The sequence below is a fragment of the Anabrus simplex genome, chromosome 10 (assembly GCF_040414725.1).
Source record: "Anabrus simplex isolate iqAnaSimp1 chromosome 10, ASM4041472v1, whole genome shotgun sequence".
In the NCBI taxonomy this organism is placed as follows: Eukaryota; Metazoa; Arthropoda; class Insecta; order Orthoptera; family Tettigoniidae; genus Anabrus; species Anabrus simplex.
In genome coordinates this window covers 51552196-51696374 of record NC_090274.1, presented here as the reverse complement: position 1 = coordinate 51696374, position 144179 = coordinate 51552196, and the positions used below count along the sequence as shown (strand labels likewise).

Here is a 144179-nt window from a genome sequence, read left to right as displayed (position 1 = left end):
AGCTGAACATGTGAAAAGGATAAGTACCTAGTGAAGTTGTCAGGAGAAAGGAACGGCAAATGGTGCTTAATTCATTTTCATATTTGAAAACAAAGCATCCAGGACGAAGTGTAAACTGGGTAGTAGATAAAGCCGCAAAGTTTTTAGGAATTTCGAAGACTTCCGTCTTCAAAATAAGGAAGGAAGCCAGCGAAGGGTACTCCAGAGTCCCAGCAAGAAGCGGGAAAGGAAACAGTTAATTCGCAGTAATTCCAGACTCATTAAATACCATGATTTTGTCAGAAGTGGAATACGGCGCACTGTTCATGAATTCTATTTTAGAGATGAACCGCCAACTCTGAACACAATCCTCACTTCCGAAAAACAGCAACTCCGAACTACCTGATTTTAAGAAATCATACGAATAGGTCATTCAGCATTCCGTATTTTATGTTGCGGAAGAATATTTAAGTTATCGTATTTTGTGATAAACATGAAGCCCTTGCATCTGTTGTCACTTACGAATAAATTTATCTGAAATGAGCTGAAGGATACATCACCGAGACAGAGATATCTCGCCGTCAGCTTCCTGTGTTGTAACCACACAGTATTTGCGTTAATAATGAAATGTTTCTGGGGGCTAATAGACTCAGCACTGCGCTTCCTTAAAGCAACAACGATCATGAAACTTTCTCAGATATAAGAAACAAGACAATCATTTCGGTTTCTGGATATGCATATTATTATCATTATTATTATTATTATTATTATTATTAGTATTATTATTATTATTATTATTTAGTTCGCATCCCTGCATGTTCAAACTCTTCCTCTATTTCGAATGATACAGTCAGTGGGCTATTATCCTTAGAAACGTTATGGCAAAACGAAATTTCATTAATGACTGGAGATAATCTGGCATTTATATTATTATTAGTCTTGCAACAGCTGTACCAAGCGTTGTATAATTTTATGTCATGACTGTATTTCGCAAGCAGTGTCCGAGCCGCGCTGAGTGAGCGAGTATGGCAACAGTGGAAGGCAGCAGGCCCATAAGGCCTGTAGTCTTTTCTTAACTCTGGATGCTCTATAGTTCCAGAGTCGCCGCTAGACTTCGTGTTAGCCCTCCATTGTTTAACAACATAGACGTATAAGGAAACTGTGAAGCAAAAAGGTAAGTTAGTGTGTTTTTATGTGAGATAAGCCTTAAAATTAATTATAAGAGGCGTTGATTTGTGTATTCAGCTTGGGGTGAGTATATGGTTTATATTTAAACGTAACATTAAGAAAATAGAAGCCTCCGTGACTCGGTGGCAGCGCGCCGGCCTCTCACCGCTGGGTTTCGTGGTTCAAATCTCGGTCACTCCATGTGAGATTTGTGCTGGACAAATCGGAGGCAGGACAGGTTATTCTCCAGGTACTCCGGTTTTCCCTGTCATCTTTCATTCCAGCAACACTCTCCAATATCATTTAATTTCATCTGTCAGCCATTAATCATTGCCCCAAGAAGTGCGACAGGCTTCAGCAGCCGACACAGTTCCCATCCTCGCCGCTAGATGAGGCCTTATTCGTTCCATTCCTGACCCGATCAAATGACTAAACAAGCTGAGGATTTACATTAAGAAAATGTTTTGTGCACATTGATAAATATGCAAGAGCCGAGAGAGTTTTTTTGTAAATATTATATTCACAGGATGTTTAATGCGCGTGATAAATAATGGTTTATTGCTGTGTACTATTCTGCCAAAGTAAACTTCAGAAAGGTAGTGGCATTTCTTTCCACGAGCAAATGTAGAACTACGAGAAAAAGGGGTCAAAATGTTATCGTGTCGGGGTGACGAGAAGAATAGCATGTGGCAACCTTCCTCGAAGTCTGTAGTATGTAGTAAACATTTTGAAAGCACATGCTTTAGCATTTCTACTAAAACTAGCCGCAGTCAATGCCAACACTTTCTTCAGGGTATCCATCATATTTGCATGGCAAGACTAGGCTATGTACTACTACTAAAATGTTCTCATTCCTCACCTGAAGGCGGAGACGGGCCCCTTAGACGGTGACGCCGTCTCTCAGGCCGGGAGATTTGTCACGTTGAAGGAGATGCTCGGAGAAGGTGAGGGGGTTAGTGGCCGTGGCCTATACTAGGAATTGTTCCGGCATTCGCCTTAGTGCAGGAGAATGGAAAACCACGGAAAACCATTCTCAGGGCAGTCGACAGTGGGGACCAGCCGTGAGGTCCAGCCCTGTCCCGTCTTCCGAATACAGAGGTGAAGAAGCAACGGTAGAGCCGTGGCCACCCCTCCTCTGCTCGGTTGGCCGGTCGGAGTGCAGAACTGTGGGACCACGGGCCAGCCGTGGCCCCTTGCGGACCGAGACCCACTCTGCATTCATCGACGTACGCTATGTGAATACTGCAGTGTTTTAAAATATACTATGTAGTATTTTCATTTTTATTAGGACGTGAACTTTCCGGTTGCAATCATACTACCTCATCTTGAATTACTGGGTGGTAGCCTACATTTATTTTTCTTCATTAAACGTCATAGAAATATCACTTTCCTACTCAAAACGCAATGTTTTATGTTTGTAATGTGCATTTATCTGCAAGTTATTTTCGTAATGCCAATTGGAATCGTGCTGAGGAATGGAGGGAAAACCTGACATCCAGCGGCGCTATTTGAACTGCTACTACTCTGTCAATTTAGTACTTCAAGAAACCGTGCATGCAGAGAACTTTACTTATCTCGTAGGTAACGATAACATCTAGGGACGTTCTGATATACCGTACTAAAATATAGATATTTCCTTCGATATAGACATGCCGATATTATCCTACTATCAAAACAAAATATCGATATATCTCGATATCAATTTTTTTTTTTCATAATACAAGGATTTGAAATTATATTGAAGTTCTATAAAACTGGGACCACGACAGTTCCAAGAGAAACAAGATAATTAAAGGAATCAAAATATTTTGTGTAAAATGGTATCAGCAGTAAAGTACAAAAAATCAAAATCTAATTCAACCATGAATTCTAACACTTTAAGTGTCTGAGTTAATGTTATTCACCAGAAGAAAAAAGACCAATGATATCTTTATTCCCAGAATGCAATGATAAAGCCATAAATACTTGCACGGTAGATTCTGCATCATATTCTTAACTATTTTCGGCCATTCCTACTAATTTACGAGGTTTATACGGACTTCATCAAGCATTACTGACACTATTTTTTCACTCTCTTTCACAGGTGTACTTAGTTCTTGCAAAATGCTAATTATTCAGGGTCTATGCCTTGACTGCTGGCGCCTATTGACATAAGTATATCTTGTGGCTGAGAGTCAATGAAAATTTGCGTTTCGGGAGTATAACCCTAGCACCGTGCAGGCTGGTGCTCATCTGAAATTAGCAGCCATTGATGGGTATATTCCATCGATAATTAAACCGTGAATTCCAGTAGCAAGATAAACTCAACCAACCAGTCGCGTGCACAGGCAGAATACCAATATTGATAAATATGCATTGAGGTCTGATGATATCGTTGTTGGTATTGGACTCTTAGGTTATCATTAACGATATATCGATATCGTTTGAATATACCGATATATTATGTGCTATAAATATCGATCATCGATAATAAGTTTTCAATATATCGCAATATCAATATATCCGTATTTAAAATTTTTTTTGCCAACCCTAAAGCAGAGAGCCATGGCAGAGCTGTGGCCACTCCTCTGCTCGGTCGGTCGGTCGGTCGGTCGGAGTGCAGAGCTGTCGGACCAGGGACCAGCCATAGTATAACCCTAGCAGCCGTGCAGGCTAGTGGTCATCTGAAATTAGCAGCCGTTGATGGATAATTAAACCGCGAATTCCAGTAGCAAGATAAACTCAATCAACCAGTCGCGTGCACAGGCAGAATAAACCAATATTGATATATATGCATTGAGGTCTGGTGATGATATTGTAGTTACTCTTGTACTCTTGAGTTACGATATATCGATATCGCTTGAATATACCGATATATTATGTGCAATAAATATCGATTATCGAAAATAAGTTTTCAATATATCGAAATATCGGTATTTTTTAAAAAACTGCCATCCCTAGTTACGATATATCGATATCGCTTGAATATACCAATATATTATGTGCAATAAATATCGATTATCGAAAATAAGTTTTCAATATATCGAAATATCGGAATTTTTTTAAAAACTGCCATCCCTAGTTACGATATATCGATATCGCTTGAATATACCAATATATTATGTGCAATAAATATCGATTATCGAAAATAAGTTTTCAGTATATCGAAATATCGGAAATATTTTAAAAACTGCCATCCCTACTCACGGATTAACAAACGAAGCGGTGTGGACTGGACGGCTGTACAGTGTGGCCATGTCCAACCCAGCCGCCATGTTTTAGCCAACTACTCAAACAGCTGATATAGATATAGATGCTTGATGATGATGCTTGGTGTTTAAAGGGGCCTAACATCGAAAGTCATCGGCCCTAGATATAGATGAAGGAGAATGACATTATTACTGTTTCAATAAGGAATAGACTACTGGCACTTCAATGATTTAAGATGGTCTTTACTTGCTTATGCTAAATGTATATAGGCCTCTCGGTATTCCTTATATTTAGAGACTGACTTCCGGTACCTGACGTTAAGACCAGTAACGGCGATTCGGAATAAAAAGTTGCGGGGGTGGGCAAAAAATATACAGACAACAAATAGTACCCGAGTTTGTGGGATATAACGGACGGAGGGGAGGGGAACATACATCAAAAGCGAAAAGAAGAAAAAAACCGCTCCAAAGTGGTAAGTTTTTTATGCTTTCTGAGCGAATTTCCACACACAGGTAAAGGTTGACAGTTCACCAGCGTATATATATATATATATAAAGTGCGGAAATAATAGTTTCCTTGATATTTTGATTCAGTACCATACAATAAAACTTTCACCAAAGGAACAATGGGCAATGAACTCTTGCATACGATTTACATTTTGTTTGAACATTAGGACACACGTTTCCCATTTTTATGAGAAACTATCCTGGTTGAAAATCGATCAACTAAGAAATTTACATACTGCAACACTAATTTTTCGACTTCTGAACGAATCTACACCTGAATACCTATTCTCACATTTTAACTTCCTCTCATCTATCCATGAACATAATACTAGATCGACTTCTACCCTTATGATACCGGTTAATCATTCAATTGTATACAGCCACTCTTTCCTCTTTTCTAGGGCAAGGCTATGGAACACACTCCCTGTCAGTATACCGGTACGTAATAGCACTTCAATAGTCTCATTTAACCGCTACCTCGTAATCTGCAGGCCTTCGGGCTTGGTAGGCCAAGGCCCTTCAAGGGCTGTAGTGTCATGGGGTTTGGTTTGGTTTGTGATGCTGATAGGCACATAACAAATATCATTGCAAGATGGCCTGGATCAACTCATGACAGCAGAAGCAGAAGCAGTAGTGATGGCGATAAATAAAGAGGGACGACCAGCGAACATCATGCTAGGAAACCATCGACTAGAAAGTGTGGAAAGTTTTACATACCTCGGCAGTGTAATATCTCGAGATACACTAGCCACAAAGGAGGTGGCAAATAGAGTGCAGAAGAACTCTCACTTTTACCAGCAAGTACGAACACTCCTCTGTGATCCCAGAGTACCAACAAAGTCAAAGCTGGTGACGTTCAATCAGTACTTCATACCAATCTTAGCCTATGGTATTGAAACCTGCACCCTCACTAAGAAAAACTCATCAAGGTTGCAGGCATCTGAGATGAAGTTCCTTAGGTCCACAATTCAAAAAACCAAACTGGACAAATTGAGGAATGATGTGGTTAGGAAGGAAGCTGGGATTGTCACAGCATTGTTAGATCGGATCAGCATGTCCAAACTGAGGTGGTTTTGGGCATGTAATGAGGATGGAGCCAACAAGGACAGTATATATTAACTTGGAGAGATATGTGGCACGGAAACGGATGGTGGGAAGACCAAGAACCCACTGGATGGACATCGTAAAGATGGACATTGCAGATCGGGGAAAGACACAGGAGGACATCATTAACAACAGAACGTATCTCAATGAAACAGAATGGAAGAGGCTCGCCAACAGTACCCGGGAAACTGGAACTGTAAAATGACGATGATGACTCCGAGAGAGAAATACTGCTGAGAGGTGGTATAACTTTTCTTATCGTCAACAAAGAAATGTAGTAGAAAGGGTGTTGGTATTTCGAAGAGACGATTTCCTTGTCTCCAGTTCTTAGAGGGAGGTCAGTTTACTGCCTGCCGGGGCAAAATAAAGGGAGTGGGGTGTAAAGTTGCCATGGAAACGAGGGTGTGGTGACTGCAGTTGACATGGAGATTAATCTTCTGGCCAGCTCGTCTTGCTTGGAGTTGCCAAACCTCTCACCTCTTATCGCAAGCAGTTCAGTGTGAGTGGCGTCTGTTTCTGTTTTGTGGCCGTTAGTAAGTATTTAACTGGTCCAGCCCCACGGTGTAAGGGGCAATGTGTCTGTCTGTCAAGCGGCGGTCCCGGGTTCGATTCCCAGCGGGGTCAGGTTTTTTTAAATTGTAATGATTAATATCCCTGGCCTGGGGACTGGGCGTTTGTGACGTCCTTAATCTTTCTTTCCTCACCCACAGCATTCCACACTACCGCCATTCCAATTACATGCACGTTCATAAAAAATGGTACCAGTAAGGGCGAAAGATCCACATGGGTTGACGCCCCGAACAAATAGCATTTAAGAAGATATAAAGGTATTTCACTGTGTTTTAAATACTAATTACGTACAATCATTGTATTACAATATAAATTTTGAGTACGATTAAGAACACCATCAGTGGATTAGGCCTACTGGGGATACCATTATTTACTGTAAAAAAAATGTGCCAAGTATGCTACTGCTGGATGGTGTGGAAAAGGGTACACATGGTTTATGTCCCCCATCCTCCCCACACACCCTTTTCCCCTGAACTCATTTTTAAAAAATTGTTTTACATCTTATATTTATGCCAATAAGGTGTACAGAGACAAGGTATAGGACAAATGGCAGGTTGAAGGATTTGTCAGTCTATAGGTACCACGCCTGTTAAAGAATAATAAGGTTATTGATTTTACATCCTAAAGCACTTTCAAATACCACCTGACAGAGCCAGGATCAAACTTGCTCATTTGGGATAATTTTTTTTTGCAAGTTGCTTTACGTCGCACCAACACAGATAAGTCTTATGGCGGTGATGGGACAGGAAAAGGGCTCGGGATGGGAAGGAAGTAGCCGTGGCCTTAATTAGGGTACAGCCCCAGCATTTGCCTGGTGTGAAAATGGGAAACCACGGAAAACCATCTTCAGGGCTGTCGACAGCGTGGCTCGAACCTGCTATCTCCCAAATAACTGGATAGTGGCCACACTTAAGCAACTGCAGCTATCAAGCTCGGTAATAATTTGGGATCAGAAGGCCAGCGCTCTACTTTCTGAGCTTATCAGCCCGGTCCCTGTTAAGGAAAACGGAAAGTGAGACCAAGTCAGTCAGTCTGGCCAGGTAGTCTACAAGAGATCACAGCGGTCCAAATGAATGAGGGAACAAGTGAGCTGGAAGTGAGGGGTAAGAGAATGGAATGCTGGAATGTGGCAACATCATGAAATGGCATGTGCAATGCTCGTGCCCTAGCTGTCAGAATAGATCTTTAGTTCTTAGAGGTATAGGCAACTGTGGGTGATAACTCCGCCTCTAGGAAATGCCCTAGTGCCAGTCTCAGGCCCAGATAAAGGAGGAGAGATCCCTAAAAAGTAGTATGTTTTAACAGACTGATTTTCTGTCATAAGTGCATCCAGTAGCGTAGTCGGGATCGGCCGATGCGGGAGCAGGGGGTGTGTCATAGTACAAAATGATGATGGAACATAATGAAGGTGCTTGTGTGTGTGTGCTGCGCACATGCGTTTTTTGTCATTATATCAATCAATCAATCAATCAATCAATCAATCAATCAATCAATCAATCAATCAATCAATCAATCAATCAATCAATCAATCAATCAATCAATCAATCAATCAATCAATCAATCAATCAATCAATCAATCAATCAATCAATCAATCACTACTGATCTGCATTTAGGGCAGTCGCCCAGGTGGCAGATTCCCTACCTGTTATTTTCCTAGCCTTTTCTTCAATGATTGCAAAGAAATTGGAAAATTACTGAACATTTCCCTTGGTAAGTTATTCCAATCCCTAACTCACCGTCCTATAAACGAATATTTGCCCCAATCTGTCATCTTGAATTCCAACTTTATCTTCATATTGTGATCTTTCCTGCTTTTAAAGACACCACTCAAGCTTATTCGTCTACTGATGTCCTCCCATGTAATCTCTCCACTGACAGCTCAGAACATACCACTTAATCGAGCAGCTCGTCTTCTTTCTCCCAAATCTTTCTAGCCCAAACTTATCAACATTTTCGTGACACTACTCTTTTGTCGCAAATCACCCGGAACAAATCGAGCTGCTTTTCTTTGGATTTTTTTCCAGTTCTTGAATCAAGTAATCCTGGTGAGGGTCCCATACACTGGAACCATACTCTAGTTGGGGTCTTACCAGAGACTTATATGCCCTCTCCTTTACATCCTTACTACAACCCCTAAATACCCTCATAACCATGTGCAGAGATCTGTACCCTTTATTAACAATCATATTTATGTGAGTACCCCATTGAAGGTCTTTTCTTATATTGACATCTAGGTACTTACAATGATTCCCAAAAGGAACTTTCTCCCCATCAATGCAGTAATTAAAACTGAGAGGACTTTTCCTATTTGTGAAAGTCACAACCTGACTTTTAACCCCATTTATCTTCACACCATAGCCCACCGTCCATCTCACAACACTATCGAGGTCACCCTGCAGGACACAGGACACTGACAAGTAAATTATGTTCATATTCAGATTTCAGTACACTACAAAATTTTTACATTAGAATACAGAATAAGAACAATATGATCAAGAACAAAAGTTTTACAGCATATGGTAGCCTATGTTCAGTTTATGATCTAAAATCCAACTTTCAAAGCTTCTTAGAAAATAGATTCAACAGATCCATTGGTTCAAAAATTGTTACTGAAAATTTGTCAGTTTGTATATATATATATATATATATTGTTGTTCTTGTTGTAAAATTTCCATGGGAGGGTTCAAACCCCTCCCCTCTCCACCCCCCACCCCCCCTTGGCTATGCCCCTGAGTGCATCATTTATTGTCAAGTTATTGGCTTTGTAACCTTTATCTGTCTTGCGCTTATCTGCTTTAAAATTAACTTTACGAAGGGAGAGTAGATCTTTTGAGACTCTCGTTAGTCGGGCTTGCAAAAACTTGCTGGTTTTTCTATAATGAGTGTTTACATATAGCATTTAAGTTAAGTAGCCTGGGATGCATCCTTACCTCAATATCCAGACACATGTCCTGCACAGTGCAGGACCACCAACTCACCCTTCCTTACAACAAACACAGTGATAACGCAGGTTATTGCATAGCTAAGATTCATAAACAGTTTTAATCACTGTGATCTTACATGCTACAGTAACACAAGACTGATTTATGTCTGCCACATTGACCTTAAATTTGCATTATATGACAATGCTTCTGATGTTCACACTGATCCTAGCATATGCTCCAACTCAAGACACCCCTCACACACAAGACTGATGTATAGTGAACCCTCCAAGACTGAGGCAACAACAGTCTTGAGACACATTTGCCCCCACACAGGGATACTGGCTATGGTTGTCTGCAAGGCAATAGGAATTCTTTCCTCACAGTGATAATACACTGACTGACAGTGACAATGCAACACCAAGGATGAGTGGTTCGAAAGGGATGAAAGTTGGGGAAAAAACAGAGACGGCACGGACGAATAATTGATGTTTGTTTCAAATCGATATGCAGGTTACACAATGCGCACGGCATCGACTCAGTAGGATGTAGGACCACCGCGAGCCGCGATGCACCCAGAAACACGTCGAGGTACAGAGTCAATAATTGTGCGGATGGTGTCCTGAGGGATGGTTCTCCATTCTCTGTCAACCATTTGCCTCAGTTGGTCGTCCGTACGAGGCTGGGGCAGAGTTTGTAAACGGCGTCCAATGAGATCCCACACGTGTTCGATTGGTGAGAGATCCGGAGAGTACGCTGGCCACGGAAGCATCTGTACACCTCGTAGAGCCTGTTGGGAGATGCGAGCAGTGTGTGGGCGGGCATTATCCTGCTGAAACAGAGCATTGGGCAGCCCCTGAATGTACGGGAGTGCCACCGGCCGCAGCACATGCTGCACGTAGCGGTGGGCATTTAACGTGCCTTGAATACGCACTAGAGGTGACGTGGAATCATACGCAATAGCGCCCCAAACCATGATGCCGCGTTGTCTAGCGGTAGGGCGCTCCACAGTTACTGCCTCATTTGACCTTTCTCCACGCCGACGCCACACTCGTCTGCGGTGACTATCACTGACAGAACAGAAGCGTGACTCATCGGAGAACACGACGTTCCGCCATTCCCTCATCCAAGTCGCTCTAGCCCGGCACCATGCCAGGCGTGCACGTCTATGCTGTGGAGTCAATGGTAGTCTTCTGAGCGGACGCCGGGACTGCAGGCCTCCTTCAACCAATCGACGGGAAATTGTTCTGGTCGATATTGGAACAGCCAGGGTGTCTTGCACATGCTGAAGAATGGCGGTTGACGTGGCGTGCGGGGCTGCCACCGCTTGGCGGCGGATGCGCCGATCCTCGCGTGCTGACGTCACTCGGGCTGCGCCTGGACCCCTCGCACGTGCCACATGTCCCTGCGCCAACCATCTTCGCCACAGGCGCTGCACCATGGACACATCCCTATGGGTATCGGCTGCGATTTGACGAAGCGACCAACCTGCCCTTCTCAGCCCGATCACCATACCCCTCGTAAAGTCGTCTCTCTGCTGGAAATGCCTCCGTTGACGGCGGCCTGGAATTCTTAGCTATACACGTGTCCTGTGGCACACGACAACACGTTCTACAATGACTGTCGGCTGAGAAATCACGGTACGAAATGGGCCATTCGCCAACGCCGTGTCCCATTTATCGTTCGCTACGTGCGCAGCACAGCGGCGCATTTCACATCATGAGCATACCTCAGTGACGTCAGTCTACCCTGCAATTGGCATAAAGTTCTGACCACTCCTTCTTGGTGTTGCATTTGCTCTGTCAGTCAGTGTATTATTGGTTTTTATGTCCTGCCAGGTATTTTTTTGTTTTTGGAAATGCCTATCAATATTAAGGGCTTTCATCAGCTTCGAGCTTGAGTTCAACACCACTTATCAGCTAAGCTCGTGAGCTGGTCACATAACGAAAGCACATCAACAAGCAAGGTTACGTACAACACACTCTGCTCTGTAATACTGGAGAGTGTTTTGTTACAAGCCTCCTAGTTTATGTACAGAGATTAAATTATATTTCTTTTTACTGGGAAGATTAGGGCAGCAATCAACTCATTTTATCTAGTATAAAATAACAAATGTAAGAGGTCATCACTGAAGTTAGGATATGGGAATAGCTCCTCATTAAGAATTATGAAGCACAATAATTGGTAAAATATTTGTTGTAAAAGCATACTCCAAGCACTCGCCTTTAATCAATCAATCGATCAATCAATCAATCAATCAATCAATCAATCAATCAATCAATCAATCAATCAATCAATCAATCAATCAATCAAGGAGTTCTCTCATTCCCACTTACGAGTGGGGTGGGCAGCCACAGCTGTTTAATAGCTCTTAGGCTGAGTGAAATGAGTTTAATGTTGAGTGACTGGTTTGATTGATTGATGTATGAGTAAGAGAGGAGTGGTGTTGGCGCAGGGGTAACTGAAACCACCCAAGTCGGACCCCAGAGCGTGGCGGCATCACACCTGCCGATATACACCCCCGCTATCCCCCATTTTTTGAGCAAAAATAGTTACACAGAAGTACAGGAAGTTTCAAGCAATACAAGACAGGATTATATTCGTGATGTGAGTAGTCCTGTTAGCTTGAGAACGTGTAACACTTTAAGCATTGAATAATCACTAGAAGTACAAACACACCCACACGAACTGGTGGGTAAGTAACGAAAATGTTCTCGTGCCAAGTCCTTGGGCACTGTGTTAACGCAACAGAAGCACACTGGTTTTCAAAATAAAGAATACAATGTCCTTGACTACGGTTTATAAGTAGTGAAGGGTATAAAATAATAATAATAAGAGGAATAAAAGAAGAAAAACAGTAAGAAGAGCAGTGAACACACGAATAAAACGACTGACAATAAAGTGGGTATTCACAGGAGAGTAATAATAATAATGGCAATAAAGATCAAAATAATAATTATAAGAATAACAATAATAAGAAAATTTGAGGGATAATAATAATAATAATAATAAGAAGAATAATAATAATGTTTAACATTCAACAGGAAGGGACTCATGGAAAAACTTGAAATCCGGGAAAGAAAGATAATGAGGAAGGTACCGGGGCCATTCAAGGAAGGTGACAGTTATAAAAGACAGCCAAACCAAGAGCTCTACAAGTACTGTGAACGAATAACAAATGTAGGAAGGAAGAGACGCCTAGCATTCTATGGGCACGTCTACAGGATGCATCCTACCAGGTTTACCAACCGGATTCTCAGCTACTGGCAAAACAGGAAGACCAAGTCACCATGGTTGATCGAAGTGGATAAAGATCTACAGGATCTGGGAATAACAGAAAGAATTTTAAAGGATCGGACAGCACTCAGGAAGATGCTAAGCATAAGAAGTTCCAGGACAGACTACCAACAAAGAAGACTGGCACCTTCTGGACAAAGCAAAGGAAAGAGCAACACAGCCTGGGGATGCGCAATTACTGGGCAATCATCAAAGTCCATTCCAAAATGCAATAGTTGAATGTCGTGGTCCTTAGCTGGCCTATATGAAAGAAGAAAAAGAATAATAAAAATAAATTATAAAATAATAATTTTAAAAATAATAATTACAATAATAAGAAAATTTGAGGGATAACATGACAATAATATTAGTAATAATAATAATAATATTAATAATAACAATAATATGAAGAAGAAAAAAGGCCTGGTGACTGAACAGAAAATGTCTCAGTGCGATAAAAAATGAGTTACCAGTAATGGACAAAATGACGGTGGATGACGCAATGGAGATTGATAGGTGGAATGAAGAATGAGTAAGGAAAATGATGTGGTGTATGGCTTTTAGTGCCGGGAGTGTGAGGAATATGAAATAGCTGGCACGCTGGTGCCTTAGAATCTCAGTTGACAGCTGGAAGCAGTGCACCACTGCAGCCAAGAACATTGTAAGCATTAATTGAATGAAAATTGACACAGAAGGAGGTGGGAGCAGTGGTGACAGAAGGGGTAGCTACGTAAAGGGAAGGGGAAAGATGTGGTAGGTTCCAAGAATGCGATTGTTATTTAAAATGTTAGTAGCGAGAGGGGAGAGGGCAGAAGCTTCTAGGACAGAGGAATTATGGGTTGTTTGACCAGTTTTCAGGTATTTCAAACAGAGATTGTGAAGGTGTGTTAAAATACTAGGAAAAGAATAGAGAGGAAGGAAATTGGCTAATGGAGTATCGAGTGGGAGGTGGTAGGCAATACGTAGACCATGTCTGTCCAGTTTACGTATTTGCATGTAGGCCTTCAGTTGGCTGTCAGCTGGGAGCCAGGTCAATGAACCGTAGGTGACAATCGGGCGGATGAAGGATTTGTAAATTTGGAGGACATGGGGAGGTGTGAAAACCCACGTACGACCAGTTAGGATACATAGGGCGTGGAAGCGCTGGAGGGAACATTTATAGACGTGAGTGATATGGTGATTCAATTTAAGATTACTTTTGATTCCAATACCGAGGTAGGTTAGTAAGTTAGTCTGTGTGAGTACCACCACCACCACCACCTATTGTACATAGATAGGTGGACACGGTTCCGGTGTTTACAAATACAGGATATTTTACGGAAGACGATTAGTTGGGTTTTGAAGGTGTGAGCGGCGATATGCCAGGAACTGAACCATGTTACAAGAATAGAAAGGTAATTCTGTAAATGTTTTTTTAATGTTTTAGTAGTTGGAGTGAGGGCCAGGATAGCGAGATCATCGGTATATTGGTAAACACGGAGGGGAGGATCAGGGTGAGGAACGTCATGGGTGTATAAGATGTAAAGGACAGAGGAAAGTGACGATCCTTGGGTTACTCCCGCGGTTAAACGAAAGGGATAATTCGCCTTTATTTTTCTGTTTTACATCATTAACTTAATATAGGCAATTATTTAAAAGTATAGTATCAGATTATTATTAACACTATCATTATTGTCGTCGATAAAATAGACCTACAACATTAACGATGATGAAATGAATAATCAATCAATCAATCAATAATTCCAAGCAGTGCCAAAAATAGTTTTTAGATGGCGTTAGTGCATCTATGGAGTCCAAAGTGTGTCTAGGGAGTCAAGTCACGAATGCTTCTTATGGAGCCGCCTTTGTGGGTCTTCAAGCGAACGTAACCAAAGGCAAGTGTATTCGAATTTAGAGAATTTTGGTGCCCGTACATTGAAACAAAAATAAAATACCAACTATTTTTCATAAAGAATTTAATTGGGCATCTAGTGTTCATGTATATATAACACTTAAATGATATGAATACATTCACAGCTATTTGAATAAGTAATTAACAGAGCCTGAAATTCTTTATTTATTTATTTATTTTTTTTTTTTTTTGAGAAGAAAATCAATGGAGAAGCTCATGTCCTACTCTTTTACTTCCTTACAACTTGGTCTTACTGTGTTTCTTATTAATATTATCTGTCAAATACGTAGTCTTATTGACAGAAACATAGAAATTTGTACAGTACCTGTGTCATATTATGATTACGGTACCGGTACATGAAATACTGAATGTGAAGTATTGTACTTAAAGTACTAAAAGACAGTTGTAATAAATTACTTTCAGCGTTTTCTTTATTAAGAAAGTAATTACCAATACTGCATTTCTAACCGGTTACCTCAGTATGTAAACAAACACTGAATGCCTCTTGAGTTGAGCGCATCAAATTATGTCTGGTAGGCCTACCGGTAACCGTTGTTATCCATTCATGTGGTATTTCTTTGGGGTCTAAAGCAAAAATACTCTGCACATATGCAACAAGAGTGATGTTCTTAGCTACTCTTAACTAGTTTATTGATAACCCATGCAGCTATATAGTACAAAGTGGTGGTGGTGGTAATTATTGTTTTAAGAAGAAGTATAACTGGGCAACCATCATCTATTAACACTAATCAGAAGAAAACAAATGGAAGGGGTCCAACATTTTGAAAAATGAAGGTATCGGCCAAAGAAGGATGAAGGCCACAATGTGCGTGGAAATGAAAAACTTCCTAGGCCTTGGATGCGCTAATGCCGTTGCGGTCGGAAAAGAACAAGTGTTGACCAGAGGAGGTCGGATAGGCTAGAATAGGTCAGAGTCTGACACAAGTAAATGAAAGCAATGTAAGGACCTCAGATAAGGGCCTAGTAGTCACAACCCAAATTGATTTCCCCCTGTGGGTGAGGGGCAATAGAATAACACACACGGTGTCACCTGCCTGTCATAAGAGGCACTGAAAGGGACATCAGGAGCTCCTACGAGGGAGCGTGGGTTTGCAACCACGGGGCTCTTAGCTGAGTCCTAACATTCATGCATATAATAATAATAATAATAATAATAATAATAATATTAATAATAATAATAATAATAATGGTGGTTAAGAAAATTAAAGCCATTGGTAGACACGATTCCACAAGAAATAGAAATTCAGTCACTATTAAGTTGAGTTAACCTAGGTTAGGATATTTTAGGGATTTCATTAGGATATTAAGGTAGGCTACGGAACGTTAAATTACAGTAGTTGGTTAGTGCGAGTGAAGCGAGTGTTGTGATCTTTAAGTATTTGTCCAGCCATATAATAGAGAGCATTTAAGATGAATGAAATATAGCTGTAAATAATAACTACAGTACTGTATAAGACTGCTATTAATAATTGTTGTAGTATTGTTGGCAAGCTGGACAATAATTGTTGGTTTGAAGTGATAGGTCTATTTTTTGTTGTGATCGTAATTGGTAAATGAACAAGTACAAGCATTTCAAATATCTGTGAAACCTTTCTACATTGCATTTAGGGTTAGAAAGATACTGTCTGTAGTTTACATGAAAAGGAATGGAGTGAAATGGCGTATGGCTTTTAGTGCCGGGAATGTCCGAGGACAATTTCGACTAACCAGGTGCAGGTCTTTTGATATGACACCCGTAGGCGACCTGCGCGTCGTGATGAGAATGAAATGATGATGAACACGACATATACACCCAGCCCCTGTGCCAGCAAAATTAACCAATTAGGTTAACATTCCTGACCTTACCGAACCCGGGACCCCTGTGACCAAAGGCCAGCACGCTAACCATTTAGCCATGGAGCTGGACACATGAAAAGGGAATTTTCATAAACATCAATACTACTATTGCACATTTCCTGTTACTTTTCTTGCTTGTTTTGAAAGACAATTCTCTTTCTTTGGGAGGTTCCCTATTATATGTCAAAGACTTGGGTGGATTAGGGATGTTGAAAATTGTTGGGATGGAATTCCACTTGGGTAGTTTCCATCCATCTGCCCTCTTTAGTTCAAATTGCGATTCTTCAAAATGATGCTAGAAGAAAATACATAATAAAACCTACAAATATAAAACATCGTTCATATAAAACTATTATTATTCAGGAATAATACAAATGTATAACTACACTAACCGCCCACAAGATGGAATTATCTGTAGATTGCCATATGTCATGCCTGCAGTTTTTTACCCATTGAGATCTCCCTTGCTTATCTCATGGGAAGCGAAACACTCTAATTCCGTCAGTTGTCTTATTTTGACAATTTGGTGTGGCACAGTATCCCATTTTCCTTCAAAATACAAGTAATAACTCACATCATTACATCGGGCACGCCCACATAACAACGATATTTAAGACCCAATATGTGGAGGGAGAGCGACTGCTATTCCTGAAGTGACGCACTATTTTATACTCGGCCGGGTGACTACTCGTCTCGATCTTATCACCTCGCCGAGCCCAAGAAAGCAAAATTGGCTGGCACCACGAAGGAGGTCGGCCTTCCCATAATGCTCCTTACCTGCGTCGCTCGTTCTGTCCCTCTTGAGCTGACATACGACACCATCACCACCGCCCTCAGTCGATCTGGAGTCTCTTCTGCTCTTCGGCTTCTCAACAGCTCCAACTACCAACCGTCCGCCGATGTCCTGCTTTACTGCCGCACATCTTCTGATGTCTCTACCCTTCTGCAACATGGCGCCCGTATCGCTGATTTCGACTACTACGTAGAACCCACTTCGGAGAGTCTTCGTGCACAGTTTCTGGATGGCGAATCACCTTTGCCTATCACCACCGCTCGCCACACCGTGACTCCACCACTTCCCTAACCTTCATCCCTGCCAATCGTGTCCTGCACACCTACTATTACTACTACTACTACTCTTATCCCTGCTATCACTACTTTCGCCCATACCTCCTCCCCGTCCCTAGTTACGACGACTATGTCTCATCCCTCCTCTCTCTTGACATCATCTCTTCCTTTCCCTCCCTCCACTCACCTTACCAACCCTTTGAATACTGCACTTCCACCATCCACCGAGGGACGTACATCTCCAGCTCCGGTTGAGAACTTGGACACACCACCATCTAACAGCACTTCTACTTACAGCTGCGTAGTCTGTGGTGTGGACCCCAGCATAACACCAGCTACCATCATCCAGGACCTCCGCCGGACAGGGATTCCGTGCAACGTATCTTTCGGATATTCAACGAGGATGGTCCAACTTTTCTAATACGGCTTCATCTCCCTACGCTGGAAGACACAGAACACCTCATTGCCAACGGCATCAACCTCCATGGCCGACACCATAATCGAACCTGCCCGCGCACCTCCTCGCTCTTCTCCTCATCCCCCACCACATCGTAGTCGTCCCCGGCCTGCTACAACTGCCTCCCCACCTCGTTTTTCATTTTCCCCCTACCCACCCCCACCTATCCCTAGTTTCTTCACACCCACACCGTCCTTTGACATCCTTCACCTCATCCTTACCTCCCTGATTCACTTCTCCTCCTTTTACCATACCATAGCCCTTCACCTCTTTCCCTCTGACTTAGACTAAAACCATTACGCTTATTGTCATTGCTGTTTGTAGTTATGTCTTGTTATTCTTAATAAAGCATTCCATATTAATTTGCCCACAGGTCGCATTCCCCACCCCACTTCAACTTATTTCAACACAGCTTCACCCCTCTCCTTCCTTGAAAGCTTCTCCTCATCCCCGTCACCTCTCCTGGCTAGAGAGAGGGCGTAACCCTGTAGGTGGCCCGCCCCACCCCTTCAGGGTGGGGAATGAAAACTTTTCGCACGCACACCAATATGGCCGCCACCGCAAAGGATTCTGGTAGCGTGACCAAACCTCCCTAGACCGACATTGTGGAGTCGAGAGCAAAGAGGATAGAATAGAGATGTAACTCGATGATAAATTTCGGTACCAAGTCACCAGACGCTAGTAGTTTCAGTCCCCGATCAGAGATAGCGCCACAATGAGCATTTTGTGCAATACCTTACTGCTATTATCAACAGATAGGGCAGGGAGGCAGGCCTAAGATTCACCGCCACCTAGCACCATGTATGACGTCACGCAAAGCCGAACATAGCCGACTCCGCTCCGCACTTACTGCAGCACCCGACAGGGGCCAGCGGCTACGCGCGCCCTGGGACTCGCATTAATATAATAATTTAAGACAAATCTGAAATATACGGTACACTTTCACTGTAGTACGCATGATGACATGTAGTCATTAGTAGTCATTATTAAAGAAACTTGAAGTATACTTTAAAATCCAAAGTTTTTTTTCTTTTCAGAAATATGCAAAGTACACAATAAATTTGTTATTAAATATAACTTTGTCAGAAACATAATGCTGAACTTCAGTGGGACAAGAATATATGATAAAATAATTTTATTCAGAACTGTTCTGTTAGTTTTGTGCCTTCAGTCAGAATCCTTGGAAAACTCTCTGTAAATAAAGAATAGTTATTCACTGTTTCAAAAAGAATATGTTCATGGCAGCAAACGATACGTTTAAAATTCAGTGTAACTTTATTATTGATGTAAAACGAAGATTCGTTTAGATAGCAGTTCTCAATGGCTCCATGGCTAAATGGTTAGCGTGCTGGCCTTTGTTCACAGGGGTCCCGGGTTCGATTCCCGGCAGGGTCGGGAATTTTAACCTAAATATTTCGCTGGCACGGGGGCTGGGTGTATGTGTCGTCTTCATCATAATTTCATCCTCGTCATGACGCCCAGGTCGCCTACGGGTGTCAAATCAAAAGACCTGCATCCGGCGAGCCGAACTTGTCCCTGTCGGAAGCATCTCGAGGACAAATGAACTACCTCGTTCATGTGAACGACTTCGTTCTTCTGAACGAAATGCCGCGAGAACACAAATGAACTACCTCGTTCATTTGAACGAAACATAAGCACGCACGCAAATGGCCAATGGCGTGCTTAGTTAATGATCACAAGACAGCACATTTCTCAACTGGTGATGGAACAGGAAGAAGAGTTATAAAAAAAATTAGAAAGTTTATCTGTCTCTCGTAGATGCCTTTTCTCCACCTAGGGAGGCTGACGGCTCCGCTGGACACTGGGCAGATGTTTTCTGCTCGTGCTAGGCACTCCACAAGACGATGAAGCACGAAGTTCATAGAATGTCGTACTAGCCGCCTAGCTTTGTAACTAAGCGCATGTTGGTTCGAGTCCGATCCTATGTAAGATACTGCAAGTCTAGTAAGATAAGTCTAGAGTCAAATGCCACCTCATCTAGAAAACGAACAAAAATAAACTTCAAAGTGATGGGTGAGCAAAAGCTCTTTCGACCGTGCAAGGATCAACTGCACTCCTCCGTTCCAAAGAATCAAACCAATGGCCTCCCAGGGCCATGGTGCGTTCGCGACAAAAGATCATAATATAACACTAACTTAAAGGCATAAATGAACGGAGGGAAATTTAGGATGCAATATTTTTCCGGCAAAATGACAATAAAAGAAAAGTTTAAAAACCTATTTATTATTCCTTGATAAAATCACGAATAATTGAACTTAACCCTGGATAATTATACTATAATGAAAATAAAATATACAATACCCGATGGACTAAATACAAATTTGGAGATGTCACTCCTTTCATTAGGAAAATATAATAATTCATGTTTGTTAATATTTATCGATTAAATGTCGAAGTTGTTTGTTCCATTCCCTTTTTGACATGACAATAAGTGTTACATTAAATAATCGGTACAAAATCCTTTTCAAGAACAGAAATATCCTTGTAAATGCGATGGTTCTTACTACAAGCCTTCTTCACTATTAGAAGAAACAATTATCTATGCGAAAAATTGGAGACAACTTGGAGTGGTCGCCTAACTAATTAATTATACTACTAAATAAATAAACAAAATAAGCGAACACTAGTGGATAAAATCATAATCATCAAAATAAGATTTGACTGATGTTGGGTCCAGAAATCGAACCCACATCACAATGACTCCGATGACAAATAACGAGACAGAACCCGTTTGGAATCCAAACAAACAGGACGTTTTATAGTGTTCGTCCTCCCAGCTCTTTAACGGATGAAAAGGACAATTATCATCTTAGAGCAATTTTTTTCCCGTGGATAAAGGCAGTAAATAGCTTCTGCTCTCTCAAACAGCTGGTTCATACTCCCCTTAAAACCGCCAAGCTTAACAACGTAGGAGGTGGGGTGGGGTCAAGACTGTATGGTTTTTTTGTATGCTCGAAGGGTTTGCCATTCAATTCAATGAATACGGAGACGTACGCAAGTACCATCTGTTGTAAAACTTACGTACTAGCTCGCGTGCGGTACGGAAACTACCTCTGCACACGTCGCTAGGGCTGTTGCCAAGAGAGCTCATAATAAACTACCTCGTTCGTTTGAACGACGTGCCACGAGAGCTGTTTCCATGAAGACAGCACAAATCAACTACCTCGTTCATTTGAACGACAAAATAAGCTCGCACAAAAATGGCCAATGGCGTGCCATGTTAATGATCACGTGACAGCACATTTCTTATCTGCTCATGAACTACCTCTTTCATTTCAACGACTCAAGGCGATGAACGGTATCGAATGAACTAGTTCAAGCAAATGAACTGACTGGACCCATCCCTACCTCAAACCTTTTCGTTTTAATTAACGTATAAGTTCCTTTCGATGGAACTTCCAAAAATTAGAAAGTTGGGGTCTCGCGTTAAGCGGACGCCCAACGCATAACTACCACAAAAATTAACGTAACGTTAAGAACGTCAATATTTATGCCAGAGCATTTACAATAATATTCAGAGTGCTAACAGCGGGATAGCAAATGAATAGAGAATACTTCTTCAACTTATCCTTATGCTTCCTTCATTATATAGCAAAATATTTTTTTCACCATTATATATAGCCAGTTTACTCCATGAACATCACATAATATCCCAGAATTCCATAATTGTGTGCAGACGCCACCGGCACCAACGCTAGAAATCAGGCCATTGTCCCTTACCAAATGCCGTGTATTTGCCCTTACTCACGGATTAACAAACGAAGCGGTGTGGACTGGACGGCTGTACAGTGTGGCCATATCCAGTCCAGCCGCCATGTTTAAGCCAAGTACTCAAACAGCTGATATAGATATAGATGCTTGGTGTTTAAAGGAGCCTAATATCGAAGGTCATCGGCCCTAGATATAGATGAAGGAGAATGACATTAATACTGTTTCAATACGGAATACACTACCGGTACTTCAAAGTTTTAAGATGGTCTTTACTTGCTTATGCTAAATGTATATAGGTCTCTCAGTATTCGTAATATTTAGAGACTGACTTCCGGTACCTGACGTTAAGACCAGTAGCGGCGATTGGGAATAAAAGTTGCGGGGGTGGGCAAAAAATATACAGACAACAAATAGCACCCGAGTTTGTGGGATATAACGGTCGGAGGGGAGGGGATCATACATCAAAAGCAAAAGAAAAAAAAAATGCTCCAAAGTGGTAAGTTTTTTATGCTTTCTCAGCGAATTTCCACACAGAAGTAAAGGTGGACAGTTGGCAGTTCACCAACGTATATATATATTTTAAAAAATTAAAAAAATAAAAAGTGCGGAAATAATAGCTTCCTTGAGATTTTGATTCAGTACCATACAATAAAACTTTCACGAAAGGAACAATGAGCAATGAACTCTTGCATACGATTTACATTTTCTTTGAACATTAGGACACACATTTCCCCTTTTTATGAGAAGCTATCCTGGTTGAAAATCGATCAACTAAGAAATTTACCTAATGTGACACTAATTTTTGACTTCTGAACGACTCTACACCTCAATACCTATTCTCACAATTTAACTTCCTCTCATCTATCCATGGACATAATACTAGATCGACTTCTACCCTTATGATACCGGTTAATCATTCAACTGTATACAGCCACTCTTTCCTCTTGTCTAGGGCAAGGCTATGGAACACACTCCCTGTCAGTATAGCAGAACGTAATAGCACTTCAATAGTCTCATTTAACCGCTACCTCGTAATCTGCAGGCCTTCGGGCTTGGTAGGCCAAGGCCCTTCAAGGGCTGTAGTGTCATGGGGTTTGGTTTGGTTTGTAATGCTGATATGCACATAACAAATATCGTTGCAAGATGGTCTGGATCAACTCATGACAGCAGAATTTTCCGGAATTCTGTAATTCATAATGAATTAGAACAAGGCAGATATGATGGTCACCTGATTGGAGATAGTGTATATGCTTGTAAGAAATATCTTTTAACCCCTGTACTCTGGTTTTCCTTGACACTGAGAAGGCAAATGACAACATTGCAACAGAGAAGATATGGGAATGCCTGAGCAAAAGGAATGTGCCAGAGGGACTGGTGAGGAAAGTTCGTATGTTGTATGAGAACTGTACAACTTTGTGCGATTGGGTGATGATCATTCATCCTGATTCAAGACTTTAAGTGGAGTCCAGCAAGGCAGTTATTGTTTATCACCATCATGGATGACATAATGAAGAACATCAAGAAAACCTCTGGTGAACTAAATGCAATGGCCTTTGCTGATGATGTTATGATCTGTGGAGAAACTGAGGAACAAGTACAGTTGGGACTCAATGAATGGGAGATTAATTTCCAGGAGTTCAATCTCAAAATAAGCAAACTCAAAGCAGTAGTGATGGCGATAAATAAAGAGGGACGACCAGCAAACATCATGCTAGGAAACCATCCACTAGAAAGTGTGGAAAGTTTTACATACCTCGGCAGTGTAATATCTTGAGATACACTAGCCACAAAGGAGGTGGCAAATAGAGTGCAGAAGAACTCTCACTTTTACCAGCAAGTACGAACACTCCTCTGTGATCCCAGAGTACCAACAAAGTCAAAGCTGGTGACGTTCAATCAGTACTTCATACGAATCTCAACCTATGTATTGAAACCTGCACCCTCACTAAGAAAAACTCATCAAGGTTGCAGGCATCTGAGATGAAGTTCCTTAGGTCCACAATTCAAAAAACCAAACTGGACAAATTGAGGAATGATGTGGTTAGGAAGGAAGCTGGGATTGTTACAGCATTGTTAGATCGGATCAGCATGTCCAAACTGAGTTGGTTTTGGGCATGTAATGAGGATGGAGCCAACAAGGACAGTATATATTAACTTGGAGAGATATGTGGCACGGAAACGGATGGTGGGAAGACCAAGAACCCACTGGATGGACATCGTAAAGATGGACATTGCAGATCGGGGAAAGACGCAGGAGGACATCATTAACAACAGAACGTATCTCAATGAGACAGAATGGAAGAGGCTCGCCAACATTACCCAGGAAACTGGAACTGTAAAATGATGATGATGACTCCGTCGAGAAATGCTGCTGAGAGGTGGTATAACTTTTCTTATCGTCAACAAAGAAATGTAGTAGAAAGGGTGTTGGTATCTGGAAGAGACGATTTCCTTGTCTCCAGTTCTTAGAGGGAGGTCAGTTTACTGCCTGCCGGGGCAGAATAATCGGAGTGGGGTGTAAAGTTGCCATGGAAACGAGGGTGTGGTGACTGCAGTTGACATGGAGATTAATCTTCTGGCCAGCTCGTCTTGCTTGGAGTTGCCAAACCTCTCACCTCTTATCGCAAGCAGTTCAGTGTGAGTGGCGTCTGTTTCTGTTTTGTGGCCGTTAGTAAGTATTTAACTGGTCCAGCCCCACGGTGTAAGGGGCAATGTGTCCGTCTGTCAAGTGGCGGTCCCAGGTTCGATTCCCAGCTGGGTCAGGTTTTTTTAAATTGTAATGATTAATATCCCTGGCCTGGGGACTGGGCGTTTGTGACGTCCTTAATCTTTCTTTCCTCACCCACAGCATTCCACACTACCGCCATTCCAATTACATGCACGTTCATAAAAAATGGTACCAGTAAGGGCAGAAGATCCACATGGATTGACGCCCCGAACGAATAGCATTTAAGAAGAAATAAAGGTATTTAACTGTGTTTTAAATACTAATTACATACAATCATTGTATTTCAATACATGTTTCGAGTACGATTAAGAACACCATCAGTGGATTAGGCCTACTGGGGATACCATTATTTACTGTAAAAAAAATCTGTCGAGTATGCTACTGCTGGATGGTGTGGAAAAGGGTACACATGATTTATGTCCCCCATCCTCCCCACACACCCTTTTCCGAAGAACTCATTTTTTAAAAATTTGTTTTACATCTTTTATTTATGCCAATAAGGTGTACAGAGACAAAGTATAGGACAAATGGCAGGTTGAAGGATTTGTCAGTCTATAGGTACCGTGCCTGTTAAAGAATAATAAGGTTATTGATTTTACATCCTAAAGCACTTTCAAATACCACCTGACAGAGCCAGGATCAAACTTGCTCATTTGGGATAATTTTTTTTTGCAAGTTGCTTTACGTCGCACCAACACAGATAAGTCTTATAGCGGTGATGGGACAGGAAAGGGCTAGGAATGGGAAGGAAGCAGCCGTGGCCTTAATTAGGGTACAGTCCCAGCATTTGCCTGGTGTAAAAATGGGAAACCACGGAAAACCATCTTCAGGGCTGTCGACAGCGTGGCTCGAACCTGCTATCTCCCAAATAACTGGATAGTGGCCACACTTAAGCAACTTCAGCTATCAAGCTCGGTAATAATTTGGGATCAGAAGGCCAGCGCTCTACTTTCTGAGCTTATCAGCCCGGTCCCTGTTAAGGAAAACGGAAAGTGAGGCCAAGTCTGTCAGTCTGGCCAGGTAGTCTACAAGAGATCACAGCGGTCCAAATGAATGAGGGAACAAGTGAGCTGGAAGCGAGGGGTAAGAGAATGGAATGCTGGAATGTGGCAACATCATGAAATGGCATGTGCAATGCTCGTGCTCTAGCTGTCAAAATAGATCTTTAGTTCTTAGAGGTATAGGCAACTGTGGGTGATGACTCCGCCTCTAGGAAATGCCCTAGTGCATGTCTCAAGCCCAGATAAAGGAGGAGAGATCCCTAAAAAGTAGTATGTTTTAACAGACTGATTTTCTGTCATAAGTGCATCCTGTAGCGTAGACAGTATCGGCCGATGCGGGAGCAGGGGGTGTGTCATAGTACAAAATGATGATGGAACATAATGAAGGTGCATGTGTGTGTGCGCTGCGCACATGTGTGGTTTGTCATTATATCAATCAATCAATCAATCAATCAATCAATTGATCAATCAATCAATCAATCAATCAATCAATCAATCAATCACTACTGATCTGCATTTAGGGCAATCGCCCAGGTGGCAGATTCCCTACCTGTTATTTTCCTAGCCTTTTCTTCAATGATTGCAAAGAAATTGGAAAATTACTGAACATTTCCCTTGGTAAGTTATTCCAATCCCTAACTCACCGTCCTATAAACGAATATTTGCCCCAATCTGTCATCTTGAATTCCAACTTTATCTTCATATTGTGATCTTTCCTGCTTTTAAAGACACCACTCAAGCTTATTCGTCTACTGATGTCCTCCCATGTAATCTCTCCACTGACAGCTCAGAACATACCACTTAATCGAGCAGCTCGTCTTCTTTCTCCCAAATCTTTCTAGCCCAAACTTATCAACATTTTCGTGACACTACTCTTTTGTCGCAAATCACCCGGAACAAATCGAGCTGCTTTTCTTTGGATTTTTTTCCAGTTCTTGAATCAAGTAATCCTGGTGAGGGTCCCATACACTGGAACCATACTCTAGTTGGGGTCTTACCAGAGACTTATATGCCCTCTCATTTACATCCTTACTACAACCCCTAAATACCCTCATAACCATGTGCAGAGATCTGTACCCTTTATTAACAATCATATTTATGTGAGTACCCCATTGAAGGTCTTTTCTTATATTGACATCTAGGTACTTACAATGATTCCCAAAAGGAACTTTCTCCCCATCAATGCAGTAATTAAAACTGAGAGGACTTTTCCTATTTGTGAAAGTCACAACCTGACTTTTAACCCCATTTATCTTCACACCATAGCCCACCGTCCATCTCACAACACTATCGAGGTCACCCTGCAGGACACAGGACACTGACAAGTAAATTATGTTCATATTCAGATTTCAGTACACTACAAAATTTTTACATTAGAATACAGAATAAGAACAATATGATCAAGAACAAAAGTTTTACAGCATATGGTAGCCTATGTTCAGTTTATGATCTAAAATCCAACTTTCAAAGCTTCTTAGAAAATAGATTCAACAGATCCATTGGTTCAAAAATTATGTTACTGAAAGTTTGTCAGTTTGTATATATATATATATATATATATTTGTTGTTGTAAAATTTCCATAGGAGGGTTCAAACCCCCCGTTGGCTATGCCCCTGAGTGCATCATTTATTGTCAAGTTATTGGTTTTGTAACCTTTATCTGTCTTGCGCTTATCTGCTTTAAAATTAACTTTACGAAGGGAGATTAGATCTCTTGAGACTCTCGTTAGTCGGGCTTGCAAAACCTTGCTGGTATTTCTATAATGAGAGTTTACATATAGCATTTTAGTTAAGTAGTCTGGGATAAATCCTTACCTCAATATCCAGGCACATCTCCTGCACAGTGCAGGACCACCAACTCACCCTTCCTTACAACAAACACAGTGATAACGCAGGTTATTGCATAGCTAAGATTCATAAACAGTTTTAATCACTGTGATCTTACATGCTACAGTAACACAAGACTAATTTATGTCTGCCACATCGACCTTAAATGTGCATTCCATGACATTGCTTCTGATGTTCACACTGATCCTAGCATATGCTCCAACTCAAGACACCTCTCACACACAAGACTGATGAATAATGAACCCTCGAAGACTGAGGCAACAACAGTCTTGAGACACGTTTGCCCCCACACAGGGATACTGGCTATGGTTGTCTGCAAGGCAATAGGAATTCTTTCCTCACAGTGATAATATTATTGGTTTTTATGTCCTGCTAGGTATTTTTTTGTTTTTGGAAATGCCCATCAATATTAAGGGCTTTCATCAGCTTCGAGCTTGAGTTCAACACCACTTATCAGGTAAGCTCGTGAGCTGGTCACATAATGAAAGCACATCAACAAGCAAGGTCACTTACAACACACTCTGCTCTGTAATACTGGAGAGTGTTTTGTTACAAGCCTCCTAGTTTATGTACAGAGATGAAATTGTATTTCTTTTTACTGGGAAGATTAGGGCAGCAATCAACTCATTTTATCTAGTATAAAATAACAAATGTAAGAGGTCATCACTGAAGTTAGGATATGGGAATAGCTCCTCATTAAAAATTATGAAGCACAATAATTGGTAAAATATTTGTTGTAAAAGCATACTCCAAGCACCCGCCTTTAATCACTCAATCAATCAATAAATCAAGGAGTTCTTTCATTCCCACTTACGAGTGAGGTGGGCAGCCACAGCTATTTAATAGCTCTTAGGCTGAGTGAAATGAGTTTAATGTTGAGTGACTGGTTTGTTTGATTGATGTATGAGTAAGAGAGGAGTGGTGTTGGCGCAGAGGTAAAAATAGTTACACAGAAGTACAGGAAGTTAGAAGCAATACAAGACATGATTATATTCGTGATGTGAGTAGTCCTGTTAGCTTGAGAAAGTGTAACACTTTGAGCATTGAATAATCACTAGAAGTACAAACACACCCACACGAACTGGTGGGTAAGTAACGAAGATGTTCTTGTGCCAAGTCCTTGGGCACTGTGTTAATGCAACAGAAGCACACTGGGTTTCAAAATAAAGAAAACAATGTCCTTAACTACGGTTTATAAGTAGTGAAGGGTATAAAATAAGAATAATAAGAATATTAAGAGGAATAAAAGAAGAAAAACGGTAAGAAGAGCAGTGATCACACGAATAAAATGACTGACAATAAAGTGGGTATTCACAGGAGAGTAATAATAATAATAATAATAATAATAATAATAATAATAATAATAATAATAATAATAATAATAATAAAATAATAATAATAACAATAATATGAATAAGAAAAAAGTCCTGGTGACTGAACAGAAAATGTCTCAGTGCGATGAAAAATGAGTTACCAGTAATGGACAAAATGACGGTGGATGACGCAATGGAGATTGATAGGTGGAATGAAGAATGAGTAAGGAAAATGATGTGGTGTATGGCTTTTAGTGCCGGGAGTGTGAGGAATATGAAATAGCTGGCACGCTGGTGCCTTAGAAACTCAGTTGACAGCTGGAAGCAGTGCACCACTGCAGCCAGGAACATTGTAAGCATTAATTGAATAAAAATTGACACAGAAGGAGGTGGGAGCAGTGGTGACAGAAGGGGTAGCTATGTAAAGGGAAGGGGAAAGAGGTGGTAGGTTCCAAGAATGCGATTGTTATTTAAAATGTTAGTTGTGAGAGGGGAGAGGGCAGGAGCTTCTAGGACAGAGGAATTATGGGTTGTTTGACCAGTTTTCAGGTATTTCAAACAGAGATTGTGAAGGTGTGTTAAAATACTAGGAAAAGAATAGAGAGGAAGGAAATTGGCTAATGGAGTATCGAGTGGGAGGTGGTAGGCAATACGTAGACCATGTCTGTCCAGTTTACGTATTTGCATGTAGGCCTTCAGTTGGCTGTCAGCTGGGAGTCAGGTCAATGAACCGTAGGTGACAATCGGGCGGATGAAGGATTTGTAAATTTGTAGGACATGGGGAAGTGTGAGAAGCCACGTACGACCAGTTAGGATACATAGGGTGTGGAAGCGGTGGAGGGAACATTTATGGACGTAAGTGATATGGTGATTCCATTTAAGATTATTTTGGATTCAAATGCCGAGGTAGGTTAGTAAGTTAGTCTGTGTGAGTATCACCACCACCACCTATTGTACATAGATAGGTGGACACGGTTCCAAGTGTTTACAAATACAGGATATTTTACGGAAGACGATTAGTTGGGTTTTGGATGGGTGAACGGCGATATGCCAGGAACTGAACCATGTTTCAAGAATGGAAAGGTAATTCTGTAAATGATTTTTTAATGTTTTAGTAGTTGGAGTGAGGGCCAGGATAGCGAGATTATCGGTATATTGGTAAACACGGAGGGGAGGATCAGGGTGAGGAACGTCATGGGTGTATAAGATGTAAAGGAGAGGGGAAAGTGGTAGGCCTACCGGTAACTGTTGTTATCCATTCATGTGGTATTTCTTTGGGTTCTAAGGCAAAAATACTCTGCACATATGCAACAAGAGTGATGTTCTTAGCTACTCTTAACTAGTTTATTGATAACCCATGCAGCTATATAAAGTAGTGATGGGCGATATTTCACGAACTGTGAGTTTTTCACTGATATCAAGAAATCATGAGTAACGACTGTTACTTTCTACGCTATCACTGTGATCAGTCGTGATTTCACTTCAAGTGATCATCGTGCACCCTCTTAACTCCATATACAGAACTAGAATGTTGCTACCCACTGCCGTCTCGATCATCTTATACTCCCTGCTCTATGCTACTAGTTTAACACAGGAAGGCGCGACTACCAATATTTCTCCAAGTCGCCGTAAGAGTGCAGCAGTAAACACACAATCTTCCCTGTCAGTGTGGCTGTAGTACTGTGTTACTGGTGCATGAATGTGTGTGAAAACCTGAGTTATTTCGTACAATGATTAAACGTGTCTGGTCACTTCCGTTCGTACAACAATACACAACACCAGAACAACAATAACTGTAAAATGTTACCAAACAATGGCAAATTTTACACATTGTAAAACCCACAGTAATTTATTGTACATAATGTAAATAAGCATATATTGTAAAAACTACAACAATTCATACATAATGTAAATAACCATATACTGTAAAAACTTCAATAATTCTTTATATATAATGTATCCAGAGCATGTAAATCATTGTAAATAGCCATATACTGTTAAAACTATAATAATCCTTGTACAAAAAATGTATTCAGAATGTAATCAGACCATGTAAGGCACAAGTTAGGAACACACATTGTAAATATCCTTATAACCCCCCCCCCAAAAAAAAAATATGGGGTTAAGGATATCCCTCAGAACACAAAACCATCCTGTAATTAGCATACAATCAGACAGGCAAGAAGAGGAAGACAAGAACAAGAACAACCACCAATGTAAAAACCAAAAGTAAAAATCAAATGTAAATATCCCAAATTGTAAAATATTGTAAAATACTGTATATACTGAAAGATCAATAAATACTTAGCCGAGAGGTCGAGACCCCCTCCCAACTCCTTCACCAAATACAAAGCTCCGTCCCTCTTTTCCAACTCCAGCAATCCCCCTTACCCGCCGAATCTCCTGGCCAGAGAGAAGGCGTTACCTTCTAGGTGGCCCGCCCCTTCCCTTCGGGAAGGGGAATGAAAACTTCCCCCTTGGTCCTTGGTCCGTTCGTACATGAGATACTTTGTAGCGATCTGTGAAATGAATTAATCATGTTATGCTTATAGATATTTCAAGAGTGTTCTAATGTGTAGGTACTTGTTTCTTTCCGTGCCGGGCTGAGTGGCTCAGACGGTTAAGGCGCTGGGCTTCTAACCCCAACTTGGCAGGTTCGATCCTGGCTCAGTCCGGTGGTATTTGAAGGTGCTCAAATACGACAGCCTCTTGTCGGTAGATTTACTGGCACGTAAGAGAACTCCTGCGGGACTAAATTCCGGCACCTCGGCGTCTCCGAAGACCGTAAAAGTAGTTAGTGGGACGTAAAGCAAATAACATTATTATTATTATTATTACTACTATTATTATTATTATTATTATTATTGTTGTTGTTGTTGTTGTTGTTGTTGTTGTTTCTTTCCGTTTATGTAACGTATATTTTTTGCAGAACTGAAACTTCAGATTCTTTCCCCGAAATATTCAACTGTTGAGTACCATTTTGGATTTTGCCAATCTTGGCAAGGAGGTTCGCGCCCGGAAAAGATACGACTCCATAAAATACCGTCCAGAAGGGAATTAAGAGAAAAGCGGCTGGCTTTATCTAGGCAAGGACCTAATAAAGGAAATAACGGGATATCCTCAGATTACTCTCGCATCCGTGCCTTTACACCTTATTTCAGAAAGTGATGGATCCTCCGCGGCTCAAACGGCAGCGTGCTGGCCTCTCACCGCTGGGTTCCGTGGTTCAAATCCCGGTCACTCCATGTGAGATTTGTGCTGGACAAAATGGAGGCGGGACATGTTTTTCTCCGGATACTCCGGTTTTCCCTGTCATATTTTATTCCAGCAACACTCTCGAATGTCATTTCATTCCATCTGTCATTCATTAATCACTGCCCTAGAGGATTGCGAAAGGCTTCGGCAGCCGGCACAATTCCTATCCTCGCCGCTAGCTGGGGGCTTCATTCATTCCATTCCTAACCCGGTCGAATAACTGGAAACAGGCTGCGGATTGTTTTTCAGTAGGTGATTAAAGCCGTGGAGGATAGTGGATTCCTTTTGATAAGAACTGTGGCGGACAATCACAAAACAAATGTCTTCATGTTTAGACATTTTTGACAACCTCAGATATCCAGACGATAATATTCCAATCAAACTAGAAACAGGAAACCAAATCCTAATTTGCGGGTACTTGGTTCGTGTTTGAGGAGAGGATGGAGTGTGACATTTGCGTCAGTAACATCTCACTGCCTAGCTACTACTGCTACTAAACGTTTTCATTCTTCCCCTGAAGGGGGAGGCGGGCCTCTTAGACGGTGACGCCGTCTCTCAGGCCGGGAGATTTGTTACAGTGAAGGAGATGTGCGGTGAAGGTGAGGGAGGGTTGGCGGCCGTGGCCTATACTACGAACTGTCCCGGCATTCGCCTTAGTGCAGGGGAATGGAAAACCATTCTCAGGACAGCCGACGGATGGGGCCAGCCGTGAGGTCCAGCCCTGTCCCGTCTCCCGAATGCAGAGGCGTACGGTAGAGCCGTGGCCACCTCTCCTCTGCTCGGTTGGCCGGTCAGAGGACAGAGCTGTTGGATCACGGACCAGCCGTGGCCACTTAAGGGACGAAACCCAAGGGCCAAAACCCACTCTGCGTCTACCGACCCGCCTAGAGCTTCGACACCACAAAATGGAACTGATTATGCAACAGAACAAAGGAGGAGTTCGATAACCAAAACTTTGTTTTGTTGCTCTGGTGAAATATGTGCAGGAGTTCGTTTAAGCTGCTGTGCCCTATTGTCGAAGTCCTTCAAACGTACGAGCATAATACGAGAACTTGCAAAGTCTTCCCTTTCAGAACGTGTTTTGTTACAGTGTGAGGTCAAAGAACATCAGCAAACTGTTAGTGATATTATCCTAACCAACTTCGTAAGACCTCTAATAACTGATATTTCGTTGGCAAGAACATAAAAAGTACGGTACCACTCAAAGACCTCGTCCAGGAAAATCTTTAAACTGTGCATGAAGAGGCTAACTGCGACTTCATACAGGTAATATTGCCGATATTTAATATTACTGATGTAATTTACGAGCTTCAGTAAACATGTGACCATACTGCATAGTGTTTTGTAGGCTGTCGCCATTAGAATAAGTTTGGAACTTTGTGCGTCTATGCCTGCCATCTAACGGAGAAATTTTGTCGCAGCCTAGTCGCAAAAAAACTTGCTTAGAGCAGGCAGTATAGGAGAATCGAGACGGCGGTGTTGCTACCTAAACCAAGACCATCTACAATAATATCTGTAGTTGGTCTTGCCTAAACTGTGACTGTGATCGATGTTGTGATCAGTCGTGATATCGGGACATGTGCTGCCGCAACGGTATCCATGCGAAGCGATGCGTTCAAGGAAGCAGCAAATACAGTAGAGACAATACACGACACTGAGCGAGATATTGAGGGACAGCTATTGGAGCTCACTCTAGCGGATAGACCTGAACGGTACTGATTCTGTCATAAGAGCACGTGCATTTTTGTGTGAAGTTTTTGGTGTTATTTATGCGTTTTCAGTGAGTTGACATAATTAAATAGTAGCGTGTGTCATTCCTTGATATCTCCTCTCAACATGAGGGGAAAGGTATGTTCTGTGTTTGGCTGCAGTAATTACGAAGTAGAGAAAAATGCGCGCTCGTTCTTCAGGTTCCCTCATGACAAGAACATGTAAGTAATATTGTGTTTGCATATATATTCTTCCAGTGACAGAGATTTTTATAGTACTTCATAATCTTCCGACCTGCTCGACCCATGTTTTAACGGGCTTAAAATATAATACGCATATTTTATTGTATAGTGCAGCAGTTAACCTTCAATACCGATGTGTTGTTGTAGGTGTGATCTGTGGGTTTTGAAATGTCACAGAAGCGATTTGGATAAAGTGTACAAGAAAGAAGGGACGTTACGCTTGTATAAGAATTAAAAGATCTGTTCAGATCATTTCCAGGCCAGCGACTTTAAAAATTCTCGACTATACAGCCAAGGGTATGTTACATTTTTACTCTAATTGTACGTAAATATTCCTCAAAGCATCACTATCGACAACATTTTCAAACTTTTCTTTCTTTTATCCCTCTTCTCAGATTGAAGCCGGGATTTTATAGATTTTCTTTCTGTTAGTAGGCTTCATGTTAAGAAGAAAATTGTCCAGCTATTAAATGTTAATTCATTGCATTATATGTGTAAGGAATGTGTCGATATTTTTATTGACAAATGTCTTAATGTGATGATACATTGTTTTTAAATGAGGAAAAAAGACAAATCCAACCGTAAGACTTCAGGCAGCTATGCTAAAGCTAAAAAAGTAATGCATAAATGAAAGATCAAGCCATTTCACAGCAGTCCATTTCACACCTTGTTTGTATGTCTAATTTCAGTCTTTGAATAATAACCTTTTCAATAATTCTTCATTAATTTATCCATAATTGCTTTAGCAACTTCGAAGTTAATATCTCAATACCACTGTCTTTCTAGACGTAATTTATTTATCCATTTCCGTATATACATTTCCATTGATATTTGAATTTAGCGCGGTTTGTTCAGGTCAAGTCACTAGGAGCGCCACCGTCGAATTGTCTCCCATTTTAGCAAGGCGAAATCCCTAAGTGTCGTGTATTGTCTCTACTGTATTTGGAAGCAGCATCGCCATGATTACCAACAGTATGGACATTTGTTGATTTAATTTTTTAAGGACGTCAAAATATCGTTCAGTATATAATGTATTTGTAGGAAGTGAGCACATTGCTCCCGAATATATTAACAACTGAAACACTTATAATCCTCGGCATCGCTTGCAATATCAGTTTCAGGAAATTGTCAGTTGACTCGCAGTGTGGTATTATTTTTAAGCGCGCGTTCAAAAAAATCGTGGTACACGGGACTCTCCTAGAATAGTAACAAATATGTATTTCTCCTGTATTTTGGAATGCCCGGGGGCATATTGTCACTGAAGCTGAGTATTAGGAGGCAAGTTGACTGAAATGGCGTTTTCTAGAAAAAGGAAGAACAGTGACCTGTAGCAGTCCTTTAAAGAAGTGGATGAAAATTTCACAATATGTAATATGAGCAAACAGAAATTGTCTTAAAAAAGAAGTACTTCAAATCTGAATAAACATTTAGAATGCAAGCACCTCTCACTTGCTTTGCCAGAAAGCAGTAGTCAACAATCGGCATGTATCTGATGATACAGACCTGGGATTTTAGACTCTAAAAAAATGTTTTAGGCACCTAAAATGGCTTTTTAAACAAGTAAATAGGTTTTTAAAAGAGAATATAGGCACTTCAAATATGCTTTAAAAATAGGCAGAAAATCGACTTTAAACAATAATCTTCTCCAAATTTTCCACAGTCAGGCTGCGTCTTTTGTCTGTTAAAACAATTTTTAAAGCAGAAAAAATGTGCTCTATACTCACAGATGTTGGAGGGGCATAGCAAAATTTACCTACATTTTTCAGTTCAATTTCACTAGGTAGGTCTACTTTTCCCCATCCATTACCTGATATATCCTTTCCTGCACTGAATTACCTAGATTTTTCTGCAATACACTAGCCCACCTGTCTTTTATTTTATCCCTTACTTTACCCCTAGTACTTCGTATAATATTCTCAGCTTCCTCAATTACAAAATATATCTGTTTGAGACTCTACTTTTTTTTTTCCTATTTTTGCAATGATTGACTGGAAGAAATGAAAAATTTGCCTGAATATATGCAATGTCTCTCTGAACACTGGAATAATCCTTTAGCAGATCTTTGCCCATACGACACACATGCAGAGTTTTCTGTTAAAGGCATATTGTCTATCACAGATGTTCCATATAATACAGGGCAGCTTCCATTGAGGACCCCCAACGGCTGATGATTGGCTGTGGTGGAAAAGAATAGAGTGGAATTTCTCTCAGAAGATGGCTATTCTTGATGGAAGCTTACAGAACACTCTCTTCGTTGTTGAAATCAGATTATTTACTGCAGGCAACTTGGCCCTAACTATTTCCGTGAGTCTGTGCAAGGCATGGGCCATGCAAGTAACATGGACATTAAAGAAGGGTAGAAAGTTTTAACGAGAGGTAGAGTAGCAGTCATGTAGGAAGCAGCGTTGGAGACAAGGAGAAGGTCTTTATAATCATCAACACTCCCAGGATACAACAACTGGAACCCCTTGTTGATGATGTACACAATGCTTTGCTCTATTTTCTGAAGCTGCTTAGAACAAAGGAGAGCAGTAAATGCCAATTGGGTTCCAGTTTTCCTACTATAAGATTAGCAATGTACCTGCCCACAGAGTTGCTGGTTTTGTCCACATACAACCCTATGTAAGGACTCCCAAATATCCTCTGTGACTGGCAAAATTACCTCCTATATCTAAGTAGTTTTTCTTTAATGTAGATGTTGAAAGTATGTGTTGTTGGTGTATTTCTGTAAACAAATCTCTGAAAACATGACTATGCACAGAATTCCAGGGGATATTTTCAGCAACTAGGGCTCTAAACATATGAGCATAGAAACTACTGTGGATTGTGGGAGGTATACTTTGTGTGAGCAGAGTCTGTCCAGTGTTACTTTTCATGGTTGATTTTGCTTTGTGACTAGCACTATCAGCATGCTCTTGTGAAATCTAAAACACAATAATGTGATGAAAATTAGACTAAGATAAGGAATAGCTAATGAATAAAATTTGTAATTTTGAATTATTTCATTTAAACCACTACTACTCTAAAGTTAATTAAGAACAAGAACACTCCAGGCCTCGAAAGGTCTTGGCTTTCATTTACAGCTGCTGCGCAGCTCTAGGCTTGCAGATATTAGATAGCCGTGTGGTCAGCACGTCACATCCCTCAAGTGTATTGCCGTGCCTCTTAGACCGCTCCTCATTGTAGCTTCCCAATTGCCCTCACGCAGCTGGGTCAACGCCTTTCAATACCATATATTTTTCTAAATTACGGTACTGTCGGTACTGGTATCTAAGGAAAGGTGCACTGGTATCATTAACCTTGGATTAGGTGGCTGGGAATAGTCATTCATCATTATATTTTTCACTTGTGCCAGATAAATGTGTAGAATTTCATTTCCTAGCACATACCAAATAATCGGTTACAGTATAAAACACGACTGTTACCAATGTTGATCCTATTTTTTCCTTGACATATTGGTTGAACTTCGGCATGTCTACAAAAAACGAATGTAAATAATAAAATGATTATGTTTGTACTAGTGATGTGCGCGAGTGATGCCTGGAATCGCGGTACTCGATTCTTTCGAGTCCAGGCTCGGACTCGCTTCGCTTGCGAAGGCTCGATGATAGCATGACGTCACACGTTCGCTCACTCGCCGGCTCGTAGATGGATGAAGCATGCGTACAAGCGGTCGCCGAGGGTTTATGGGATTGCGACGAATGAATGCGCAAAAGGAATAACCTAAATTTGATAATTACTTGAGAACGATAATAATGCCACTTAATACGCATAATAAGATATGAAAATATCCGTTTACGGCGTCTCGCACACACTTCACTAAATATGCCATCTATTCTAATATTGATAATATAGCTTATCTGGCCTTCATAGCCCAACTTGGCCGGTTCGATACTGGTTTATTCCGCTAGTATTTGAAGGTGCTCAAATACGTCAACCTAGTGTCGGTAGAATTATTGGGACGTAAAATATCTCATGGGGGACTAAATACGGTACCTCGGCATCCCCGAAAACCATACAAATGTACGTACTTGGACGTAAAAGTTATATTATTATTATTATTATTATTATTATTATTATTATTATTATTATTATTATTATTATTATTATTATTATTATTATTATTATTATTATTATTATTATTATTTCAAATGCCTGTCACGGTATGTATGTTGTAATTAGTGTATTTTAAACATGTGCTATTTGTATAGACGGTATTTCTGCACACATTGTATTGCTTCGCTACTGGTAAATTATATCTCATGTAGCCATTTTGCATATACACGGGCGTAGATGTGCTAATATGATCGGTAGTATGACAGATTTATTGTAACCATAGCCTATTGCTAACCGCGCCAAAGCCTACAATCGTCCGGGGGAACAGGTGAATTACAGCAGTTTATATGTACATCATACTTTCGGCAGATATAATGTCGGGTATTAAGATGAGGCGTCCAGAATGTGACGTACGTTCACGCAGCAAATCAGCGGACAGAACGTCATTCTGTTCTAGCTAAACAGCTGACAGTTTGTTAGTAAGTCACAACCTTTAGTGCCTATGATGATAATAATAATCATAACAATCGAATTATTGACGACCGATGACTGAACAACATCAATCATCAGCAGCAAACATATTGCACTCCACACCACAAAAATATTCTGTGGGTGACCCTGAATGCCGTGCACTCCAGTACAGTAGATTTTAGTTCTAAGGCATGTCCACAGATAGCGACACCAGTATGCTTGGACCAAGACCATCTACAATAATATCAGACCTTAATACAAAAACAACATGGCCGACGCATCGGTTCCATGTAAACACGCCTGTGATACATAAACATACCCTTTTGATTATCGTATTGAATTGCTGAGCTGTCAATAATAACGAACAGAAACTTTACCTTGGGTAATAGATCAACACTGTCTAGAAACAGCCTATGTTTAGATAAGCAATATGTGGATAATTCAAAATATACGGTACATATTTTCTATGAACTAGTATGGTAAAGGAAATAGGTAATATAGGATTGCATTCTAAAATAACAGTCCTGGGGGGAATATTTGATACGTTTCAATTCAGTCAATTAATAGCTCACCTATGATCTGAATTTAGGGCTGTCAACCAAGTGGCAGATTACGTATCTATTGTCTACTTAGTACTTAAGTGATTTCAAAGAAATTGGAAATCTATCGACTTGGTGTCGGAAGCAACCTTGGTAAATTATTCCAGACCGTAATTCTTCTTCCTATAAATCAATACTTGTTTTATAAACACATTTATTTGAATGACCTTTCTATTACCATATGTTTTAAGTAAACATTTTTTGAAACATAACCTTGTCGCGAATTTCAATTCTCTCATAACAATGATTCTGATAGGGCCTAACGATCCACCAAATTGCTACATCTGTTTCACTTCAGAGAATCTATAGGAGAATGAACTTGAAATTCTCTGGTAGCATATTTATTTTCGTTTAAAGCACTTTAACACCCACATCGTTGGCGACGTAAATACGTACTGTAAGGGACAGTATATCAATTGATACCTTGTCCTCTAATTTAACAAGGAGAATATAATCTTCATTCACAGATGAATAAATAGGTTTATCACTTTTTATAACCTCACTTTTAAAAATCCTCAAAAGGTATAGTAATTGAGAAATATACTAGGATTGGCACCAGCAGAGAATTTTGGCCTTATCCGGAAAAAGCAGCTCATCAAGTACACGGAACACATCCTCTCTATTGACAAATTTATCCTCGAATGTTTTAATGCACCGTAATAAATTACTCGTAGCCTAACTACGAAATCGTCACGATGCATTAAGTACACTTGATCTGAATGCGAGTGCATCTCCTGTAATATGAATTACATCCAGGCATACAATAGGATCGACTCGTCCTAATATATCAAAATAGTTTTAAAACCATATTTCAAAAAAACATGACTACACTAACGTTTTCTAATCAATCCAAACCAACAGAAAGAACTAAACAGATGCTTCGCACGTGCTTATGTTTACATTTGAACAAACCGATCGGGTCGCCATTTTAGCTAATATCGATAGCTGCATTAAGGTCTGATATATTGTAGTTGGTCTTGCTTGGACTCGAGTCTGAAGTCGAGTAATACCGATTCTAAGAGCACATTACTCGATTCTACTCGATTCCGTCGCTAGCCCATCACTAGTTTGTACGCCTAGAAGTAAATTGGCAACGACCGTGTCTGTAATGCAACCAAAATGTAGGCTGTTTATTAAATGCAAACCCTTAGGTGGCTGATTTTCTTATAAATGTTTACACAGAGATAGCCTAGTCACAATAACAAGGCATTCTCTTGATCACAAGCTACAAATAACAAGCACCAAGCAGCACGGACGATGCGGTGATTGTGATCACGTCACGACTAAAAATCACTGATATCAGAAAATCATGATATCAAATCACGCTGTGACTCACAAATCACGGTATCGCTCATCACTAGGCCTACTGTTAAGGAATCCTTATGTTTAAATTATCGTACAAGTTCCTTTCGATGGAACTTCCAAATATTAAACAGAATTAGTGGGGTCTCGCAATTAGCGGATTATTCTTTATTCAAATAGTTATTTCATTCCTGCCCGGTAAGGGGCAGGCGGGCCACCAGCTAAACATGTAGCTCTTTGGCCGGTGAGTGAGTACATAAAAGTAGAATTTTGAAACACATACATAGAAGTATGTCTCGTACAAAAACTGAAAACAAAACATAATCAAATACAGATTGAAGCAGAGAAAATGAAAAACATAAAAAAGTATATAACAAGGAAATATTATGTGATTTCTTCCATGTCAGTCTATTTTTCATTGATTTCGATTGGCACACAAACTATAAACGCACAACACATCGTACTGAGAGAGAAATGTCTTCAGTTCATCTTGACGTACGATACGAAAAACACTATGGTGGAAGCAGAAAGAAATGGACGTACACTAGTGGAACAATGAGGACGCGAAAAACACAGAATGATTGAAAATGAGCACGGATAGAGATGACACTGGTAGTGTCGTGAAGCACTCAGACACAGATATTGGAGGATTAGCGGATACCTTGCTTGCTTGAGAGTTTTCATTCCCCGCCCGAAGGACGGGGCGGGCCCCCTAGATCGTGTCGCGATCTCTCGGGCCAAGGGGAGCGACGATAACTGTGAGGAGCAAGGAATGAGTGAGATGGGAGGAGCGATGTGACAAATTTAAGGAGGTGGGCTACGGATATGCGAATTTTAGGGGATTTTCGCTAGGATTGAAATTTAGAGAAGATTGTGAGGATAGCATTGAAAGGTGAGGAGATGCAAGGACGTAGTGAGATTATGAAGGGAAGATATTAGGTACCGGATGAGATGGATTGGCGGAGGTGGGTAAGGAAAGAAGCTATATGGGTGAGGAGGTGGACTGACAGATTGACTAGGTGAGAAGTTGACTGCCTGGGGGCGGCGGGGAGAATTGTTGGTGGGTTGTCTGACAGGATTAGGGGGAGAGATGGACGGTTCTACTCGATGACGTTGGCCATATATGTAAGCTCCGTGGTCAATGAGGTGTTGAACATCTGTGGCGCTCGGGACATGGATACGTACCATGAATGTTGGCCCTGTTGCATTCTTGATGCGGAAGACTCGGCGGACTGGGATGTCTTTAGCTTGTAGTTGCTGAAATATGGTCCTTTCGGAGAGAGCCGGGTCCACTCCACGGATGACACAGCTGGACATTCTGTGAGAAGTTGTTGGTGGCTGCGAGGGCGATGATGTTGCGGAGGCTGCTGTTCTGGGTGAAGCTGGCGAAGGCGGTGCGTCGACTGTGGTATTCGTTGTTCCAGGAAATACATAGGGATGTGAAGGGAAGGGCGAAGTGAGGAGTGAAGAGGTCATTAGTGAAGGTGGGTGGCATGGGACAACTGTTGTAACAGCGATCTGGGAAGTACGGAGGGTAGATGTTGGAGTGGTCGAGGTGACAGTGGTGGTCGTGGTGGTGTAGGTGGTGGTAATGGGAGTGATGTAGAAATTTGACGAAGTCTGTAGTTGTGGTGGTTTCTGTGATGGCGTAGTTGTAGGCTCGGCTGTGGTATAGGCAGTTGGCTGGGCTGACGTAGTTGTTGCCGGAATTTCTTCTACTCGATGGAGCTTGCCTTGGATATAAACGCCATTATCAACAGCATTCCAGAAGTCAGCTGCAGGAGTATAGAGTAGCACATCAGTTGATGGTCCTGGGCCAGCGGAAGATCGTATGGCATGGTGGATGCCAATCGCACGGAGTTCTGCTTCAATTTCTTCTTCGGGGATAGCTGGATTGACATTCCTGGCGAGACAGATATACAGAGTAGGGCGACTTCCATCTTGGTGTCAGCCTGATATGCTTTTTTGGGTTCGGCGAGGCAGCAAAGTTAGAGTTGGTGAGCCACCAGGCCGAAGAAAAAGTAATTGGAGATGCGCAGAGAATAAGGCAGTCAAGTTTCGAGTTGCGCGAGAAGGTTCCCTCTGTTAGCGGATAGGCTAACTTCAATATTTATGCTATAGCATTTGCTATAATATTCAGAATGATAACAGCGGGATAGCAAATGGATAGAAAATACTTCTTCAACTTATCCTCATGCTTCCTTCTTTAAATAGAAAAATATTTTTTCCACCATTATATATAATCAATTTAGTCAATGAGTATCACATAGTATCGCAGATTTCTATAATGGAATACACATGCCACCGACACCAACGCTAGAAATCAGGCCATTGTCCCCTACTCAAGGATGAACAAACGAAGTGGTGAGGACAGGACGGCTACAGTGTGGCCATGTCCAGTCCAGCCGCCATGTTTTAGCCAAGTACTCCAACAGCTGATACAGATATAGATGAAGGAGAGTGACATTATTTTTGTTTCAATAAAGAATAGACTACTTCAATGTTTTAAGATGTTATTTACTAATAATAATGTTATTTGCTTTACGTCCCACTAACTACTTTTACGATTTTCGGAGAATGTTATTTACTTGCTTATACTGCGAGTATATAGGCCTCTCAGTATTTGTTATATTCAGAGTCTGACTACCTGACTTTAAGACCAGTAGCGGCGATTGGGAATAAAAAGCGCAAGGGCAAAAGAATATACAGACAACAAATAGTACTGGTATCCGGGTTTGTGGGATGGTGAGGACGGGGGGATCATATACCAAAACTGAGAGAGAGAGAAAAAAGGGGAGCTACAAAATGGTAAGTTTTTTAACGCTTTCTGAGTGAATTTCCACAGAGAGGTAAAGTTGATAGTTGGCAGTTTACCAATTTAAGTGTTTATTTTTTGTTGAGATTTTGATTCAATACTATACAATAAAACTTCCAGCAAAGAAACAATATTACAGATGTATGGCAGTTAACCTCCCTGCTGTCATTTCTTGATGGATACAGTACTTTTGCATCCATCTCTTGGGACAGGCCAGAGTAAAGTGTAGCCACGGCCGACTTGGTGTAGCTTCCACCGAAGTCCCAGTCAACATCCATGGCTGTGACAATATGGAAGTTGCTGGGGTATGGGTAGTGCTGAGTAATGACATTCGGAGCATGATTAGTGCATCTGAGTGTTATGAAATGTGCTGTTCATAGTGTCAGTCGTGCTGCAATAGTACTTTCTAACCCAGTGAGGAAAGCAATGGCAAACTACCTCACTCCTCATCTTGCCTAGTACGCCTCATTTTGGTGCTGCCATATTTTTGGGAGGTTTATTATAACCGCATAACCTTTGGTGGTGCTATTTGAGGATCCAACCAGCCTCTGGGCTGATGACCTGACAGACAGACAGACATGGCAGTTAAATAGTAGTACCTACGTAGTAAATAGAAGTATACAATTAAAAAAACATTTAGTGTTTGACTGCACACTAAGAATACTTGCTCTGGCGCTATACAAATCGGTTAGCCACGACAAACGACATTTTATGCCTATTTCCGCTAATAATTTCGTTAATAATTGAAGTAAATAAAGGAAAGAAACAGCTGATAAGAAAATAAGGGCTTGTAGAAATTGTTTTTTAATCTTTTTCTTCTTCTTCCACCGCTTTTCCAACATACACTGACTGACAGAGCAAATGCAACACCAAGAAGGAGTGGTCAGAACTTTATGCCAATTGCAGGGTAGACTGACGTCACTGAGGTATGCTCATGATGTGAAATGCGCCGCTGTGCTGCGCACGTAGCGAACGATAAATGGGACACGGCGTTGGCGAATGGCCCACTTCGTACCGTGATTTCTCAGCCGACAGTCATTGTAGAACGTGTTGTCGTGTGCCACAGGACACGTGTATAGCTAAGAATGCCAGGCCGCCGTCAACGGAGGCATTTCCAGCAGACAGACGACTTTACGAGGGGTATGGTGATCGGGCTGATAAGGGCAGGTTGGTCGCTTCGTCAAATCGCAGCCGATACCCATAGGGATATGTCCACGGTGCAGCGCCTGTGGCGAAGATGGTTGGCGCAGGGACATGTGGCACGTGCGAGGGGTCCAGGCGCAGCCCGAGTGACGTCAGCACGCGAGGATCGGCCCATCAGCCGCCAAGCGGTGGCAGCCCCGCACGCCACGTCAACCGCCATTCTTCAGCATGTGCAAGACACCCTGGCTGTTCCAATATCGACCAGAACAATTTCCCGTCGATTGGTTGAAGGAGGCCTGCACTCCCGGCGTCCGCTCAGAAGACTACCATTGACTCCACAGCATAGACGTGCACGCCTGGCATGGTGCCGGGCTAGAGCGACTTGGATGAGGGAATGGCGGAACGTCGTGTTCTCCGATGAGTCACGCTTCTGTTCTGTCAGTGATAGTCACCGCAGACGAGTGTGGCGTCGGCGTGGAGAAAGGTCAAATCCGGCAGTAACTGTGGAGCGCCCTACCGCTAGACAACGCGTCATCATGGTTTGGGGCGCTATTGCGTATGATTCCACGTCACCTCTAGTGCGTATTCAAGGCACGTTAAATGCCCACCGCTACGTGCAGCATGTGCTGCGGCTGGTGGCACTCCCGTACCTTCAGGGGCTGCCCAATGCGCTGTTTCAGCAGGATAATGCCCGCCCACACACTGCTCGCATCTCCCAACAGGCTCTACGAGGTGTACAGATGCTTCCGTGGCCAGCGTACTCTCCGGATCTCTCACCAATCGAACACATGTGGGATCTCATTGGACGCCGTTTGCAAACTCTGCCCCAGCCTCGTACGGACGACCAACTGTGGCAAATGGTTGACAGAGAATGGAGATCCATCCCTCAGGACACCATCCGCACTCTTATTGACTCTGTACCTCGACGTGTTTCTGCGTGCATCGCCGCTCGCGGTGACCCTACATCCTACTGAGTCGATGCCGTGCGCATTGTGTAACCTGCATATCGGTTTGAAATAAACATCAATTATTCGTCCGTGCCGTCTCTGTTTTTTCCCCAACTTTCATCCCTTTCGAACCACTCCTCCTTGGTGTTGCATTGTCACTGTCAGTCAGTGTATTTGGGGTCGCGGGTGCGAACAGTGTCGCACATGTGGATTTGGTCCAGTTTTACGACCGAATGCCCTTACTGTCGCCAACCCTAATTACTATTGCGTGTTTCAAAGGTGTTTGGTAGCGTAGTGTGTTGTCTGAATATGAGCAGGAAAGTGTTGGGACAAACACAAACCCCAGTCCCTGGGCCAGAAGAATTAATCAGACGCGATTAAAATCCCCGCTGCACCACCCGCAGGAAAAAAAAAAAAAAATTACAAGAAATGTTTAACGCCATTATCTGCCACTTCGAAAACATATCGGATAATTATAGGGAATCTTGTTCGTTGGTAATTTATAACCATTAGGCCTATGTACTCTTCCTTTACATCTACCCCTACCGGTAGATCTTCTCGATATTGTTACCTAACTCCAACTGAGAGGAAGTTGAAGTAATATGAGACAAAAGTGACAATAAAGGTTGGGAAACAAATATCGTACATATTATTCAGTATGAAACAAAGTCTGTTCATATTTACTTAACTCATATTTTCTGTCTAACCAAGACAAGGAATTTATCGATCAGCGATGCCTTTAGGGTAAAGATAGAATAGAAAATAAGATGCATCATATCATCACAGCTTGCAGCGTACGGATCAGAGGGGATGGTACGGATCCGACATAGTGAGCAAAGAGGATAGAATAGTAGATAGTGAATTTGTTACCTATCCTCTTTGTTACATGTTGGCCAGTAGAGCAGGGTCACTAGTGTGCCAGGCTGCCAGTGGTGGAACGAACGTGCTCTTTGGCTGGGACCGCTTCTATTAACGTGAAAATTTTTCCTGTCATACCAGGTAGACGATAGTATAATCGTATAGAGGAGTGCAAACTAAAAATAGTTTTGTAACAGGTACAGATTATCTGCACCTTATTATTTGCTAAGCGGTTACTTCTGGAATGTGTAAGATAAGCAGACGAATTGGTTTGAAAATACAATAGGAGTTACGAACTCCTTCAGTTCTGTATAGCTCAAAGTGTTTGTCATTTTAGAAACATGTTAGCCCATTTTTCTGAGAGAGAGAGAGAGAGAGAGAGAGAGAGAGAGAAAAGAATGAAAGGTTTCTGCTTTGAACTGGGCGTCATGGTATTAAATATTCGCTGAGAACAGCTTACCGGGCAACGGGGCACGTTAGTGCTGGGAAAGGAGCGGTAGGAGCGGAGCAGTTCGCGCATGAATCGGCATCTCCGATTACCTCCGTTGTCTCCGCTTCCTCCGCTAAAACCATTATGCAAGGAAAGGAGCTGTAGGAGCGGAGTAGTTTGTTTTAGTATGACCTATTTTAAGTAGAGTGTCAACGTGGTGGACCATCTCGGTTTGAAGCGATGCCAAAACGTTGTTAAGAATATGGGTTTATAGACATTCAAGTCGAAAAGGCAATGTGACAGTTGAATCATTTGACGATGGTGAGGGTAACTTTTTTTTTTAGAATGTGTTTCATTCCCCGCCCAAAGAGCGGGGCGGGCCCCTAGACAGTAACGCTGTCTCCCAGGCCAGAGATGTGATGAGAACTGTGAAGAGTGTTGACTCATGGAGATGGGAAGAACAATGTGCAGAATTTAGGGAGGAGGAATTACGATGTATCTCGGTTACGTAGATGGGAGCTGTGGGGGGGGGGGGGGGGTCGATAGGATTAGGGTTTAAATGAGTTTACCAGGGTGGTAGGGAGAGATGTAGTGATGTAGCAAGGGAGGTGGTGAGGTTTTACATTAGCATTTACATGCATGTTTGATTTACAGTCTTACGATTTAATGTACAATACAGTGATACAAGTATATACAACGGTTAAAATCTGGGGTACGTGTGAGGGCAAAAGTGGAGTGCCAGGACGTGAAATAGTGAGGAGAAATTCCAGAGTGAGATGAGTAGTAGACGTAAAGGGCCAGAGTTAGGCGGTGGGGTTGTATAAAAAAATGAGGCGGTGGACTGGGTGGTTGTGGAGGTGGAGCGAGCCGGGGACGACGTCGTGATGTGGTATGGCGGGTCATAGAAGGAATAGGAGAACAGGAGTGTTCCACGCGGTGGTAGCGGCCTTGAAGATATACTCTGTGATCGACGAGGTGTTGGACATCTTGGTAGGTTGGCAGATGGAGGCGTATGAGGAAGGTAGGCCGTCCGCTTTGCAGATCCGGAACGCTCGTTGTACGGGAATTTCTGTCTTCCAGAGGTCTTCGGTAATGTCTTCAGGTTGAGTGCTGGGGTCCATTCCGCATACAACACAGCTATGTATTGTATTGTTGTCAGGCAGTGTTGTGGACGATGGTGGTCTTCCTGGGTCAGTTGGGTTAGCAGTGGTAGTTTCCTCTCCAGGTGGCTGACGGAGTACTTGCTGTGGACTAAGTCGTTCAGAGGTGGGACGTATGGGGTGAGAGAACATCATAAGGGAGGTGGGATATGACGTGACTGTGGTGGTGCTAGGATCGGGATAGGAGATTTGTACAGCAGAGGAGATGGTGGTGGTGGGGGTAGTAGTGGTGATGGTGTATATAGTAGTAGTAGTAGTAGTAGTAGTAGTAGTAGTAGTAGTAATGGTAGTAGTCGTAGTCACTTGAGCGCTGGAAAGAGAGGGCGAAGTCTGTTGTTGCGGTGGTTCCCGCGGCGGCGCTGCTGGATGTAATGCTGGTGTGTTGTCTAGTAGCTGAGTCAGAATATTTTGGGGAGTAGGTTCGGCTCCATGGTGGCGGCGATGGATAAACACGCCATTGTCCACGATGAGATCATCTGCTTGAGGAATATATAGTAGTATGTCCGAGGACGGTTCGGTGCCGGCGAGTAGTCTGGAGGCACTATGGACGCCCAGGATGCTGAGTTCTCTTTCAATTTCATAATCTGTAATAGAAGGGTGAACATTACGGGCGATGCAGGTGAACATATTGGGAAAGCCGACTTCCTTCGTGGCGTCAGGCCGATATGCTGTTTTGAGGCCTGCGAGGTGTGAGTTTAAAGATGTGGCATCACCCGACCAGGCAAAAAAATGTGAGGCGTTGATTTGAGGGGAGACTTAAAGATTGATAGTTTGAGGGGTTGTGAGGGTAACTTGTTCCAATAAGAGCTAAAAGTTATTGACGACTGTTGACTTACGACGAGTGTTATAGTTGTAGGTTTGTGTTGGTCCATAGAAGTCCAATTTAAACATTGTTCATCAACCTTCAACTACAACTTCGTACTTTTCATCAAAGAGAACCACAACTTCACCATATGCCATTGACTTTCGACTTTTATCTCGTGTAAACAAATAATTACAGATCACTTGACCATCCTTCGACATTATTTTATTCAACATTATTTTTTGAATATATACGATTTTGATCGTCATTTTCGTCATTGTCTAATTGTAACCGCTGGTCGGTCAACATAATTTTATAGCAATCTTACCACTTATTTATAACAGACTGTTGCTTTGTTCATTTTAATTATAATAGTAGCCTTCTAATGTCAATATTGCAAATACTTTCACCAATTGTAAACTCCTCACTCATTGCAATATCTTTAAAACCAACATTGTACAAGTCTTTACCGTATGTTAATTTTAGTTCAAGTCTCTCCAAGGCTTAAAAAAAAGTTTTATTTTATTTATATGTAAATTAGGTGCCTGATTTTATTTCAAGGTTAAGGCAATGGCTGATGATGTCTATATACAAGGTGAAACATGTACATGTCAATGTAAATCAACAAAGACAAGACTTATTGTGTTGATTAGGTGGAAATTTAATAAATTAACTTATTGTTATATTCCAATCAGTACCGAATAAGCTGGAGTGGCTGCTTACCGGACTCTAACTGTTGATGTTTTAATTTATGGCTTGCAACAGAACTTTGCCTAGAAGAAAAATTAGGAAATAAACACTAGCAGCGTTGCGAGGAGGCCTGGAGCAAATGCATGTTTATAAGCCATAGTTCGGCAATACCTTGAGTTTAACATTTCAAAACTTACAACCCTAATCTTACTTTTACTTCTGTTGTGACATACTTACTTGAAATGCGTGACAATATTTGAGCAAGTATCCAAAAGCGTACAAAAAGGCAACGTGCTCTTTACCACATCACTTATGGTCAAATTAAATGTGTGCCCTACACAGGAAACATGGAGGATATTTAACTTTTGTACCACAGCTACCATATTTGCAGCGTTATCCGTAGTAATTGCTGGCACTTTACCAGACAGCTGCCAAGAATCGATGATGTCTGACAAGCGGCTAGCGATATGCTCCGCGGTATAACTTCCTTGCACAATTTCCGTTGCCAGACATGCGGACATCAGTGCATTTGACGCCTTTGATATAAAATGGGCATCCACAGTTATGTACGGGTCTTGTCTATTGGATGTCCAACAGTCAGTCGTTAAAGCGACGTGTTTTGCTGCTGCCAGGTCGATGTTCAGCATATTGTGTACTTCGTCAGGTATTTCGCCTAGAATTCCCAAGAAAAAATAAATATAACATAGGTATCGATCACAGAAATAGCTGGCATTTGATTGTAATACTGTACAATAAATGGTGCAATATGAGTTAATTTTCCACCTACCACAGACAGAATTCGGGGACATGGTAGTTCATACCTGAGATTTAAATAGTCAACAAACTTCCTGAAGCCTTCATCCTGGACATTGCCGAGCGGTTGCATATCTATAGAAACAAACATAGCCAAACTCCGATTCAAGCGCTTATGCTCCTAACTGCCTGGGGCATACGCCTCATTACTTTGCTCAGTTGTTGGTTCCAAACACTGCTTATGATTCCTTTAAATGATCAAATAAATTAGATGTGCTGCCTCCCATTAAAAACTATGAGGACATAATTTGCACTTGGCAGATTTCTTCTGATCGCCTTCTGAATCAAAAGAGTTCCAAATACTAATGGTTTCCGTGGCATTAGCTGAACAGTGAAGTTAACAGAGCCAGAAAGTTCACCCGTCACATGCAGCAACTGACAGGAAGGTGTGGTTTCTCTGAATGAGCAGAGCACGTTCTCTCCGTTTCCTCTGTCACCCTCCATATACCTCCGCAATTCTCCGCAGTAGTACCAGAGAATACCGGTGGAGCACTTCACTTGCTATAACCGATTCAATCACTCGGAGGACTGCCTCCTCTCCCAGCACTAGGGCACGTGTACTCGTGTACTTTTGCTGTTTAAACTTGGCAACGAAGTACACTGCCTGACAAAAAATTTTAAGCACCCAGAAGAAGTGGTTGAAAGTGAATGAAACTACATGTGTTGAAAGACCATGTGCCTTTATTGAACTGATCACAATATGGGATGAAAGAGACAAGGCCGTCGGCAGTTACAACTGGAATGTTGGTGCCAGGTCAGTAGGTTGTCCCCCCCCCCCCCCCCCCCCCCCCCTTCGTCCACAGTTGTTGCCGCTGTCCCTCCAGGTCTCTCAGGTTGGCACTGGGACGGAGACCCCTTCCAGTGTCATCCCACACGTGTTCACTGATGGAGAGGTCCGGGGATCTTGCATGCTACGGGAGGACCTCAACATGCTCTAGGCAGTCCATAGACACGTGGTGTGTAGATGTGCATTATCTTATTGGTATACTGTCTTGGGGTGTTGTGCCATAAGAGGTAGGATGTGCGGACGATCGCTGTGCCATCAAAGTCTGCCGAAGCACTATTAGCCCTCCATTAGTGATGTGAATTTTACTCTCAACTTTAGTGACTTTGGTTCAGTAGACCGGCCTTAAATAATTCCATACTTTTCATTATTTTTGAATATATTTTTAAAGGAAGGGTATAATACATAAGTATTTTATCATCTTAACCTTTATTTAAAATACACGTAAGTAGCCTAATCTATAAGCTATAATAAGGAGAAATTATAAGTGAGTTATGACAAGTGAAATTAGCAAAATATCCAATGATAAGCTCTGTTGAAAAGAAAACAAACAATCATGATTGAGATCTAAAGTTTGTAAATTTGCATCAGTACACAATTAACCTTGAAGACAGTCATGGCATACAACATTTGTGTGTTCAAGGCACAAATACTTATGACACTTCTTACAGAAGTAATTTGTCTTCCGGTTCTGCTTAGACGTGCAGAATTCCTTTGATGGTTCTAATGTAGGTTGGACATCTTCCTTGATGTTGTAAATTTCCTTTAGCCTCTCTCTGGTTATTCAAGGAATATTGGTAATACAAGCTTTTCGAACAGCATGGTTCTTCATTAGGCCAATAGCCAACCCAGTCAGGAATTTACGCCAGACAATTTTGTTGCATCATCGATGCTGTCATCGTCGTGCAGGTGAATGATGAGTAGAACATTTTTCCCCTCCACAGGAATAACATGCAATCCTTATGAAACACAAACATTGTTGATGGAATAGGCCTTGATTGCTGCTGTAGAAACTCAGGGGGAATCTGATGTTTGTTCTTCTGAATGGTGCCTAACAAAGTTTATTTTGACCATGGAGTATGTCACTAAGCTCAAAGTGAGTGAACCAATTATCTGTAGTGACATTTCTACCAGTATGAATATATTGGTTCACACAGCCTCTCAACAACTGCTAGGGGAGAGTTGCTGGTTTGGAAAGGACTGTCAGGCTGCTTGCCTACGCAAACTTCTAAATTTGATGTATAAATCATCTTGGCATCACAGAGAGCATATACTTTTAATATGCCGTACTTGTTCGGGTTAGATGATATAAATTGATTGAAACTACAGCGTCCACAAAATCCCAGCAACATTTCATCGACGGTCACGCATTGAGACATACTGCAATGGGCTTTGCAATTTACTATGAAGCTATCAAGCATATCTCAAATGGGAGCAAGTTCATCACTGAATCTTCTTTCCTGGCATGTATTTCTGTCATCAAATCTTAGGTGCTGTAAGAGAAATCTGAATCTCTGCAGTGACATGACTAGATGAAGTATTTCTGGTGAACTACCATCAGTAGCAAAGAAATCATCTGCATTCAGCTGATTAGATTTTTTCACACCGCTGAATATTAGCCTGCTAATGCATAGGTCACAAAAAGTTACATGAGTAAACGGGTTGGGTCTCGCAGACCCATCATGAAATTTTTATTTTATAGTATGCTAATATATTTTTATTTTCAGTATTCATTCTCTCCTATCCGATACATTATAAACATTGCTGTCACAAAACCATTGATGATTAATACTTATTTAACATTTTACAAAGCATTTCTATTACCACTGCATATTTGAACATAATATTTTATTTGCTCACAAAATTCAGAACTTATCAAGTCAAACTTTATGAAATCGTCATAACCTAATCTTCACTATCCAGAAAGTTCGCATTTTAGCTTTACATCCAATGCACACAAATACGGAGTGTGATATTTGGGCACCTTCCTTCCTTCCTTTTGTGATCTCCTCTTGTCTTATTCTTCGTGTGATCATTCTTTTATGATTTTTTTAATAATCATCTTCTCAACCCTTCAATTCAGAGGGACCTGGTTTTGATATTCAGTCATGCCGGGTATCTAAGTTTGTCTTAATACACACTTCTCACTTGTTCATTTACACCCAATACACCACACTACCAACCACTACTAAAGCATGCAATAATTGAATACGTTTCTCTACAGAGGTTTGATATCAGGAAGGGCATCCAGTTGTTAAACAGAACCAATAAAGCTCGTACAGTGCAAATCATGCCTGCAGCATCACCGGAGTGTTGGAAGAGTTAATGAAATGTATTTGGATAAAGATAATGTACAGTAGTTCTACATCTCAAAATGAATGGCTTCAAGTTTCCTCAAGCTCGTATAGTTTTGAGTTGCTGGGTTGTCATGTGGGTTGTGCATGTGCTGCACAGAGAGAAAGTGATGTCTAGGTCTTGACTTACTTGACTTATTTCCTGTTGCTCCTCCTGGAGCATGGGGTTTCTGTGAAACACTTCTATCTATTCCTATCATTGGCTAACCACTTCATTCCAAGTCTTTCCCACTGCTGGACATACCTTTTCGATTATCTTTCTCCAGGTCTTCTTTGGACATCTGCACTTTCTATCACCTTGGGGGTTTCAGTCCAGTGCTGTCTTTTCACTGGCTCCAGCGGGCTTCCTTAAAGTATGTCCTATATATGTATGTCTACATCTGTCTTTTTGGAACTCCTTCCTTTTTGTTTATGGATATCTTTATTCTTTGAAGAGCCAGAACTATTTCTCTTCTGGCTAGAGTTAATAGTTCTCAGTTTTACTTCCCCTTAAATCAATCAGCACCACTGGTAACATGGACTGAGATCATATTATACCAGTTTTCCCACTCATAGGACTTTATGTAACAGTTTCGGAGTGATGGGAGATACATGCATATATAAAGTTGTCCTACCTTTTGCATGGTAAATATGTGTGACATATATGAGTGGTAGTGGAGTGGCTCACACATATAACCATTATAAAACATAGGCAAGATCAATAGTACATGAGAGTTTGTGACAATTTAACATTAAGAATTTCATTCTTCAGGTTCCGTATTGAATCAATCTACTTGATAATATAAGATAGACTTAAAATAATGATGGCTTGGTTTATTATAACCAAAACAAATCATGGGCGGAATTACAATCTCAATTAACAAGGGATTCCATTCTATTGTTTCAAGGTTAATTCATTAAAAACATTGGCAGAGCAAATAACAATGCAGTCTAGGTGTTGACAACAATAGCATATTGACTAAACAGTCTCAAATGCATAGATGCAGCAATAAAAAGCAAATCATGATACTAAATGTGAAATTACAATTACTAAATTGCATCTGTAAGCTCATTTCTCTTTGCTTCTTAATTCAATTAAACTGAGGTTATGAAAATGAAACCTATAACCTGTTTTCCACTCAATGACCTTGTCAGGGATGGGATGAATGAAGCCCCCAACTTGCGGCTAGGATATGAATTGTGCTGGCTGCTGAGGCCTGTTGCACTCCTCTGGGGCAATGATTAATGACTGACAGATGAAATGAAAATATAGTGGAGGGTGTTGCTTGAATGAAAGATGACAGGGAAAACCAGAGTACCCGGAGAAAAACCTGTCCCGCCTCTACTTTGTCCAGCACAAATCTCACATGGAGTGACCGGGATTTGAACCATTGTATCCAGCGGTGAGAGCCCGGCGCGCTGCCACATGAGCCACGGAGGCTCTAAACTGAGGTTACATTGCGACAGTTTAAAAACATGTTTGTTTACATAGGCCAAAATAGTTCATTATGTTTGGTAAGATTATCTGTTCAGGTTATTTCAATATACAGTGTTGCACATAAGTCTGGTTGTATTAACCTATCATAATTCTCCTTCCAGGATATTAAAATCAAGATGATATATGTTGTACACAAAAACTAAATACATTCAAATTCATTAAAACATGAAAGAGATTTCAACCATAATAACACATCACCATAGTTACGGGCCAACAACGTAGCAGCTAAATAAGAACATCTGGTTCCGTGACTGAAAAATATTTACGTAAAGAAATCTCACACTCAATCAAAAATGATGGAGAAAGGTGCTCTAACATCATATTATACTGAAAGAAAATACAAAACCATGCCTGCAGAATATAATAAAATGAAATTTTGGCTTGAAGAGATCATTCTCCTAGAATAAGACAGTAACAGCCCACTTTTGTCAAATAATGTTACCAATAGCCACATCCTCATTTGAGATGATCTAGGTACACCGGCACTCCTCTGGAATATCCTGAAAATGACTACTGTACCACACAGCGAACAAACAAGTAAGTACATATTGTACTTCACAAGATCTACTGGTTCTCAAACATAACAGCAGTGGGTAGTGTGGAATACAACCTACAATACAAAGTATTTGGAATCTATCCTTGACAAAACATTAGTAAAATATCTCACAGATCCCTATTCTACCTCATATGTTTAAGATTCAGTCTTATATTCCTCTGTGTCTATTCATATTTATTGGTACTCAAATACGATGGCCCTGTATCAATACATGTGCACGAAGACTCTCAGTATTCATAATATGTTCTCATAATTATATAGTTTTATATGTTTCTTATCATCATGCATTTCTTTAAATCACATCACAATAATCTTTATAACTTGCTATTATCACAAAGACATACATCTCTCAGTGTGTCAGTTTCGATTTGAGTAACATATAACATTCCACCTATAAGTAAATATCATATTCCGATGATGCTATGTACCCTGAGGTTGCTTTTACAGTGATCCCTTAACTTCTTTGCATTATTCCATTTACATATCATCTAAGATGATATAATTGATTCATATGGATAGGAAATAATACTCCAATTGTTAGGTCCTTGACTGAAATACTTTAGCTATCATCCCAAAGTGGATAACTCTTTAAAGACGTGGTTTCCCAGATCAAAATCTAACTGGTTTTTTATATGGATGATTTACTCTCCTCTTAATAGATTAATATCATAATTCATTATCTAGAGGATCCTAGCATCTCCTTCACATTCCTAAATTTCATTATATTCTGCATGGAAAAAGAAAATCAAAATATGTCAAGCACTACACTCTACATCCTGAAAGAGAAAATTAACTACATATAGAAAGACTTATCACATTGCTGTTCAGCTCCCTCAATCTGGTGATGGGCTGCCTTCCCTCATCTCTGTGTCCTTCTCCTGTGGATATTTCAGCATCGAACACATCTTGATGACAGTATTCTCATTCATTTTACACTCGTTTCCTCCTCCATGGCATTGAAAATGAAGAACACATGTTAAAAACATACTTCTTAATGTTAGAACATTTCACGAGTAACAATTTGTTCATCTACAATACTCCCCAAATAAAGCCAAATGTAATGCAAATCACTAACACCGATATAACTTTCCACTTTCCAACTACACTCTGTTATACTATACAGGCACTTGGAATCTTATGAGATTTGAAATTTCCTGTTCCCATTTAGATGGAGAACTATGTATTCATTAACAATTATCCAATTTATTCCTGCAACTGTATGAGTTTTCACTTGATGTTGCCAGTAGCTGTTCCTAAATACAAATGATGCTGTAGCTCGTTGATGCTGTGTAAATCTAGCATTCGCCATGTTGATATCCTCCTGGGTCATCTTAATTTAAATCCTCCATTGATGAAATACTTTAAGCCATACTTCTCTTGCTGTATCTGCCTTTGACATCTTCCTATTCTTCTTAAACTTGATTCAGTCATCCTATTCACCTTTTTTAATAATTCAAATGTTGATTTATGATACAGTATTTATCTTTTATTTCCCAACATCCAAAAACTTTTTAATACATAATGTTTTCATGTAAAGAGATGCCATTTTGAGTAGGTTGTGATATCACAGACTATACTGGTAGTATTCCGTACTTCTTGCTATTTAATAACCTTATATTTCAATTCAGACTGCTGACTGCTCCATAGTATTTAAATCTTCATGGGAAAATTGCTCAGTATATATGTGAGGATATTATAGGAATAATCATTATGTAAGATATTGGTCTAAGATGATCCCTGATGTTCCCCTAATATTTCAATTGCTATTTGGCTTGTATTTTGCAGGTTTGCTTCTCAGATAGTATGGAGGAAACTGCATTTGTCAAATGTGAGCCTGCATGGCCTTCAGATATAAAGGAAGAACCCTCTAACTTTGTAAGTAGACTATGACATTTAGGTATATTTCTCTATGGATGGAGAGAACTGTGGGTTTTAGTTAACTACGTTTTCTCTTATAATGTCTTTTTCTCATAGATAGACTCATGCCGCAACAATTCCAGTTCCCTTTTATCTACTTTATGTTTGATTAATCCTTAATGAGTTCCTTTCAGCTTCCCCACTTTATGAACGCAAAAAGTTGTGAATTTCTAAAAATGTATTACTTTGTGAGCCGTGAATGTTAAAATGTGATTTAATGCCTCACTCCAGGAGCTTTTCGTAGCTTATGAATTTCAGTGTGTGAATATGCATATTTTCTTTCAGTATAATATTTTACTTGTCCACTTCATATATCAGAGTGTGATAAAGGATAAGTAGAGGAGAGAGTAATATAGGCAGGAATGGTGTACTGTGGAATCTAGTTAGTAAGGTTTCAAAGGGATCCCAGGATATCAACGTTATAGATGGGAAAACTTGATAGTGAAAATATGAAATTTGCAATACATGACCTTTGACACTAATAATACTTCTTACCTGATGCAAATTTTTATACTGGTTTGAAGTACAATGTATGGTTGATGACTTTGTTGGCTTTAATTTTAGAATTGTAGTGTCCATCTTGTTTATTCAAGTCAGTTCATCATTGTTAACTTCAAAACTTTATACATTTAACTTCAATGCGTGAGTTGCCTCCATTACTTTTTATAATGTAGGAATTAGCTCAGGATCTGGTTCCTCCTCCTCCTCCTCTTCTTCCTCCTCCTCCTTATCATCATCATCATCATCATCATCATCATCATCATCATCATCATCATCACCATCACCATTTGATGCTTTAAAATCATCAAGCCCCATCTTCTCTACTACATGTGTTCCCTGAGTTTAAACCATAATAGTACTGTCTAATGGCATGTTTGAAGCCCTTGCTTGCATAACCTTTCTTAGAATTGTGGAAACTGCCCTCGGTAATTATGTTTCCTTTTAGCACTTTTCCCTTCTTCATTTATTTTTATTAACATTTCCAGCACTGTGCCCGTATGGGATATGTGCTCACTGCTTCCCTGGTTGTGGACCGTGCCTGTATACGATACGGGCGTGTTTATAGGCAACAGCACGTATCCCGTTTGGTTCCAGTTCCTTGCTTCGTGGTAGTAGTTTATCTAGTGTCCACTAGAATGCATCAGTTATCAGGAAGTTCAAAACCTAAACAATAAAACGGTTAGTTTCTCCTTGCCATCACCTTTACTGAAGCACTCGATGTGCCGGGTGCTGTGCGCGCCAAATATGTCGTGCTCTCAGCTGTGTTACTATGTGAACATGTCCTCACGCTCACTCAATGATAGTGATATCTTGATATTTCATCGGGAGAAGCGGGCTCAGAAACAGATGACAGTGATGAATGCTCTGTTTATGAGAGTGATAGTTCAGGCAGGATTTTTATTTGCTATGTTACTTTCGAGTGCAAGTCTTTTCGGCTGTATTATTTTACTCTGAATACAAATGATAGAAATTCTTCACCTCTCCCAATATTTGGGCTTATTTTTCCATTTTGGCAAAGAGGTGCAGGCTTATGATTCACCTGTAGTGTGAAAATCAAGTTCTGTAGATGGTGGTGCAAGGAGTGCAAGGTTGGACTGCATACCCCAATGTTTTCAGGCTTCTATACCAAAACAAACTGCTCCTAAATAGGTAAATTTCAAATGTACTTATGTGTATTTGTGGATTAAGTAGCCGCATTAAATTATTCTTTTTTATTGTTTTGGCAGGCTTATTGGTAAAACTTGAATGTAAAAGTTTTTTCTCATACATTTTTTAATGTTTTTCATAAGACTAGTATAATTAAAACACTTTAGATATGTACTTCCTGATTAACATCTATGTTTTGGATGTCTGACACCTTCATATGTGATACAAAATTATTATTTATTATGGACCACCTATTCAATACATCATAAGCTAATGTGGAATTGCATCCTTATTAAATTGTTACAATGGTACACATTTTGCTCCTTTTAGTGAGCATCATCAGCCAATTAACATTTACTCAAGGTTTAATAAGATATTCTGTTGAGCTAAAATATGCTTTACAAGCATGAGTGACAAATCTTACGATATTTTACTGATCATGTGACAATAAAAAGTTATGTCTTTAAGCATAAACACATTTGTCTATAAGCTTGGCATTAACATTGTCTTTTAAAACTTACAGATGAAACTAATCTATTAACCATCTATTTGAAACCTTTGTATGAGATCTGGCTAATTATATTGATTCAGTATTCTTGAATTGTATAATTGTCCTTGAACATTCATTGTGTGTTTAATGATTTTATGAAGCTAATAATAGCCTCTATTATAAACTGTTGTCATATTCCCAATATTACAGGAGTAACACTAGTACAATATGTATTGGCTAAAAATCCAAATGTTTGTCATTACATCAGTCTTGTTATTCTTAAAGGAACTTGTTAGTAAAATGAAAACATTCGATGTGAAGTAGAATTTGAAAGAACATACAATGAAGAATATTGAATCAATACAGTTAGCCAGATCTCATACAAAGGTTTCAAATAGATGGTTAATAGATGAGTTTCGTCTACAAGTTTTAAAAGACAGTGTTATAATGCCAAGATTTTAAACAATTGTATTTATGCTTAAGGACAGAACTTTTTATTGTCACATGATCAGTAAAATATCGTAATATTTGTCACTCATGCTTGAAAGGCATATTTTAGCTCAGTAGAATATGTTCATGATCTTATTAAACCTTGAGTAAATGTTAACTTGCTGATGATGCTCACTAAAAGGGAGCAAAACATTTACCATGTTAAGAATTTAATAAGGATGTAATTTCGCATTGGCTTATTATGTATTGAATAGGTGCTCTATAAAAATTTGTAATAATTTTGTATCACAAGTAGATTTTCAATACGGACAAGAAATGAAATTTATAACCTGCAATGAAACCTTCATATGATACAAAAATCAGGTATGTACTATGTTTCGCTGTTGTGAAATAATGTATTAAAATTCAGGAAAGAGACCCAGTTCACTGCCATTGTTCATGTTAAAATATGGTAGTGCTGAAAGTGCTAACAGCCGTGTTTAAGGTTGGCAGAGTAATGTTTAAATTCCATGCTAAATCCATAGGCTTCATATTTGGATTTTGACTGAACCCCACAATAAAGCCATTGTAATGTCTATCATGAACACATTTGACAAAACTGTTTGCAAATGAAAACAAAGAAATGAGAAATGTTCTCCTGTGCCCGTACGGGATATGGGTGCATTGCTTTCCTGGTTATGGACCACGCCTATGTACGATACGGGCATGTTTATAGGTCTGTGGCATTAGCAATGTTATGTAAGTGTCACTGATGATGAGTTGGATAAAAGTTCACCATGAGACAAAGCAAGAGTTAAAATTTTTCTGAAGCAACACCAACACAACAAGCATCAAAGAAACCCTTCTGCCAAATTTGACTCATTTTGCGTGCATTTCAATGCCTGAATAATGAATCACCATAGAAATACAGTGTAGGATACAGGAAGGGATTTCCTGATCTGTGCAAGGTCTTACACAAGTTTACGCAGTGCAAATGCATCTCCAAACTAAAACAAAATTGTTGCAAATACTTGAATTTCTAGCCAATGTAGCACATATCATTACAGAGTTGCAGTAATTCTTTTAGTGATCCTCTGTTCATATTGTTGGCATTAGAAACAAATTTATTGGAGTTCATATTTGGAGGTACTGTTTGAACCTGTTCAATTAAACCTGGACATACTAAAGTGTTCTGGATGACAAATTTTTGAGTAGTTTGAAGAAGTGCTGAAAAAGCATGAATATTTATACTGGTTTCAAATACATATGTGTGGCTGATTGAATTGAAAGTTTGCATTTTAAAATTGTACTTCCATCTTGTTTAGTAAAGTCATTTTATTGTTATCAACTTCAAAACTACACACACATATCACTTCACAATTTCAGTTCCCTCCATCTAGCATAGGAATTGGCTCAAGATGTAGCTCCTCATCATCTTCAACCATCGGGTGCTTTAAAATGATCATGTCCTATAATCTATGGTAAATATGTTGTCTGAGTTCGAGCCATAGTACCACTCTTTTACAAACAAATTTAGAAGAACTTGTTCAAATTCTGGAAGGTGACCCTTGTGATTATGTTTTCTTTTTTTTTTTTTTTTTGATATGGGCTTTACGTCGCACCGACACAGATAGGTCTTATGGCGACGATGGGATAGGAAAGGCCTAGGAGTTGGAAGGAAGCGGCCGTGGCCTTAATTAAGGTACAGCCCCAACATTTGCCTGGTGTGAAAATGGGAAACCACGGAAAACCATTTTCAGGGCTGCCGATAGTGGGATTCGAACCTACTATCTCCCGGATGCAAGCTCACAGCCGCGCGCCTCTACGCGCACGGCCAACTCGCCTGGTGATTATGTTTTCTTATAGCACACTTTTCCCTTCTTGAAAAGCAGTTTCAGTGAGTTCACTTTTACTAATAATCATGTTGAAGTACAGCACAGGAATGTTTAATTCCTGTGCTAAATCCACATGCTTCATATTTTGGATTATATGAAATAAAATTCATTATTAAAACCTTTATTGTAAATCTAATACAAGTTCTTTTTGGTTCTCTTAGGAAATTCCATCTTTACAGTACTATAAATATTTATTCCATTCAGAATAACAAAGTTAATGGGACATGATTTGTCTCTTTAATCCTTAGCCCTCCTTCTGAACACTCCTGCCTCTCCAGCTTCATTTAAGAATCTGCTTACAGAGGGATATCAGGTAACATAAACATATTGACAGCATATTTATAAAAATCAACTAAAGCAAACCCAAAATAAATATAATACAAGTACAATATATTATTCAAATGGAATGTTCAACATTTTCATCCTGAAATTATCTGTAATAGTTTATTGTGTTGAACTTCCCAAAACATTCACTGGGATGTAATCCAGGCTTTTTTCTGCAAGTATTGCTGAAAAACACACTCTCATGTCATAATTTAGGCTTACTGTTCATTGCCATTTTTAGGATTATGTCTAAAATGCTTTGAATTCATGAAAAGTAACATCTATCCATGACTTCCTAATAGACTCACATGTGAGGGGCATAACCTTTTGAATGTTTACACTAGCATACCGGTTAGTCTCACGCACAATTACCGACAATAACTTGTCAGTCAGGAATAATAATTGGAAAAAGTCAAGTTCATTCCACCTTGCAGTGGTTTATAACCTGACATACCTGTGAATGGACTTTTGAAGTACAGGTCAGTGTCACGGTATTTCCTCCAGCCATCAGAAGGGGTACCAGCATTGCCATTTAGCATAATTTTCTCATTATTGGGATTTTCATTATTGAACTCACCAACACAATCTTGTTCCGCAATATCTTCCTCACCACTTAATTGAAAATCACCCTCACTATCGCTGAAATCAACGTCACTTTCACCTAAAAGTCTGGCTATTTCTTTCTCATGCTGCTCAAACGATGCCATGTTGCTGAGCAACGTTTGTTTACAAACTCACATGGTCTTCAAAGAATGCGCGCAAAGCCTGATTTCAAAGAGATTATAGCTATACATGGCTTCAAATTGTCGTCGGATTGCAGTAGCTTACTGTAGCTGTAATTCATGCATGCGTAACCCGACAAAGGAGTTATATAAGGAAGAAAATCATGTCGGGCATTGCCCGACATAGGATCTATGCAGGATATTCTCGATGTCGGGCATGGCCCACCGCGTGAGTACTAAGGGTTGAGAGATATCCTCAGCCATATAAAGGAGCTAAAACCAAAGGTGCACATACATTAAAAAACATTAAAATATTTGTCTACATAACATATCTTAGTCTTTGGTGATAAGCTAGTCTTGAGGAATATAGTCAAATTTGCCATTGTTGAAACACATGAATTTAAAGCAATATACATGCAGTTAAAAAGGATTCACCGCATTGAGGTGTTTTTTCACAAATTGTATCTTAAGTGTTTATAAAACCTTGGTAATTAGATGGTCTTCAAGAATGGTTCTTATGGAGCACTGATATGTATGAGATACACTAAAAAAAAGTTACTCTGTCATTAAAATTAAGATATTCTGAGCAAAAGGCCATGCAACTTTGATCACATACATATCAGCTTGGATTCAGGAGATAGTGGCTTCGAACCCCACTGTCGGCAGCCCTGAAGATGGTTTTTTGTGGTTTTCTATTTGCACACCAGGCATATGCTGGGGTTGTATCCTAATGAAGGCCACAGTCGATTCCTCCCCAGTCCTAACTCTTTCCTATCCCATCGTCGCCATAAGACCTATCCATGTCGGTCAAACCTAAAACAAATTATAAAAATAAAACCTTGGACTTTTCCTAAATAATATTAGAGTAGTTTTTTATAATTGCTAAGTTTAAGTATTAAAAAGTTTTAAACTTACAATTCTATCACATGGCTAGCAAGCTGTAATTTAACATTCTTGTTGTTGAAAACAGTTGAGCTTAAATGCAGAGGGGAACTTCTCTCAAAGATTGTTACTTCAAGTTGAATTCTTGGGCTTAGTTGAATTGGTGACTTTATACCTTGAAATAAAGAAATTAATGGTTCCACTGGTGTTAAAATGAGTGATGGAGATTTTAGAATAAATCAAAATATTGAAGAATATCTGAGTAATTACTTCCTCACTGGTCTTCCTTTAGCATGGCATGCTTGGCTGTGGCATTGTGTTAGACTGAGAACTGCTGGTTGTCTGCTGGAGTAGCAAGTGTTTGGGTGAAGGTATGAGAGATTTGAGGGGAAATTGATTGAGGAGAGCGGGTAGGGGAATTGTGTGTACTTGCTATGATAGATATTTTTTTGCTCATTACAAAAATGTGTTAATAATCTCCTCAAAAATTATATTAAAATGTGACTGAAAATATTCTCATGAATGTTTAACAGAAAGCCTTTATTAACCTTATGAAGAAGGGGTAAATCCTGTTCTATTGTTGAGAATGAATGGTTGAAATCAGACTTATCAGACATAGCCAAAAATCTGTAAATTTAGTTTGGATGTTAAATACTTAGAATAGCATTCACTAAAGTAGTTTATATATTCCATTATTGTAAACCACATCATCTACAAGTATTTTTCATCGCCAACCACAAATGAAAAATAATTCTTGCGTATCAGGGTTAATAGATTTAAATGAACAATACCCTTAGTATTAAGAATGCAGTCTGAAGGTCCTTATGGTGTTGTTTACGGTATTGCTGATTTTCCTATATAATTTACTTCAAATAGTTTCAAGGACTTCTGCTAGCTATCACTATGTATGGCTAGGTAACATATGGCGGGTGGTGTAGTTCCAAGGTCCTCTGCTATGAAATGTGTTGCAGATATGATCATTACTAGCTTTATAGAACTAGAATCGCCAGCTTCAAGCCTTAGTATGTTAGTGTGCTGTTACATAAGTAGCATTAAATTACTTCGATCTGTGACTTAGTTGCAGATTTGTTTGCTATATCAAATGTTGAAATCAGACATATGTATGTTGTCTTTTCTGCACAAAGGCTAGTTTTATCCTCATCAGCTGTCATAAATAGCCTAGGCATCACTGAAGAGGCAGACTAGGGAAGTGAGGTAGTTTCCCATGGCTTTCCTCACTGAGGCAGAAGTTGCTGTAACGTATCATTCTGCCAAGCCCACTGAAATGCATGCACCAACCGTCCCTATGAGCAACATTTTCACACCATTCATAGCAGGGTCTGGCTGCATAAGGAATGACATTAGTAGCATTGCTCATGCCTCAGTCACTTTCATATTGTCTAAGCCAAAGATGAGACTGAGACAGGTCAATGAAAGTAACAAATTTAATCTAGCCCATACGAAGACATAGTGCACTGTAAACACTAGGTCTCACCAGCAAAGGCAAAAATGTGCATATATATGAATTAAGTGGTAATGCATTAATACATTAAAAACAATTTCTTTAAATAAATCATACTATAAAAATCTATTTAAATCTAAGGTTATTCAGAGTTGACTTTGTTAAAAGTTATTTTACAGGATTTAACTGTGTTAGGTAATAAGCCTGATATTTCTTTGAGTGTCAAGTCTTATTTTGTGGAACCTTCTTTCTCATTCTGTTACTGTTTAAGCCATTAGTTGGCTAAACCAAACTGTAGTTATTATCTGGTATGTTTGTAGTAAGACTTGATACTTGTTTCTCAAGATCCATTATATTACCATAAACCTGTATTCCTTGAAGAGCTGTGAAGACATTACAACATGCTGAGAGCTTTTTCTTTCCTTTGTCTCCATAGGAGGAAACCATCATCATGTCTTCAGATAACCGAGTGAAGATAAAAAAGGATCCAAATGATGTGGTTTCTGATCGATATCCAGAAGGGGTTGATATAAAATTGGTCAAGGAACATTTTTCTGATGAGGTATTTGTTTTCTTATTGATTGATTCCTGTTTGTTTAGTGTTTTAGGTAAGAACTGAACAATCATGTAACATAGTGCTTTTTGCAGTGCTTCTTTTATTAACATAACTACACTGAACTGTTTTTTAATTTCATTTTAATTCTTCTTGTTTTTCCATGGGAAACTTAATCTTATGATTGTGTGGTAATGTTCTACTCTGCATTGCCTTTAGTAGTTGTATCTTGTGAGTGTGGTGTGTAGACCAGTGGGTCCCAGCTCAATATGGAATTGCTTGCACCTACTTGTGCCAGGCTCCTCGCTATCAACTTCCCTATCCACCCTACCCATGTCAAGTCATGTTTTCTCCCTGCAACAATGGCATTAGATTTTAGAGTCTCAGTGTCTAATGTTAGCATGCATTTCATGGCCATTCTTTTATTTTTCTTGATACCTTCAATGTTTGAAGCTTCAGACATAATTTTCTTTTCTCCTCTGATTAGAGGGAAGTATATCTGGTTTCAATTCCCCTTAATACAATTATCCTTTTGTGAGTTGGCCATGTGATTTGGGTGGCAAAGCAGTCAGCTTGCATTCTGGAGATAGTGTAGCCCTAAAGATGATTTTCAGCAGTTTCACATTCCCCTCCATAGCATAATGGTTAGTGTTATTAGCTGCTGTCCTCAGGGGCCTGGGTTTGATTCCCGGTACTGCCAGAATATTAAGAATGGATGGAGGGCTGATATGTGGTTGAAATGGTGCATGTTTCTCACCTCCGTCGAGGATGTGCCTGAAATGAGCTGCACCACCTCGGGGGGGGGGGGGGGGGGGAGGACACGAGTTTACTAGTGGTTTCCCAGTTTCACACCTGGCAAATTCTTTGGCTGTACCTTAATTAAGGCCACAGCTGCTACCTTTCCATTCGTAACCCTTTCCCATTCTTCCGCCTTGTCAGTACTTCACATTTTACTGTATTACTGTATAGAAGGCCGAAAAATGTTTTCATAGATTGAATGTGAGCCAACGCAGTCAAAATTGAGCCATCATGGTTTAAATAATCAATTCATTAGCAAGTGTGCAATGTGGTACCTCAATAAACCTTTGGTTTGTTAGTGTGATGTTAAACAAGTAGCAAAAGAAAAAATACAAGTGTTATTGCCGTCATCGTCACCTCCTGGTCTTATTTTGGTTCTCCTATTCTGCGACAGTTGTGTGCAACACATTTTCTTACTGTATTACTTGCATTTTGGAGAAGATGATTTCTTAAAATAATCATAATTTGCCCATTTATCATTTAGACATAGGCACTATCTTTCTTTGAAAGACTGACATCATTCATCAGGAGTGGCCTCATTGATATCACAAAGAGTGTATGAAACATACATGGAGTGATTAACCAGGCTCTGCAAATAGTATGATGTACAATGCAGAATGGTCATTCAATGATGGGCCAAATAGAACCAAGAATGGCATGGTAGCTGGTGGTTCGTACACCAGGAAGTACTTTTCTGCCCAATTAGAAGACCGTTATTCCACTTAATACAACAATGAAGTTACCTGGAGACAATAGTAAATCAAATAGCTTCTCACAGCCTTCTACTACAGTTTAAATGAAGCCTTTATGGAAGACTTTCGACATACCATACAAACACTAAACACTTGAAGACTGTAATACGGATCAACTTTTATTGTATACAAGAGCAAGTCACTCAGTGATCATATAGAAGAGTTTCACAATGGACTCTTAAAAGACGTTTTCAAAATGTTTTTAATGGAAGAATATGTTTTAACATATTGTAGACATAGATTTTAATTTCAAGTATACTCTATTTATCCTTTCTTACCCAACCCTTAACACCCCCCCCCCTCCTTTCCTCTTTTAATATCAAATAATAATAGTTTTTCAAAGTTCCCATGGGAAAAAAGATGAAGGTTTTTAACATGCGTACTATTCATGTATATTATCATCTAAGTTATTTTTTGGACACACTGAAGATGACCACTAAGTGGTCGAAACATGTACTGTGATTGTTGATGTTTCTATAATTTTGCCGAAGGCATGTAATAAAGTATCAATTAGATGGTAATTTAATCTAATAGGCTGATCACTTCATATAATTCAAGTTTTGATAAGTTTGATACTATAGATATTATCACAGAGACCAGCATACTTATGAGGGGACAAGAAGTAATGTGAGTATGTTGCAATTCCATGTTGTACAGCCACTCATAAAATATAATAAATTTGATTGTCTGTAAGTTACAGAAACATTTTACAGTTTGTAAATGAAAATGAAAATGAAATTTCTGAAAAACCTAATATCCTTTTTGACCTTTTAATTCCCATTTTCAGCAATGTCAAACCAACAAGTCATAATTCAGTTTTTTCATAATATTCACAGCACATTTCCTCAACAGCCATCCTTTTTCTCACATCCTTCAACCCCACCTTAATTCCCCCCTCTCCACCCCCACCCCTTCCCCAACCCCCTCTCCTTCTGACCTTCCCCTCCCCTCTCCTTCCTTTTCATTTGAATCTCACAACAGTTAGTCTGAAGCACACTCAACAATAGACCACACACCTCATGCTGTATTGAGAGGTAAGTCTCATATAACCTATGCCATCTAACTAACACATTCTCTCATTCAATTCATTAATTTAATTTAATCTAATTTATCAGGTTAACTTCATGGGCACCGCAATGAATCGCAAAAATTTTATACCTGACACAATGTATCTGTGTTAACCACATCTTCATGTGCTGTCCTGACAATGTCCAACAACATTTTCAGCAAGATTTAACAAGCACCATGAGAGCATCTCATTTATTATTTTGATTGAGGATGAAACAACATCTAACAGTTTCCCGTCAGCTGGTGGTTATTTACAGCAGTGTCCAATGGATTACATATAGCTAACACCACACAAATAGATTTGATGACAAACTACAAGATCAACATTTACCAGTTCCCAGCAGATTAGAACTAACAGTTCTGTGTATATAAATTAATATTTGAAATTATTCTCAATGATGAACATACTCAAGATGTTAGAACCTAGTTCATTTTCAGATTTATTCATAATTCCATACCAGTTTTTAATGTCACTTTGTATATATTTGTTTTCATTTATTTTATGTCAATTGTGTGCATGTACATTTGTTTAGTTATTAGGTGTTTTACATTAAGGCTGAAGATGGCCAGCCCCGGCCGAAACTAGTCCCTAATTAATTTAATTTATAATATTACATATTATAGTATTGAAAGGTGGACCATTACTACATTAATTTAATAATTACAAGTCCTGGGTGTCTAAGGATGTGTGAAGTGAAATGAAAAAATGAAATTGTGTATGGCTTTTAGTGCCGGGAGATCCCAGGATGGGTTCGGCTCACCAGGTGCAGGGCTTTTGATTTGACTCCCGTAGGCGACCTACGCATCATGATGAGAATGAAATGATGATGAAGCCAACATACACCCAGCCCCCGTGCCAGGGAAATTAACCAATGATGATTAAAATTCCTGACCCTGCCGGGAATTGAACCCGGGACTCTGTGACCAAAGGCCAGCAGGCTAACCATATAGCCATGGAGCCGGACTTAGGATGTGTCATATCTTTCCATCTCTTCTTCTGGTCAAATTTAGCCAAACCATCTCCTTTTACCAATTCGATTCAGTGTCTCGTCATTTGTGATTCGATTTAGCCATCTCACCTTCAGCAATTCTTCTGTAACATCACATTTCAAAAGCTTCTATCCTCCTCCTTTCTGAGCTGGTTATCGTCCATGTTTCACTTCCATACAAAGCCATGCTCCAGACGAAAGTCTTCGGAAACATCTTTCTAATTCCTATATCAGTGTTCAAAGTGAGCATATTTCTCTTCTTAAAAAAGGCCTTTTTTTGCTTGTGCTAGTCTGCATTTTAAGTCTTCCTTACTTCTTCCATCGTTAGTTATTTTACTACCCAAGTAAGAATATTCACTTACTTCCTTTAAGACTTCATTTCCCAATCTAATATTTCCTGCATCACCTGACTTTGACTGCACTCCATTGCTTTTTATTTATTTTCATCTTGTACTCCTTACCCAAGACTCTGCCCATACCGTTCAGTAATTTCTCCAGATCTTCTCCAGTCTCTGATAAAATAACAATATCATCAGCAAATCTGAGGGTTTGATTTCCTCTCTGTTCCCAAATTCCTCTTTGAGTTCCTTTACCACCTGTTCTATATAAACATTGAAATTGAGGGGGGGACAAACTGCAACCTTGGCTCACACCTTTCTGGATTGTTGCTACATTTTCAAAGCCCTCGATTCTTATAACTGCAGACTGATTTTTATACAGATTGTAAATAATTCTTCATTCTGGGTACCTGATCCCGATCACGTTCAGAATCTCAAACAGCTTTGTCCAATCAATATTATCAAATGCCTTTTCAAGATCTACAAATGCCATGTATGTATGTATGTATGTGGGCTTGTCCTTCTTAATTCGATCCTCTAAGAACAGACGTAAAGTCAGGATTGCTTCACATGTTCCTACATTTCTTCTGAAGCCAAATTGTTCTCCCAGCTCAGTTTCAATTTGTCTTTCCATTCTTCTGTAAATAATATGCATTAAAATTTAGCAGGCTTGATATACTAAACTAATGGTGCGGTAGTTTTCACACTTGTTGGCACTGGCTTTCTTGCAAATAGGTATAACAACATTCTGCCAAAAATCACATGGCACTTCTCCTGTCTCATACATCCTACACACTATGCAGAATAACATACTTGCCAACACTTCCGATTTACCCGGAAACTTTCCGTTTTTAACTCGTCTTCCAGTTAAAAATAGGAGAGGATTTCCACCAATCAATACTTATTTATTGTATATATTAAACTACAGGACCGGTTTCGACCTCATATTCAAGGTCATCTTCAGCTGAACCATACATACATATTTATATAATGAAGCTTTGATCAAGATTGTGGTGTTGAAGGAATGCCATATGATGATGATGTACATTTAGTTACATACAAATGGGGCATGTCTTAGCATGAACTGGCGTATATGTCATTCTGTACAATATTGCAACTGTATGTCTAAAATGTTGAAGGTCTTAAAACTAGTGTATAAAACACGTCTTTTCCTAAACTAACTTATATATATGTACAAGATAAAAACAATATATAAAAACACTTCATGCATATGAACATTCGTTCTTGCTTGGTGGTCAATACATCGACTAACTTCCGTATTTAAGTCTTATTCACAGTTGTACACTTCAGCTGCTATTCTTAGAGTTTGTAAAATTGCATGGATAAAAGTTTTGTCTTCCTGTGCGTATGTGAGATAAAACACGTTCAATTTTAAAAAGGTGTCAAATGTATGGATGAAATTCAAGTAAAATATGTTCAGCTCTGCTGTGTGTGTTGCCCTTTTATTAGAACCAATTCATGTTGTCTTTTTGGCGTCCGTAAGTTTGGATGACATTGGTTTCAAAGTAGTGGCTCCTTTCCCATTTGTAGCTGTGCAATGATGTTATGTTTATCTGTGGAAGATAAGATTGAGTTATAAGAGAATATTGTGTGGAGGAATGTCTAAGGGTTATGTGTGTGAATTGGAATATGTACTTACTGTTGTTGGTGTAGCTGAGTTGTGTTTGACATGCGAGCTTGTAATGTACTACTTCGTGTTCTTCTTGGGCTTATACTAGCTGCTGTCAGGGAAAGGGAAGGAGGGGTAGGGAGAGTTGTTGTTGTGGGGGTAGGGATGGAACTGGGTGTGTTGTTTGGTGTTTTTCTGTTGCTTGTTGCGTTCTGTTTATCGATTAACTTAAGGTAAGGGTTTTTAATTTTTTAATTGTGCAATTGTCAATACGGAAATGAAGATTATAGATTACGATATCGTCTTCCAGTTTTCAGATTTACTTTTACTTCTTCCTATTTTTACCAATATAAACTCCAGTACGGTCAGTTGTCTTCCCTTAGGATAAATTCTTGTGTGCTTGTGTAATTTATGCAACCTCATTTTCAAGCGTATTTATTTGATCCTTTATTTGCCAAGTGTATCATCTGTCGCCTTTGTGTATTGTATTTCCCGCTCACTACAGCAGTGTGTGTGTGCTGTTCAACTGGGAATTTGGGATGGCAATCATCGTACAAGCCAGAAAAGTTAGGGCGCACTAGCGAGTCCGCTGATCAGGACGAAAGAGTGAGTTTGTTATTGTGTGGTTCACGCGCTCATTTCTTTGTGTAGTTTTGTTGTAGTTGTGAGCCATGTGTTTTTTCTGGTGGCTCTGTGCCTCGCCCCCTGTCGAAGTTGTATGTTGAAATGAAATGGCGTATGGCTTTTAGTGCCGGGAGTGTCCGAGGACATTTTCGGCTCACCAGGTGCAGGTCTTTTGTTTTGACATCCATGGGCAACTTGTGCATCATGATGAGGATGAAGATGACATACCCAGCCCCCATGCCAGCAAAATTAACCAATGATGGTTAAAATCCTGACACTGCCAGGAATAAAACCCAGGACCCCTTTGACAAAAGGTCAGCATGACAACCAATTAGCCATGCAGCCAAGACTGAACTGTTTTGTATGTGGCAGTTTCATGTATTTCAGTACATTTGTGTTCATTCTTAGTTCATAATTTTAATGACTTGAATGTATTTCAGAGAGTTGAGTCATTGACAGTTTGTGGTATTTTCTCTTCACATTCTTTCTCTTTATCTCAGCCTTTTCGCACATCATGTAGGGTGAGATTTGCTTTGGTGGATTCTTCTCTTCCATAAATGTGTATCCAATGCTTCTTCCCTCTTCCAACTTTTTTCTCCTAGATCCCCTTCTACCTTGTCTTTCTATCTCATTTTAGGTCTTCCTCTCTTCCTTGACCCTTCAATTTCCAGGTATCCAATTCTTTTCCCCGTGTAGTCCTCCTCTCTTCTCTGCACATGTCCATACCATCATAGTCTACTTTCTTGAACATTCTTTCCTATGGGTCCCACTTTCACTGATCCTCAGATGTAATCACTCCGTACTCTACCTGTTCTTGTAACTCCACACATTCATCTTAACATTCTCATTTCTGCCACTTCCATCTTTCTCTCTTGGGCTTTTGTGATCAGCTGAGTTTCTGCACTATAAAGCATCGCAGGTCTCACCACAGATTTATAGAGCTTTCCTTTCATCCCGCAACTGACCTTATCACACAGTACTCCACTCAATTTCTTCCAATTCATCCATCCATTATTTACCCTGTGTTGTATTTCAGCCTCCAGACTTCCATCACTTTGTACGTATGAACCCAGATATTTAAACTTTCTAACCAATGGTAGTTTTTCTCCTTGCAGGTTAATACATAGATCTTATGCTTCTTTAGTACACATATATTCTGTTTTCACCCTGCTTATCCTCAATCCTCTTTCTTCCAGAGCTTTCTTCTGCTCTTCAAGCTTTTCTTGTAGTTTTTCTTGGGTCAGTTTGCAGAGTACAACATCTGATATAGATGTTGATTCCCATAGGGAACCTGAAATATTTGTCCCAAATGAGTTAATTTATAATACCAATATAAATGGTCCGTTATTGGACATTATAAATTTTCCAGCTAACTCATTCGTGGTTGCCAGCATTTTGCTCCAGAGTGCTAAGCTGGGCTCATTAGTTGGTAAATAGCACACTCACCAAGACGCATGGGTAGTGCATACCGTGGAGGCCACTGAGTAGGCCATCTGGAGCCACTGGCAGTGCCAATGCACCATGAGAGACACTGTCTCACTACCAAAAATTGATGCCTGCCTGGCCATCAGATGATATAGATGTTGATTCCAATAGGGAACTTGAAATATTTGCCCCGAATGAGTAATTTATAGTACCAATGTAAATGGTCCATTATTGGACGGGGCAAAGTCATGTGGTTCACAGGGGAGTTTTCATAATGATCGATCGGGCATCTCTTGTTGCCCATATGTGACATGAAAGTGCTCTTGCCCTATATTGGGGGATATATATATTTCTTTCCTGAGGACTAGAAACCTTTCCACATCTCTACTTTGCACATTCTGTTAATTTGAACAAGCCATTTTTTTCTGGTCAACCTCAATGTCTTTTCTCTTCCAATCAACACTCTGATGATCCATTTGATGTAAGTTATAATCGAACAGACATCATCTTTACTTTACTTAGGATGAGGTGGGAGAAGTTCACAGTGAAGAGAGCCAGAGCAGTGCAGGTTCATCTCTTGGGTAAGTATTTGCCTAATTTGAGCATAATTGCCTTTTTGTAGTTAGTATGGAAAAAGGAAGACATCCATCTTACCTGGTGTTTTTTAGTACTGCTTTGTTACAGAAAGTTAGTGAAATGGCAGAGTAAGTTGTCCTAATCTGTGTTCCTTGCATCAGTGATGTATTGTCATGGATATCAAGTCACGGTTGGAGGTTGCATGTTCAGGTAATCTTCCCACCCATGTCCACATTCCTGTTCTATCTTGCTTTCTGTAATCAGTCATATCAGGCTGTATTTTTCATTCCATAAGATTCAACGAAAATCCTATATTTGCAAGGTTTAGGACTTAATTTGCTTTTCGGGAAAAACTGAGTACCTAGTTATTGGCTCACTGTAGGTTCATTAATTAGGCCTTTAGTGTTCAAGCCTTTTTTTTTTTTGAACCGTAAAGCACCACCAGTAACACGACACTTCATGTCAGGTCAATGAGTTTTGAACTGGACTGCATGATTGCGTACAATTTGTGTTAATTTCAGAAAAACATTCTTGCATTGCCAGTTCTAGTTCAGATTTCTATATCCAGATCTCAGTTATATGATAGCCAGCATCCTGGTTACTTGAAATATTATAATTTTTCTGTGATGATTTTCTGCAGGGTGATGACAGCATTGGTCATATTTTCTTTTGCTTATTACCATATATTTTATTTCCTCTTTAAGACTGCTCTACTTGCAACTTCATTGATGGTGCTCAAAAAAGGGTTGACTGAGTGAGTGGCCGCATGGTGTAGGGCACATTGGTCTCAGGTTGCATTCAGGAGATAGTGGATTCGAATCCCAGTTTTGGCAGTCATGAAGACAGTTGTTTGTGGCTTCCCATTTCCTCACTAGGAAAATGCTGGGGTTGTGCCTGAAATAAAGCCATGGTCACATCCCTCCCATTCCTAGCCCTTTCTTATTTCATCGTCTCCATAAGACCTATCTGTACCGGGCGAGTTGGCCGTGCGCGTAGAGGCGCGCGGCTGTGAGCTTGCATCCGGGAGATAGTAGGTTCGAATCCCACTATCGGCAGCCCTGAAGATGGTTTTCCGTGGTTTCCCATTTTCACACCAGGCAAATGCTGGGGCTGTACCTTAATTAAGGCCACGGCCGCTTCCTTCCAACTCCTAGGCCTTTCCTATCCCATCGTCGCCATAAGACCTATCTGTGTCGGTGCGACGTAAAGCCCCTAGCAAAAAAAAAAAAAAAAAAAAGACCTATCTGTGTCAGTGCAACGTAAGGACAATTGTAAAAAAGAAGTTGAAATACTTTCATTAGTAAGTATTAACCCCTTAAGCGGGGAGCTCGGTACACACTAGCTCACTCTCAGGTGGGGAGCGATTTCCCTGATTGAAGAAAATATTTAATTACTTGATAAAAACAATCTTAGACTAAAATTAACTATTGAAGGGGCAAAAGAGAAATATTTACTTGAATATCATGTATTTAATTCTTGAAAAATTATATTATTTTAATTTTTCAATACTTTGTGCAAAAACGTACTAAGTGCTTTCACACTGTGATATCGAGATTGCTTCTTCCTGACAGCAAAACTCTGGTTTTTGTTTATACAGTAACTTTCGCCTGAATATTTTAGGCAGTTTACTATCAATCTCTGCCTGTAAATAAATGTTTCTGTATATGTAAATTGTAGATTTACAAAGTTTACATATACTTAAAAGATGAGCAATGCAATAAATGATAATACTCACGAAATTTTCTGTTATGTTGGTTAGCGCTTTCGAGGGATCAAGTTTATATAGCCTCCCTACAATTACTAAGTTACATAAATGGACTACCTTACACTACAATACAGGTAATATTTACAGTATTTACAGTATTTACAGTCTTCACAGTGTTATGTCTTTTACAGTTGTTCATTATGATACACACGGAAGCAGGTCATGCTATATAACCTGTCTCGCCTTCGCATTTTTTATATAATTCTATTCCGAAACGCGATCGTTTTCTTGTTATGTAAACTTTACACCCTAGCCACCCTTTCCATAGCATGAGGTTCTTCAGTTGACATTTTGCCATCAGGGGTATAAGCTTCCGAAAATTTTGCTAACAGGTGGTCAAATACTGGATTTATCTCATATATTTTTGGAGGAAATTTTGCATTATTCACCTCATTGTCAGAGATATCTATAAAGCTGTGGAGGAAAATATAATAATAATAATAATAATAATAATAATAATAATAATAATAATAATAATAATAATAATGTTATTGGCTTCACGTCCCACTGACTACTTTTCCGGTTTTCGGAGACACTGAGGTGCCGGAATTTAGTCCCGCAGGAGTTCTTTTGCGTGCCAGTAAATCTGCTTACAAGAGGCCGACGTATTTGAGCACCTTCAAATACCACCGGTCTGAGCCAGAATCAAACCTGCCAAGTTGGGGTCAGGAGATCGGCCAGGTCACTCAATCTGGCGAGAAAAAAAAATCTCTTCTGTGTCATCAGCTCATAGAATATACGCATAGTGAACAAGCGATTGTGAGAAACAGTGTCCTAATTTAGGTTTCTGTACAATCCCCTGCGGCAACAGTATGGCCATAAGAAGCTTTATTTCGACCTTATTTGTTTGGACACGGTCTTGATCTCGATTCCTACCTTTTGTCTTACTAAACTGGGTTTTATGTGCGATTTCCTGCTCGGCATCTTTTGTCTGTTCAGCTATGTTCTGGCATATCTCATCATAAAAAATAATTAAAATATTTCGCTCAGTTTTGTTTTCCCTAAAAACACTCTCTTTACATCACGATGGAAAGCGGGAATTTCTTTGTCCATTTTCACTATAAGTTGATGAAGAACTTGCAATGGTTGGATTGTAATCAGTATTATCATCACAACTGTCACTGTCATGATCACTACTTGTACTGGAATCGAACATGTGTTGTCTCTTCTGCGACTGCTGAACATTTGCATCAGCTATGCCCAAACCCTGTATATTCGAGCCTACAGTACTTATTCGAGGTAATTTCCTGTCACTTACGAATTCCCCTTTGGCAGAACTTACTTCACTAATATCACAATTCTCCCCACTAAATTACAACATTTCTATTATTGTGACCCGTAAATCATCTTCCTCTAACAGTGGGGGCCGGTAATTTGTTATAGATATTTTAGCAGAAAAATGTAAGAAAAAGGATCGAATAGAACCCTGGTCTCAGCAGTTTGGACGGAAATCATTAAATATTATGGATGCGTACAATAATAAAATGTTGTGTAACTCGCAATAAACACACACTCCAGTTGTGAAGGAAGGAGATAATAAATCAGGTCACAGTTCTAAAATGTCATCAGAGAGATCTTTTCAGTGTCATAATCACTAGAATTCCCTTCAACAGCAATATTATTACATCCAAGAGCCGATTAGGCGATTAGCTAAAGCTTCAGCGCGGAGCTGTTAAGCCTTAGGTCGTTCTTGCCCGGACGTCAGTTGCGTTCTTTATGTTGCAACTCATGGATGACACATTGGTATTGGTAGAACATAGTTGGAAAAATTCACATTGGAGGGCAGACTCATCCGGAATACGCTGCTGGAAAGAAAATAAACCTCTGCAGGCAGGCAACTGAGAAAAAAAATAAAATTGAATCGGCAGATATATCCGCGCTCCACACCGAGCAAGCGACTTGTAGCCACGGATCTCGCCGCATCGCCCACCCAGCGGGTTAACACTTTATTATCTGCATACTGGATGATGTTTATTTACTTCATAGTTGATTTTTGTTCTCTTAGCAATTCCATAAAGGGTACTTCACAAATGGTTTTTAAATTTAAAGGTATGAAAATATGTATGTTACTGAATTGTTTCAATAGTACCACTAATAACTGAGAACATTCTCACAGAATTTGTAATCTTAAAAAATATGATATACATATTATGTGAATAATATAGAGATCAGTAAGAACTGAATGTGAACATCAATGATTTATATGTACTTGTTCTTGATACTATTTTTAAATAATGACTGGGAATTCCGAAGGTAGTAATTGCCAAAATCAGTATTTGAGATATTGATGAAAAGCAGATTTACATATATATACATAACAAATGCAGATTTGGAAACAGACTAAGTCCATGTGATTACATCTTATATCATTGTTGATGTAGATTAGGAAATGAATATTTAACCAAATACAAAAAGAAAATTTATGAAAATAATACAGTAAAACCTCGTTAATTCGAAGTCGCTGGGACTAAAAAATCGAACTTCGAATTACGTGATTTCGAATTAACCGCCAATTCGCAATTCAGAAGTACCAACCCTTGCCGCGTTACAAAATATTCTAAGCCCGTTACTGCGTGCAGTTAACCTTGATTCACAGTTTATACCTTTCAAATGCCATGAAAAAAAGAACTATTTCCAAAATGTATCCAAAAAGGTGCATTTACAGTATTCAAATAATGCACTTCCACATCTCACTGGCAAATATAACCTCACGCAACGAAAGAAAGAAAAAAAAAGCACAATTCAAAGACGTGGAGAAATCTATGCTGGCTCCCATGTGCAAGTGCTTTATTCATTGGAGTACTATACTGTATGCATTTTAGATGCCTTGTATTTACACAGAAAGTACCCGATGCCCTTAAAATCAAACTTTCCTATGACTCTATCCTTGTACGATTTCCCGCCATGGCACTTTTCTCGTACTTCAAAAATGTAAACACTTGCCGCGTCATGAAGTATTCTAAGACCCATTAATACATGCAATCACCTCGATTCACAGTTTAAACCTTTCCAATGCCATAGAAAAACTATTTCCGAAATGTATCCAACAAGGTGCATTTACAATGTTCAAATAATGCACTTGGATAAATCACTGACGAACATAACCTCACGCAACGAAAGAAAAAAATCACACAATTCAAAGATGAGGATAAATAATGCTGGTTCCCCTGTGCAAATGCATTATTTTTTGGATATCTGTACTGTTTGCATTTTTAGATGCTTTGTACTGGGATGGAAAATGCCCGACGCCCTTAAAACGTAGCTTATCGAACTTTTCTATGACGAGGGTATAAAGTTTCTCGCTTCCATGTGCATTGCAATTGCAACGCACTACAATGACCCCATCCCCGACCCTTGTACGATATTCCGGCTGGCACTTTCTCCTTTAAAACCATAAGACCGTTTGGGCTTGCATTAAAATAAAGCAATGCAGTTTCATTGGCAATGACAGTATTGTTCGGTGCCTACGAATTTATTATAGGAGCCACGCTTTTTCGTCAACTGTCGGCATCGCCAGTGTTCCCGCATTCTGTTTTCCCGCACACTGCCTGTTGCGTGATATTATAGCGTACCTGAAAAGGTTGAATACAAAAGAATTCCGATTTCATTCAACTTGGCTATCATGAAGCGCACTGTAGACCCACCGAAGTGAGTGTAAGTGCGGAAAGCTACCCCTCTACGTTCCGGAATACGCGTTCTATTATGACGCGGATAAATTTCGAGTTGAAATTACTTTGTAACATACTATTGTTTTAAAATGTAAAGGCAGTTTCGAATTAAAAGTCTGAATTTCGGTAATGGGGCCGACATTGTACTTCGAATTACGAATTATCCGTATTTCGAATTAAACAATTTAAATAACATGCAAAACTGTATCTCATGTTTCCGGAAACGAGAGCTTCTTCGAATTACGTGGGATTTTGAATTAACCGATTTTGAATTATCGAGGTTCTACTGTACTGATTATACCAAGGCAGCCTCTGGTAACACCTTATTCACTACATTGGTGTGAAATATTTTATCCCAGTAGTTGGAATTTCACATACAACTGTGATTGAGACATCAGTCATGTAAATCTACAAGCTTGCATGATTTTTTGTTTTTGTTTTTGTTTTTGAATTCTGATGAAGCAAGTGAGTTGGCTGTATAGTTTGGCGCATGTAGTTGTTAGCTTGCACGCAGGAGATAGTGGTTTTGAACCACAATCTTGGCAGCCCTGAAGATGCTTTTTCTGTTGTTTCTCATTTTCACATCAGATAAATGGTGCCCGCCTGGTGGCCATGATAGTTAAGGTGCTGAAGTCTAAATGGTCTGACGCCAAGGTCAGCTAGTTCGAGTCACGTTGGTCGAAAAAAAAATGTTCACCATCAGAATGTTGGCCGGCATGGTAGGGGAGGTGGTGGTATACAATTTCTAATCACTAGATTGCGTGCCAAAAGCCTGGATTAAATTCCAAACATCTCAGCAATGCTCATATGGAGTGAGGGCATATGACGCTGTTGATGGTGATTCGTCTGTCGGATGGGGGCGTTAAGACTTGAGCAGACCCCTTGGTGCTGTTCGACAAGAGTAGGCTTTGTGCCGGCACCAGGTTTCACCTTCTCCCTACTATTATATATCACGTCATTTCATCTCATTAACTCTTCTGATGAGGTTGACATCAGGAAGGGCATCCGGTCATACAAACACGCCACGACAGATTCATCTCACCTCATACCGGACCCCGTAGGGAAACGGGACAAGGGTTGGTCAAACAAACATCAGATAAATGGTGGGGCTGTGCCTTCAGTTAGGCCATGATTGATTCTTTTCGAATCCTAGCCCTGCCCTGCCCTATCATTGTTGTAAGACCTCTCTGAGGCAACACAACATTAAAAAAATAGTTAAACCTTATTTTGACAATAATAACTTATACCATTAATTATACTAGCAAAAATCTGCTTATGTTCTTTGGGATATGAAACCACAGTTGCATAAAGCATCTGATAATGACTCCAATAACTAGTAATGCTGGTAACATATTTTGCAGTGTGTTGAGCAAAATTGCATATTACTGTCAAATTTCACAGTTTAGAAGAGTATTACATACTCTGGGTTAATATTTTTCTGAAATTCTATTAGAATGTTTATGCTATGCAAATGTGATTTTTCCTAAAATAACCTGAAATAATCCTCCCTTTCAAAAACGCTAAACCCGTTGGCTTACATGACCATCGAATTGACAGGGTGCGCTATCTTGGACTCGACCTACGTAGCCACTGAATTGACAGACAATGCAGTGACCTGTGTTATTGACGAGACAGTGAAGTGATTGATAATTAATTCAACAGATGGCTTTAAAATGCTTTTTTCTTTTACAAGGAAGTCTCTGATCATTGTGTTTACATTATCTTTTGGTGAATAACCACTGTATTTGGAAATAGCTGAACAGTTGTTATCGTGATTATTCAGTCACTCAAGGTGAGCATTTGTGAAACTATAACTGAGCGGGAAGTTGTGGATATCTAACTAGATTGTGATTGTGATGAAGATTATGATATATCTGGAAGTTCTTCAAGTGAATGTAGTAATTAAGACACCTGATCTGTGCTTAGCGAAGTTAATGATAATGATACAAGTGATGAAGCAGACTGTGACTGTAAATGTTCCCGTGCACCATAACAAAAATCAGAAAGTAGAAGAGTGGAAGTAGTAATGTACGTGTCCATTACAAGAGATTCCTACAAAAAAGCAATTTATGGGAATTCCTGGGTTAAGTCCTCTTTTTTTAAACATAGAACTTACAGCTAAAAACATTCTTGATCAATTTCTCGTGATGACTTTTGGCAAAACGTGTGTGATGAGACAAACAGATATGTGTTATTAGGTGAATTTATTTCCTACACTAAATTTTCTCATAATGTAGAAAATTTCATTGAAATAGTTATTTGTACAGCGTTTGCCTTTGGAGAACAAGGTGGCTGCTGCCTGGCTCGTGACCTGAAGATGATGGGAGAACAGCAACTGAAGTTTTGGTTCTTTGTTTGGTGATATTACTTGCAGCAGCTCCCTAATTGTCTTCACAACACACGGTTAATGCCGTTCCAAGATTTCTTGTATTCTTACACTATTGTCATTGCCAAGAACCTAGGTTACCTTAATGAGATTGTAGAATTCTAGACTGAAACCACAGTGGAGTCTGTTTAATTCTGAGTAATTATGTATCTGTTTCACATCATTTGAGCAAATAATTGTGGAGATATTAATATTTAAATACAGCCATGTATGAACTTCAATTGCATAAGAATTTGAATGGTAAATTGAAGACATGGCTGGAAAAACGGGTTAACCTACACTTATTTAAAATGCAGAAAATTTGAGGTTTGTGAATGAGGCTGAAAAAGAAAAAGACTTTATCTTCATTCATTTTTGTAAACATAATGTTCAAGCGGACAGTATAAATTTTCATATTTGATTACCCAAAACAAGACATTATCAATAAATAAAGAGAAACTTTACATTAAACTTCTTCAATCCTTTACACATCTAACACAGATGGTACTGAAAATATATTGCACCCGTCCACCTCCCGAGTCCCAGACTAGCATTTATCTCAGGGGTGTCGGTTCATTATTTAAGTCATCAAATATAAATATAGTGGCATAAATGAACACGGGAATGAACGGAGCAATTTAAAATTAAAATGGGGAAGGCTCGATTGTAAACTTGAATTTAAGGACTCCATGATAGGACTAGGAAGTGACTGTTAACTTTAAAAAGGGCATCATCTAACTACAATAAAAAGATTATGAGAATGGTTTCCTTTGAAATAATTTGCCAGAAGGAGCAGTTTATTACGCCATCCGACGTACGAAACTTTGATAAATTTGGCATCGATATTTAAATTCCCACACATGTTACATAAATAAATCACTTGCTATACCGCAAGTGGTATCAATATGTTGCTGGGTTGCTTCTGAAAGAAATTACAAGTGGAGTATAACTTATGGGTCGATTCTATTTGAATCGAACCGTTGTTCAAGGATATAGCTTCCTTCTATCGGGAGCCCGAGCATAACCCATGTTACGGTTGGCTTCTCGATTTAACTAAGATGATGTACCCCGGCTATATACATTTTTCCGAGACCGGTACTCGGACTGGGTAATGTTTCTCGTGAATTACGAAAAATGGATTACACGGACAGTTCCTATCTTACGATGTCCAGCTGATGCCATACCACTGAATTAGCATTTATATTTTATTTACATATGATCTGAAATGTGACAAAGTAGCCTCAGTAGACTGCTGCCACAGATGAGATAACGAGAAGCGGTGGGAAATACCGTGACAATGACCTCCCCTCGCATCGCGAGCGAAGTAAACAAACACACCAAGTATTTCTGTAACTCGTCCCGTGCGGAAACCGTACAATAACGAGGTAACAAATGACTATAATATTTATCATTCTTATTATTGAAACCTAAGAGTAGAGGGATGTTGTCACCAATTAATTAATTCACTATCATCAGAATATTCATTTATCCATGAAATTATCATCCTTGAAATTATTATTATTATTATTATTATTATTATTATTATTATTATTATTATTATTATTATTATTATTATTATTATTATTATTACTCAACGGTTCCTGGCACTGCCACGTTTGATTAATATCGTCATTATTATGTGGGACGCAAACACAAATGGTTATTACTGTTATTATTATTATTATTATTATTATTATTATTATTATTATATCCCTCTTGTGGTTATTATTATTATTAATGAATAGGTGACTCAAGATATTATTATTATTATTATTATTCACGTCACTCAAGAGTTTATTATTATTATTAATGAACCGGTCACTTCCGCCAAAATATATTAAGATATCAGTCGCAATTACAAATATTTCACTGATCAACCAACGGCATCATTACTGTTATTATTATGACAATTATTATTAAGCTGACCGCGATGATTTAACATCGTCCTTACATTATTATTATTATATCGGTTGCATATTCTCATTTAGATTCCCGTCTGACATCTTTATCAACGCTCAATTAATTAAGGCGGTCCAATCGTTTATCTGCAATATTTATTATTATTATTATCACGACATCATGATTGTCATCGCTCGTCATTACATTGATTACACTATACGATCATTTATGTGGACTCTGAACTCTCATTATCCTTAGATCCGTAGTATCTCAACGAATAGCGGTGCAGTCTATTTATTTCGTACATGCTGTCACGGGTTCGAATTCTACCCGCTACGTAACTCAGTATTTCTCTGACACTGCCCGTACATTTTACACTCATTTCAATATCCTAAGTGTCTCTCGTACGGAATTTATTTCCTTTTCTATCTCAATATTCCTTGATTCATTTATTTCTCACAGAATTATCAACTGACTTATTTATTCACTTCTGACATCGTACGACCTTTTATTATCTGACTGCAGATTCTTTAACATTTTCCTATCTCATTTTGATCTACGCCTTAGTTCGTTCTCCACAAATAATCGTTACATCTTGAAATTATATTTACCAAAATTTGACAATCATGGTTTCGTAATATTAGTCCTACGTGTTCCGGCTAATGAATTGCAACTTTAAGACACGACATTTATACGTAAAAAATATTGGACCGTAATTTAAACCACACGTTCATTAACATGTACGGATTATTAGCACCAATCTACATTTCAATATTATTAATTTATCAAGTTAAATTTCCACACACTTTAATTCCGAATTAAAAACGACATCCCGTCATTAAATGATTTCCGACAAAATCAACACCTGATCACTTAAATTTATTATTACGCACGGCTCACTAAAAATTCCAATATCACATGAATTATTATTATATCCAAATTATATTTTAAAAAATAATTCTTCTAAAAAAGTAGTTTTATTATATTTATTATTATTATTAATTAAAAAAAATCAATTTTCGCCTGTTACACGGTAGTCCACTTTTAATATGTTTAACGCATAACCCCTTTTTACAATTTCGATTTATTCTGGCACTAATCAATCCAGATACGATTTACTTGGAATATTATTATTATTATCGCTTCTCACAAATTTAACAACTTCACTTTGAAACTGTGAACATACTAATCAACAACAAAACACAACTGGTATGACGAAGCTGGACTTTTCTTCAATGTCATTACATAGCTCGTTAAAATGACAAACAGAAAAACACATATCGGGTCTATTTAACTATCATAACCAAAATCAAATGTAAAGAAAATTATTCTTGAATACAAAGAAAATATGAATGCATGCATGACTTAACGTACTACCCTATATCTACAAAATTTACATCTTCAACAAACTGAATACATAAAACATACCTGCCAACTTTCCCGATTTAGGCGGGAGACTCCCGATTTTCGACAGTTTTTCCCGCCTCCCGATTATTCTATTATTTCTCCCGATTTTAGCTGTTTTTTGGTGAACATCAGATATTTGTTTTCAAATCCCGCTGTTTCAGCTTTTTTTACGCCAGTGGCCGGAAGTCTTTCGCTCATTGGCCGCTTTCAAACGAAATATCGACGTTTATTAATGCGCGAAATGTGCGCGAATGTGCGATGTTTTTCGACGCGTATATCGACTGTCAATCTCTCGTTCTCGCGTGCTATTTTTCGTGTTCGTTCACATCAGTCTAGACGATTCTAGAGACTAGTCGTTATATACGGAGTCTTTTTTAGTAATTTAGTGACAGGATTTCAATGATAATGACTAGTGACTTTTCTAGAGATTTTAGGAGCCATTTGGAGAAAATTCTGACTAATTTTATCTCAATATAAATAGAGAGTTTTGTCTGCACATTGCTCAGAATTAAAAAAGAATATCTCCGTACCGGCCGTGACCGCAGTAACAAGGCGAAATGCAAGTTTTAATTTTCCGTAATTTCTGTCTGTATGCATATATGTCTTTATGTACATATGTACGCCCATCACGAGAAAACGGCCGAAGAGAATTTAATGAAAATCGGTATATAAAGTCCGGGAATAGGTTGCTACAATCTAGGCCATAAATAATTTTATTCACGCCGAGTGAAATGGTAGTTTAGGGGAAGGCCTAAGATGTAATTCTCAAATATTTCTATTTTTTTTATTGGCCCTGTTGATAAATACTATATAACTAAAGTTATATATTATTAAATTTCGTATCGTTTGTCTTACACATTTTTATCGTACCGGCCATGATAAGTGATATTCATGAATTTGGATTTTTGTTGCTAAGCCCATATAAGCGCCGATGTACGAGAAAATGGGAGAACAGAATTTATTGAAAATCGGTATGTTATGTCGGGGAATAAGGAACTACAGTCTATGCTATACAGAATTTTATTCACCGTGTTCGAAATGGTAGTTTAGGGGAAGGTGCCAGAAATTTAATTTTTGATTACCTATCTTAGTCTATCGAAAATTACTGAGTAACTAAGTAATAGAGAATACAATTTCCGATTATTTATGTCTTATTCAGTTTTAGTGTACCGACTAAAATGAAATTAAATTGTGAAAATGGTTATAAGAATGAGAAAAAAGTCTTGAAGGAACGATCGCTGGAATAATAACACAAGAGGGAGTCATGAAAGAAAGGAGGACTCGCTTTACATTAGATGCTCCAATATCACAGAGTCAGAAGAAAACTAAATGTGAAGGCCTGCAGTATAGAAAGCTCATAAAATTGATCAACAATAACATTACATTGGCCATTGTTTGATGTGATGTGCTTTGTGTATTCTTCTGCCATTTATCTCCGATAGATGGGATTACTGCTGCGTACTGTTATTGAGTATAACAGCCTGCCTGAATATTTGCGGAAAGTAACAGGGAAGTTAGATCTCGCTCTTCTTTAGCATGCTATTCCTCTGGTTCATAAATTTTCTGATACTACTGGTACGTAGCACACTGGATCAGCATAGTATTCCAGCTATTCAATCCCTACTCTGGGGCAGTGATTGGAATGAGCAGTGTGCACACTTAAACGGAATAAACACAGGAGTGTTCACGGCTGTCTGCGTCCTGGTCATTGTAGCTCTGGAACTTTGAACTGTTAGATTGACACCGTGTTATTTTTGTTAAAAGTAAGAAAATGTGCTGTTTTTCATTTTTTTTTGAATATTTCATATGACAACGTTGCTTTTAATCGCAACATTCGTACTGACGTCATTGTAATGACCTATGTTGACACTTCAGTTGGGAAAACTGTAAGGTCAGTCTTTCTGAGAATTCCGTAGCAAAGCACGAGTACATCAGCTAGTTATTTGATACAGATAGTATTGCGCTTCGCATAATCGCACGGAAGCTTGATGCAATATATTAATCTATGCATTTGCTAAGTAATGGCATCTAAGTGCATGACTGATTCACATGTGTGGATCATGCATTCATGCTATTTTTTGGAAATATTATCAGAGACCGATCATCTCACTCACATACTTCCTGTGAGGGAATAGAGATGTGTAATTTTTAGCATTGTAGCTTCGTATAGCAACAGTCGGGCTTTGAGACAATAAGTGTTATAAATATATCATAGTGCTGTACTGTGCTAGACGTAGAATAAACAGTTTTGACCAATAATGTATCTCCTGATTTCTCCTGATTTTTCCTGATTTTCATATCAAAATCTCCTGATTTTTGGTTTTGTAAAGTTGGCAGATATGCATAAAAGGACCCGATTATTTACATTGTTATATTTACTACTGTCCGTGCTACAAATTTAGGATGGGGTCGTTAAGCGACTCATCTTGTTACAGAAGGTAACCAAGTCTAATCAAATTATTCCCATTTTTCCCATCACGATAACATTTCCCAAATATTATTTACATTAGGTACTCATCTTAGTTTCTTGGTATTCCATTACAGCTTTGCAGATGAGAGGCTCCTTTCGGCCCCTCTCTGCATTTTACTCCTCCATTCTTGATGGCGTAGTTCCACAAATGATTTCCTGGCACATTACCATTTTACACTAATACCTTAATTATCACAATAATTTACCATTGACAAGGTTAACACTGAACGTTTTTTATAAAACAAATTAATACCCTAGACCCAAATTTTTAATATTTTACACTGTTTTAAGCTTCGTCCAATTACCGCACAATGGACATGGACACGTACGGCGGTGTGTCAAATTCTACGCCCGTCGCGATTTATGTCGTCCGACGCGATACGTCTGTTTCATACGGCCCTCTTGAGGTGTTCATGTTATCGGTTCGATATTCCAAAGTACAGGCTATTATTCCCTCAAAGTACTGTTCGTCACACAGTATGTTATTTACGCACTTATTGCGGTGCAATTTATATTACTTACTCTTACAATGCAATTAACTGATTTCACTATGATATTTATAACTGACAAACACTGTCCTAAGTTAACTATTTCCAGTTCATGTTGCTTGAGCACGATCACATTTTATAAGTACTGGCGGATGCTCGCGCCATTAAATGTTGAGTTACTGTACGCCCGACGGATTTGAAGTCGGCTGCGAAACGACGGTTCAGCTCCAGAGATTCACTTCAAGTGTGGTGGCGAGTATCCCTTGCGCTCGTATATATGGATGAAGCTTTCCCTCGCGGAATCATTGGGGTGGATTTTTAATATCGGTACGTGCACTCCGAATTGGACGTTAAAATTTATATCAAATTAATCCACTCCGTTAGCATATTTGCTGGATTAAATATGAACTCCTAACGATCACAGATTTAGGAGATACGGATGGATTTAGCTCCTCACATTTCGCGCCTTTGGAAGCATCCCTTACAACGTGGTCTTCGTCCACCCAATGACATTCAAGCTGTCTGGTTTCCAAGAAATCCAGCCTTCAATTTATTTAATTTGCCAATAATTATTGATTATTTTTCCATGCGTGACATCTAATAAATTCATTACATCGATCCGTGTACTCACAATAATTTATTACTGATTACTTTTGTAGTTACGAGAATATCTCATCCATCATTCCTTAAGATGGTATCCCTGGGTCTTCCATCAACTTTTATCGATTGGCCGGCAAGCGGTCACGTGATTTAAATCTCCACCTGCCCGAACCTAGGCTAGCGAATGTCCTCGCAACCGCTGTAGTTTTCCATGACGTCACGGGAATCTCCATCCGCCAAAAGTATCCCAGCGCATTACTCATGTTGCGAGCTTCCTTTGTGTCACCTATCCCTTTCTCTTTCTGACCAAGACTTATTTGTGGACTTGTATTTTCCCTGGTCGCCAACTAATGAGATCCCCTGCTGTGAAGTAGCTAAATGTTGTTGTGTCGAGCTAATCCGTCAGGCTCCAGTCTGTCGTCCTTCCTTCACTCATATTTTGACATTACACAGATGAAATATTTTCAACTACACTTCTGTATTTCAATAAATGTACCATATATTATTTTATCAATCAAATCATGACTGACTATGGGCCTAAGTCACTCGGGTTCATCATATCTCGAAAATAATCATTAAGTTTACATTTTTCATTTACCCTCTTTTTAACATGTTATAACTTGTCTATTGCATTTCCAAAATAGTATGACAGTATCTTATCCCGGAAATTTATGGTTAAAGGTGTTATTTAACAGCAATCAGTGCTATGGTCAAAAAATGGTTCGTCACATCAGCAATAGTCTCAGATTCTGGAACAGATTTAAGGTTTTGGTAGTAGTCATGATAAACTTGTGGAATATTCATCAGTTCCTGTAAATATTTCAGTTTTGCAGGATTTATAGCCCTTTGGACCATGATATTTGAGGGTAAATGTCTCACAACTAAGCGAAGGTGTACCAGGTAATTTTTTTTCTATTATCCACAGAATCATAACTCTCAATTTTACCATAGCTATGCTTAAAAAAGAGCTTGAAAGGTTGATTTTTTAGTTACTTTTAAACAAGTAATCTGGCTCGGCAGTACCTATTGACCAGATTCTCTCACTATTTTTGTTTGGACTTTATCGAGAAGAAGTATTGCTGTGGTAAGTATATCAGTTGTCAATTTGATAACACTGAAAGGATTTTTAACTAGTTTTCTTAACTATTGATCAGGAATATAAATATAAGACACTCGCCTCTTTCTTTTCTCAATGAGACCAGAGTTGCGGTCACATGGCAAAACCGGGCTAGCTGGCCGTGCGGTTAGGGGCGCACAGCTGTGAGCTTGCATCCGGGAGATATTGGGTTAGAACCCCACTGTCGGCAGGCCTTAAGATGGTTTTCTGTGGTTTCCCATTTTCACACCAGGCAAATGCTGGGGCTGTACCTTAATTAAGGCCACGGCCACTTCATTCCCACTCCTAGCCTTTTCCTGTCCCATCGTCACCATAAGTCCTATCTGTGTCGTTGTGAGGTAAAACAAATTCTTAAAAAAACCACATGGTAAAAATGTATGTCCGGGTACCAAATAATGACTGGACTGAGCTGGAAAAGTGTTGGTGTGAGCTCGAGCAAATGCCAGGTTTTCATCGCTACATTTACTTGGGCGATTGCTATGACGTCCTCTTTTGTCCACTTTCAATAAGTAAATAATGAATGTGGTATTTAATAAAAATCTTGGGTTGTATTGTAAAACACTCAAAAATTTCCAGTAATGTGAATTTACTGCTTTACCTAGTGGTACATAATAAAAGTGAAACATGCAAGCTTACCTGAAGGGACCCTTGTTTTTTCTGTTGAATTACTCAAGACATTCACCCACTGCTTATACCGAAGATGTCAGTTGCAGCAGTGGGTTAGCCCGTTCTTGACATTTCAGATAGTTCAAATCCAGAAATGCAAGAACATTCGCATTTTGTATTTAAGCTAATATGATCCCTGGAGGATAGCCGAATATCACAAAAGATAGCTCTCATATCCGACAACAGATAGCAGTGCATAACTCAAATATTTTAATTTTGAGGGTCAACCCGTTTTTCCGAGCATGTCTTCAGTTGAAGGTTCAGAGCACATATTTATATAGTAAGCAAAGGGGTTAAGTTATTGCCTCGACAATCACTGCAAGGGAAATGATACCAGAGAATTTTGTCATTCTTGCACAAACATTTTGATATATATTTGTTGTGGATATTGACTCTAATACTGGCAGCCTTGAAGGGATCACTGTCTATACAGTACTCTCTATACATTTATATTAAGAGTGGTATAATGTGATACTGTAACAGTTTAAACCTACAGTGTGTAAGTTGTTACTGGGCTGAGTGGCTCAGACAGTTAAGGTGCTGGCTTTCTGACTCTAATTTGGTAGGTGGTGTTTGAAGGTGCTCAAATATATCTGCCTCATGTGGGTAGATTTTCTGGTGCAGAAAAGAACTCCTTCGCAACAAAATTCCAGCACCTTGGGTTCTTCAAAAACCAGCAAAATTATTTAGTGTGAAGTAAAGACAATAACAGTATTGTTATTGTTTAAGTTCTTGTAAAAGAACACTTCAGTGTAATCGCTGTATTTGTCATTTCTGGCAGCCTCCTCCTGGGGTAGTATATGTATACAGTAATGCCTTATTATTCGCATTCTCACTTGCATGTTTTTGCTATAACATGATTGAATACAATATACATAATTATATAAAAGAATTAAAATATGAGGATTGGGGCAAAAGTCACGGCAACTATTTTTTTCTTGTAGTTATGTGAATGGATCACAAATGTATATGTGTCGTGTGGAAGATCTGCAGGCATAGTGTGTATGCAGAACAACAGATGGCTCTGTGATAGCTGGTAGTAGCGCAGCGAGTGCTGTGAAATCAGTTAGTTGGTGAGTGTCATGCGAGATGGAAGTAACCCGTGTTGAGCAGCATGCTTACTTCAAAATAGCCATTCTCCGAGGGTGAAATGTGATGGAATGTCACATGAATTACTGGAAGCCCTCAGGAATAATACCCTGTCAAACCGTACAGTAACACGGTGGGTAGGAAAGTTTCAGCAAGGACGTGTGTCAACCAGCGATGAGCAACGTTCGGGACGACCTGTCAGTGTGCGGACGAACATGGCACGTGCCGTCATGGAGGAGCTCCTGGATGAAGAGAGACGATGGACTGTACTGGAGTTAGAGAGGGCAAGTGGCATTGAGAAACGCACCGTCTACAGGATATTGCGTAATGAGTTGCAACTGCACAAAATTTCATCGCGGTGGGTACCGCTTGCACTGACAGAAATTCAGAGATGGGTGCGCTATGCAATATGTTCCGACCAGCTTGCACACTGGCAACAGGGTGGCTATCAATTCTTGTCACGAATAATTGCCATAGATGAATTTTGGGCCAGGGCACATGAACCAGAACTGAAACATCAGTCCGCGGAGTGGCGACATTCTGGATCACCAACGAGGCAGAAGGTCCGTCAGAATCCTTCCCCAGTCAGATTGATGGTGATCGTCTCGTATGATGTCAGGGGTGTCATTGTTTGCCACTTTTTTCCACATGGCAGGACAGTGACTGCACAGTACTACAGGGACTTCCTGGTGTGACAGGTACACCGTGGCATTCAGGAGAAATGTCTGGATATTCTGGACAGTGCAATAATCCTGCACGACAATGCAAAACCACATAAAGCAGAGTGTGTAGGGCAGCTACTGCGATGTTGGGGATGGGAAGAATTGGAGCACCCACTGTACTCTCTCGACATTTCGCCCTGTGACTTTGATCTCATTCGAAAGATTATGGAACCACTATGTGGTAGGTGGTTTGCAAGACAAGAGGACATTGCTAATGCTGTGCGCCGATAGGTGACCCGATTCACATGTGGTGCAGCAAATGCTGAGGCAGATGATATTCAGCGCCTCCCACATCGTTGGCAACGTTTGGTGTCAGTAGCAGGGGACTACTTTGAGGGTCTTTAGGCCCAGGTTTGTCATGTCAACTTCATGTGTACTTTGTTGTCATTCTTTTGCACCTGGAAGGCCATATTGCCCTGTATATTACCATAATAAATTAGTGTGTTACAATATTTCAGTGCTATTCATTGTCCACACATGTAGTTAACACCTTGTTCTTTCGTCTGTATATGTCACATTTTCCAACCGGACTGGTATCTTCAAGGGAAAAAAAAAAGTTGCCATGACTTTTGCCCGAACACTCGTATGCAAGCTTCAGTGGTAAGTAATGTGTGGCTGCTGAATGTGGTGTGCATTAGTAATTTCTTGCCATTGTACTCTCGGTTTCCAGGGCAGCTGCCACTGTTGATCAGTGGTGGTGCTTGTCCTCCGGATCCCAAGATAGCGGGTTCAAACCTGGCAAAGGTAGTTGAATTTTTGAAGGGCAGTAAAAAGCCCTTGCGGCACTCTATGTCATATGATGGCATCATGAAAAATTATCTCTGGTGACACATTTAATGTTTACCCAACAAAATTCATTAAAACTCAGCCACAGATGCCCAAGAGAGATTCAGTTTACGCTGCCATCTAGTAGGCCTAGAGTAAAAATGGAACATCGAAATTGATGAGCAGACAGCCAGATGGCATCAGATGAAAATTTCTGCACACAATAGCTGAGGCCATATGATTGTTATTATTATTATTATTATGATTATTATTATCATCATCATTATTATTATTATATATGTTGTGTTTTGCATCGTACCCTGTTTTTGAAATATTTTGAAAGAAATAAAATTAAAGATGGGATTAGTTAATGTTTTATTTGTACAGGCAGCATATCTTGTTCCCAACCTACAATGGTAGGTAACAACAGAAAAACAAAGAAACAAGAGGATGCTACAGCTTACTAATGATCTTGAGAGGTGTAACGTGTTTGGAAAGGACCAACCAAAGGAGAGGAGAACAGGTGGCAGATACATTTTTATGGTATACTAAGGAAAACATAACTTCACTGAAAATATCTATAAACAGTGCATGACAAAGAGGAAAACAGGTTCAGATAAATTGAAAGGGGTGAAGTGGTAGTACAAAAAAATTGTAGACTATGTCTTAAGGTGGCATCTGGGTAGGCAGACTGCCATATTTTGAAGGTTTTAAAAAATGTTGAAAATATTAGGTAGTTTGCAATTGTAACACATTTATATCATCAGAAAATTAAAAGTGTCTATTCTGCAGAATAAAAAGTTGTATTAAGATCTATTTAATACTTTTCACATTACACATTTTCCAATGGTATGCCTTTTGCAACAACAAAAAATCTGACAACTAAGTCCTACACATAATGATCTTGAGTGTGGAATAGTTTGAAGCATTCAGGGTTGTAAAGTGCTACAGAACATATTGGATACCACCAACATGTCTCTTTTCTTGTTACTTTCCCATTTTCCGTTTTTCATTTATCTGCACAGGCTTTGCAAGTGCATCCAAATCACCAAGAGTACCCAGCAAATGTGAATCAGTCCCTGCCTATGAATTATATTGCTTGCATCACTTTGTTCTAATTGAATCTCCAGTTATATGAAGATCATGAAACATTAGCTAAATAAACTACAAACTGCAAAATCATACCTGGTGGAATATCATAGAATAAGTTATAAATATCTTCATCACTAACATGAAGTTCAACATCAGGGTCTAGACCTGAATCATCTACATCTTCTTCTGAACCACTGTCATAAAAAATCTCTTCTAAAATCCGTAAAATTCCACTTTCATTCAATGTTCCAATCATGATAGCAGAAGCAAAACATAGTCTAAACACTTCACATGATGTAAACGAAACTCTGAAAGCACGCACCTTGAAGGCTGGAAGCCTGGAGTATAGAAGCAAACTTGAGCAAAAATAAGCTACTATAAGTTCGAGAAAACGACAGAGGACACGAATGCACGGTATAACTGTTATAAATTTTCTTTAAAATGGTATGTATATTTTCTGCCTGATTAAGGTCCTGGCTGTATTGGCAATATTACAAATACGCGGGCCCGAGTTAGCCTCGAGCGCAGTCAGTCTGCGCTGTTACCCCACCCCGATACGCACTCGGGCTCGGTCTCCTATTTTTAAATGCTTACTCCTTTCAGTATGTACATGTCAATGCCTTGATGTAGTAGATAACACATTTAGTAAACCTTTCATTCAAAACTTCACACTTAACTATTAGTTACAAATTATCATTCGTCAGACCCTAGGCTGATACTCTTATGTTGTTAGTTACTGGTAACTTGTAATAAATAATGCTTCCAATGAAAACAAATGTACTGAGAAGGTTCTTTGAAAATGTAGGAAAGTTAATTCAAGCAAGAATATAATAATTTAACAAGAGATAACAACAACAAAAGTGTCAGATAATTAATGCACAAAAAATTAACAAAGAAGGAAAACCAAAATAATTAATTTAAAATGAAATTCCTGAATCTCATAAATAACATGAAAAATTGCAAGACTTCACCAAGACTTTAACAAAGATGACATGGCCACCTAAACCATACACAAACTCTCAATGAACCCAGAAATGACAACAATTGTAGACATCAGTGAGAAAGAAAGAAGAAAGAGCTTAGATACTGAGGTGACATTAATGAACGTAGGTTTCCTTGGCTCATTGTATTAAAATAATTAATTAAATATGATTATCTGGACTAAAGCCACTTATTTATTACTAAAAATGCCAAGCTTTCTGCCAAATTACATTGGCTTTCATTAGGGCACGGAAGGTCTGCCTGCATCTGACATTGCTCATAGAAATTCCTCAAAAAATGTGGAAGTCAAGACTATACTATCCATGACCCCCCCACTAACTGGACTTGGGTATCATTGCACTGTGTTGTGTTGATTGGGAGTGAAATTACAGATTCCCCACCCTCTGTCAATAGTTTCTGGAGTGCATTACACTCTGCCATGGTGGTGTTATGCGTGTATTTATGGAGTACAGGTCTCCACATGTTTGATAATTTGAGCCGTCTTCCCTGTTGAAGTTATTTGGGCACAACTCTGTTTATTCCCTCACAAGAATAGAACCTTTTGGAAGTGTGATTGTTAAAGAGGATTTGATGGTCTGTATTGTAGAAAAATTCAACTATATAGTGGACTGACTTACAGCATTTTCTGTGGAGGATGAAACAATAACATTCTTGACTGAACTGATGTGTTCATTCATTGTGGTGTTAATAAGCCTTTATGTCATGCGAATATATGAGTGACCACAATCACATGGAACTTCATAGATGCCCGGTGTTTCAAGAGATGGTTTTTCTTTGACGGGTTGAAACTCGAATCTGTTTTTACCAGTTGAAGAAAAATGGAAGGTATGTCTCATATGACCTATATATCTTCTCTGAGTTCTTTCCTCCTAGATCACTAAAATCTGGCTATTATTTCTGTAAGTTCACTTCATGAACACCATCCGTATTGAACTGCGAATGTTGCTTTTCTCCACCATCTATAAGAATGGTCCATTCTCTACTGTAAGAACATGGAACTCATTTTGCAGCTTTTAAAACACATTCCTATGTGCTGACCTTGTTTCATTATTTGACGTGCTTCAAGAGATGAACCATTTAACACACTTGAGACTTATGATCACCTAATTTCCAATGGTTGTTTTAACCTTAAGCAGTAAGAAATGAGTTTTTAACACAATGCACAGCATATTCATCCCAGGATTTTTGATTTCATACAGAGAAGAATTCCTAGTTTAATTTGATATTTGTGTATTTGTATAATGTCCATTTCAATTGATCTGTAGAAGCCTTTTAATGTCATTTTGTGTATGTACATACAGATTAATTTGGTTTTTTATACCCTGAATATTCCATGTCAGTACAGTTAAATTACAACAGTTATTCAATTTGAAATATGAACATCAGTTTGTTAATGGGTCTGCCCTGTCAATATATATTATAACCTCATTCATTTAATTAGTCATCAATCATACATATTTTGAGAGAAGTTGATTCTTTTCCTCAGCAAAAATAACACCATAAGCAAAATCTTCTTATCATCTAAGAACGTTTATCATTGATTACAATTATAATATTAATTGTTCCAAATCTTACTCTTACCACTTAAACTTTTTTATGTTCCCTAAAAGTTGCTGCATGTGTTCTTGCTGAAAACTCACTTTAAATGTTTTTATAAGATGGCAACAATATTATATGGATGAAGTCAAATACTGAAAATATAATGTTAATCCATGATATTGATTGCTTGAAGTTATTTGAAAACTTGTAATTCATCTATAATGATAAAGTGATCTCCTTCATATTTTCGGCTACCAACGTCTGGTAACATTAAAATGTACTGCCCCTCTTATGTACTGAACATAGAGCAACCTCATTCTATAAAAAAGTCTAGCCCAATTCAAAACAAAACTGATCCACCAATTCTGCTGTCTCCTTGAAATATGATGAGTGTGCCAGGTAGACATTCTTCTTATTTCTAAAATTAGAAGAAAATCTTGTCAAAAATATCATAATTGAAACCTGATTCAGTTTAGGCTCGGAGCTATTACCATGGGAGGAAAAACGCTCACTGTAATCAGACGTGAAGTTAACTCCTTTTCTCTAATTTTCTGAAATAACAGCTTCATATTAGTAGTCATGCTATCGCAGTTTATTAAAAAATAATTTCTACCATGAGAGAAAAATTTCACTTTTAATCAAACTTGAAGCTAACTCCTCTACTCTAATTTCTGAAATAATAGCTTCATATTATGTAGTAGTCACTCTATCACAGTTTTTAAAGGAATAATTTCTTCCATATCTCTATATCACTGTTTTAAAAATTATTTCACACATCAACTTCTTGCCTAAATCATTGATGTGGAGACCATGTGCAATGCGGTATTTTTTCATGTACATTCAAAATCCACTAACATTGCATTTCTAAAATGTTTACAAAGTTAACTATTTCCCTGTTAGTATTTTCTACTTCCTTATTTACATTTGACCAAGAAACACAACCATACATGTGAGGAACAGTATTTGACTAATTGACTGAAAAAAATATGTTTTAAGTATAGAACAGGTACATATCAAAGTAAATCTGTACTTACTTGGTTGTGCTCCATTGTTTATTGCTATTAATAGGAAGTCTTTTATATATTTCAGTGCAGGGAAGGCTGTTGTTCTTACTGGAATAACTGAAGAAGCACGGAAGATATTCGAATGTTCAATTTGTGGAAAAGTTTTCGAGGAGTTCATTCAGTTGAGAGAACATGTGAATACCCACAGTAAAATTAAACAGTTCGCCTGTTTAATATGCGGTAAAACCTTCAATAACTCAAGAAACTTAGCAAAACATACAAAAGTACACACGGATTGTAGGCCGTACCATTGTTCTGTTTGTGGAAATGCATTTAAAAGTTCCTCGAACCTACGTTATCATATGAAGAAACATACAGATTTTAGACCTTTCTCCTGTTCTATTTGTAGTAGGAGTTTTAAATGTTCAATAGTCCTGAGACGGCATGAGAAAACTCACCAAAATGACAGGCCCTTTTCATGTTCTACCTGCGGAGGTACTTTCAAAAGATTGTCGTACCTGAGATCACACGAACTTTTACACGCTGAAATTAGGCCTTTCCTCTGCTCTGCATGTGGCAAGTCATTCAGGACTACAGGAGAACTAAAATATCATAATAAAATTCATGTCGGTGTTACGCCGTACCTTTGTGACATTTGTGGCAGAGGGTTTGTACATGCACATAATCTTAGGGATCATAAATACGAACATACAGGTTTAAACGGACATAAATGCTCTACCTGCGGTAAAGAATTCACTAAGCTATATAATTTGAACAGACATGAATTGCTTCATAGTGACACTTTTTCGTTTTCTTGTACAACATGTGGAAAGCCCTTTAGAAGTAGGGATCATCTCCAAAAACATTCCTTAACGCATGTAGCTGAGAAATGCTATTCTTGTGACATTTGTGGAAGGGCATTCAAGATGAAACATACTCTGAGAAAACATATTCCAACTCACATGAAGAGCTGATGTTTTACGTTTAGTAATTGCGAAATGATATTCCAATCTCCACCAAACTTAGATCATCGCTTTCTGGGCATCACAGCATGTCATGCAAGAAGTGCTTCATACCCTGTATAGAGATCATCACACTCAGTAGACATATACAGTGACCACTTTTACCCTAACCATAATAATATACGGTAGCTTTTATTATTTTATGAGTAATCCCGTTATTTAGGAGTGAAGTTACTTGCCTATGTATAGTTTGTCAGGTGAGACAACATACTGAGTTAATAACAAATAATAACAAGAATGGAAATTCTAAGTTTCTATGGAGGGAATTAGATATTATTCACCAATAGAGCATATCGAAAATCAAATCAAGAATTGGCTGTATGGCTTTCCAGACGTTTGCTCCATTAACGAGAGCAAACTCCTGAAAAGCCATACATCAAATTTTTGATCTGACAAATAATAACAAGATTATGAAACTAAATTACTGTATTCAATTTCATAATATAATGTGCCTCAATACAGTTTAAGCATTGAAACACAGTCAGTCAAAGTGCCTTCCATTACAGAACAGTCTTCTTTGATTTATGCCAAATGACTTTAAGATATCTCCCACAAATTGATACATTTTTCCTTGAACTCCAAAGAGTAGGTCATCAACAACAAAGTTCTGATCACCCAAACATGCATGATATTTCTTCTTCAAGAAAAGAATGCAATCTTCATAAATATTGTTTTTCCTTGCAAAATATTCTTCTTGATCAACATTATTTGTTTCATAATTGATTGTAGGGTCAACAATGTCCAAGAAAATGTTTGCTCCTGATCCTTACAAATGGCCTAAAATAGTAAATATATACTCTTTTCTGTGCATTTTTTCATATATGGGTTTTCAGTATGGATTTTTGTACCGGGAGTGTCTTGGGACATGTCTGGATCACCTGGATGAAGTCATATGATATCCTTCATCGACCCATGTATATCTATGTGGTATCATACAGATAACACCTGGTGTAGGCAGATAATTGTTTGGCGAGGGATTTTTTTGTGTTGCATCTAGTGATATTTTACAGGAACAGGACTCAAGTACTTGTTTCATTGTTTCTTTCTTCTTTATCTACCTTTTGCGAAGGGATGACCAATTCATTTAACTGTCATCATCAGGAACCCATCAAAAATTTGTGTAGTTAACAATGAGTTTCCAAATGACTGTACTTTCAGACATCAGATTCATCTTTTCTGACATATATTACAGGCTGCTGGTTATTTCTTGACATGTGACACTCCTCTTCCTTGCTGTGGCATTATTGGCCAGTCATCAAATGACTTCAATCTCAACATTTGGCAAAAATTCTTTACTGTTTTTTAAAATGTGGTGAATGCATTTTTTAGATCAAGTTATAGCTGAACTGCTGATCATTGCTAAAAGCATGCTAGAATACAGAATTTTTGGATTTTGTTGCTACTTGAAAGCATTCTTGCAGAGCTTCTCGTTGCCATTTCTTTTCTTTTTTGAACCTGCTTTACATCGCACTGACACAGATAGGTCTTATCGTGACGATGGGATAAGAAAAGTCTAGGAGTGGGAAATAGTCGACCATGGTGTAAATTTAGGTACAGTCCCAGCGTTTACCTGGTGTGAAAATGGGAAACCACAGAAAACAATATTCAGAGCTGCTGACAGTGGGGTTTGAACCCATCATCTTCTGGATTTATGCTCACAGCTTTGCGCCCCTAACTACATGGCTAACTCGGCTGGTCACTTGCATTTTACTCAGCCAAGTCTATGCATCATATGTGGCTCATAGAACATGTTGCCACTGGTCTGGTCGAGAAGTCTCATAATATGATTGGCAGTTAACCATATGATTATATCTAGGTCCTCAAGGATAGAGAACAGTATTTAGATTAGTTGCATTTTCTATAATGGGTAAACAAGGTAAGGTATGTTCAATGATAATATTGGGCTTATTGTTCTGCGTTAGCAGTGATTGTTTACGTAATTCTTCCCAGTTTTTTCAGAAAGGTACAAGACATCTTTTTTGAACAGAAGTTCATAATTGTCAGTGAAAGTATTTCATTCTTGAAATTGATGAAATGGTGGCTCCCAAACTGTGGTATAAATTGCTCTTTACTAGGTTGCTGTGATTTATTGGTACTCCTCAACTTTTTCTGCCACCAGTTTCTGGCCCTATGAAAATGTGATTTTTTGTCGTGTTAATTGGTTGAATAGCTGAGCGTCCTATGCAACTGGTGCAGCCTGATCAATCCAAATCCTGTGAGGCAGACAGGCTCAGTGTTCTCACTCAAAATGTCACCAGGGTGAGTTACAATATTAGGACCACAGGTATATTGTAAATTATGTTAATAACCAGATTTATACTTAAGATTAAATTGGTTCACCTTATGGCATGCATAATCAACTAGTTAAATTTTTTGGATTGCTGATTTGCTATTTTTACCTGAAGTCATGCATTTGAGAGATTGTGGGTTTTAATCCCACTTTTTAGCAGCCTTGAAGATGGTTTGCCATTTTTACACCAGGCAAATGCTGGGGCTATACTTTAATTAAGGCCATGGCTGCTTCCTTTCTACTCCTAGCCCTTTCATATCACCATGAGACCCATCTGTGTTGGTGTGATGTAAAGCCTGTTAAAAAATCTGAATGGAGTCTTTCTAACATAACCCTGGATTACTAAGCTTTTGTCTGGAAGATAGGAAACTTAAAAGGGTCCACCTTTTCAATACAAAAATGTTATAGTTTATTTACAACATATATTTACACTTGGAACTAGTTTCGACGCTGTTTGGCGTCATCTTCAGCCAAAATGTGGGAAATAGGCTAGCATGTAGACATTTATATTATACAAGGCGTTACATTAAACAATACACATCTTACGAGGAGATAAAAACAGGGAGGAATATAGAAACAAATGAATCGTTGGGAAAGCAAAAGTTATACATATTTAAAGTAACCTTAACTACACATCTTGCAGTGCGAAAATATTCGCCTTGAATGATTCCTGAATACATAACGCACGCGCGCACACTTCTGAAGAGCCAGCAGGCAGGAAAATGTAAGGTGAAATCTTAAGAGTTCTTCTGAGAAGAGTTCATCATTTTTCTATGTTCCGACTAACTAATGAAGTCTCCCTTGAGTTCCTGATAAACATACACAACAGGAAATTCTCCTTCACTCTCAACAATAGCTCTAAAGACCAACGGTAAATTGTATTTTAATACTATGCAGAGACATGAAAGCATGATTTTGAACATGATATAACTTATTCAATTAACCACCCTTTTAAGTTTCCTATCTTCCATTCTCAGTTCAGTACGGACAAAAATGAAATTCTTAGATTTATAAAAAACTTTTGTCTGCCAGAGGACTCATGCGGATATTAGTAGCCTCCCCTTCTGCCTACTGTAAAGATATTTGCCTCACTTTATCTATAGCTTTCTTTGTCCTCTGAGATACGAATGCTTAGTGACAACGTTACTTTTATATTTTATACGTAGTTGAGCAGTTATTATTTTTTTATTCATTCGTTTACTCTGCATATTCTAAAAATAAACAATAGCTTATTGCACACTATGACCACAAGTACTTCCATTATTGACATCTGAATATATAATTTCATTGTTACATTCTCATTAGCTGTAAGGAATGTAAACATGGATAATTGGTTTACCCCCGTCTCACTGGCTGAAGACCTTTTGAAACTACCATACTCTCTGACAGTTGTAGAGAATGGTTGCCTAGTTGTATTTCCTCTTAAAACAGTAATCACCACCACAATCTCTGACAGTTGTAGGAAGAATAAGAAAAAATAAAGACGAGGTACCTCCTGAGCTCCTTGAAGTGAAGAAGTGAAAAATTGGCACGTTAGTGTTTTGTTTTGATGGACCAAAACTCTTATATCGTAAAAACCAAAGCAGGTGAAAGTTGTTGTTCTGCTATCCACTACTCACAAGGACAAAGAAATAAGAGATAGTAGTGGTAAACCTGCAGCAATTGCATTTTATAATGAAACAAATGGTGCAACAGACTCTTTTGTACAAATGTGTTGCAGCATGTACTGCAGTAGAATAACACATCACTGGGCTCTGTGTATATTATTTATTATGGTAAATATGTTGTTAATGAATGGATATATTTTGTTCTGCCACAACATCCTCCGAAAGGGAGAAAAGGTATCTCGATAAGGGCATTTGCACAGCAGTTTAGCGGTGACCTGATTAGACCTCACATCCAGCTCCGCCTTACGCAACCGAATTTGCAGCGGTCATTACATGGTATGATCTGGAAGATTCTCAATGAGAATCATATGGTACACAGGCCAGATCAAGCAGAACTTGGCAAAAAGAAAATATGTGCATTTTATCCCTTGAAGCTATGAAGGATGACACGGTTTTGTTGTACTGTTTGCTATCGAGCCATGTGAGGTGACCACCGATCAACAACATGTGCTGAGTGTTGAAATGACACGAGTTTGTGGAAAATAGAAAATATCTGTATGTACATAGAATGTATTACGTTCTGGGTTAGTTATTAAGTTTTAAATAAAGTAATTGTAAGAGTTATAGAATGTTTTTTTCGTAGTCTCGTAGACGAATGTTTAGTGATAGCGTACTTGATAGAAGAGCTTAGTAATCTAGGGTTAACACATTCACTCCCATGGATGCCTTAAGGCATTTGAAAGCTGCCTATGCGCGGGATGGTATCTGAGTTAAGGTGTGTAAGGTTGCACAATGTAAATGTTTTGAATTTAGACCTAAATTTGTGGATAGTCTTGCAAGGGGACATTCGCTACTCATCACCACTGATTTCACTCATATGTATAGAACATGTAGGGCTTGGTTAGAAATGAAAGTACCCAAAGTGGGAACTCCAGATGGCCAAGCGTATAGAAAATAAAATTAAAAATAAAAATAAAAATGGTGACGCGGCTCACGCCACTTACATTAGTGCACATGCCGAGCAGTAGTTGGCATAGCAGTAAGAGCTTGGAGTAGTAATTTGATGGTCGTGGGTTCGTCTCGCCGTGTGGAGACTGCTTTTTTCTGTCAAATTTTATATTATTATTTACAAATGCTGGACTGGAGGTTTAAAGCATCCGCTGAGGAGCTGGTAGTGAACGTTCTTAAAGGAGATATGTATATAACAGCTGACTTTTAAGTTTATATCATACTTGTGGAATAAAATTGTTTTCTGTGTGTAAATGACCTATTTCATCAAATGCATCTTAGAAAGCTACATAATCTTTATTAGTAGATTTTGCATTTCAATGGCAACAAGAATTTTATCTTGATTTTATGAAATTCTGTTGAAAGGAACAAATCCATGCGGATTCATATTTAGTTCTAATTGAACTTTTAATTGGAGATGTTGAACTATTCTGTTATCTTCCTGATTACAAAATAAATTGTTATAAAATGCTGGCAGGATAGTTATTTATCTATTCTTTCACCTTGTAAATTAAAACTGTTTTTACCTTCTCTAAATTTCTCTAGTATATGGTGAGTTACATCATAATATGAATGAATAAACCTATATTGTGATAAATTTGGAGCTCTCTGAGTGTCCAAAACATGCTTTTCATTGCTTTCTGAGATTTATTCCAGAAATCTCAGATATATTTTCCTTAACATCATTAGCTACAATATCTTGTGTGACTTTTCATTAGTTCAGCCAAATATATTCCAAAAACTGTCCTATATTTCACTTAGTGCCACTTGAGACTTTTTCAGGTTATCTGCACTGAATGAATCACTATTCTCCAAATTCTTACAAAAATTATACTAAGCAATGTGATACTTTCATCTACCTTAGTTTCTTTATCTTTGTGTGTTGGAAAATCTTTGAAGGTTACATAAGGTCTAAGATTTATAGTTGTGGTCTGTTCGCAGTGTGTCCTCATTCAGTAGTAACAAGTGGCAGCGTGTTTCAGACCCTCTAATTTAGAGTTAGATTCACACTGAAATGTGAGAAAACTAGGAATTTTGCTGATAAAATTATCATAACTGAAAGATGGATGCTGACAGTGAAATTCCTGAAATCGTCTTCTAGCTTCAGATTGAAATTCTAGTTTTATCTTGAAGTTAAGCGGCTGGTTAATACATAAGCTGCTAACTTGTAGGGACTTGTCTATTCTGTTTTAGTATAATTTCAATTTCATTTTATTTGATTGTAGAGCATGCCTAAAATGTAAATGTACATGTAACTCATGGGCAGGACTTAAACCTGAGCCATACAAAGGACAAATATGATTCGTCATAATTAGGGAATTAACTGTAGGACATAAGCTGCCATTGTTAATGAAAGTTGCTTTATTTGGAAATTCCTTCCATAAATTGTAGATTTATAGCAACAGTCATTATTTCTGGCAATGTAGATGTTTATCCCTCTTTAACCCTTTCCCACAGACTATCTTTGACTCACTGTCTGACAAAACCCAGAGTAATCATTTGCTTGTCAGGTATAGTTGTGGAGTACCTTAACTAAATAATTTTTTCTGTAAAAACCGCTTAAGGTATCAGTTTCAAATTTAAAAAAAAAAGGGAAAATACACTATAGTTATTCTAAATTATACAATGAGATCACCTCATTACATGCAGGAACCCCTCAGTAGAATGATACATTAAGAAGCATCCAGTATGGTGCATAATGTCAAATTGCTCGACCTGATGGAACTCTCATTTTCTTAGTAATGCAGAGAACACAGGAATTCACTCTGAATCCCCAATTTATTTCATTTTTGGGATCCATCGGATGAAAATACATAGATAGCAAATCATACTGCCTCTCGGACACACAAATGATATAAACTATTTTTCCCGGAATAGGATTGGAAGATAAAGTGACATTAGTTGGAATATTATGTAATTATGTAGAGGCACGTAGCCAGAAACAGAATTAACAGGAGGATTAAAACTGATAATTATTTTTTTGTCCAGGTATGCCTAATGTTTTAAAAGGAGGTGAAACCTGAATGAACATTTCCTGTCAGGTGCAATATATTGTATTTCAATTTCCCTCAGATTCATCTTCTGTCCCAATTGCTTCACATACCATTTTTATTATCATACCTACAACTTCAAACTCACTACCATTGCATTTGTCAACGCATTAGCCTAATTTGTAACCACGGCCGACTGGATCCCTCACTGTGCTCCTTATACCGGCCTTGATAATCGCTTGTGGAGCCCAGCAAAAAGCTGTAATTGGAAAGTTTCACCATAATGCCGCTGGAGCGCTGGCCTACTACTCACTGACAGGAAGATGAATACCACAAATTGCCGCATTTCCATTTTTATTTATGTTATTTTGCTGTTGTAATTGTTGCCAATGTGTTCGCAATAAAGTGCTTGTTGGCTTGATAATTTGAGCTGATAGTTATGCGCTAGTGTGTTTAATTTTTTATTGTGTAGTGTGGTGATTATATTTTTAAAATTGTGTTTACAACTCTTGGAATTTGTGACATTATTGTGCGCTTTATGTACTTCGTGCAGAAATTTTCTGCAAACAAGAACAAATGTAATGAGTGGCTCAAAGTGTTTTCTTGCTGTAACTTCGTCCTAAACAAGAATTTTAATTTATGCGCTAATTCATTCTTTTAATGGTGTAGTGATTTGCTTTTCTTTAACTGTGTTTGGAAATATGGGAATATGTATCGCTGTGTGCCTTTTTGTATTTCGAACAAGAAAAAAGAGCAAAATTACACTATAATTTCACGAATTCTCTGTAGACCAGGACAAAACTACGTGGTGGCTCAAAGCAGTTAGCAATTTCATATTAGTTTTCCGTTTCTATTTCGGGTATTTATCTTCTTTCTTTCTTAATATGTTTACCCCTCCAGGGTTGGGTTTTCCCTCAGACTCAGCGAGGGATCCCACCTCTACCACCTCAAGGGTAGTGTCCTGGAGCGTGAGACTTCGGGTCGGAGCTACAACTGGGGAGGATGTTGAGTACCTCGCCCAGGTAGCCTCACCTGCTATGCTGAACAGGGGCCTTGCGGGGGGATGGGAAAATTGAAAGGGATAGACAAGGAAGAGGGAAGGAAGCGGCCATGACTTTAAGTTAGGTACCATCCCGGCATTTGCCTGGAGGAGAAGTGGGAAACCACGAAAAACCACTTCCAGGATGGCCGAGGTTGGAATCAAATCCACCTCTACTCAGTTGCCCTCCCAAGGCTGAGTGGACCCCGTTCCAGCCCTCGTACCACTTTTCAAATTTCGTGGCAGAGCCGGGAATCGAATCCGGGCTTCCGGCGGTGGCAGCTAATCACACTAACCACTACACCACAGAGGCGGATGCAACAGTTTACTAACGGAGAATACCGGAGGGAGCGCTGCACTCGCACTACCGATTGCAATCATAGGAGCAACTGCTCCGTTCCCAGGTCTATTATGTGGCTCCTCGTGGAAAGCTTATTAGTAGTCTAATGCGACTTAAGCAGGTTTTTCCAACCAGTGTTTCTTGTTTGCTATGTAATCCTTCTGCTGATATAATTAAAGTTCTAAATACGTTTTTGGATGAAGCAAATATTGTGTTATAAAATTCTCTGTGGTGTCTATTGGATCGTATTCAAATACTTCTGATTCCATTGGGGTGGTTCATATTTTTGGAGGAATCAGTGACAGTGACATAGTGGCATATAGTGGTGTGAGTCCCTTCATAATGACGACTATTCATGGATTGAAGTGTTCATTTGTATCAGTGTTACTCAGCAATTAAGGGATTGTAGACTGGGTGAAATTACTTCGATATAAAGCCCAAAAATCATCATCACCAACAATAACAACAACAACCATAACACACCTGCAAACAAAGATGGCTATGATAAATATATCCACCTACTTCATGAGTAATTAATACCAATATTACCCATGAAATTACCATAAATCGTATATTTCAGGAACTGAAAATATCTAAATGGAAAGCTGATCACATGTGAGTAATTTTCAATGTATTATTATTATTATTATTATTATTATTATGATTATTATGATTATTATTATTATTATTATTATTATTATTATTATTATTATTATTATTATTATTATTATTATTATTATTATTTCCAGTCTCCTACTTCTTTACCACTGCCGTGCATAGCTTGAAGCATTTATCATTTTAGAAACATGCTAAAAGTATATTCCTTTTAGCCAATTTTTCTGAAAGAAAAGAAAGGTTTTTGCTTTGAACTGGGCGTCATGGTATTGTGTACTTGCGGAGCAGCTTACCAGGCAATGGGGCACCTGTGCTCGTGTACGTTTGCTGTTTAAACCTGGCAAAGAGCTATATTATCCTCAACCAGATAGAAAGTAAACTGTATGGTGGCTAACGTGTCTGCTATAGCGCTCTGGGTTGTGCCAAGGTGAAATAGTAACGCCATAGATAAACCTCAATTGATTAATCCTTCTGGCTCGGGGACCAGCTATTTATCATCTTCAACAAAATATATCGTCCTATAGGTAGGGACTCATCCTCACAGACGCGCAGGGCGCCTAAGGAGGCCAACTCGTGAGACCTCCACTGGGCTTTTCCCAAGGCCTACTTTATTGTGGTTATTATTATTATTATTATTATTATTATTATTATTATTATTATTATTATTATTATTATTATTATTATAAGAGACAAATCACATCACAACAGTGGCCAATGTAATGTAATGTTATTGTCGATCAGTTTTATGAGCTTCCAATATTGTAGGACTTCACATAATAATAATAATAATAATAATAATAATAATAATAATAATAATAATAATAATAATAATAATAATAATGTAATAGCTGTAGTACGTGTTGTTGATGTGGTAATTACTTAGCATGTGTATGATTATATTTTTTGTCCACCCCTCATGCTATTCCCCAGATTCTGAGGTGCATAAGTGAACATGCCTCTCCCTGTCAGTGGCTTGTTGTGACGTACTCGCTTTCTTGCTCACTGTGGCCTTTTGCAGTTTCATATTGTTTTGTATTATTGCTGATCTTGATTGGATCTATTTCTTCCAGTATAAAAGAAAGCCAAGTATTAGGTTCCGATATTGTAGGCCTTCGCATCTAGTTTTCTTTTGACTGTGATATTAGGGCATCCAATGTCCTTTTTCCTCCCTTCATTATGTTTTGTCATTTTGATAGTCATCTTTACAGTTTTCCTTGCTGTTGCTAGCTCTAGTGTCCGTCATTGACGAGACAATCAAATAGCATTTGCAAAGTTATCTAACTCCCTGGCTACTTTCCGTGTATATTCAGTCATACTGTTTTATTCAGAATGCAGCAGAAATCCCATCGATCAGAGATGAGTGGGAGCACAAGAGACAAATCACATCACAACAGTGCCAATGTAATGTAATGTTATTGTCGATCAGTTTTATGAGCTTTCAATATTGTAGGACTTCACATTTAGTTTTTTTTAGGACTCTGTGATATTAGTAATAATAATAATAATAATAACTTAAATGTTTCCACCTTTTCAATACAATATATTCACAAGATTACAAAATTATACGGTACTAGTTTCGACCCATCTAGGGGTCATCATCAGCCGTACTTTGCTCCAATACGGCTGATGATGACCCCTAGATGGGTCGAAACTAGTACCGTATAATTTTGTAATCTTGTGAATATATTGTATTGAAAAGGTGGAAACATTTAAGTTATTATTATTATTATTATTACTTATATATTGTTCAATACGGACCAAAAACATGAAATTCATAACCATCTGTGATATTAGGGCAACTAATGTAAAGGAAGTTCTTCCTTCTTTTGTGACCCCCTCACGTCTTATTCTTCAAACGATCATTCCTTTACGATTATTTCTCATTTTTTATAATCATCTTCACAACCCTTCAATTCAGAGAGACTTGGGTTTGATTTTCGTTCTTGCCAGAGATTTTTGCCTGGGTGTCTACGTTTGTCTTAATACACACTTCTCACTTCTTCATTTACACCCAACACACCACACTACCAACCACTACTGAAGCATGCAATAATTGAATACGTCTCTCCACAGAGGTTTGATATCAGGAAGGGCATCCGGTTTAACAGAACCAATACAGCATGTACAATGGAGATCATTCCTGCAACATCACTAGAGTGTTGGAAGAGTTAATGAAAATATCTGATTAAAGATAATGTAGTTCTACATCTCAAAATGAATGGGTTCATGTTCGATCATGCTCTTATAGTGGAACAAGGCCAGAATTCGCCTGCACAGCTATGACTACGGGACCTCCTGGGTAGGAGGTGTTTCTGGTGTGGAGAACTTAAAGATACTGAAGAATTTTCGCCTTTTATTTTCTATCTCTTCACTTTCTTTCAACTCCCGCCTGTACTTTACTGGCATCCATTTAACCTATTTTATACGTAGTTATTCCACTTCCATATTTGCAAACTATACTAATTTTACTTACCTGTTATAAATTCCTGGCAGCAGTGATCTTCAATTCCGTAGTCCATCAGCTTATCCACTTAGCTAACATGTTACTCGATAGTTTCAGGTGTAAACGATGTATATATAGATACATATCGTCACAGCCGGGAGGAAACCTCCTATGTGAAATATTTTAGCTTAGAACTTTGGCCGGTAAGGTTCTGTCATCTAAGGTGCAATATTGTGTGAATAAAGTCAAGGCATTCTCGCTCTTCATAATGTATGTGCTGCGGGTCAGTATATCTCCAAAAATATTATCACGAAGGAGGTTTTGTCCCGACAACGACGATATAGTACATTACCAGTAACACAGATGGCATCGCAAAGTAATTAATATTTACCCCAAAAGATGACTCTGTTGTCTCTCTTTGTACTCTGTTGCCAACTTAACTTCTACGAGGAACAAAATTAGACCTACATCAAACTCAAATCATGAGTTTCATTACCAGCAGTGTCATTACTGTTTGAAGATGGAGTACACCTAGACGAAAACAAACCAATCATGCGTCCAGCTCTGTAACGGTTGTCATTATTGTTTTGAGAGGAAGGATAACTAGACGAAAACAATCGAGTCATGTGTCCAGCTATGTTATAGTCGTGATTACTGTCTTAAGAGGAAATAGGCCTATAACTAGGCGAAAACTATCAAGTTGTGTGGTCAGCTCTGTCATAGTCGTGATTATTGTTCTAAGAGGAAGTATTACTAGACAGAAACAATCGAGTCGGGTGTCCAGCTCTGTGATAGTTGTGATAATTGTTTTAAGACGAAGTACAACTAGCCAAAACTGCTGCATCCCTACTGGTAATTATTATTTTAAGAGGAAGTACACCTATGCAAAAACAAGAAGTCCATCTTCTGTTCACTCCTGTGCCAACTTATGGTGAGTACCCATAAATTCATATCCTGTCTCAGTGATTGCAATATACTTGTATGTATAGTGTTGCTTTCCCATTTGTGATCACCATAAGTGTACTTCCAACAACAGTCACTCAATTAGCAATGCTGTTGCACCTAACCTAACCTAACCTAACCTGTCACTACCAGTGGTTTTTTGTGAATCACAACCTAACCTATTACTATCAGTGGTTTTCAGTGGATAACAACCTAACCTATCACTATCAGTGCTTTTCAGTGGATCACAACCTAACCTGTTACTATCAGTGGTCTTTGGTGGATCACCACCTAACCTGTCACTATCATTGTTTTTCGGTGGATCACCCCGTTCAGTTAGCAATTCTGTAGCACCTAACCAAACCTAACGTGACATTACCAGTGGTTTTTGGTGGATAACAACCTAACCTGTCACAATCAGTGCTTTTCGGTGGATCACAACCTAACCTGTCACTATCAGTGGCCTTCAGTGGATCAAAAACTAACCTGTCACTGTCAGTGTTTTTGGTGGATCACAACCTAACCTGTCACTATAAGTGGTCTTTGGTGGATCACAGCCTAACCTGTCACTAATGTTCTACAAGAACATCCTCAGATTCTATCAAATCACTTAAAAACAAGCTTATATATATGTACAGTATTGTTTACGTAGCGTAAACTTGTCAATGATAGAGAGATTAGTGATAACATGAAACAGTAATGACAAAAAATAAATATATACAATTATTAATATAGTGTTTGGTGACAACGGACTTAACATCGACAGTCTAGATAACTACGTAAGTTATTCATTATATTACGAATGTTGTAGTCATGTCCATGTATGTTTGTAAACAGTAACCAAACATTGTAGTTTGTTCTACTCCAATCAAGAGACCAGTTGATCGATTGCTCCTTGCGTGTCCCATTTAGAGTGTTGCAACTTGGTTGCAAGAACATTTCCAGAAGTCAGTATTTCTAGACTGTTTACCGAACAGTATATACAGTATATCGAGCTGACAGGTCGATAGTCATTTATTGTTGGACTCAGAGTCAGTGTTGGTCTCTGTGGTGAAGACAGAGTCAGTCAGTCAGTGAGACAGTACAGTAAGAGAATGTAGATTGTGGTATAGAGTGAGTTAAGCTTTATTTGTCATAATCGACTTGAGTGAGAGGGTAGTCAGTCTTGCCTTGTGATGGCAAAGTGAATAATCAGTGACCGAGCTCGATAGCTGCAGTTGCTTAAGTGCGGCCAGTATCCAGTAATCGGAAGATAGTGGGTTCAAGCCTCACTGTCGGCAGCCCTGAAGATGGTTTCCCGTGGTTTCCCATTTTCACACCAGGCAAATGCCGGGGCTGTACCTTAATTAAGGGCATGGCCGCTTCCTTTCAATTCCTAGGCCTTTCCTATCCCATCGGCGCCGTACGACATATCTGTGTCGGTGCAGCGTAAAGCAAATAGCATGAGAATAATGAGTGTGTGGACTTGTTGATATCTGTACTTCACAGAATCAAAAGTAAATGGCTTCAGTGTATTTCCCTTAATAGTGTAGTGTTGTGTATAATTGTGTGTTATTAAGGAATAGATGTAGTGACAATAAAGCAGGTTCATGCAAGGAAGTGAACATACCTCGTGTGATATTTGTTTACACCAAAATAAAACTGCATTGAGAATATCAAGACTCATATCTCTTCTCTTTTCAATTCAGTTAAGCTGAGATTACATCATGTCAACTTAAAAACATGTTTGTTTACATAGGCCAACATACTTCATTATGTTTGGTAGGATTGTCTGTTCAGGTTATTTCAATATACAGCATTGTGCATAAGTCTGGTTCTATAATCTATCATAATTTTCCTTCCAGGATTTTAAAATCAAGATGAAATGTGTACATCAAATATATAAACACATTGAAATTCAGTAAAACGTGAAAGAGATTTCAACCATAACACCACATCACCGTAGTTATGGACCAACAATTGCAGCAGCCAAATATGAATATCTGGTCCCATAACTGAAAAATATTTACTTAAAAAAATCATCTCAAATCCAATCAAAAATGAATGAGAAAGATGCTCTAACATCATATTATACTGAAAGAAAATGCAAAAGCATGCCTGTAGAATATATATAGAAAATATATTTTGGCTTGAAGAGATAATTCTCCTAGAATAAGACAATAACATCCCACTTTTGCCAAATAATGTCATCCATAGCCACACCCAAATTTGAGATGATCTAGGTACACTGGGACTCCTCTGGAATATCATGAAAATGACTACTGTACGATGCATATTGTACTTAGATCTACTGGCTCTCAAACATAACAGTAGTGTGGAATATGATGCCTACAACGCAGAGTTCTTGGTATCTATCCTTGGCAAAACATTAGTAAAATATCTCGCAGATTCCTATTCTACCTCATAGTCATATATGTAGCATATATTGAAGATTCAGTCTTATATTCCTCTCCGTCTATTCATATTTCCTCAAATACAATTACCCTGTATCATTATATGTGCACGAAGACTCTTGGTAGTCATAATCTCATGTCATAATTATATCATTTTATGAAAACTCTTTTTTGTTCCTTATAACCATGTATTAGAGTATACTATCCCAAGGATTACTTAATTTACATCACAGTAACCTTTATAACTTGCCATGATAACAAATATATCTCTCAGGACATCATTGTCGATCCAAGTAACATAACATTCTAAAAGAAAACCAAATCCCATGGCACTACAGCCCTTGAAGGGCCTTGGCCTACCAAGTGACCGCTGCTCAGCCCGAAGGCCTGCAGATTACGAGGTGTCGTGTGGTCAGTATGATGAATCCTCTTGGCCGTTTTTCTTGGCTTTCTAGACCGGGGCCGCTATCTCATCGTCAGATAGCTCCTCAGTTCTAATCATGTAGGCTGAATGGACCTTGAACCAGCCCTAAGGTCCAGGTAAAAATCAGTGACCTGGCTGGGAATCGAACCCGGGACCTCTGGGTAAGAGGCAGGTACGCTACCCCTACACCATGGGGCCGGCTACATCATTCCACCTACTAGATTCCAATGATGCTATATACCCTGAGCTTGCCTTTAAAATGATCCCTTCACTTCATTGCATTATTCCATTTACATATCATCTAAGATGGTGTATTTGATTCACATGTACAGCAAATACTCAATTTGCTAGGTCCTTCACTGAAATACTTTAGTTATTGTCCCGAAGTAGATAACACTTTAAAGATGTGGTTTCCCAAATCAAAATATAACAAGTAATTTATATAGATGACTTACTCTCCTCTTAATAGATTCATATCATAATCCATTTTATGGAGGATTATAGCACCTCCTTCACATTCGTAAATTTCATGATATTCTTGCATGGTAAAAGAAAATGTGTCAAACACTATACACTTCATCTTGAAAGAGAAAATTATCTACATATAGAAAGAGTATCACTCTGCCATTCAGCTCCCTGGATCTGGTGTCAGGCTGCATCCCCTCATTTCGGTGTCCTTATCCTGTGGATATTTATAGCATCATACACATCTTGATGACAATATTCTCATTCATTTTACACTAATTTCCTCCTCCGTGGCTTCTAAAATGAAGACCACACGTTAAAACATGCTTCTCAATCTTGGAACATTTCATGAGTAACACTTCTTTCACCTATATTACTCCCCTAATAAAGCCAAAAGTAATGCGAAACACTAACTCCAATATAAGTTTCCACTTTAAAATTACATTCTGTTATACTATACAGGCACTTGGAATCTTTTGAGAGTTGAAATCTCTTATTTTCATTGAGATGCAGAACAATGCACTCAATAACATTGATCTAATTTACTCCTGCAACTGTATGAGTCTTCACTTGATGTTGCCAGTAGCTTCTCCTGAATACAAATGATGCTGTAGGTCGTTGATGCTGTACAAATCTAGTGTTCACCGTGCTGATATCTTCCTGGGTCATCTCATTTTAAATCCACCATTGATGAAATCTTTTAAGCCATACTTCTCTTACTGTATCTGTCGTTGACATCTTCCCGCTCTTCTTAAACTTGATTCAGTCATCTTATTCACCTTTTTTAATAATTCAAATATTGATTTAAGATAATATTTTTTTACTTCCCAACATTCTGAAATTGTTTTTATACGTAATACTTTCATGTAAAGAGTTGCCATTTGAGTAGGTTGTGACATCACAGACTATACTGGTAGTATTCCCTTACTCTTTACTATTTAATAACCTTTTACACTGGCCTAAAAAGGACATCCTGGTTAGGGGTGCGCAACTGTGAGCTCGCATCCGGGAAATAGTGGGTTCGAACCCCACTGTTGGTAGCCCTGAAAATGGTTTTTCTGTGGTTTCCCAATTTCACACCAGGCAAATGCCAGGGCTGTACCTTAATTAAGGCCATGGCCGCTTCCTTCCCATTTCTAGGCCTTTTCTGTCCCATCGTCGCCATAAGACCTATCTGTGTTGGTGTTCCTAATTGATTATGTATGGGACATCATTGGACAACAACACCAGCGTCATCCACAATCGGCATTAACCGTCTCTGTATTGACTGACCAAGTGCAACAGGCATGGAACTTCATCCCACAAGCTGACATCTGGCACCTGCATGACATAATGCATGCATGTTTGCATGCCTGCATTCAACAATCAGCTGATTGCACCAGTTATTAATGGAGCAACATGGCACACTTGTAATGGCTTTTCTCATGTGGATATTAACCTGTAGTCTTGTACCTTTCATCAATTAAATATGTTACCTCAACAAATATATTGCCAAAATTTCCATATACTACATTTCTTATTTCATGGTGTTTGGATATTTTTTTTCCAACAGTGTATTTCAATTTAGACTGCTGATTGCTCCATAGTATTTAAATCTTTATGGGAAAATGGCTCAATATCTATACGAGGATATTATTGAAATAATCAGTGTTTAAGATATTAGTCTAAGGTTATCCCTAATGTGAATGCTGCAGCTGTTTCCATTGCCATTTGGCTTGTATTTTGCAGGTTTGTTTCTCAGATAGTATGGAGGAAACTGCATTTGTCAAATGTGAGCCTGCATGGTCGTCAGAAATAAAGGAAGAACCTTCTAACTTTGTAAGTAGACTATTACATTTAGGTATATTTCTCTAAGGATGGAGAGGATGATGGGTTTTAATTAACTACATTTTATCTATATAATGTCTTTTTCACATGGATAGACTCATGCTTCAACGATTCCAGTTCCCTTTTAGCTGCTTTGTGTTTTTTTTATATCTTTATGAGTTCCTTTCAGCTTTCCAGCTTTATGAATGCTAAAAATAGTGAATTTCTAAAAATGTATTACTTTGTGGGCTGTGAATATTAAAATGTAACCTAATGCCTTACTCCAGGAGCTTTTCATAGCATATAAATTACAATTTGTGAATATGCATATTTTGTTTCAGTATAATATTTTACTTGTCCAGTTCGTATCAAAGTTTGATAAAGGATAAGTAGAGGAGAGAGTAATATGGGCAGGAAAGGTGTACTGTTGAATCTAGTTAGTAAGTTTTTGAAGGGATCCCAGGATATCAATGTCATAAATGGTAAAATTGATAATGAAAACCTGAAATTTGCAATACATGACCTTTGACATTATTAATACTTCTTACCTGACACCAATTTTTACTCTTGTTTGAAGTACAATGTATGTGGTTGATGACTTTATTGGCTTTAATTTTGGAATTGTAATGCCCATCTTCTTTAGTCAAGTAATTTTATCATCATCAACTTCGAAACTTCATACATTTAACTTCACTGTGACAATTGCCTACATTACTTTTTATAATGTAGGAATCGGCTCAGGATCTAGATCATCCCCGTCCTCCTCCTCATCATCATCATAATTATCATCATCAGCCATTTGATGCTGTAAAATCACTGCAAGTCCCGTCTTGTCTGCTAAATGTGTTCCCTGAGTTCAAACATGAGTTCCACCATCCTAATGGCATGTTTGAAACTCACGTGTGTATGAACTTTTTTTAGAATGATGGAAACTGACTCTGGTGATTAAGTTTCCTTTTAGCACTTTTCCCATCTTCAATTAACTTTTACTAACAATTGTATTTAATGTTGGCCAAGTAATGTTTAACTTCCATGCTAAATCAACAGGGTTCATATTTGGAGTTTGATAGAACCTTACAGTAAAGCGATTATAATATCTATCATGTACACATTTGACAAAACTGTTTACACATAAAAACAAAGAAATGGAAAATGTTCCTCCTGGCGCCAATCATTACACTAAATATTATAATGTATTTCAGATAGTATTATTCATTGACTCATAATGAAGTCATTACTTAAAATCTACTTCTTCAGATAGGCTATCATTCATCTCATAACTAATAGTAAATTCTATGATGCTTCCTTGAGGCGAGTTTGATTTTAAGCCTACAATATTGATCCAACCGTTACAATGTTCGCTGGAGACACCGTATTTTTCCTTAAGTGTGTTGTATCCCTTTTTCTTCGTGGCATTTGCAATTTGGGAAATGTCACTTTGATGACGAGTTGAAGTAATTCTTTTAGTGATGCAAGGTTCCCAGTATATGAGCAAGAGTTTAGAACTATCTGCAGCAACACCAAATCAGTCTTCACCTGGCATCAGCATTGCACTTCCAACTGACATATTTTCAGTCATCGGAATGCCATCTCTCCATTCACTGCAGTTTAGAGATTTATGGTAAGCCCACTTATTTGCAACGGTGTGGTGTATGTACAGTAACACTTCTTTTCCTTCATGTTGTCTTTTACTCCATTTATCAAAAACGTTGGCCCTCAGTCTTTATTGTGCCTAACAAGCATTAATCAAACCTCTTCTGCCAAAATTTGACTCATTTTCTGTTCCATTCAATGTATGAATAATGTATCACCATGGAAATGCAGTGTAGAATACAGCAAGGGGTTTTCTTGTTTGTGCAAAACCTTACACAGGTTATCATGGTGCAGCTGCACCTCCAGACGAAAACAGAATTGTTGCAAATACTAAAAATTCTAGCCATTGTAGAACTTATCATTACAAAGTTGAAGTAATTCTTTTAGTGATCCTCTGGTGATGTTTTTTGTATCAGGCACAAACTTATTGGAGATCATATTTGGAGGTACTGTTTCAACTTGTTAAATTATACCTGGAAATACTTAAGTTTTCTGGATGACAAAATTTTGAGTAGCTTGAAAAATGCTGAAAAAGTGAAAATTTCAAGTGTGTTCCTTAATTTGCATTTGGCTTCAGGTGAGTTTATGTATATTTCATCCCAAAACAATTACTCATCGGTTTCAATTAGCTTCAGATTTTGCAAGGATATTATTGCCAGAAAAATAAAAAGTTACATATCAACTGAGTTGCTCTTTCAATGCACAATCAATCAATCAATCAATCAATCAATCAATCAATCTTGATCTACAATTAAGGCAGTTGCTCAGGTGGCAGATTCCCTATCTCTTATTTTCCTAGCCTTTTATTGAATGATTTCAAAGAAATTGGAAATTAATTAATCATCTTCATTGGTAAGTTATTCCAATCCCTAATTCCCCTTCCTATAAATGAAATATGCCCCAATTTGTCCTCTTGAATTCCAACTTTATCATTTTTATTGTATCTTTCCTACTTTTTTAAAGACATCACTCAAAATTATTCGTCTACTAATGTCATTCCACGTCATCTCTCCACTGATAGCTTGGAACATACCACTTAGACTAGCAGCTCATCTTCTTTCTCCCAAGTCTTCCCAGCCCAAACTTTGCAACATTTTTGTAACGCTACTCTTTTGTCGGAAATCACCCTGAACAATTCGAGCTGCTATTCTTTGGATTTTTTCCAGTCCTTGAATCAAGTTATCCTGGTGAGGGTCCCATACACTGGAACCATACTCTATTTGTGGTCTTACCAGAGACTAGTATGCCCTCTCATTTACATCCTTACTACAATCCCTAAACATCCTCTTAACCATGTGCAGAGATCTGTACCCTTTATTTACAGTCTCATTTATGTGATTACCCCAATTAAGATCTTTCCTTACAGTGATTCCCACAAGGAAGTTTCACCCCATCAGTTCAGTAATTAAAACTGGGAGGACTTTCCTATTTGTGAAACTCGCAACTTGACTTAATGCCGTTTATCACCATACCATAGCCTGCTGTCCGTCTCACAACATTATCGAGGTCATTTTTCAGTTGCTCACACTCTTGTAACTTATTTATTACTCTGTACAGAATAACATCAGTTGCAAAGTGCCTTATCTCTGATTCCTCTTCTTTACTCATATCATTTATAAATAAGAAAACATGAAGTTCCAATCATACTGCCTTGAGGAATTCCCTTCTTAATTATTGCAGGGTCAGATAAAGCTTTGCCTAATCTAATTCTCTGAGATCTAGCTACCCATTCAGTCACTCTTTTGTCTAGTCCAATTGCACTAATTTCTGCCATTTGTCTCCCATTATCCAACATATCAAATGCCTTAGACAGGTTAATCACAATACAGTCCATTTGACCTCCTGAATCCAAGACATCTGCTGTATCTTGCTGGAATCCGGCAAGTTGAGTTTCAGTGGAACAAGCTTTTCTAAACCCAAGCTGCCTTCTATTGAACCAGTTATTAATTTTGCAACATGTCTAATTTAATCAGAAAGAATGTTTTCCCAAAGCTTACATGCAATGCATGTCAAACTGACTGGCCTGTAATTATTAGCTTTATATCTATCACCCTGTCCTTTGTATACAAGCGCTACTATAGCAACTCTCCATTCATTTGGTGTAGCTCCGTCATGCAGACAATAATCAAATAAGTACTTCAGATATGGTACTAAATCCCAATCCATTGTCTTAAGTAAATCCCCAGAAATCTTATCAATTCTAGCCACTCTTCTAGTTTTCAACCTTTGTATCTTATTGTAAATGTCATTGTTATCATAGGTAAATTTTAATACATCTTTAGCATTAGTCACCTCCTCTATCTGGACATTATCCTTGTTACCAACAATCTTTACATACTGCTAACTGAATACTTCTTCCTTTTGAAGATCCTCACATACATATTCTCCTTGTTTATTAATGATTCCTGGAATGTCTGTCTTGGAACCTGCTTCTGCCTTAAAGTACCTATGTATACCCTTCATTATTCACTAAAATTTGTATGACTGTCAATTATTACTTGCTGTCATGTTATCCTTAGCTGCCTTCTTTGTTAGATTCAATTTCCTAGTAAGTTCCTTCAATTTCTCCTTACAACCACAGCCATTTCTAACTCTATTGCTTTCCAGGCTTCACCTCCTTCTTAGTCTCTTTATTTCTGTGTTATAATAAAGTGTGTCTTTACTATTCCTTACCACCTTTAAAGGTACACACCTGTTTTCATATTCCTCAACAATTGCATTAAACCCATCCCACAGTCTGTTTACATTATTATTTATCATTTTCCATTGATCGTAGTTACTTTTTGATAACTCCCTCATGCCTGCTTTATCAGCCATATGGTACTGCCTAATAGTCATATATTTAAGTCCTTCATTTCTATCACATTTTTAACTATGACAAAAACAACTTAATGATCACTAATACCATCTATTACATTGGTTTCTCTATAGAGCTCATCTGGTTTTAGCAGCACTATATCCAGTATATTCTTCCCTCTAGTTGGTTCCATCACTTTCTGAATCAGCTGTCCTTCCCATATTAATGAACTTATTTGCCATTTGATTGCCATGCTTCCTGTTGTTTGCATTACCTTCCCAACTCCTATTTTGGTAAATTGAAATCTCCCACTACAATCACATTCCTTTCCATGTCGTTTCCCACATAGCTGATTATCTTATCAAATAATTATGAATCAGCATCAGTGCTACCTTTTCCTGGTCTGTACACTCCTTTTATCTTTAGAAATGAATCTTACACCTAGAATTTCATATTTGTCATCTTTAACTTTTTCATAGCTTACAAATTCTTCTTTTACCAGAATGAATACTCCCCCTCCTAGCATTCCTATCCTATCTCTACAATACACACTCCAGTTAGGCATAGAATTTCAAGGATAATAATTGTAACACACTCTTCCATGAGAAAATTTCTGCATCCATTATATCATTCATTTCTCAGCCATGATTCAACTCCTATTACAATATTAAATTACTTAATTTTATTACTTTCTTTACAGTACTTCTACAGTTCAACACTAAAATTTTTGTCATCCCTACTTGACTTTCAGATCCCTGTACCTTTATCACTGCTTCCTAGACCACCATGTTTCCGTGAATATACCTCCCTATAACCCTTCTAAACAAATTTCCTAAATTAAACATACCACTGCAGTTTAAGTGAAGGCCATCATTGCACAGTTTCCTATCTCATATCCACCCATTAGGATCTAGAAATCTCACTCCCAGTTTCTTACATACCCACTCCATAGTCTTATTTAAATCCCCAATCACCTTCCAGTGAGTATCCCTCCTACACAGTATTCCATTGATAACAATCTCTGCTTCCTTAAACTGCACCCGTGCTGCATTTTCCAGATCCCACACATCCCCAACTATTTTGGTGCTGATACCAGCTTGCTTTACATTGTTGGATGAACGTGAAACACTACCACCTTTCCTTTCCCTTTTTCTTCTCTTCTACTTTCTTCAACATCTGCCTCAACCTAATTTCTGGATAACACTCTAACCTGCTCATTCCAAGGCTCTTATCTATGCAGATATGGAGGCATGTTTACATGTCTTTCCTTTGTGAATCAAAATGGTTGTTGGCAAATTAAGTTTTAACAGAACCTTACTTATTGTTAGCATACATGCTGGAAAATAATGACAAATTTATGTTTAATCATGAGTAAGTAAATTCATGTCCTCATATTCTTCTGGATGGCTCAACTCTTTTGAGATACATCCCAATGGAGGTGAGCTGCATGTCCTTTTTTACACTCCTGCTAGTTTTCAGTTTCTGGCAGTATCAGAAATTGAACTCAAGCTTCCAGGGATGGTTGCTAGAAGCACTAATGTTATACTGTGTATTTACCTTTAACCACAACTGCATTGTCAGTGATGTGCTCAGCACCAAAAGATGTGTCTATAGCTAGACTGTTTAGTGCCATGTGAATTTCTTCTCTGTTTATGAATTGGTAACATATGTGTCTCAATATACAGTATCTCTTTCAAATTCTGTTGCTTTAGTTGGATGTATATGCTTGAACACATCGTGTAGTTTTCTGTGGATTACTAGAAACTAATAAAACACCACATCAGGAAAGATATGCATTTCTGCTCTTCAATAAAGAACAGTCTTCATGGCTTTCTTTTGTTGATTATAACCATGATATTATGTTATCTGATACTCAAATTCTTCTCTTTATTTTGTCCCATTTTATAGCATATTCAAGGTTTGATACTCCTTGTATATCTCTGTTACCTTGATATTGTCCATATTCGTATTCCTTTCATCCCTTCTTGATTTCTCCTAGTTTTGTCAGTATTACTCCTTTTTTATTCCTCACAAATCCTGTGTTCACCATTTCTTTCCTACAGATTCTTATAATCCAAATAATAACTTTTTTACACAGTTAAAATCTTCCTTTACATCCCGGCTGAATGTTTTCTAACTTTCCTTCCCTGTTTTTGGCTACTACTTCTTTTCAAACTCTTTTTGCTTCCACGTATTTGGCTCTACTCTCTTCAATATATTATAATTTTCATTCCTTCAAAGTTTTCTTCTTTTTCATTATTTTATCTTTCACTCTATCATTCCACCATGTTGTCTCATTCTCTCTTAGCTTTCCTGATGTTCTGCCACACATTTTCACTGCACACCTTGCAAATGCAGTCTTAAAATAATTCCATTTCTGATCAACCAGACCATTACCTGTTCTTGGTGTCAGGTTTTGTCATTCTTTCCTGAACTCTTCCTGAATCTCCTTTTCCTTCAGTCTCCAGACCCTAATCTTTCTCTTTTTCTTGTAGTTTTGTGACCTTGTCTACTTTCAACTTTGCTGTCTCTGCTCTATGGTCATCCCCAAAGGCTTCCTTGGACATAGCTGTAACATCCATAAGATCTTTTGCACTAATATGTAATCAGTCAACATTTACTTACTCCAGTCTCCTCATCCATACCTAGTAATCTTCTGGTTATCTTTCTTCCTGGACCATGTTTCTCTTGCTATTAGTTCCTCAGGCAGCAGTCCATTAACATATCTTCTTGATTACTGTTGCCATTTCCATATGGCCCCCGAATCTCTTCTCTTCCCACTTGTGTGTTTAGGTCTCCCATTATAATTACTTCATTGTCTTATATGTATTTCTCCACTTCAAGGAATTGTTCTATATTCTCTTCTTCACTGCCAGTTTGTGAAGCATATACTTGGAAGATATCTCATGTTTCTGTCTCAAACTGTATCCTTGCTGTGATCATTCTGTCATTGATCTTCTTTACCTCCTCCACATATTTCAGGATATCCTTTCTAATGATCATTCCTACTCCATTTACTGCATCCTGTCCTCCACTGTAAAAGAGCCTACATCCCTTCTTCAGTTTTCTTTCCCCTCTTCCTCTCCATTTTGTTTCACTGAGACCAAGGATGGCTATGTCCTTCTCTTTCATGAACTTGTAGGTATGGTCAAGAACAATTATTTACTTTGCATAATAACTTATTTTTAATACACCTTTCTTTTCAATGAATCAAAAAAGTACAAAGGATCACTTTATAATCAATTCCAGAATTCAATAAAATAATAATCTACAGTAATTCCACTGCTTTCCCTCAGGAAATATATACTGACTTTGTTTCTTGGTTCCTATAGCTCATGCCAGTCATCGTAAGTCTATATGGTGTCTTGGTTGGCAGCCATCTTACGTCCAACAGGGTCCTACAAACTCTATCAGCTCTTGAGACTTGTCTGTCAGGGTTAGGATATTGACTGTCCCAGTTTGGATATATTTTGATTCTAGTTGCCCATTTGTCACCTGAAGAACTATGGACCACCTGCAGGGGATGTCCTAGCACGATAAATGATGATAAATTATGAATTCCAATTTGTAAATATGCATATTTTGTTTCAGTATATTATTTTTGTTGTCCAGTCTATATTGAAGGCTGTCTAGGGGAGAAAGTAAAATGGGCAGGGAATATTTGCAGTGGAATCTCATTAGTACCTTTTCGAAGGGATCCAAGAATTTGGAGGTCTTAGATGAGAAAACATGAAAACAAAATCATGAAGTTTGCATTATATTGTTGTAATACCTCTTACCTCAGAGTCAGACATGAATATTTATACTGATTTCAAATACATATGTATGGTTGATTGAATTGAATGTTTGAATTTTAAAATTGTTCTGTACATCTTGTTTAGTAATTTCATTGTCATCTAATTCAAAACTACACATGTATCAATTCACTATGTCTGTTGCCTCCATTTACCAGAGGGATTGGCTCCAGATGTAGCTGCTCATCATCATTGTCATCATTATCAGCCATCCAATGCTTTAAAATCATCAAATAAGGTACACCGGGGTAAGTGTAAATTCGGGGGAAGTGGAACCCATGGCTATTGTCGCATGGAGAATATATATGAAGTGGCGTTACTTGCGAGAATTTCATCTTGCTACTTTTGATAACACGCGGGAATTGCTGCATACCTAAAACTCTCGTCAATAAAGCTGTAATACACTACTCTTTGGATGTGCGTCGTTTACACTCCTAGTGTGAGCTAGTGCGACATATGGTTTTATGATTGCTACGGCAAGAAGTGTAGAGATTTTTTTTAGGTTAAACCAGTAAGTATGATTTAAATAATATCTTAACATGCTGTAATAGTGTAGTAGATGAAATTTGGTTACTATGAGTGAAATAAGTATAGGTTCCTCTTGCCCCAGATTAAATTGTCACTGGGGTAAGTGCAACCCATTAGGTTCCACTTCCCCCATCAAGTTAGTAATCAAACCACTTGTTCCATTTGTTCCAGAAATGGTGCGTACATACGTTCGTAAAACTGAACCTCCATCATATTCCAAGGATGATCTGAAGATTGCTGTGAACGTAGTTAAAAGTGGACAATTAACATTATATAGGGCTGCAAAAACATACAAAATACCTAAACCAACATTATTTAAACATGTCAAAGGACAAAGAGGTGTTAAAAGTGCGACTATGGGTAGACCTACTGCTATCCCTTATGAAGAAGAGAAGATAATTGCTGATGGTATCAAAACAATGGAGAAGTGGGGTTTTGGTCTCTCAAAAAGAGAAGTTTTAGACACCATAGGACGCTATGTAAATGAAAATAATATTGTGACCCCGTTCAAGAATGGAGTACCAGGTGACGATTATTTTAGCAGGTTCAAGAAGACATTTAATCTGAGCCAGAAGAAACCTCAAAGTGTAGAAGTAGCTAGAAAAAGAAGTATGGACCCTTTTGTCATTTCAACCTATTTTAAACTCCTGAAAGAAGTCACCGATGGCGTTCCTCCGTCGCAGATTTATAACACCGACGAAACCAGTTTTTGTTTGGACCCAAATAGAATCAAGGTCGTAGGTGAAAAAGGAACTGCTGCCCATAGAGTAACAAGTGGTCCCGGGAAAGAAAATATCACAGTGTTAATGGGAGGAAATGCTGCTGGAGGGAAACTGCCACCACTAATTGTATTCAAGGGGAAGAATGTATGGGACTCATGGATTGCAAAAGAAGGAGAAGAGTATCCTGGCATGACTTATGCAGCTACAAAAAATGGATGGATGGAAACTAACACATTCAATAACTTCTTTGAGAACAATTTCTTAAAGAATATTCCCTCTGAAAGACCAGTAATTTTGATCTATGATGGCCATAGTTCACACCTTGGTATCTCTCTTGTTCAAAGAGCTAAACAAGAGAATGTAGTGATATTGAAGTTACCACCACACACAAGCCATGTTCTCCAGCCAATGGATCTAAGTGTATTCAAGCCCTTGAAATTAAAGTGGGACAAAGAACTCATAAAATGGCAACGAAAAAATTATGGTTATAAGTTACCAAAATCAACGTTTGCATCCATCATATCGAGAATTTGGTCAGAACTAGATCCTACTATTCTACGGAGTGGATTTGAAAAGGCTGGGGTATTTCCATGTTCCAGTGCAGTAATCCCGAAAGAAAGTTATGAACCGCAAGTCTATAGGAGATGGTTAGGTTTGCAACAAGGTCAAAGCAATGTAACTCATCAGTCATCAACAATTACCCTTGCAGAAGTTCTTCCATCTTTGACATCAGAAGTGTCATGTGAAGAAATTCCCCAAGCTCTGCCATTATCAGTATCTAATGATAAAACTCCCCCAGCTCGGCCATCAACATCGGATTCCAATGATATTGCTTCCCCAGTATCAACATCAAGCACACAAAGGGTCTCATTTGAAGAGTTGCTTCTAGAGCAAGTAAAACAAGCAGCAAGAGTCACTCATGGAAGAAAAAGAATCTGTGGAGGGGCAGAAGTTATCACGTCAGAGGAGGCATTTCTAAAGCTGAAAGAAAGTGAAAGGATAAAGTCTGAAAAGCAAGTGAAAAAACCCAAAAAGACAACAGTGAATCATGAGGAAAGTAGTGATGAAGATAATGCTGAAGAATGCACAAATGACTTGGACGATTTTGAACTGGAAGACGAGATCAAAGAAATGAATGATGAACATAACTTCACAAATGTAATGCAGAGAGATTTATCAACAGCGCAGGTGGGTGATTGGATTCTTACAAAATTTTGTCATAAGAAAAAAATCAAAATGTATGTTGGACAGCTGACGGAAAAGGAGCCATGTCTGGAAGTGAAATTTGCTCGAAGAATTCGCTCAACATCAACATTTCATTGGCCCAACATTGAGGACAAGAGTATAATTCAACCTGAGGAAATTTTTTTATATCTACCACCTCCAGCATTTGAAAAGCGAGGCACATTCAAATTTGATATCTCATTTGATTCTTATAATGTTGGTTAAATATATGAAATGTATGAAAATTAAGGAGAAATTACATTTCTATTAGTATTGTATGTCACATTGAATTATTTCCACTTACCCCATTGATATTTCTGTGATATATGGTACATTAACAGGCCTTAGGTTCCACTTTCCCCAAGCATCGGGGCAAGTGTAAACGCTGACCAAGATTTATGTTTTGCGTTCCAGAATGGAAACCATTAAAATATGTCTGCATTTTAATTCATCTGAACTTAGAGCATCCTTTTCTGAACCATTATGTAGAATGTTAATAAAATTGAATGGCAAATCAATGTACACTTGCAAATAGAATGTCAACTATATAAATATGCGGTTCCACTTACCCCGGTGTACCTTACCATACTCTATGCTAAATATGTTGCATGAGCTTGAACCATAGTACCATGCTTGTACAAACAAATTTAGAAGAAACTGTTCCAATTCTGGAAGGTGACCCTTGTGATTATATGTTCTTACTTCAAGAGCAGTTTCAATCAATTCACTTTTACTAACAATCATATTATGTTAAGGATAACAGGGGAATGCTTAACTCTTGTGCTAAATCCACTCTCTTCATATTTGGATTACATGGGATAAAATTAATTATTAAAGCCTGTTGTATTGTAAAGAATACAGTTTGAAGAACCTTAAAATAGGAGTTTATGAATTATTGCTAATTTTCCTACATAATTTTCTTCAAATGGAACCAAAGTCTTCTGCTAGCTATCATTGTCTGTGACTAGGTAATTTATGGCAGGTGGTGTAGTTCCAAGGCCCTCTGCTATGAGTTGTGTTGCAGATGTGACCATTACTAGCTCTATAATGCTAGAATCACAATCTTCAAGCATTAGCGCTGTTACTTCGGTGGCATGAAATGACTTCAAGGTGTGACTTAGTTACAGATTTGTTTGCTGTATAAAATGTGGGTATGTATGTTGTGTTTTAAGCCTGAAGGCTAGTTTTACCCTCATCAGCTCTCATAGATGACTTAGGCATCACTGAAGGGGCATATTAGGGAATTTAGGGAGTGAGGTAGTTTCCCGTTGCTTTCCATGCTGAGCCAGAAGTTGCTGTTATATATTAGTCTGCCAAGCCCACTGAAATGAATGCATCAACCAATGCTATGAGCAACATGTTCACATCATTCATAACAGGAACTGTCTGCATAAGGAATGACATTACTAGCATCCCTCATACCTCAGTCACTTCTATATTGTCAAAGCCAAGGATGAGACTGAGACAGGTCAATGAAAGTAACACATTTAATTTAATCTGTACCAGAAGACACAGTGCACTGTTAACACTAGGTCTTGACAGCAAAGGCAAAAATGTGAATATATATGAAATAAGTGGTTATGCATTAATGGTATAAATTCTTTTAGACCTTTAAAAATCAATTTCTGTAAATAAATCATACACCTATGAGATTATAACAACCTATTGAAATCTAAGGTTATTCAGAAGTGAGTTTGTTAAAAATAATTTTACAGGATTTAGCTGTATTAGGTAATAACTATGATATTTCATTCAGTGTCATGTCTTGTTTTCTGGAACCTTCTTTCTCACTCTTTTACTGTTTAAGCCATTAGTTTGCTAAACCAAACTGTGGTTATGATCTGATATGTTTCTAAGATTTGAAACTTGTCTCAAGATCCAATAAATTATCATAAAGCTGTATTCTTTGAAGAGTTGTGAAGACATTACAACATACTGAGAGCCTTTTCTTTTCTTTTTCTCTATAGGAGCAAACTGCCATTCTGTCTTCTGACAACCAAGTGAAGATAAAAGAAGATCCAAATGCTGTAGTTTCTGATCAAATTTCAGAAGAGGTTGATATAAAATTGGTCAAGGAACATTTTTCTGATGAGGTACTTTTTACTTATTGATTGATTCCTGCTCATTTCGTGTTTTAAATAAGACCTGAACAATTCTGTAACATGATATTTTTAGCAGAGCTTATTTTATTAACCCTAGAACTGTCGAATATTCAACAATTTGTTGCTACTGTAGTGGCACTTTCGAATATTCAACATGTTCATATTTCATTATGTAATTTCCTTGATTCTTAAACAGATGTCATGACAGTCTATTTTTTTTCGTTCTCATTGTTCACAACAGCCAAGAGTTCAGTTTCATCAGTATTTACAACCTCTTTAGGCTTAATTTCATGGAAATAAATGAGTGCAGTGTTCGACCATCTGTTTGAGCGCCATTTCTGTAATGTTTGTAAACAAACCTTCACGGGCTCTGCTTTACTATTCTATTTAATTTTATTTCGTAGATTTCCATTCCTTGCAAGTTATTTACTTCTGTATATATCTTGTTATTTGATTGATTGTATACAGTTTTAGTGCAGTGTCTATCTAAATATGGCATCTTCATTACGGAAGATTAGTGATGAAGTGTGGTGAAATTTGTTAGAAGATGAAATTGACAGATCTGACTTTGAAGATAATGAGGATGAAGCAACAGATTTCAAATTGGATTCAGAATATTTACGAACTATTTCTTCACATCAAATATTGGAAAGTGAAAGTGATGACAAGCCTGTCATACCGCAACCTAATGTAACAATATGGTCTAAGGTCACGCCTCCTGAGCAAAGCATGCCAATACATTTTCCCCAATATTTTCAAAAATATACCTCACAGAGTGATGAAACCTTTGCTGGTATATTACAGGTGTATTATTGACAATCTGTATATCTCAGTTTGTTTGCTACATGTTTCAGTTTTATGTACATGTGATCAAAATTATTATGTTGAATTAAGGAATTGCATTTCTTGAACAGACTGGAAATTTTTCTTGTCAAAACATTTATGCAATTTCGTGTCAGCAGGCAATCTTCATTGTATTAGCTTTATGTAGGTACATAAAACTTTGTAGATTTATTTCATATCTTGTGAATATCTTGTGTTTTATTTGGACAAGTACAAGCTGCCAAATATGGCTGCCACCACAAGATTTAACATTGCCAGTTCTACCTAGGCTAACATAACTACAGTAGATACTGTGCAATATGAGTGTACCTCAACTTGGTTGAACTGTTTTTTAAATTTCATTTTAATTCCTTTTTTTTTTTTTGTGGGAAACTAAATCTCATGATTGTGTGGTAATGCTTTAATGTATATCCCCTTTAGTAGTTGTAGCTTGCGAGTATGATGTGGAGACCTGCGAGTACCAACAGAAGGTGAAATTGCTTACACCCATTTATGCCAAGCTCCTCACATTCAGCTTCCCTATCCACCCTACCCAAGTGGTCTTGTTTATTCTTGCGACAATAGTATTCAGTTTGGGAGTCCTAGTGTCTAACGTTAGCATGCCTTTCATGGCTCTTTCCTTACTTTTGTCGGTACCTTCATTTTTGAAGGTTCAGATGACCTTATTTTTCTCCTCTGATTTGGTTTTACTTCCCCTTAATTCAGTTATCACTGAGCGAGTTGGCAATGTAGTTAGGGTTGTGCAGCTGTTAGCTTGCATTCTGGAGATAGTGGCAGCCCTGAAGATGGTTTTCTGTTGTCTCCCATTTTCACACCAGGCAAATGCTGGGACTGTTACTTAATTAAGGCCATAGCTGCTTCCTTCCCAACCTAACCCTTTCCCATCATTTTATTTTGTTTTTTACTTAACCCTTTCCCACGGAATATCTTTGACTCACTGTCGGGCGAAACCTAGAGTAATAATTTACTTGTCATGTATAGTTGTGGAGTACCTTCAGTAACTAATTTATTCTGTAAAAACCACTTAAGATATCACTTTCAAATTTGTAACAATGGAAAATACACTATAGTTATTTTAAAATGATACAATGAGATCACCTAATTACACGCAAGACCCCCTCCCCATTCAGAATTATACATCAGAAAGCATCCAATATGGTGCATAATGTTAAATTGCTTGTTCTTCAAGTCAGTCTAAATTGCTGGACATGATGGGGTTCTTATTTTCTTGGTAATGCAGAGAATGTAGGAATTCACCCTGAAACTCCCAATTTAATTCATTTTCGGGATCAGTCAGATGAAGATATTTAGATAGCAAATCGTGCTTCCTCTCGGGCATACAAACTATAAACAATTTTTGACTGAATGGGATTGGAACATAAATTGACATTAGTTGATATAGGCTAATATGTAATTAAGTAGAGGCTCATAGACCAAAACAGATTTAACTGAAGAATTAAAACTGATAATTATGTTTTTTACAAGTAGGCCTAATATTTTTAAAGCAGACGGTACCTGAATGAACATTTCCTGTCCTGTGCCGTATTTCGATTTCTCTCAGATTCATATCCTGTCCCAAATGCTTCCCATACCATTTTTATTATCATACCTACTTCAAACTCACTACCATTGCATTTGTCAACATATTGATCTAATTTGTAACAAATATCCTCCGCATTCAACTGGTTATGAGCAGCCATGTTGCTGCAATGTGTTTACATTCAGTCAGCTGTCTGTTCTATTTAAGAAAACGTATAAAAGAACACTTTATTTTAGGATTCCATGCATGCCAGTAGTATCTAGGAAGCGTAGGGAATTCACTGGTTCCAAAAAGTTATATATTTAGCAGACAGATGGCGGACGAAGTCGGTTTGAAAGTCGAGTACGCTTTACTACGCAACCCGCGGGAGACAATGTGCGACTCCAGTATACTTTACTACGCAAGAGTTAAACAGATAACCAAAAAAAAAAAAAAATTACAAGTATCATTGCCATCATAGTCACCTCCCGGTCTTTTTCTTGGCTCTCTTATTCTGCAACAGTTTTGTCCAATGGATTTTCTTACAGCTTTACTTACATTTTGGTGAAGAAGTCTCTTTCAAAGATAATTATTTGCACGTTTATCATTTAGACATGGGCACTATCTTTCTTTGCAATGCCAACATTATTCATCTGAAGTAGTCTCATTGATTGTACAAATGGTTTACTAAACATACATGGAAAGATTTCTTTTTGCTTTGCAAGTTGCTTTACGTCGCACCGACACAGACAGGTCTTATGGCGACGATGGGACAGGAAAGGGCTAGCAGTGGAAAGGAAGTGTCTGTGGCCTTAATTAATGTACAGCCCCAGCATTTGCCTGGTGTGAAAATGGGAAACCATGGAAAAACATCTTTAGGGCTGCCAACAGCAGAGTTCGAACCCACTATCTCCCGAATGCTGGATACTGGCCGCACTTAAGCGACTGCAGCTATCGAGGTCGGTCATGGAAAGATTGAAACAGGCTTTTTGAATACTGTGATGTACCATGCACAAATGGTCATTCAATAATGGGCTGTTAGAACCAAGAATGGCATGGTAAACTGATGGTCCATACATCAGGAAGTAGGCAATGTGTATTTCTCCATGGGACAAGTTGTTAAATATTTTTAATTATTTAGCATTTGGCATGTGTGCCACCTTTTAATATTAAGTTATCTCATGCCTTGAAGTGTTAAGGTTGTTTAAAAAAAAACTATTTTAACTTGCAAAGGAAGATTTTTCAACCATGCCGGATAGTCTGCTTGGCGGCTTCACAATTATACCCCAATGATAACACTTTACCCATTTTTTATGAATGTGCGGTACCTGGATTTTAAACCTGATTAGTTTCTCTGAGCCAAGGATGGTGGTCCTAAAGTTTCGCATAGCCGTGTGCTTGCATTTGGGAGATGATGGGTTCAGATCTCACCATTGGCAATTATGGAGATGTTTTTCAGTGGTTTCCTATTTTCACATGAGGCAAATGCTGGGGCTGTAACTTAATTAAGGCCACGGTTGCTACCTTTCCAGTCCTAACCATTTCCCCTTCTTGTATTGCCGAAAACCTGTGATCTGATAGTGTGACGTTAAACCACTAGCAAGAAAAAGTGGTCCTTCAAAGAAGATGGAGACTAGGAAATTCCTTCTTCGCATGCATGATAATGTGCAGAACAAGGATGACTGTTTTGTTCATGTTGACAAAATGTGGAATTCCTTCCTGCTAATATCTAAGGTTTTTATGCCTTGAATGATGATGATGATGATGATGGTTGTTGTTTACAGGGGCCTAATATCTAAGGTCATCAGCCCGTTTATGCCTCGAAAATGAAAATCCGCAGCCCATTTTCAGTCGTTTGACTGGGTCTGGAATGGAATGAACGAAGCCCCCATCTAGCGGTGAGGATAGGAATTGTGCTGGCTGCCGAAGCCTCTCGGACTCCTCTGGGGCCATGATTAATGAATGAAAGATGAAATGAAATGATACTGGAGAGTGTTGCTGGAATGAAATATGACAGGGAAAACTGGAGTACCCGGAGAAAAGCCTGTCCCACCTCCACTTTGTCCAGCACAAATCTCACATGGCGTGACTAGGATTTGAACCACGGAACCCAACAGCGAGAGTCCGGCATGCTGCCGCCTGAGCCACGGAGGCTCTCCCTTTAGGCCTTATCTGAGATTAAATTCCATGTGTTTTACCCTTCTATGAGAGTAGGTTAATCATCGGATTGGTGTGATATGACAAGATCCTGGTGTCTCGTTCACATTTGAGGCACCAGTGCAGACTTTGAGATAAAATACGACGACAGTGGACTAGAGGAGATACATACCTTGACTTTTTATATTGCATGTTTGCTGGCCCTTTATGTAAAAAGCTACGTTCTGTGATGGGAAACGATTTAATTTCACTGACTGAAAATGGTTTAGTAAGTTTTGTACTGTTATATTATCACAGTGATCAGCACATTATGAGGAGACAACAAGAGATATGGGTATGTTACAATCGGATGTTGTACGTCCACTTGTAAAGTATAATCAGTTTAATTGTGCATAGATTACAGAGACATTTATAGTTTATGTAATGAGAAGTTTGGTATTTATGATGAATATATGAGAGTTTTCATAATGATTGGTCAGCAGTCTCTTGTTGTCCAAATGTGGCATGAGAGCACTCTCCCCTTGTATTGGGGTATATATTATTTATTTCCTGAAGACTAGAAACCTTTCCACTTCTGTACTTTGCATGGTCTGTTAATTTGAACTAGCCATCTTCTTTCTGGTCAACCTCTATGTCTTTTGCCTTCCAATCAAATCCCCATGATCCATTAGATGTATGTTGTAATTGAACAAACATCATCTTTACTTTCCTTAGGATGAGGTGGGGGAAGTTCACAATGAAGAGAGTCAGAGCAGTGCAGGGTCATCTCTTGGGTAAGTGTTTGTCTAATTTCAGTTTCGTCACAGAAAGTTAGTGACATTTTGGAGTAAGTATTCCCTGCATCAGTGGTGTATTTTCCCGGATATTGAGCCACTGTTGGAGGTTCCGTGTTCAGATAATCTTATCTGCCCATGTCCACATTTCTGTTCCATCTTCCTTCCTGTAATCATTCATATCAGGCTGCAGTTTTCATTTCATAAGATTCAACCAAAATCCTATGTTTGCAAGTTTTAAGACTTCATGTGATTTACGGGCAAAATGGAGTACCTGGTCATTGGCGAAATCATCTACCTTGAACGTTCTCTAACAACATCCATACTTGAAAAGGTTTTTGTTGGTTCATTAATGAAGCCTTTAGTGTGCAGTTTTTTAAACCATAAAGCACCACCATAACTCATCTCACTTCATGACACACCAATATGTTTTGAATTGGTCTGTGTGATTGCATACAATATGTGTTGATTTCAGAAACACACTTCTTGCATTGCCAATTCTAGTTTTGATTTTTATACCCAGATCTATATTTTATGATAGCCACCATCCGGGTTACTTGAAATGTGACAACTTCAGTGATTCCTTTCAGGCTGATGACAGCATTGACAATGTTTTTGCTAATTATCATTTATTTTATTTCTGTAATGCTTTTTTTTAATGACAGCTCTACTTGCAACTTCATTGATGCTGTTCTAAAAAGGATTGACTGAACAAGTGGCACATGGTTTGGGGCACGTAGATGTCAGGTTGCGTTCTGGAGATAATGGGTTAGAATCCCACTGTCAGCAATCCTGAAGATAGTTTTCTGTGGTTTCCCATTCTTGCACTAGGCAGTGGTTGCTTCCTTCCCACTCCTAGTCCTTTCCTATCCCATCGTCGTGATAAGACCAACCATTACATAAAGTCAACTTCATGATTTTATTTAAGACGAGCCGTGTTGATGTGATATAAGACCAATAGTAAAAGAAGAAAACATTGAAATTCTTCTGTTACGAAGTATCAACATGGTACTGAATTTTATTTATTCACTTCCTAGTTGATTTTGGTTCCCTTATCAACTCCATAAAGGGTAGTTTACAAAAGGATAGTTAAGGCTTTTAAATTTAAAGATATATATATATATTGCACCCGTCATGCCGGGCTCAGCTCGGCCGGTGAGCGAAGATCTCCAGGGTGTAGACCGTTCGCTTATCGGCTGTGCGAAAATTTTAAAGTGCAGGGATAGATAATGAACTAGTGGCAAATGAGAGAAAGCTAAATAGGTTTTAGACATTTATTACAACTACTGCTCTTCATAAATTATACAATAATTAACAAAATCTAGGTATTCTGTTTATATGATTGTCTTCTTTTATGTCGTAGTCACATAGATACTTCATCGGTAAACGAAACAGGAAATGCCTGTATCTGCAAATATAATATTCATATTTTTAGTGAAAAATTAATTAAATAATTAATAATAATTAATTTGAGATGATCTCTCTCTTTGATAATTTAATAATTTGAAGATAAACTTCCTTCCATCATGGATTTGATTTTAAACAAATTTGAAAATGATCATTTTCATTTCTCTTTGAAAATTAAATAAAAATTTTTCTCTTATAAAATTATAGTTAAGTCGTCTTCCTTGACCTTTAAATTAATTAATAAACTCAACTTTATAATTATTTAGTAGTTGCTTCTCACATAATAGCTCGGAACTTGACCTCATGTCAATTTACATTTATCCGTTACTCGAAACAATTAATTAAATTATTCTTACAATTTTCGACTTTGTGAGTTCAATCCACTGACATGGCCTATACTTATTCATGTGTATTTGTTAAATAAGATCCTATTCCTCCTTAAAAACGAATAAAATTCACTAAAGGTTTGAATTCATTCAAATGGTGAACCACTAAAGTTGGCGTAAATTAGGCCGAAAATTCCACAAAATAATGAAGAGCATCATCACAAATATGGATTATAAACTTACATTAAGCAAAACACAGTCAAATCATACATACTACACTCACACAAGGATACACGGAAATATTATATACATATTTACACGAACGCTAGCCCTTGATTATTAATTTTTATGTTTAGACAAAGTTAGGAAAATTATTCTCACGATGACACTATCGTGGTGACCTCCTCTCATCAACTGGGAAATGTGACAGAGCAAGGATTATCACTTAATTATAGAACACAGTTATACGACAACGTGTAGAGAAAATTTACGAACACAAAATCATCCAAAAAGTCATCGATAAACCGCTTGAACATAGGCCAGAACAAACATTCCGCGCACGCGGTTCATGAGCTACGACATTTATTTTTACTTCCCCACTATAATTGTGATTCTCGATTAATCTGCACTCATAACGAAAACATTACATCAAGTAACATATTTATCCCATCATTGACTCATTAATGGATGCACAGCTCGACTGCTGAATTCAATAATATCCATCAATCAATCAATCAACTAATCATCACAGCACAGCAAATATATAACAAATTGTATCGGTCAGATACTGCCATTTCCCAGGCCTAAATTACAATAATGAGCGCACATCAACCATTTTCAATAATAACTAATATTATGCTCATGACCTTAGGTGTTCTTTTACGCGATAATTTAGTTAAATTATTTTTAATATTATTATTATTATTATTACTGGCCGCGCAAGATCATACGTGCGGAAGCTACTACACGATAATATTTCAGATGACTCTATTGCACACAAAACTCGACCATATGTCGCATAATTGAAGAATGAACTCTGACATGATAGAATCCACGGAATTTCTGTCCCATTTGATCTCATTAAAAGTCAAAAAATATTCAAATAGTCCAAGTTTAACGTTGGGGTCAATTTACACTTATTTCTCCTGCCACAACGAACTCGGGACAGTTGAAACACTTCTCGAAGACATCCACTCAAAACAAACTAATAGGTTCAAATACTCACTCATCCTCAATCTACCATCACCAAGAAAGAAGAGATGGAAAAATTCTAACTAATAGAAAATGTCTAAACAAATAAGTAGAGGCTATGTCATTACAATTACTTTACAAAAGGAAAGAAAGAATAACAAAGTTTAAATATTACTTGGTGGTGACTGTCGGTTGTAGAACTCGGGCTGATGACCTAGTGCATTATCGCCTTACGCACCATCGATCCTCGTCACGCCCGTCTGGACTGCCTTACATTTTACTCGTGCATTGGAGACATGCTGGCGCGCTGGAAATCACACCGTTCTCGAAGAAAGAAGACTGACATCCTGACTCGAACTCGAACCGGTGACCTCTTCATTGGAAATCTTGTGAAGCTGAAACTAAAAATCACGTCTAAGACAAGGTCCAAAACTCACACCGATGTCTGATAAAATGACAAGGAAACTTAACTTTTAGAGTCTGCTGAATTACAGGTGGAATCCGCAAACATCTGAACTGCAGTTGTAGCCAGTTGTAGACTCTGAATGACGAAGTTCCCTGGTAAGCGAAGTGCGTCTTCTTCTGCCCGTAGTCGAAGCTAGAGTAATTCTTCTCAGTAAGCGAAATACGTCTTCTTCCGTCCGTTGTTGAAGCTAGAGTAATCCTCCACAAGACGTGTTCAGAGGTAGAAATTTCTGCGTAAATTTTCCCTAGGAAAATCCATTATTCACTGTCTTAAGACAGGGGTGCGTCTTTTCCTCATAAGCGATTGGTTAATTTATTAACTTAGCACCAAATTAATCGCTTGATTGGCTGCCATAATCAGACGTCATGCACCTTCACAATTATCGATCGAGCACTTGACACACATTCAGCCTGGTCACGTGTCATTCACGGCTGATTCCAAGGTTATTTGGCTAGCTGTCTCTGCGTTCTCCCCTCGCCTGGCCTTGAGCGGAATTCCCAGCCACCTGGCGTATCTCGCTCAGTCAACTCGACGTGTTAAAACTCCCTTCCTTGTTCATAAAATAATATTTTAACACACAGTAGAAATAAATGCTTTCCAATAAATGATTTTGCCAATTTTGAAGGGGACAATATTACTGCAGTGTATCAATAGTAGCATTGATAATAGTACATTCTCACTGAATTAGTAAATTGCAAAAATGTGATATACATCTAATATGAATAGTACAGAAGTCGGCAAGATCTGGATGTGAACATCAGTGATTTTATATGTACTTCTCGATACTAAATGTTGACTGGGAATTCTGATGGTAATAATTGCCAAAATCATTATTTTGAGTGATGAAAAACAAATTTATATGTTTCACAGCTAATGGATAGTAGTGAATACTCCATTGCTAATGACAGAACTGGGAAACATATTTTAGGATTCAGATAGTTTAACAGGACATCAGATCCTGTTGATCCATTAGATGTAAGTTATAATTGAACAAACAACATCTTTACTTTCCTTAGGATGAAGTGGGAGAAGTTCACAATGAAGGGAGCCAGAGCAGTCCAGGGTCATCTCTTGGAGCAGGGGTCAACGACCTACTTTAAAAAAACCAACATACAGTCCCCCCTGTATTTTAGACAGCTGGGGTAATGGTTCTGGGTTCCCCTCTGGGGTCAGTCGTTAGCAATTTTTCCCCTCTGGAGGAGACTTATTCTAGTGGCCTTTCCCCTCCTCCAGATCATGCATGTTGCTTAATAACAAATGCAAATTTCTAAACAGACTAAGTCCATTAGATTATTTTTTATATCATTGTTGATTATTATTGTTAGTATATGGCAACAAAATTATATACACAATAAAAAAAAGCATTGATTCAGTTCAGGCATGAGTGTTATCTGTTATATCTGAACGTACAACTTTTGAATCCAGTGTATTGCTTCCACTGTTGGTGATAGGAAGTCTTCCAATCTACCTGGATAAGCCCATAGTTGACACTGGCTTACAATGTGGAGAATAGCCTGGTGTGGGGCTCCACAATCACATTCTGGAGATGGTACGAAGTTCCACTTGTAGAGAGAATCCCTGCACCTTCCTTGAACTGTCCTGATCTTGTTCAGTCTGGACCAAGATGCACACGGCTGTTGGGATCTGTTAGCAATTTTTCCCCTCTGGAGGAGAGTTATTCCAGCGGCGTTTCCACTCCTCCAGATCATTGAAGTTGGTGGACATCTTCAGTGCAGCATCACAAAGGGGTGGATGTTGTGATTTCAGACTTTGGAAACTAAGAGTTGGTATGCCATTTAGGACAAGTAGCAGAGAATTCTTGCAGATCTTGTTGTACTCTCGAACAGGAGCACTGGGTATTCATAAGTTGGGTGGCATTACTCCAGACAACAGAGGGAGCCAGTGAACTGGAGTTGTTCTGATGGTGATGTGATGTAATAGCTGTTAGCTATTAAGCCACACTGGAGCACAATAGTTGGCAGTTAGTTAGTTAGTTAGAGAAGACCATTGCTAAGGCTGAAGAGCACAGGATGTTGGCAGTAGGTCCCCAAGCAGTACCAGTTAGCTTCTCAATAATGTTGTTTCGGGTCTTCAGTTTCTTCAACAAGTTCTAAAGATGTTTCTACCGAGCGAATTGACCATGCGGTTAGGAGCGCGCGGCTGTGAACTTGCATCCGGGAGATAGTGGGTTCGAATCCCACTGTTGGCAGCCCTGAAGATGTTTTCTGAGGTTTCCCCTTTTCACACCGGGCGAATGCTGGGGCTGTTCCTTAATTAAGGCCATGGCTGCTTCCTTCCCACTCCTAGGCCTTTCCTATCCCATTGTCGCCATAAGACCTATCTGCGTCGGTGCGACATAAAGGCACTAGCAAAAAAGGAAAAAAAAATGTTTCTTGAATGATAAAGTCTGGTCTAAGGTAACACCAAGGTATTTTGGATACCTATTGTGATTAAGTACTTGATTGGAGAAGGTAATATTTAGTTTTAAGTTAGCAAGCAGTTACTCAACTAGAAGCAAGAATCCTCTGTCTTGGCTGTACTGCGTCTGAATCTCCATTTCCTGAAATATTCTGCCAATGTGGAAAAGTCCTGAGTCAAAATGTCTTCAGTTTTGTCAAAGATCTTCTTCCCTATTGAAGTTATTTGGGCAGAGCTCTATCTGTATGGTTTCCCTTACAAGCATAAGTCTTTTCAAGGCTTTATGACCGGGCGAGTTGGCCATGCGCGTAGAGGCGCGCGGCTGTGAGCTTGCATCCGGGAGATAGTAGGTTTGAATCCCACTATCGGCAGTCCTGAAGATGGTTTTCCATGGTTTCCCATTTTCACACCAGGCAAATGCTGGGGCTGTACCTTAATTAAGGCCACGGCCGCTTCCTTCCAACTCCTAGGCCTTTCATATCCTATCGTCGCCATAAGACCTATCTGTGTCGGTGCGACGTAAAGCCCCTAGCAAAAAAAAATAAGGCTTTATGGTCAAAGAGGATTTGATGTTCTGTATTGTAGAAATTTTCTGCTATGGTACTCTGGTTTATAGCATTTTTTGTGGAGAATGAATGAGTAACATTCTTGACTGTCATGATATGTTTTTTCAAAATGGTGTTAATAAGCCTTTTGTCATGTGAATATATGAGTTACCACAATCACATGGAACTTCATAGATGCCTGGTGTATCAAGAGATGTTATTTTTTAGACTGATTGAAACACAAAATTGTTTTGATCAGTCAAGGGAACATGGTACATAAGTCTCATATAATGTATGTTTCTTTTCTGAGTCTTTTCTCACCTCCTAGATCTCTAAAATCTGGCTATTACTTTTCTAGGTTCACTTCGTGAACACCCTCCGTGTTGAACTGGAAATGGTTCGTTCTTGATCATAGGAACATTAATCACATGTTGCAGCCATTAAGACACATTCCTGTTTCATTATTTGACTAGCTTCAAAAGATGTACCATTTAACACATTGGAGACGTACGATCATCGAATTTCCAATGATAGTTTTAACCTTAGCACTAAGAAGCAAGTTTTTAACATTATGCACAGCATTTGCATCGAAGGACTTTTGATTTCATACTGAGAAGATTTCCTAGTTTAATTTGATTTTATATTTAAGAGTTTGTATAATATCAATTTCAGTTGATCTATCGATGCCTTTTAATGTCATTTTGTGTACATATGTACAGATTTAATTTGTTAAACCCAGAACATTCCATGTCAGTACAATTAAATTATGACTGTTATACAATTAGAAATAAGTATACTAGGTTGTTGATGGGTTTGTCCTGTCCATATATATTAAAACCTCATTCATTTAATCAATCATCAGTCTTACATGTTTTGAGAAATATCTATTCTCTTGATGAGTGATAATAACATCATAAGCAAAATCTCCTTATCGTCTAAGACCCTTTATCGTTGATTATAATTAAAATATTAATTTCTCCATATCTTACTCTTAACATTTTAATTTTTTCGATGTTCCCTAAAAGTTGCTGCATGTGTTCTTGCTGAGAACTCACTTTAAATGTTTTTATAAAATGGCAACAACATTATATGAATGAAGTCACATACTGAACATTTAATATTAATCTATGGTCTTGACTGCTTGAAGTTATTAAAATACTTCTACTCCAGCTATGATGATAAAGCAATCTTTTCCTTCATATTTTTGGCTATCTATGCCTTGTAACATACTGAAATTTAATTGCCCTTCATGTACACTTCAGTATGGCATCCTCGTTCTATGACAAATTCTAACCCAATTTAAAACAGAAACTGATCCTCTTATGACGAGTATGCCAGGTAGACATTCTCTTATTGCTAAATCTAAAGGAAAAACCTTGTTAACAATATCATATTCGAAATGTAAATCAGTTTACACTCAGAGCTATTACCACCAGAGAAAAAAAATGTTCAGTATTTATCAAACTTGAAGGTAATTCCTCTACTCTTGAACTTCAAAGATAATAGCTTCATATTAGTAGTCACCGTATCACAGTTTTTAAAAGAATGTTTTCTTCAGTATTTCTATATCACTATTTTAAAAATTATTTCACACATAAACTTCCTACCTAAATAATTGAGGTGGAGACAATATGGAGTGTCGAATTATTTTTCCTGTATGTTCTAAATCCGCTAACCTTACAGTTCTATAATATTTACAAAGCTTGACTATTTCCCTGTTCGTATTTTCCACTTATTTACATTTGACTGATTGACTGACAAAATATGTTTAAGTAAGAACGAAAACATATCAAACTGAATCTGTACTTACTTATTTGGTTGTGCTCCCTTGTTTATCTCAATTAGTATGAAATCCTTTTTATATTTCAGTGCAGAGAAGGCTGTTGTTCTTACCAGAACACCATTGTGTCTGTCAACTGAAAAAGGACGAGAGTTGTTCGAATGTTCAATTTGCGGAGAAGTTTTAGAAGGGAAATATCCATATAGGAAACATGTGGCAAAGCATACAGAGACTAAACTCTTCGAATGTTTGATATGTGAGAAGATATTCAACACGTCTGGAAGCCTGACTGTACATGGGAAAGTCCACACAGATATTAGGCCCTACTTATGTTCTGTCTGTGGAAATGGATTTAAAAGTTCCTCGAACCTAAATTACCACTTGAAAACACATACAGATTTAAGACCCTTTTCCTGCTCTATTTGCGGGAATAGTTTTAAGTATTCAGTAATCTTGAGAAGGCATGAAGAAACTCATCAAAAAGATAGGCCTTTCTCTTGTTCTACCTGCGGAAGTACTTTCAAAAGATTGCAATACCTAAGATCACACGAAGTGTTGCATGTAAAATATAATGCTAAATTTCATACTGGTATAATGCCATACTGTTGCGATATTTGTGGACGAGGCTTTATGCACGCTTCTAATCTTAAGCATCATAAAAATGGACATATCGGTTTATATGAACATAAATGTTCTATCTGTGGCAAAGAATTCAGAAAGTCATCTAGTTTGAAAACACATTCATTTATTCATAGCGGCACTTTTTTGTTTTCTTGTAGCACGTGCGGAAAGGCCTTTAGAAATAGGGATCGTCTTCAGAAACATTCCATAATGCATGTAGCTGAGAGATACTATTCATGTGACACATGCGGAAGGTCATTCAAGACAAAGCATACTTTGAGAATACATACTTTAATTCACATGAAAGGTTGACCTTTTATGTGTGACCACATTTTCCCTAACCATAATAATATAGCTCTTATTATATTAGGAGGAATCAAGTTATTTACAATGTGAAGTTGCTTCCCTCTATGCACTTTGTCAGGAGAGACAACATACCAAGTTAATCTCAATTAATACCAATATTACAAAAATAAAATAATTTATTAAATTTGTAATATAATGTGCAAATCATTTATCTGATTAAGTACAGTGACAATACAGCCAGTCACAGCTTTCTTCTATTTATGCCAAATGAGTGTAAGTTATATCCCAGAAATTGCTTCATTGTTCCTTGACCTCCAAAGAGTAGGTCATTGAAATGAAAGTTCTGATCAACAAAGCATGCATGGTATTTCTTCTTCAAGAAAAGAATGCAATCTCTAAATTTTTTGTTTTTTCTTTGCAAAATCTCTTGCCTGATCAACATTATTTGTTTCATAATTGATTATAGGACCTACAATGTCCATGAATATGTTTGTTCCTGACTCTTGAGTATGGCCTACAAAACATACATATCCTCATTTTTTTTTGCTATTTTTCAGTGTATGACATTAATATGGCCTTTTGCACTGGGTGTGTCTGGGGACATATCTAGATTACCTGGATAAAGTCATCATATTTAATATCCTTCAGCAACTTGTGCATATGGATCTGGAATCATATAGATAAATTTTGATATTGGCAGATAATGACTTGGCAAGTGTATTTTCTTTGTGTAGTGCCTCTGATTTGCAATATTAAAAAAAAGCAGGTCTCAAGTACTTGGCTCATTGTTTCTTTCCTCTTTATTCATTTCACTGTCATTCCCAGAAACCCATCAAAAATTTGTATAGTTAACAGTGAGCTTCCACATGGCTGTACATTCAGACATCAGATTCACATCTTCTGACATAATTTCCTGGCTGGTGGATATTTCCTGACATATGACACTCTTATTCCTTGCTGTGGCATATTCGGCCAGTCATCATATGAATTTGGCAATACTGTTTTCATTAAATATGGTAGTAACTTACTATGCTTTTATTACAATCAAGGCATTGCTGAACTGCTAATCATAGCTAAAAGCATGCAAGAAAACGGGATTTTTGGGTTTGGTTAGCTACTGGTTAGCATTCTACATTACAAGTAACAAGCTTTAACAGCTTCATTTTAAGTAATACTAATCCCGTATTGACTATAATCAAGTAGTGAATATTCAAGATAAACTTAAATATTATAACCAAATGGTCCATCTATTCAATACAATATCTAATTTATGATATTTAGTACATGTTTCATCTTCTAGGGCATATCATCACCTATAATAAATTAACATTAATATATCAGAATACAAAATGTATATGATTAAAATTGGAAAGACACATTAAAATATTGATGTATGGTTACGGCATGTAAAATAAGATCTTAGAAGTTTTG

General features: G+C 38.5%; 1 protein-coding gene across 6 annotated transcripts; it reads left to right on the top strand.

Moving 5' to 3' along the window:
* Positions 1–46056: 46056 nt before the first annotated feature.
* Positions 46057–143480, top strand: LOC136881988 (zinc finger protein interacting with ribonucleoprotein K). 6 transcript variants are annotated; one of them, XM_068229507.1, is made up of 6 exons: positions 46057–46147; positions 56858–56947; positions 65277–65402; positions 128262–128387; positions 133630–133688; positions 141911–143480. In XM_068229507.1, exons 2-6 carry the CDS (start codon positions 56876–56878, stop codon positions 142752–142754), a joined length of 1227 nt encoding a protein of 408 aa, XP_068085608.1. In that variant the 5' UTR covers positions 46057–46147; positions 56858–56875; the 3' UTR covers positions 142755–143480. The 6 variants fall into 6 exon arrangements, with proteins under 6 accessions (XP_068085608.1, XP_068085613.1, XP_068085609.1 ...); XM_068229512.1 differs by lacking the exons at positions 46057–46147; positions 141911–143480 and adding exons at positions 46532–46757; positions 140400–140526; XM_068229508.1 differs by lacking the exon at positions 46057–46147 and adding an exon at positions 54801–55053.
* The last annotated feature ends 699 nt before the right edge of the window (positions 143481–144179 follow it).

What these genes read in the sequence shown, in the direction of transcription:
- LOC136881988 (XM_068229507.1), top strand. Translation starts at nt 56,876, where the DNA reads ATGGAGGAAACTGCATTTGTCAAATGTGAGCCTGCATGGCCTTCAGAT. An exon ending in AGGAAGAACCCTCTAACTTT is followed by an intron (nt 56,948 to 65,276) that starts GTAAGTAGACTA and finishes TTGTCTCCATAG; the next exon opens with GAGGAAACCATCATCATGTC. An exon ending in AGTGCAGGGTCATCTCTTGG is followed by an intron (nt 133,689 to 141,910) that starts GTAAGTGTTTGT and finishes TTTATATTTCAG; the next exon opens with TGCAGAGAAGGCTGTTGTTC.